The sequence below is a fragment of the Phalangium opilio genome, unplaced genomic scaffold (genome assembly GCF_054372755.1).
Source record: "Phalangium opilio isolate 3A_F unplaced genomic scaffold, DU_Popi_V2 ptg000009l_1, whole genome shotgun sequence".
Classification (NCBI taxonomy): domain Eukaryota; kingdom Metazoa; phylum Arthropoda; class Arachnida; order Opiliones; family Phalangiidae; genus Phalangium; species Phalangium opilio.
The window spans coordinates 15391846-15536024 of NW_028324146.1; the positions used below are offsets into that span (position 1 = coordinate 15391846).

At 38.5% G+C, this 144179-nt stretch overlaps 4 protein-coding genes, 3 long non-coding RNA genes and 2 other non-coding genes across 10 annotated transcripts; 2 read left to right on the forward strand and 7 right to left on the reverse strand.

The window, feature by feature from the left end:
* Window positions 1-23421: 23421 nt before the first annotated feature.
* On the reverse strand, window positions 23422-27960 carry LOC149716492 (uncharacterized). Its single transcript, XM_089843942.1, has 6 exons — window positions 27290-27960; window positions 26350-26523; window positions 26126-26243; window positions 25850-26064; window positions 25408-25691; window positions 23422-24664 (listed from the first exon to the last, which is right to left on the reverse strand). The coding sequence occupies exons 2-6, from the start codon at window positions 26416-26418 to the stop codon at window positions 24370-24372; spliced, it is 981 nt and encodes a 326-aa protein (XP_089700068.1). The 5' UTR covers window positions 26419-26523; window positions 27290-27960; the 3' UTR covers window positions 23422-24369.
* A 9797-nt stretch (window positions 27961-37757) lies between these two features.
* LOC149716493 (uncharacterized) lies at window positions 37758-39203 on the forward strand. Its single transcript, XM_089843943.1, has 4 exons — window positions 37758-38269; window positions 38331-38516; window positions 38727-39059; window positions 39125-39203. Exons 2-4 carry the CDS (start codon window positions 38462-38464, stop codon window positions 39160-39162), a joined length of 426 nt encoding a protein of 141 aa, XP_089700069.1. The 5' UTR covers window positions 37758-38269; window positions 38331-38461; the 3' UTR covers window positions 39163-39203.
* A 10712-nt stretch (window positions 39204-49915) lies between these two features.
* Window positions 49916-58123, reverse strand: LOC149716494 (uncharacterized). Its single transcript, XM_089849303.1, has 3 exons — window positions 57703-58123; window positions 56438-56694; window positions 49916-52709 (listed from the first exon to the last, which is right to left on the reverse strand). The coding sequence occupies exons 1-3, from the start codon at window positions 57991-57993 to the stop codon at window positions 52496-52498; spliced, it is 762 nt and encodes a 253-aa protein (XP_089705429.1). The 5' UTR covers window positions 57994-58123; the 3' UTR covers window positions 49916-52495.
* Window positions 58124-58126: 3 nt separating this feature from the next.
* Window positions 58127-62188, reverse strand: LOC149716495 (uncharacterized). The gene is made up of 5 exons (XR_016371624.1): window positions 60548-62188; window positions 60341-60451; window positions 58518-60269; window positions 58408-58453; window positions 58127-58347 (listed from the first exon to the last, which is right to left on the reverse strand). It is a non-coding gene; the product is annotated as an uncharacterized LOC149716495 (long non-coding RNA).
* Window positions 62189-77797: 15609 nt separating this feature from the next.
* Window positions 77798-77870, reverse strand: TRNAV-CAC (transfer RNA valine (anticodon CAC)). The gene has a single exon. It is a non-coding gene; the product is annotated as a tRNA-Val (tRNA).
* A 65-nt stretch (window positions 77871-77935) lies between these two features.
* Window positions 77936-78008, reverse strand: TRNAV-CAC (transfer RNA valine (anticodon CAC)). The gene has a single exon. It is a non-coding gene; the product is annotated as a tRNA-Val (tRNA).
* An 8501-nt stretch (window positions 78009-86509) lies between these two features.
* Window positions 86510-88968, reverse strand: LOC149716498 (uncharacterized). The gene is made up of 2 exons (XM_089849304.1): window positions 87296-88968; window positions 86510-87222 (listed from the first exon to the last, which is right to left on the reverse strand). The coding sequence occupies exons 1-2, from the start codon at window positions 88928-88930 to the stop codon at window positions 87151-87153; spliced, it is 1707 nt and encodes a 568-aa protein (XP_089705430.1). The 5' UTR covers window positions 88931-88968; the 3' UTR covers window positions 86510-87150.
* Window positions 88969-94781: 5813 nt separating this feature from the next.
* On the forward strand, window positions 94782-96421 carry LOC149716499 (uncharacterized). 2 transcript variants are annotated; one of them, XR_016369455.1, is made up of 5 exons: window positions 94782-95296; window positions 95479-95610; window positions 95665-95782; window positions 95850-96138; window positions 96229-96421. It is a non-coding gene; the product is annotated as an uncharacterized LOC149716499 (long non-coding RNA). The 2 variants fall into 2 exon arrangements; XR_016369461.1 differs by having other exon boundaries at window positions 94782-95251; window positions 95333-95610.
* A 5135-nt stretch (window positions 96422-101556) lies between these two features.
* LOC149716500 (uncharacterized) lies at window positions 101557-102569 on the reverse strand. Its single transcript, XR_016369472.1, has 3 exons — window positions 102236-102569; window positions 101728-102162; window positions 101557-101654 (listed from the first exon to the last, which is right to left on the reverse strand). It is a non-coding gene; the product is annotated as an uncharacterized LOC149716500 (long non-coding RNA).
* Window positions 102570-144179: the final 41610 nt, after the last annotated feature.

A 144179-nucleotide genomic window follows, 5' to 3' on the forward strand; every position in this document is an offset into this window, starting at 1 on the left:
AATTGATTTGTGAGCACTCGAATTTTGGAAAATAACGCGAAAATATATTAATAGTAAACATAAGTTTATTTCAATCACACGTCTACGTAAAAGAGGGGGATACGGGTTCCATAGGACTTTGGTTAGACTAGTGAGAAAATAAAAACTTAATCTTATTCAAGTCTTTTCTTAATATCGAAGCCGTCAGTGTATTCGGTAATATTCGCCTTGGAAGATGCGCATTCAATGTTAAAGGATGGCGACGATTCCGAGATATATTGGTGCTCTTCAAAGCCTCACCCCCACCACAGATTTGTATAAATCTCGGCGCAAAGCTATCTCAGTACATGCTTATAATATCCTGAAAGTTTGGATTTGTAGGAACTAGTGGTATAGATGTGATAGATGGATAAAGAATGCGACGTTTCCTTAAATGAATAAACTAATTATAAACAACAACGCCTGTTGGGGTGCTCCACTAAAACTGTGGCTGTAGCGAGGAAAAATCGCTACAAGGGTCAAGTTTATACATTACAAAACATCCCCGTGTTCTATGAAAATACGTATTTGTAGATAGTTGCTTTACTCCCGATGAATATGATAAAAAATATAACAGTTTAGAAACCACTGACCCCATAACATTTCCCGCACACAATTCACTATTCAAGCAAACTTCCTTTTATTAGCAGTGTAGTAGTAGTCGGTAAATTTGTAAGAGGAAAAAATTCTCTTTTGTTTTTATAATGTTACAAGATATTTTCGAGTGTTTTTTAACGAACCGTTAATTCTGTTTCCCATTGGTTACTAGCAATTTATCACCCTCAAGTACTATTTAGGGAGACCAATTATTGCATTATTAATGAAACTTCCATTCTTTCTGATAAAGCTGCTCCGTGAAAATGCATATAGAAAAGCAACACTGTCATACCTTTGTGGGCATACAATACAATACCTATTGTGCAGTTTATTGTAGAAACATTCTAATCAATGTATATTATCTAGTTTTTTTAAAAAAGGAGAGCCAAGAATTTTACGAACTTGCTCTTCGAGATGGTACTAAACATTTGAAATACACGACCGGTTATCATCAACAACAACCATAAAGTATCTATACAGTATAACCACGATAATGATTCTGGTCGTTAAAGTAGCGAACATTGGGGAAATTACCAAATGCAAACACTGGTGTCTACCATTAAATGATGAAACAACGATTAACGGTGGTTCCTAGCTAACATACATATAATTCACTGTACTGTTTTTCTTAAATTTTCCCAATATTATTCGGTACACAAAGATAAGCTACTTTCAGATTTCAGCCGTTATTGTTATCTGTTTGCTATCGGAACTTACGGTTTGAAAATGATCGATCTACTCGTTCCTCACGAAAGCTTAACCTACGTTAATGCACGTTTTATGCACTAGTTTACATTAAAGCAAAATTTAAACAAACATGTTTTTTCTATTACTTTTTGTATAAGCGGACAATAAAAATAGGTGGGTGAATACACATTATATCCATACACCATCGTAATGAACGTCTGATTTAGGACAGACAAGACAAAAGTGAACTGATCTAGGACTATCTTCATTTTTGTTAGGTCCTATTAATACTTGGAATTTACCTGCGTTATCTAATGGTTCTGGTGACCGTATTTTGTACCAATGATATTGACCCTTATGGATATAGTGCACCACTGAAATGTCAGAATTGTTTATTAAGGCCGGTTGATTAGCTTTTCAGACAATCGAGTTTAAGTTTAACACGTACTAAACATGACTAGTATAGCGAAAACCGGTAAAAATACATCAAAATCTATTTTTTGTCCTCTAAGTTAAAGGGATAGAATCAATCTTTTGACTACTAATGAAAAGCTTTCTTTTTTTTAAATCAGATAGAACCTAAAATTACGTTTTCAAAAATATATAGATATTGATAGTTTTAATAACTTAACTATTTTTAATTAATTTTTAAAAGTATTAGATTTCGGCGCCGCTCCGATCACTGCCCCCTGCGTTTGCAAAAACAGAGCGAAAAAACTAAATTACTCCCGCGACTTTCCACTCGCTCGGAGGTACAGTAGATTTACTCCTAAAAGTAGTTTTCATACTATTCTGCATTTTCGCCAAATTAATATAACTCATTTCGATACGGGGATGCTTTGAAAGTTATAAAGGAAGGTAAATAGTTTCACTGTAATTTTTGTGTCAAAGTAGTAGTTTTACTATGTTTAATTACAATTAAAAATATGTTAAAGCTTAGATTATGGCCATTAGGCTAAAATATGGCAATACCATTATTATACATGGAAGCTAAGCCTTTGCCAAAATTGCGCAAAAATGTGGTTTTTTGGACATTACCTGTAACAATTTTGACAAATCTCTATCATCCTTACTCTACAACGTAACCGAGAGTTAAGAGAACAAAGGATAATAAACATGAAAAATCAGAATTATGTTTACAAAGGTCTTCTCAAATATGCGCCGTTTCCCCAGTGATAGTGAAAGTGAAAAGCTACTATACAGTGGTCTAGAGCTCCCTTCATTCTCCTATTTCCAAACAACCAATGAATCAAGAGACATTTGCAACGTCATAGTGTGAAAAACAAGTTGGGCGGTATTTCGCGGCTAGTTTGAATTTCAAAATATCTAACGTACTTTTCTTAATTTTAAACGTTTTAATTCGATTTTTTTTGTCACACATAATTTTAGGCACATTTTTTTACCTAAAACTGCCCTCATCTTGTACTAGTCGGAAAACAATCCCTTTAAGTTCTCAAGTTTAACAATTCTAGTCTTGCCATTCTACTGTCCCCAAACTGTGCCACTTTGTGTTACCAGCGTCCCTTTACAGTCTTGTTATTGGACTGTCTCCCGATTATTCTATTTTTGCACGCTTCTAAACCGTTTCCGTAAGAAATTGTAACGAAATTTCGATTATTTGACAAATTTCATATTTTTTTGCAGAGCACCTCTGCCACGCAAATATAATTTTTCGTCTGCACAGGGACAACCATTCAATGCGCCTTTTTGAGCCTTTAGCATCCTATGCTTTGGTCTTTTAATCGGATAGTCCGCTGAATTCTATTTTTAAGTCCTCAAAGCCTCCCAAGTTTAGGCTTGTCATTATACTGTCCCCAGACTGTGCCACTTTGAGTTACAAGCGTCAATTTTTAGTCTTTTTATTGGACTGTCTCCCGATTATTCTCATTTAGCGCACTTTTTAAACATTTCCATAGGAAATTGTAACGAAATTTCGATTATTTGACAAATTTCCTAGTTTTTGCCGAGCACCTCTGTCACGCAAAGATATTTTTTCGATGTGCACGGGGACAACCACTCACTGAGCTTTTTTGAGTTTTTTTGCATCCTTGCTTTGGTCTTGAAACCGGATAGTCCGCCGAATGCTCTTTATTAAGTCCTCAAGCTTCCCAGTTTAGTCTTGCCATTCTACTGTCCCCAGACTGTGCCACTTTGAGTTTCCAGCGTCCCGTTTTTAGTCTTGTTATTGGTCTGACTCCCAATTGCTCTACTTCAGCGCGTTTCTAAACCATTTCCATAAGAAATTGTAAGGAAATTACGATTATTTTAAAAATTTCTTAATTTTTGCCGTTTCTCTCTGCCACGCAAAGATAATTTTTTTGATCTGCACAGGGACAACCACACACTGCGCTTTTTTGAGTCCTTATCATCCTAGTTTTAAGTCTTGTTATCGGATAGTCCGTCGAATGCTCTTTTTTAAGTCGTCAAGCTTCACAATTCTAGTCTTTCCATTCTACTGTCCCCATAATGTGCCACTTTGAGTTACCAGCGTGGTTTAAAAGCGCGCTAAAGTAGAATAGATAGAATAGTACGGAGACAGTCCAATAACAAGAATAAAAAAACGGAACACTGGTAACTCAAGTAACTCAGTCTGGGGACAGTTCAATGGCAAGACTAAAATCGTGAAGCTTTAGGATTTAAAAAGGAGCATTCGGCGGACTATCCGATAAGAAGACCAAAAACTAGGATGCTAAAGACGGAAAAAAGCACAGCGAGTGGATGTTCTTTCGCAGATCCGAAAATAATCTTTGCTGTGGCAAAGATTTTTTTTATATAGCACCTCATATGCTAGGCCGTTTCCATTAGCATTCTCTATGGAGTAATATTACTGGATTAAAAACGAAAGTCCCTTTATAATTGCATTAATCGCATCTCAGTCTAATGTAATATTGCTCCATGGTGGCAGAAAGGTAGCTGCCAATGGAAAACGGCACTAGATTTCGAAATTCGAATAGTGGCAACACTGCTGCGCTCCGCCGGGATTTAACGACTTTTCTAGAAATTTCTTCACAATGGCTCAATAACGTGAATAAACGTGCCGCGCCTACATCGTGTGTTCCAGCGTCGCGTTAGTTCGACCTCCGCCGCGCCGAGCCGCCGATAAGTACGAAGTTTGCTAATAAAGTTTTCGGTTTTTATATTGTTTTGGTACGTAATTTTGTGTTATATTTAGATTAATATCTTGGCAATATTTCTTGCTATATAACAAAAAGTTTGAATCTGAAAGAAAGGAATTAGTAAAACATTGTTTTTCTTTGAGGTTAAGCCTTTGTTTTCTAGGTTTCATTGTGTTCGTGAGTCCGCATTTTCCCCTAGACCGCAACGGTAATATTTTTCAAATTTAAGCCTTGGTTTTCTAGTTTTTTTAGGCCTGCAAATCCGCAATTATGATTTTAATTCTTAAACTACAAACAAGCATTTCTGAGTATTTCTGATATTGCCCAAGTTTACAGTTTATTTATATTTAGTTTTTTAATATTTTTAAACATATATACACATACTGTTATGGATGATGGAAGTGGGTTTAATCAACCTATCACTCCTTCAATTTCTGTTAGGCATAAACGTAGAAAGAAAAATTCTTATATTAGTGGATTATTAGAAAGAATAGAAGACAAAGGCATAGATTTTCCATGTAATGAAAGCGATCAAGAAAATATTCAAGGGCAGAGCCCCGAGAAAGCCATTTTAATAGAACCTGTAGCTGTTTCAGAGGAAGAGGGGGATTTAATAGAACCTGTAGCTGTTTCAGAGGAAGAGGGGGGATTTAATAGAACCTGTAGCTGTTTCAGAGGAAGAGGGGGATTTATCGACACAATCTGCTGAGTCTGTAAAAATAACCAGTAGTGGTACTGACTCAGATGAATCTGTAAGAGTTGGTTTTCCAAATGATCCATTTCCTTCAAACACGGAGAGTTCAAGTGATGACGGTCAAACACCTCTTAATATCAGTTCTGATATTAGAGAATGGGCCTTGAAACATAAAGTTGCTAATTCTACAGCTTCTGATTTATTAGAGATTTTAAGAAAGCATGGGCATGATTTACCGAAAGATGCACGCACTCTCCTTAAAACTCCTAGAGTGGCTATTACAACACCAATTAAAAACGGAGAATATTGGCATGTAGGGTTTGAGGCTGGTATAAATTTTTTTTAGCAAGTAGGCCAGAGTATGCGCATGAGCTCTCCTTTGGGATAAATATTGATGGGCTTCCCATTTACAAAAGTTCTTCAATCGATTTTTGGCCAGTACTAGCATGTGTGTACAATTTTTCGGAGGGAATGGTGGGTACACCTTTTCCGGTGGGAGTATTCTGTGGGGTTTCAAAACCTGGAAATTTGCAAGAGTATTTGGGGCCTTTAATTTGAGATCTTAAGGAATTGGAAGCCAATGGATTTGATTATCAGAACAAAAATTTTAAATGCAACTTGAAAGGCCCTTTCATTCTTGACACCCCTGCACGCTCATTCGTGAAAAACACTAAAGGCCACGTTGGGTATCATTCTTGCGACAAGTGTACAATAGAAGGTATTAGGCTACATAATCGCACTTTGTTTTTCCAAGAAGATGATGATGTATCTCTTCGCACAAATAATAGTTTTAGGAACGAATATGACGAGGGTCACCATTTGATGGGTGGGCCTTCACCCCTATCACAACTTAATATAGATATGGTGCAACAATTCCCCCTTGATTACATGCACCTTATGTGTTTGGGAGTAACCAAAAAAATGTTACACGCGTTTTTAAGCGGAAATTTAACGGTAAGGCTTAGTAGCCACTTGGTTTCCGTACTTAATGAAAAATTAGAAAACTCTCGTCTGTTTATCCCTAAAGAGTTTGCGCGTAAACCTCGTAGCTTAAAATACTTGGACCGCTACAAAGCGACGGGAGCTGAGGTTAATGATGCTATACATTGGGCCAATTGTTTTTAGGGGAGTATTAAGAGAAGATGTCTTAAATCATTTCCGTTTGTTTCACTGCGCTGCGTACATTTTAGCTCACCCAGTTTTTTTATTGTTAACCTTTGACCTATAACTATACTGCCATCCTAGATGGCGCGACAATATTATGTTCCCTATTAATTGACATCATCACCGTCATGTGATGTTTGTCTTTAGTATCGTTTTTACCCTCCTAAGGAAAGGAGTGTTCTCGTAGGTCAGAGTTAGACCCCATTATTATTTTGTAACAATTAAATCCCTTATTAAATATCATTACTATGTCAAAAAACGAGTTTAGTCATTTCGCTGAAATCCCTAATCTTTATTAAGCCTAACATTGTGCTGAGTCAGACAGGCCAAGGCTTAGGGATAGGATCCAAACACAGACTTGTTTGAACACGCCAAAATGGCAGACATAGGCAACGCATTTTCGGCGGGACAAGTAACGAAGTTGGACTCGAAAAATTACCGCAACTGGAAATTTGAAATAGAAATGATATTGAGAGAAAGAAAATATGGGATATAATAACTGCAGTGGAAGTTGAACCGACAATAGAAGCCCCTGACGCAATACAGCAGAGATACAAAAGTAAGGCCTCAGAGACATATTCAATCCTAGCTATGACGTTAGGACAAGACTACAGAAGTCTACTTGATGGTCTAAACAAGCCCAAAGCAGTATAAGACAAGATACAGGACACTTTTAAACCAAAATCTCGAGCCAGAATTGGAGTGCTGAGGAAGGAATTCTATTCAATAGAATATAAGTCTGAAGAGCCTATGTCAGCGTTTGTTGGTTGTTTACTAAGCGTACGTAGACAGTTGGTGGAAGCGGGAGAAACCATTAAAGATCAAGATTTGTGTTATCTATTAATTGGATCCCTTCCTACTTCGTACGATTCGTTGGTACAAAACCTATATCACCTTGATGATGACGACTTCGAATCATCACATTTAATAGACACGTTAGAGGCAGAATATGGGCGCCAAATGCTGAAGGAAAAAGCACACGAATCAGTCGACGCTTTTACAACACAAGTAAAGACAATATCCCGTAAAGGAGATAAGAAGGCACCACATAGCAACAATTCTGATCACCAAGGAAAACCAATGAACGATAACTCAAAGAAACCGGTATTTCGAGGCAATTGTTATAATTGTGGCCTCGCAGGTCATAGAAACACAGAATGCCGTTCAGAAAGAAAAGTAAAGGGACATCGACAGACATTAAAGAGCCCTAGAGAGGATGAAGAAGCAGGAGCGTTCTACGCAGCTGTCAATTATACAAGCAAAGCAACAAATAGTTGGCTATTTGACTCCGCTTCTCCACATCACTTATGTAATGACCGATCTTGGTTTTCAACGTTTACACCTCAGCGACAAAAGTCTCACTTGGCGAGGGACAATCTATGGCTGAAGGAGTCGGAGATATCTGGATTAAAGTAAAGATTAGAGAGAAAATGAATACATTTCATCTGAAGAATGTTCTCTACACGTCACACATGGGGAAGAATTTAATCGCAGCTCGATTGATAGATGAAGCTGGATATAAAATAGAAATATTCAAGAAGAAATGTACTGTCTATTTTCCACATGGCACCATGGCACTGGAAGCTACTCTTACGAAGGGTCTGTACACGATTGAAACAGAAATCATCCAGAAAGATGCCAAGAAGATACCAGAGAATGATTTAGAGGCAAATTACGTGAGTCAATCATCTAATGACGTTATAACTCTCTGGCACCAGCGATTGGGACACGTAAATGATGCAGACCCAAAATTCATGATCAATCATGACATGCTTCTTGGACTGAAGAAAACCAATGGACACCTAGAAACATGTTTCTCGTGCAAGACCGGTAAAAGTACCTTACAGTCGTTTAAACGCCTAGAAACATTGAGAAGTCAAGATATATTACAATTAATTCACTCTGACGTCTGGGGTCCAGCTCCCATAACCTCGTTAGGGGGAGCAAACTACTATGTATCCTTCATAGACGATTATAGCAGACATACCACCGTGTATACGATAAAGACAAAAGACGAGGTTCTTAGGCTCTGATGTTTTCTGCACTGTTTTTGACCTTGTTCACCTATACGGCAAAATTTTCTTTTTTGTTTTTTTTTTTGGAAATTTGAAAAAAGCGGGGGTTATTTTAGCTCTAAATTTTACGCTCTATCGAATGTGTGCTTGATTTTGCTCTAAAATGATTTTTGACCGAAACGAAACTGACGAACCCGGTTAGTATTCAAAAGAGCCGCGAATGAAACTGACGAACCCGGGGTTTCTTATGGGGGATAAGACTTTTTTTGGAAATTTGAAAAAAGCGGCGCCCATTTTAGATCTAACTTTTACGCTCTATCGAATGGTGTGCTTATTTTGCTCTAAAATGATTTTTGACCTTATTCACTCATACCGAAATCCTACCAGTTTTGGCTTTCGCGAGTTATCGAAACCCATGATTTTGGTTTTGAAATGTTTATCGGAGGAAGGAAAAATCAGGAATACTTTACACTGTGAACGTTTCAATTTTCTCGGGAGATAATCTCGGGCAAGATAAAATAGGGGGCTTTAATTGTAAATTCAACAGCGGCAGAATTTGCAGATTTTGCATGACTGATTACAAGGAAATTCCCATCAAAACCAATATAAATCAAGTTCGCCATCGCACAATAGCACTCCATAAGTACCACCTGGAAGGAACACGTATTTCCAAATCGTATGCTTCGTCATATGGAGTACGTAGTGAAAGCCCTTTAATGAGACTTAATAACTTTGACTTAACACAACTATTGCCCGATGCACGATATATATATATATATTCCAAGTGTGCCGTGATTTTCAATCACTCGGTCCTATTACAGAACCTACTTTAATGTGCAGGCTAATCTTTCTGGTGGGGAAATTGGCTTTCCGAAATTTGTGGTGGCTGTTTCCAATTTTGGGCCGACCATTTTCAAAAGAATTAAAAAAATTCCGGGGTCATACGTAGATAATTGAAATAACCTAATTATTAGGAGCTATTGATTCCATACCTTTTCGGTTTAAGCCTTTGCAAAACCTACCCCTGTGATCCGAAATCTTTACATCCACTAACAAATTATGGAAGTCACTTTGTTGTTTTTTTTTCATAAAAATTTCTCTAATCCATTGTGACCCTTTTTTTTCTTATTCAAAATTAGCAGCGAAATTAAAATTTTTCTCCTGTGCAATAGCAATATCTCTTTCCTTAAATCGCTCATTTTACATTTATATTTTCGCACGACTCTCGCGGGAAGCAAAATTGCAGTGTGAATGGTCGTCGCATGAAACGCTTGAACTTCTTCCGCGTTAACGCGGTTTAAGCGAACGCGAAATTTCGAGCGACGCCAGTGGGCATCCACCTTTAACCATTGCCATTGCCACTAGGCCTAGTTGTTTGAAATATGTTTCTTATTTCTAAACCACCGCCACTTTAAGTTTTTGTTCCTTATAGTGTGGATTATTATCAATTATTATATAAAGGCATAATTAGAAATTATTATATAAAGGCATAATTAGAAATTATTATATAAAGGCATAATTAGAAATTATTATATAAAGGCATTATCATAATTTATTATATAAAGGCATTATCATAATTTATTATATAAAGGCATTATCATAATTTATTATATAAAGGCATTATCATATATTATTATATAAAGGCATTATCATAAATTATTATATAAAGGCATTTTCATAAATTATTATATAAAGGCATTTTCATAAATTATTATATAAAGGCATTATCATAAATTATTATATAAAGGCATTATCATAAATTATTATATAAAGGCATTATCATAAATTATTATATAATGGCATTATTATGCCTATGAAATAATTTATTCTTCAATAACTTGTTGAGATGGTTCCAAAAATTTCTGCTAACCCAGTTTAGCAGGAAAGCACCTCATATCAAGCTTTTTTCCCAAAAAAATATGGGTAACTTCCTAGATGCCCTAGAACTTTTACCATTGATGTGTAGTATTTTGCGAGAGCTATTCGGTGGTTGGTTATTGGTGGCGTTTATCTACCGGACTGAAACAGTAGATAGAACGCACTTATTTCCCGACAAACTATTTAGTTTTGATTAAATGAATTGGCAAGACTAATTATCTTTAAGTTTTATGCTATACAAAGGGCATGGCTAGTCCCAAGACAATTAGAACGGATAGCGAAATTGGATAGCGATCCTACCTAAGTTTACGGCTCCTGCCAGTCGTGGGCAAGATGGGTTGAAACGTTAATTTGACAAGTTGGGAAAACCAAAATATTACCTCTCCGAGTCAAGAAGAGGACTACTACTACAAACTTATTAACCTAGATATAGAATTATTTCTCTTTTTGAAGTAAAAATTTACCAATTATTAAAGCAGTATTCCAAGCATAGCGAATATACAGTAAAGGAGACGACATTTACATCCAATAAAGATATGTCTTGGACACATTTAAATCAGTAAATGGGGAAATATTTTGGAGGGATATAAGTTCAGCTAGCTAATTGGACCAAGTCATCTTGCGACTTATTGCCACTTATCTAACGCCTTTACAATGCATAGAGGGGTGGTGGCTAGCCCCTATGCCACAGCTAACCGACAGCGCCCTACACTAACTATTACCGTTAACCTCTGCAAGTTTTGATGGAAAGGAGAAACCGGGTTAGACCGCGGAGGAAAACTCCTTTAACAAGCGGGGAGAGAACTTGCAAACTCTACGCAGAAGGATATCTTCCCAGATTTTTCACCCGGTGCCACAGTCCGGGATCGAACCCGGGATCCTCTTGCTGCGAGGCGAAAGCGCTAACCGCTACGCCACCCCACCTTGGGGATATAACCTTTATCTGTTTGAAAAGGCTCAATTAACTACGCCTCTCTGTTAACCCTATATTCTTATAGCTACATACACAACTGGTTAGCAATATAAACACTATTGTCTCGTTTCACCTCAACGATATTCTTAGTTTGCCAACATGAGTGTTAACGTTAAATATCACCAAAGCTGACATGTGACTGAAAGTCATTGCGCACCATAATAAGAATGAAAACTTCTAAGCTATAACCCGATACCGATTACCTGATGGCCACCATGATAGTTTCTTCTCTTAGTTTCAAGTTTCAAGTTTATTAACCCGGCAAAAGACTAAGTCGCCCATCACACCAGGACATGAGATAAATACATGATAAATTTGATCTTTTTAAGTTACAGAGTTAAACAAGCAGTTAATATAGGAAATTGCTTTTTGATAAGACTCTATAGCGTCGTCAGGGATTTTCATTTTTTTCCAATCGCGAGTTGTACGTGGCAAGAATGACCGGTAATATAAGTACGTTCTGCAATAGGTTTGGTAAAGCTTTCCCTTCCTGTCTGCTGCCGAGGTGCCTCTTGGTGCAGGGGTCACAGCTAACGTTGCTAGAGCTGGGGATAAGTTAAAAACGATTCCTGAAAAGCTTAATAAACGCTACTTTTCACGTCGGAATTTTAGAGGTTTTCAATTTAGTTTTGCGATCAGAGAAATGATCGAGATGTTCCGTTCATATTGAGGGATGCCATGCACAAAGCGAGCTGCCCGTCTCTGTACCATTTCCAGTAGGTCAGTAGATTTGCAGTAAACGGGTCCCAGACTGCTGCGGCTTATTCCAGCTGGGGTCTTACTAGCGTTTTGTAGGCAACCGTTTTGGTAGTTTTGTCACATCCGTAAAGTTGTCGCTTTAGGGCTCCTAGGGTTCCTGTGGCAGTTGAAGCTAATTTTTCTATATGTTTGGTCCAGGAAAGATTTGAATTTATGAGTACACCTAGGTATTTAATGGTCGTTACTCTTGGTATATTTGATCCGTCTAAGGTATAGAGCGGATCTCCAGCGACTGGTGAGAGAGATATACGTATATGGTTCGTCTTTGTAATGTTTAGAGGCATTTTCCATTTCAGAGACCATTGGAGTATTTAATTGATGTCAGCTTGGAGTTTAGCGTTTGTTTCTATTCCCTTGGGTAGAGCATTGAAGAGAACAAGATCACCGGCGAATAGTTTAGATTCCGATGTAATCGCTTCTCCAATGTCATTTATATATATGAGAAAAAGTAGCGGACCCAGGACTGATCCCTGGGGAACGCCCGACAGTACTGGATGATCTAGAGATTTCTCACCCTCTAAGACGACGGAGAGTCTTCTATTTTCCAAGAAAGAGCTAATCCACTTCAAAATTTGGGTGTTTATGCCAAAGGTGCGTAATTTAGTTTTTAGGAGTTCATGGGGTACTTTATCGAATGCCTTTGAGAAGTCAAAAGCGACTACATCTACAATTTTTCGCTGATCCAGGGCCTGAGCCCAGTTTTTGATGCAAGTTAAGAGCTGTGTTTCGGTGAAATGGTTTCTTCTAAATCCATGCTGAGAACTTGTTATAAGGTGGTATTCATCAAGATGCTTCCATATTGAAGTCGTTAATATATGTTCCAGTAATTTACATGATATACTTGTGAGGGATATAGGTGTGGTGTCCTTCCTGTTTCCTGATTTATAAATTGGGACGACATTTGCCATTTGCCAATCAAGTGGGACCGTACCGTATCTAATGACAGTTGATAAAGTTTGGTTAATGCCGGTGCTAGTGCTACAGAGCAATTTTTTAGTAGCACAGGGGGTATATCATCAGGTCCCTGGCTTTTGTGCGGACAAAGGCCATTGAGTAGTTTAAGCACCCCTAACTCCGTTACCATGATAGGCAGCATCGGAGGAGCTCTCTTTGGTAGCAAGGGTACTGGATCAGTGTCGTCTCGAATATGCACCGATGCGAAGTGCCGACCAAGGAGTTCGGCTCTGTTTTTGGCAGGGAGTAGGGTACATGATTTGTGACTCGGGATTGGTAACACACTAGAGCGGATAGACTTCTCCGGTCGCACAAGTTTTAAAAATTTGCGTCTTCCTGGGTTTTGTGTTAGGAGGTTTTTGTAGTATGTGATTCTACTTGCTTTCAGCAAATGTTTGTGTTTCCTTCGGGTGTCTTGAAATAAATTCCATTTATCAGCTGAGTTTGTTTTCTTGGCTTGAGAGTACTGGCGTTTAAGTCTCTTTGATTGTAGCTTCATTGTTCTATTAATCAAAAATGTCTCGATTAGAATCAAGACCTAAAAAGTATCGATAAGACTGAGGTTATCACTTGTCTGATGAATTTTTCTTTTTAATTGAAACTTAACTGCATACTTAAGAAAAAACAACAATTGTATTTCAGTGGATTTTTTTCGAACCAATTAGTACAATACAAAAAAAACTACAACCAAACAAAAAACCCTCCTTATATCTAAGAGAGCTACCGCTCTCATAGAATTGATCCATGGAACGTGGTTTCTTATAGTGAAAGGTCTTCTGGGAGTAAACTTTTCAATAGCCTTGTGGATGCTATCTTTAATAGCCTCCCAGGCGTCATTTACAGAAACACTTGGTCCAGAAAATATGTCAATCAAAGTTTCATTTAAATAGTTTGTCATAGCATTAAAATCTGATTTATGGTAAAGTAGGCTTGCGCATCTTGGGAGCCTTGTCCAACATGTGTATTTTGCAGGTTACAATTTCATGGTCAGTAATCCAGGGTAGAATCCTTACATCCGAAATGGTAGTAGGATGAGTTACAAATAGTAAATCTAAAATATTACCTCCAGAGGGGCAAAGTCTTGTTGGTTCAGAGACTAGTTGCGTAAGCCCCTCTTCCAAAGAAGCATGGAGAAGTTCCCGCTGAAACAGCGAGGTTGTTTTCTGTTTTTCCCAGTCTATATCTGGGCAATTAAAATCGCCTCCAATGGTGATTCGAGATGTTGGGTAGTTTTCACGTAGGGAGCTTATGTAGTGAACCAGGTTTTCCATTAACTGTGTATCATTATTAGGTGGGCGATAAACACAGGAGAAGATGACTGAGTTCTGTCTTGAGTTTATTTGGACGGTTATTGCTTCCAAGAGTGCCGGGGCTATGTTTATTCTAGGAGAGCGGTCGCTCTCTTAGATAAGACTTGATACTCCCTCTAATGCTAAAGGGGGTTCTTTGATTGGCTGTAACTTTTTTCGTATTGTGTTTGCCGCTTTGAAATTTTTCCAGTGAACTAAACTTTGGGCCCTACTTTTGTGGTTAAAATTTCAAAGAGATCAAATAAATAGTTAATTCTATAATGAAAAAAGTTGTTAAGGGTGGTTTTAGAATTCATAAAATTATGAAGACATTTGGTGAAATATACAATATTCTACCATAGAGATAACATGGGAATTTTATAAAAAAAGAGCATTTTCTCAGAAGGCATATAAGGAAAACTATTCATTCGTTACGTTTGGGAACCATCTTAAATGAAAGATAATACTTCATTCTACCGACTTTTCAAGTTTCATAAATATCAATTAAGTTTAAGTCTTGATTTTTATCATTATTAACACATACTTTGACTTACGTTGTTTTGGGTATTGGAGTTACGGCGTTTTACCACTGTTAGAGACACGCATTTTAGCCCTAATTTTTTATATTGGACTACGGCGTTTTTGTCGTAATTCACGCCGTTAGAGGGATATTAAGCAAGAAAAACATGGCGTTTGAGCTCTTGTAGGTGCTTTGCCCGGGTGCTTATAGGTGCTTGTGGGTGCTTGTAGGTGCTTGTGGGTACTTGTAGGTGCTTGTGGGTACTTGTAGGTGCTTGTGGGTACTTGTAGGTGCTTGTAGGTGCTTGTGGGTGCTTGTAGGTACTTGTGGGTGCTTGTAGGTACTTGTGGGTGCTTGTTGGTACTTGTGGGTGCTTGTAGGTACTTGTGGATGCTTGTAGGTGCTTGTGGGTGCTTCTAGGTACTTGTGGGTGCTTCTAGGTACTTGTGGGTGCTTCTAGGTACTTGTGGGTGCTTGTGGGTGCTAGTAGGTACTTGTGGGTGCTTGTAGGTGCTTGTGGGTACTTGTAGGTGCTTGTGGGTACTTGTAGGTGCTTGTGGGTACTTGTAGGTGCTTGTGGGTACTTGTAGGTGCTTGTGGGTACTTGTAGGTATTTGTGGGTACTTGTAGGTATTTGTGGGTACTTGTAGGTACTTGTGCTTTCTTGTAGGTAATTGTGGGTTCTTGTAGGTACTTGTGGGTGCTTGTAGGTACTTGTGGGTGCTTGTAGGTACTTTTGCGTACTTGTGGGTACTTAAGGGTGCTTGTAGGTACTTGTGGGTACTTAAGGGTGCTTGTAGGAACTTGTGGGTACTTAAGGGTGCTTGTAGGAACTTGTGGGTACTTAAGGGTACTTGTGGATGCTTGTAGGTACTTTTGGGTACTTGTAGGTACTTGTGGGTGCTTGTGGGTGCTTGTAGGTACTTGTGGGTACTTAAGGGTGCTTGTAGGTACTTGTGGGTACTTAAGGGTGCTTGTAGGAACTTGTGGGTACTTAAGGGTGCTTGTAGGTACTTGTGGGTACTTAAGGGTACTTGTGGGTGCTTGTAGGTACTTTTGGGTACTTGTGGGTACTTGTAGGTACTTGTGGGTGCTTGTGGGTGCTTTTAGGTGCTTGTGGGTACTTAAGGGTGCTTGTAGGAACTTGTGGGTACTTAATAGGGCTGTGCGAATAGTGGTTTTTCAAACCGAATCGAATACGAATCGAATAGTAAATCTCCTATTCGAAATCCGAATCGAGTACTCGTTCAAACGAATATTACTCGTTTATCAAAAATGCTGGTTCGAGTACTCGTTTTTTTTCGATTAATCGGTTTTACCTGACGAATATTCGTTTCAAAGCGATTAATCGTTTTCTAAATACACCTAGCAGTACTAGTTTTTTAAAAGAATACTCGAAAATATGAATACTCGGTTTTATCAGACGGATGTTCTTTTCAAAACAATTAATCGTTTCCTAAATACACGTAAAAATATTGTAGTTCCACATAGAATGGAACTTTTCCTAAGACTGAGTAATTGGTGAGAGAAAAACAAAACATCGCGAATTGCGCATTGGCAATGAAATTCCATAAACGAAACAGCTTCATATATGTCATGTGACCACAGTCCCTCCCATTTCCAATCGAATACTCGTTTTCTATTCGAATTTAGCCCCTTGGAAGCGATTATTCGGTTAAGGGAACTGTATTCGTATGTAAATCGGTTATTCGAATTTCTTTTCGAATAATCGTTTCTTAATTCGAATACTCGTTTTTCTCCAAATGGCAAATTCGATTCGTCGAATCGAATAATCGATTCGAATTAAACGAATACTATTCGAAAATTCGAGTATTCGCACAGCCCTAGTACTTAAGGGTGCTTGTAGGAACTTGTGGGTACTTAAGGGTGCTTGTAGGAACTTGTGGGTACTTAAGGGTACTTGTGGATGCTTGTAGGTACTTTTGAGTACTTGTGGGTACTTGTAGGTACTTGTGGGTACTTGTAGGTACTTGTGGGTGCTTGTGGGTACTTGTAGGTACTTGTGGGTGCTTGTGGGTGCTTGTGGGTGCTTGTAGGTACTTAAGGGTGCTTGTAGGTACTTGTGGGTACTTAAGGGTGCTTGTAGGAACTTGTGGGTACTTAAGGGTGCTTGTAGGTACTTGTGGGTACTTAAGGGTGCTTGTAGGTACTTGTAGCTACTTGTGGGTGTTTGTAGGTGCTTGTGGCTGCTTGTAGGTGCTTGTGGGTGCTTGTAGGTACTTGTAGGTACTTGTGGGTGCTTGTAGGTACTTGTAGGTACTTGTGGGTGCTTTTGGATGCTTGTGGGTGCTAGTAGGTACAGACTGTTAAAAAACTCTTTGCGCGTTGCGTTTTTCGCACATATTTTATTATATTTCAAAAACTATTCAAGCTAGCGCTCTGGAATAAAGTGCGTTATAAAAGTTGTGCATTTCTCTTACGTATTATACCCGTTCCAAAATTGTGCTTTGCATACTTATAACGGAAACCGGATGTGTCAAAATTATCAACTTTGGATTCCTTGGGGTCGATTCATATTTGAAAAGTGTTCACCAAATTCAATTCGGATGAATAGGTCACGAGTAATCAGCCTTTATTCAAAAACTGGCAAACTTGGTTAGAGTGGCGATAATTCATAATCGAGTATTGAATCTTTGTCGTAATAATACTTGTTTGATGTTATGACACTTTATGCCTTTATATATGATTGGTCTTTTGGCACAATACTTTGAAACAAATCAGACGTTCATTAAAGGGATGGTGAAGTGGAAAATAAAATAATTTTTTATTGATTCTTCTATAAGACCAATCTGCATCGTGAAACATCCAGAAAATAACACCGAATGATTTTTAAACGACAATTAGTTTGAAATTTCATGGATAATTTTAAATAGGGATCTCCGACCAATCGCGTAGCGCCCCGCCTTTTTATCAACAATTTTCTCTTGGCACGCTCCGTGTTGAATAAATTTATCGCGAGACTGGAAAAAATTTGCACGATGTGACATGGAGTGTGCCACGAAAAGGCACGGCGTTACGGGATTGGTCGGAGCTCCTTTTTTGAAATTATTCTTAAAATCATAACCTAATTTGAATATTAAAATCAATAGGAGGTATTTCCTGAATTTTTCTTTATGCATGCTGGTAGAAGAATCAATAAAAAAATCACTTTATTTGCCACTTTCCACTCCCTTTAGGAGAAAACTCGCGTCTTTTGAAAAGGAGAAGCGGTTTGAAAATATTGTTATTTGGGCCATGATATCATAATATTTAGAACTCATATAAATTACGTCAGCGTCTTTAGCCCGACTCATTGCAACCTAGCGAAAATCTCATTCATGATGGCATATGCGCAGAACGAGATCCCTTTAAATAGACAAATTCGACTATTCCATATATGAAACAACTTCAGAGGAGATGGCTTCTATACCAAGAACATTCGCTACACGATTGAGCATCGCTAAACGGAGCCTGGGTGTGCCTATAGCCTCCAGCGTATAGTGCAAATGTGAGGCTTAACAATAAAGCCGACTGAAACCAAAGCATGGGCAAAGGCGTATATCACAACTGACGTTCAAAGCTACCGATGGAAAAGCCTAAAAATTAAAAATTAAAGCCGGTAACAATGTTCACAACTGAAAAAACAGCTTACAGCTAAAATTAGCCCGAACGGTAAAAACTTGAAGTTGGTCTTTCTGCGCTCTTGGTCTGCTACTCCTTTCGATTATTGTTTATGGTAAGGACACTAACTTTGGGCATCGAGGCGTAGTTAAAAAAAGGCAACAATGCAGTTGCTTGCTCGATCATTTATACAGGGTGATTCTAAAATGGTGGTATAACCGAACTACTGCGGGTTCTATGAGCGATTTTAAGTCGAAAATGTTCTATGGCATTTTGTCATCCAGGCCACCGTTTAAAAGTTATGATAAGGATCATTTACGGATGACCCCTTAAAATTAATTAAATTCGAAAACAAAAGCGCGCCAACATTTTAAAATTTTGTAATGGCGCGTGCAGCCTTTTACTGTGCTAAAGTCTCGTGACTACGATCTTCCCAACAATTCTTAAGCCTAATTTCAAATTAGATTTTGAACAGCGCAGACAGTGAACGAAACCAACCCGCTTTTTTAAAAACCAAGTTTTAGAAAACCGCTTTTTGAGCCTAGAACGACTGATGGATAAGAATCAACTTCGCCCTCGCCTGGGAAATGCTTTGGTTCATTCCTAGCTTCCTGCATTACTTCTGATTGCCGCGGTTACATTACTGGAACCATATGAGACTGCTGTATTGCGCCCGATAGACAGAGAGTAAAAAGTGATTCGAGGGCGCTGGTATGGCCCTCCACTAATTACAGCGCTTAATCAAAAACTAAACTGATAATGGCCACTTGTCGTCAAGGTCGTTGCGATGCTACTTTTACTCTTGGATTCACCACAGAAAAACATTGGCGGGCTATTACGTCCACTCTTCATAAACTTTCCAAATTCATAAACATTTCCAAATTACCGCCAAAGATGAAAGAAAACCACTACAATTTGAACCCTTGCGCGTTTTGCAGCTTTAATGCCCTTCCAAATTCCAACTGACTTTACAGTTACTTGCAATCCGGCCAAGAAAGCAAACAAAAGCCAGCGATTCATCAAGTTTTGAGAATCGAATGTGATAACATCTAGTCAGACTCTCATTCCATGAGGAAAAACACGCTACACCGCCAAAAACTGACATTTAGTTGATTTCTTAATTTGGCTTCTGAATTTGGCGCGATTACTAAACACGTGAGTCCCCTTAAAAATGTATTCAACCCGCTGGGCTTTTGTTTTCGAATTTAATTAATTTTAAGGGGTCATCCGTAAATGATCCTTATCATAACTTTTAAACGGTGGCCTGGATGACAAAATGCCATAGAACATTTTCGACTTAAAATCGCTCATAGAACCCGCAGTAGTTCGGTTATACCACCATTTTAGAATCACCCTGTATAAATATATTATCTAGGGCGCGACGGGGTAAATGCTGTTAGGGAGTGATTGGGATATTAAAGAATTTTGTGTTTAAGACTTTTATTATGAAGGAAAGAAGACATGCCTGTTTTAAGAAATTTCGGAAAACTTTTAATATCTTTATTGATAATTCGATAAAAGTTGAAAAATATTAATAAAATTTGGACAAAAATTTTCAATTAAGAAGACTTCCTTCGAGTTTTAAATTTAAGATAGTTCGTTTGTTTCATTGGACTATTCATTACAAACAAGACTGTCACTTTCAGTTTCAATTGATGCCTAATATTTAACTGGACCTCTACTAGCCCTATAAGGGAGGGGGAAGTGGAAAGTGATTTTTTCTACTAATTATAAGACAGTTCTGCATAATGAAACATTCAGGAAATACCTCCCATTGATTTTAAAATTCAAATTAGGTTAAGATTTTAAGAACAATTTTAAATAAGGACCTCCAACCAATCGCGTAACGCCCAGCCTTTTTGCTTTCGCTGTCTATAGACTGCGGAAGCATTGCAATTACCCCTTTCGGCTTGGCGTCTTCTCCCCCTTTCTGCCCCCTATTTTTCATGTGACCTGGCAGAATCCATTATAAATAAAGTTATTTTCACTTTAAACTTCCCGCTAGAAATTTGAAATTCAGTGACATCTATACGAGGTTCTGTAAATTTATCACTATTGAAGAATTAATGTTTTGGCACAACCGGGATTTGAACCCCCGACGTCTCTATCCACATAGGCACCAGAGTAGAACGCCTTACAAACGGAGCTATTGAGGCTTAGTACCTATCAGCGATTTTCACCAACAGTATCTCACTCTTCCTTCGACGGCAGGGTGAGAAATAAGATGGTGGCACTGGGCAAATGACCAGTTTAAAATTTTGCCTTGACTAGTTTATTTATTAAATGCTTGGGGGTCTAGTGGTCACCGTGACCACTTTTTAAATTGCCCTTTTTAGTAAAAAATAAATTCCTGCAGCACTGTACCATATAGTTTTGATGCATATACAGTAAAAGTTTACTTGGAGAAGCCTAACACAACAATTAGTCTCCTGTTATACTACTCCATGGTGGTAAGCAATGATTCAATGAAGAACGGAAGGGGAAAGTGACGGAACGCCGTTATCCGGACCGGTTAGCACCAGTGCCTAGTAGACTAGCTGCGATGGGCCGTTGCTATTTGTGCCCGGGTTGCGGGCAGAAATAGCATAAAGGGTGCTAAATTCGCCCGGGTTCCGGGCAGAAATAGCGGCCGACTAATGCGAGGCTAAAAGTGCCCGGGTCCCGGGCAGAAATAGCCGGCCCACAGTGGACTGTCTATATCTGCCCGGGTTCCTTACTGATGCAAACCCGGGCACAAATAGCGGGCCCACAGTGGGCCGTCTATTTCTGCCCGGGTTCCCCGTTGCGGTAAACCCGGGCAAAAATAGCTGATGAATGCTTAATGGCTAGTTTTGCCCGGGTTTTTGGCTCATTGTCTACCCGGGCAAAAATAGCGAGTCCACAATGGGCCTTCTATTTCTGCCCGGGTTCCACGTTGCGGTAAACCCGGGCAAAAATAGTCGAAGATAAATTTATGGCTAGTTGTGCCCGGGTATTTTGCTCATTATCAACCCGGGCAGAAATAGCGAGTCCACAATGGGCCGTCTATTTTTGCCCGGGTTTTTATGATGTGCCGAATACCCAGAAAGAATCGTTACGTTGTTATTATAATGTGAAAAATACCATGAGAAGAACTGGTAGGAAACGTGTTTTTAGCGGACGTATCCATCGTATTCGGTTGTTATGATGATTTTTTATGGTATAGGTATGTATGTTATCGCTATACACTACCAACAAAGGAACCCGGCGTTTATAGCCGTCAGGGCATCATAACAAATTAAATACTCCATTAAGTAGCAGATATCATTTTAATTTAGAAATATAGTGATTCTAGAATTTTATGAGTATTGTAAAATAAGCTGTTCTTCAAAACAGTTCTTCAGATATTAAGCTTTAGTGATAATTGAGAGGAATATTCATTATTTGGTTAAATATTTGTGGATAATGAAATTGTAATGCAGTTTGAAATTAAGTTTAACGGATATGGAATATTTGGTTTTAATTGCGTAGTTCAAACAATACACCACTTTGACATTACCTAGGGCGCCACAGCGGGCTACTGCGAACTAGTACTTATTAAGATGGGCAGGGAAAAAAACCGCGAGGGGTTGCGCTTTTGCTAGTAGGGGTAACAAAGAGCGGTTCACGGGTAGTTGAGCGGTTTTCAAAAGAGCGTTTTGCAATAAAGCGGTTCCCAAAACAGCGGTTTGCAAAACCGCGTGGAAGCAAAACCGCGGTTGCTGTTTCCGCGTTTCTCAATACAGCGCTATTTCCCAAAACAGCGGTTGCTGTTTCCGCCCAAACTGTGATTGATAGGGAGGGAAATCTCTAAAATATAATTTTTTGGAAAAGGCATTTTATTTTGGGAAGTCAATGAAGATAAACAACCATATTTTGGAAAAGGCGTAACATAATGATATGATAACGTGGATAATGGATAGATAATGCCGAGCTCTAATACTTATACCTTCAACAATACGAAACAACGCTCAAGATATAAACGCTGTATTCAAAATGCGCTAAAACGAGAAATGGCTATAATGGCAAACGCGTTTATGAAAAAGCCGTTTTGGACAATGCTGTTTTGATAACATACCACAAAGAGCAGTTTCTAGTCTTTCCCCTTGCGGCGCTTCGAGCGCGGGGCATCGGGCATGCGCGCAACAGAATTTCGAAGTGGTGTATTGTTATGATTAGATATTTCACAACAAAAACGGTATAAATGCAACATTTTGTAACAAACAGCTAAAATCAAGGACAATGACGACTCGAGTTCAAATTGAAGTTTAAAACTCATACTGGTAACAACACACATATTAGAACCCCATTCTGAATGTATGATAAATGTCAGAAATACGACATTGCTTTTTAAGTCACAAATTAGAATGATGGTTGGACGACATTTTACTCGAAATAAGCGTTCTTCTGATCTGTTCCACCCAGAATAATTAAAATACTAAAAGCTCATTTTGTATTTGTTTGCTTTAATTATTTTACATGGGAAAATTTTTACGAGAACAGATTCTATAAGATTTCATTTATGAAAATCTGACCTCCTTTTATCTCGAAACGCCGCATTTATACCTTTTTTGTTGTAAAATATTTAATCATAATTATTTGAACTAAGCATTTAAAACCAAATTTCCATATCGATTAAGCTTTATTTCAAACTGAAATACAAATAATAATTTGTAATTTCTAGCCCTTTTGGGTTTGAATAGGTGTCGTTGTTTATCCAAAGATTGTGCATAAATGCAGTTTCTAAGGACTGCGAAGCAAACCTCGTTTTTGTATAATAATTGTCCTTTTTTGGGGAGAGACGTTAGTAAAGGAAATAAATTAATTCTGGAATTGTCAAACTCAATCCAACATAGAGTTTGAATGGTCCGAAAACACAATGCACTATATAAAAGCACACATTGCTAAACATACGTTCAAACCTCGTGAAACTAGCTGGCAATTGTAAATACTCTCAAAGTATTTCATTGTGATAATTTTAACCTTAGCTTTTGGAGGACAAAAAGTAGGTCCAAAAGTATTTTGAAAAATCACCTGACCTTAATTTGAGAATATAAAATGGTATATTTTAGAGCAAGATTTGAAATGAAAATTTAAATAAAATGTACCGCGTGGATTAAAAGGATTTTTTAAAACCTATACAAAAAAAGATCAACTTAACATTTCACTACGAGAAATGATATACTTTAACTTTACAGCCTTTGCTAGTGCTGTCAAGTTACGTTGTTTAAAAAGTGTACCCCCTTTGATGAAGAAACCTTGGGTCTAACTCGGAAAAATTCACCCACCTCGTAATGTTAAGCTCCAGAGAGATTAAAATTACAATTTTGGATTAAGTATCAATAGAAATCTCCTGACGAGATTTTCTTAATTACAGTTTTAAAATAGCAAGCAGACGGTATTTCTACCTGCATTATGTCTGTAAAGGTGGTAAAGTTACACTTCGAAATTGGCAGCTGCATTTCTACTGTTCTATAACTTTTGCAGATCTGTAACATATGTATGAATGGGGTTAATTTACAGTTTCAAACTAGCAGCTGGTATTTCTTCTTTTGCCTAGGGTTTGCAGAATCGCGCGGAATATTATTGCCAGGATAGAAAATTAACAGTTAATAAACAGAAAATGAAGAAATGACAACCAATTTGTCGGTCTAGAATTGCTGTGAAATTTTAGCGTTTTTTCAGGTGCGAAAATTGTAGCCATAATTTATATCTATTACAGCGTGGTAGCGATAAGAAAGCGTGTATTCAAAAGAATTACAGCTTAAAATATTTGCCACTATTGTGACAAATTGCGCAATCTACATACGAATGTTTTTATCCGACAGCTCTTAAGCTTTAAAATTATATTTAACTAGCTTGCTAGAAATGGACCACAGTTTAAGGGTCAATTAGAAGAAAATTACTTTATATGTTTTTTTATAAATACTGTTACTTTGTTTCTTCATTTTTTGTGTATTGTTTTTCTCGGCAACCAATTCTGATAGGCTTATGCCTCCAGTATATGAAAGTCAGTAGACCACAGTTTAGAAGCTAATATAAGTTTCTGAAGTGAGGGATACGTGCCAGTGCTGGATTATTCAATCCCTAATTTGAAAAACAGCCAATTATTCGCAGCTTCTTCTTGCGACGGGTTGACTTTTCGACACGAGCTGCTTTAAAACACGGACATAGTTTGAAGAAAAGTTCCAACGTTACTACTAAGCACGCCGGAATTAAACTTATGATGAAAATGCTGAGCAAGAGACGCACTTCGCTTTCGTTTTTGGTGTAGTCCAGGTCTTGGACGTGATTCTCTGTCGAGACGCATTTCTTGTTCATCCACGCGAAGGCTTTATTAATCGCCTCGTCGCACAAGCACGATGAAGCGGCGTACCGCAAACTGCAAAGGAAAGGAGCAAATATCGTATAACATCTTATAAACGCAACATTATATGGTCTACTACTGTTTATTTTAAATGAAATGCTTTTAACTTTGACATTGAAATCATTACGGGTACTTTGAAGAAATATTCAGATAATTGTTGCTCGGATTTTCTCGCTCTGCAAACCAGCATGCTTGAAAACCATCAAAACATTCGGCATTTGAGAGTTTTTTTAAAGGAAGATCTTATACCAGGAATTCATAGATTTTAGGAGCCCTTTCTGCTTGAACTAAAAGGGACGAGATGTAGAAACCTTCACCCTTGACGTCAGGCATAATGGCTTTGAAATGTTAAAGATCACAAGTAGAATATATCTATGTGGAGTATCTTACTAAGGAAAGGCTGATGACTTTAAACCTATTTCTAACTCCCTTTAAGCCTAACGCTCCAGAAATTATTGGCGATACTGGTACAAGGATGACGTATCTCTCGCAAATTCCATTTGCTCGAGGGATAATTACTTTGTCATCACAACCCCTTTGACGACTCGTGCATCATCTCAATATAAAATACAATATCTATGGGGTAATTGTCTTACGCAGTATCAATATATTGATCGTGCAGAATACTTTGGTAAAGAGGGGAATTAACTGCTTATCCCCGTTTTGTGGGCAATTTTATAGTAGAACGCTATTCGCTCCGGAATGGGGGCTCTATCTGTGGTAAGAGATAGAGCGTTATAGCTTTATTACAGGCTTACGTTTGACTAATTCGTTCCAAAGTCTCCTTGTCAATTGTATGATTTTGTGACATCATGAACCCAACGGAATCTGTTTTCAAAGGAAAAGGTGACTGGTAAATTAAGGGACGTCCGTCGTTTTCCCCTTTTATTTCTTCTCTACAAAACTTCTCGAGACCAGCCACTTCTTCGTGCCAGTCGATATAAACCAATTCTCCATTCACGACTTTCTTGAAGCGATTGACACCTTTCTTCGGGAAATAATATCTTTTTCGAATTTTCTTTCCAACATTACCGGGTATTCCCTAATTGAATAGGAGATATCATCAAACAATTCATTCGCTAGGCGAATGAGAATTCGAGGGACAGGACGAGACTTTGTTCAATAAATCATCATAAAAACGTGTTATCTGTCACTCTGTACAAGTATCATTTTTCAATAAAGCGCCGAAAAATTACTCACTCTAAAAAAGTCTAGCATGGCATCGGAGCCATGCGTCAAGAACCTGACGTTTTTAACTTTCAGGATGTCGCTTAAATGATTCATTACAATTTTCTGCCCCACTAAGACATCGACTGTTATATAGCCCAACACGACAATGTTTAGAACTATCAAACTCGAGTACCAGATATTCAACAAATGCGCCGAAACCCCGTGGACAATTTTCACCTCAAAACCTTAAATTAAAATATACGTGTCAACAGAAAAGTTTAAAATATATTGGTGGTGCTTTGTCACTTTGCTGAAAGAGTGGTGCCAAATACATCCACATGTAAGACCCAAGTTTGTTTGACTTTTCGAAAGGCTTTGTTAACGCCGAAAGAAGCAAAATAGCGAGAAAAACTAATCCGAGAAACTAAAAAGAATAAAATGTATACTGATAGGTTGAATTGAGAATTACGGAAATATTTTTCAATAATAAAAACAAAATTAGGACTAGTCTATGTATTCTGTTGTCTTACCCATAAAGGTATCGTTATAATATTGGAAAGAAAAGTATCACGTTGCGTTTGAGAAAGCTGCGAGAACATGGTGACTTTGGAGTAATAGATTTCAGTCGCAAATAATAATTTTTTAATACGGTTATACGAAATAACGTTCGGGAAGGTCTTCAAGTCAAAACTACCTGGTGAATCCTGAAATAAATGCAGGAATATATAGTTTCTGTGACTTCCACACTCACTTGAGGGTGTTTTGGTTAAGCTGGTGGCGGTTCTAAAGTTTTACCCATCTCAAATTATAAGAGTCAGACATTCAACCCTTTAGAGAAACGCCCTAGAAAAGGTGTTGTCTCCCTTCCTTGGGCTTGCCCTTGGTTCGGACCTTTCCCTGCCCCGTCCCGCGAACGTTTTCCTCGGCCGCCTCGCCCCCCGCCCAGGTGTTGCTATGGCTCATTCCCAGCTCTTGGGCCGCGCATACATTTTTTTGGACCGTATGGCACTGCTGTGCTCGGAGGGCGATCCCCCGGCCCCTCGAGCCTTCTGCTGCCTTCGTCCGAGCCCTGTCACCGACCACCTCCTGGCTGGGCTCGCCGCTGACGGTGTCCCACCTCTGTCACTTGCTTAAGGGGCGTTGCCGGGCCCGCTGGCCGATCCCGTATGCCTTGACGGCGGTTCCGCAGGTACCATTTTGGGCACAGGGATGAAGGCCGGAGGGGGGCGCTGTTGATGCCCCCGCGCGCAAGTGCAGCGCCTAATCAAATGCATTCTGAGTGTTAACCAGTACTTAATGAATTAAAGGAAGTGGAAGAGTATCTATACGTTATGTATTGTTAAACCCATAACAAAAAGTGGAGTAAAACTAGTGTGAGTGATGATGGTAATTCTTGTTTGTGACCCTTCATCTGCTGGCTTCTTACAATCACTACACATATTAAATATAATTAAAGAAGGCGAGACTTACCAAGCCGTACACCTGCTGATAGGTTAGGCTAAAAATATAAAGGAATGCGCATCATTAACCATTATCAGCGATTTTTAAGGCTTTGGCTGTATATTTTGCCTTTGAGTTTTGAAAGGTCTCGCGCACGATGTGGAATAATTTATAACAGCTTAATATTTTGAATTTGCAAGGCAACCGACGTTAAACGGTACGGCACCCCTTCCATTCGAAAGCGCAAAGTATGGAACGCCTTTGGTTTTGTGATATATAATATCTTATTTAGCTAATCAAGAATAGATTTCTTCTACTTGAAATCTTAAACAGGTTATTTTCTTTGTCATTGTGCTTGAATTAAATGGGAGGAGGGGTACCGACCGTCACTTTTGACATCCACTTAGCTAGGACCTTTGAGCTGCGCCACGACTAATGGGATCTATGAGCGCTTAGTCAGAATGTAAACAAGTTCTATTTGCGTGTTCTGAGCGAGTACATTAGGGTCGAGGGTTGTCCTACTTAAACGCAAGGAAAGAGGAGCGGACCATTTAACAACGTTTCAATATATTAGTATGGGGTCCAAAGCCTTTTAAAGATTTTAAATGAAATAAATCTATGTGTTCCTGATCTAATAAGAGTTCCAAGTAGTCTGTTAAGCTTAAAGGTAGGTTAGATGGAATTAAACCATTAAATATTTATCAAGGATATCGCTGAACATATTTACTTCAGATTTCTTCTTATTGCTATCATGATTTCGGCAATAATTCCATCGTAGTCGTCAATTACGGGTTTATTAATTTTGCTTCGATCAGCTCTCAGATAAATTAAGGGATAAAACTGAAAGACAAAAAAAAAGATCGAAATTAATTGACCTGTATGTCGAATAGCATGGCGGGTCAATTTAATAATCAATGGACGGTCCCTTGAAGTGGGCAAATTCAGATTTAATTCCCTAATAGCTTAGTACGTTTACCACACTGAGAATAGAGCAGCTCGTCATCGGATATCAAATTAACTTTTCAAAACGAGTTCTCGACCCGAGATCCGCTCTAAGGTGATCTGTTTAAAACGACTGTGTCGTTTTTTATGATGTTATAGAGAAAATTGGCGAGTGATGTCGAAGCAATTGGAATTAACCATAAGTCACTCGACGCCGCGATTAAGCGATGGGCTAAGTATTCAATCAGACTTCGCTCAAAAACTCATTTAAATTGGGTAAATGCATCATACCGTGTGTAAGGAATACAGACGAATAGTTTTAGACCCTTCCATCATCAAATATTTTACTTGAATCCACTAAGAGCTCAGCCAAAATTTCTGATCCTTAATGCCTGAACGAAAAACCAATTCTTCAGTCTTTTCTTCTCGCCGAATTTGAATTTCGTTCGATTAAGTTAAAAGGCTTTTCTCAAAAAGATTTAAAGTACCACTTTTGGAAAAACGATTGAGTGTGTTCGTGATAAAGCGCGGTGCTGCACTCGACAAACCCTTTTAAGACAATGATACTTTCGCTTTTTTAACGAATTTGAAGAAAAACCATAAAGGAAACTATTCTTTCTTAACAATACAGTAAATCCGTTCCGCGTTAACTGAAGTGTATTCCTGTTGAAGTTGAGCTTTAATTCCTTGGCTATACTTTCATTATATTCTCTATAAAATGAACCTTTTCTTGTTGCGCAACAGAGAATGCTCGCGTTAGGCTTTTATCGTTACTCACGCGGAAGCATTATGATTATTGTAGCTGTAGTTAAATGTATATTATTTATAAAATTTTAATGAACTTTCGAGCAACAAGGAACGCGCACGTTAAGGGTGGAAGTATACAGGGTGTTTCTGATAAGCTTGTCATAAATTAAAGTGTGTTCTTCAACTTCTTTGGGTCAAACTGAGTGTAAAGTGTCAAATAACATGGGGTCTACAACGCTTAGTTTCGGAGGCACGGACCCCCAAACATTGACCCCCAAAACGTGAAAAATGTCAGGGTTTCAAAGAAAATGTTCCGTCCCTTTTCTCGAGGACTGTTTCTAAGTTTCCTTTTTCACCAATGACTGGACACTTCATTTCGACCAAATTATCGTTGGCTAGACCGTCAGGGGAACAAGCCAAGAATGGATAAGAAGGGCTGACTTCAAAACCAAACTTCGTTTACTTTTAAATTAGACTTTTTTTAAAGCAACAAGAGTTTTTTTCGTTTATAATTCCATACTGTGTGAATTCATTTCCCTTAAAGTTTGACTGAAGAGCTTTTCGTATTTTTTAGTATAGACCAAGAGCCAGAGGCCTGGATCTTACCTCATAAAGTACAAAAGGTCTGACTATTGGAATGAGTTTAGTTTTGATGCTCATTAATAGATTTGGCCGTCTTACGCGTCACAGCTTGGGTTTTTGAGGGGGGCGGGGTCATGTTTGACCCTAATGAGGTATGATTTCTTACCTCATGAGGTACATGAATAAAAAAGGTGGCAAATGATAGAGCTGGAAATGGCGATTCCAATTATATGAAATCTGACGTCATCAAAGGGGGCCATCAAAAAATCAGACGGGGGTTAAAATGGTCAAATGAGGTATGAATTCTTACCTCATGAGGTACATGTATGAATCCGGTGTTGTTTGATAGATCTGGTCGTGCTAAATAACAGAATATAAAATCTGACTGGAAAATACGCGGCTAGGTTTAATCTGACGGCCTGAATCTTGCGTCAGACTATGACAACTTCGTGCCTCATAATGCTAGATTCCCACTCGACCGAAAAAAATCGGCGGAAATCACACAGCTGACGGTAGAAATTTTAACTTACGCCGGCGTAGACCGTTCACACTACGACTGAACGTATTTGGTTCACGTGACAGATTTGAGTGGCTTCCACAACATCTACTTCGCACTCTGAATTGGTATCTTTGTCCCATTTTCGCTTAGATCGTACAAGAAGGGATATTTTCTAGCCTCCTCGATAAAGTCTTCCTTATTAACGTCTAATCTCTTTTTCCTTCCATTAGTTTCATTTTTATTTCTTGGTGGCATGTTTCCGATAAGCGTTGGTCAAAAAAATAGCGGCTATCAATCGATCTCGCGTATGCGTGCGCTCTTGAAATTTATGTCGTAGTCAGTGGGTTAATATCATTGCCTGAGACACAGGCGTAACGTCGAACACGACCAAAAAATAGAACACAACTTACTCCTGGCCGAGCGGAAATTCCGTCGGGCTGGGCGTAATGATTTTTCGGTCGAACCCCTTTCTGCCGGGCTTCCGTCGTGTTTTCCGTCGAGTGGGAATCTAGCTTAAATGTAGCAGGGGTTATATTGTAAAAGCAGCCCCACTGATGTCAAGTATATTAAACTTAACTTGTTAGAGCGAGTTGACTCTGATTCTAACGAGGTAATGTGGTAAAATATTTGGGACTCTGATAAACGAGATGAACTTAAATCGGCATCGTTTCTAAATAAAGCTATTTCAATTCGGGGGGTAAGGAGAGTTTTTGAAGCAAACGAAAGTACAAAAATACTATTACGACCTTAAATCTAAGAAAGCGGCCAATAAAAGTACAGCATGATTTTCACTTGGCGTAAATCACGACTTTTCGCCCGACGTCAAGCGACAACCGAATAAAAACATGGTTACGCTGGACAAAAATTACTTTGTGTGGCGATATTAGCTTTCTGTTTTTTCGGTCGCGTACAACGTTAACGCTATGCGCGAGTCAATCAGCAATAAGCTTGAGTCTTGACGTCATTTTCAACCACGCGTGTTCGGAAAAAGACGTCCGCGCTCCGCCATGTTTTTATTTATTTCGTTCCTAATCGAGTCGGTTACTAGTACAAATCCCAGAGAATGCCGAAGTTCAATGCTGAAAGTTTTATTGAACAGGTTAGTAACCATCCATATATTTATGATATTTGACACAAAGATTACAGAAAAGAAAGAAAATAGATGGGTCGCAATTGGTGTAATGTTCAGTTTATCTGGTAAGCCTTGGTTTCATTATTTGCGGGAACCACGCTAAGTGAAAACGCTATAACGCTGGGCGACAACGTGAAAAACAAATCTGACGTTTGACGTCCAGCTGCAAAGTCGTTTTTTTCGGTCAAGTGAAAACCATGCTACGCCACGCAAGGCGACTGTGAGAGTAAATTTGGTGTGACTGGCTGCTGCTAGAACGGAACTGACTCGAACTAACTGCAGTCGGACCTTTTACCCAGGATTCCTTTGGTTTATTTCGGAAAGGCCTATTAACTGAATGGTGACCTAGTTCCTAGCTCTTTAGAAGAAACACCAGAAAATGAACCTCATGACTATGACGATAAAACCGTAAATATTGATTATCAGACTGATTCGGATGATGAATCAGACGACGTTTAAAATGTAACATTTTTGTATCTCTCTTTGCATTAAATAATAAGTGAACGTTAGAAGGTTTCATTGAATGAGTTTGAAATAAAATGGGCCTGTGTAGAGCTATATCAGTTGAAGGGGGAAACGTCACAGTTGGGCCTGGCAATAAACGGAGCCGGTTTTCACCCTCCCTCCGTGCGGCCGTGGTAGAACTCTATGCTAAAGTTTGCGCACAATAAGGCACCTGGGCGGGGACTGGCGAAACCCTGCCTCAAAAACTCTCCTTAACCCCCGAATTGAAATAGCTCTGTTATTAAATGATGCCATTTTAAGTTCATCTCTATATCACTTTCCAAATATTTTACCACATTACCTCCTTAGAATCAGAGGCAACTCGCTCAAACAAGTTAAGTTTAATATACTTGAAATTAGTGGGGCTCCTTTTACAATATAATACCTGCTGCATTTAAGCAAGATTTCCGCTCGGCCGGGCGTAAGTTGTTTTCTATTTTTCGGTAGTGTAGGCAATGATATTATCCAACAGACCGCGTCATAAATTTCAAGAGCGCACGCATACGCTATATAGATTGATAGCCGCCATGTTTTTTTTGTCGGAAACATGCCACGAAGGAAGAAAAATTTAACTAATGGAAGTAAAGAGGTAAGATGTTAATAAGGAAGTCTTTATTGAGGAGGTTAGATAATATCTCTTGTACGATCTAAGCGACAATGGGACGGAGATACCAATTCAGAGTGAGAAATAAATGTTATGGAAACCACTCTTACCTGTCACGTGACCCAAAAATATATCTTTCAAACTCAAAATTCAGTCGTAGTGTGAACGGTCTACCGCCGGACGACGGCATAAGCTAAAATTTCTACCGTATGCTGCGTGATTTGCGCCGGTTTTTTTTCGGTCGAGTGGGAGTCTAGCTTTATGAGGCACGAAGCTTTCATGGCCTGACGCAAGAATCAGGCCGTCAGATTAAACTTTAGCCGCGTATTTTCCAGTCAGATTTTATATTCTCTTACTTAACACTACCAGATCTATCAAACAACACCGGATTCATACATGTACCTCATGAGGTAAGAATTCATACCTCATTTGACCATTTTAACCCCCGTCTGATTTATTGATGGCCCCCTTTGATGACGTCAGATTTCATATATTTGGAATCGCCATTTCCAGCGTCAAGTTTCAAGACAACATGACTCGGGGCTAATTCTAAGCGCTTGTTGCGTGCAATCAATAAAATAATTTTACTGCCCAAGCGCATCAATTATCCCACAATTATTAGGTTTGCAACAAAAATATCAACAAAATTGTTTCAGTTCATAGGACAGAAGTTGTTATTTACTTGTTTCATAAATCTATAACCCAAGATCAAGCTAGATTATTTTTATACATAATTGGAATGATATTTGATATTTAAAAGAGAAAAAATAACCGTAATGTATATAGGCCGGGGTCACCTTACAATAAATTTAGCTAGCCCAGGCAAAATGTTATATGGCCGGGGCCATCTTGTTCAATTTCGAATCACGTTCGGGCAATCAAAAATATTGTTCTGGGGTATCGGAGTGGGTACCCGAATTACGTCGAGTATTCGGAAAATTAGGCTTAGCCAAAAATGGTTGTCGGGTAACAGTCGGGTATTTAAAGTTATCGGGGCAAGGATGATGGGGAGGATTCCCAAATCTGAGAGAAATGGGCGCTAACTGAGGTACAGCTCATTTCAGGTAGCACAATAGAAAATGAGGAGGAGTACTCGGAACAAATGACGTGTGGTCTTCGTGATTCGTCCGACATATACCACCCGCCGTTTTCCCTTGTATATCTCCCCCATTTCATAGCGTCCCCCGGACCTGAGCTATTCCACAGTTACATGTCTACCTCTCCCAGATTTCCGTGATCGGAGTAATTAGGGTTGAATAAATACTTCCTTCAAAAATTCCCTCAAGTACACTATTTTTACCATTAAATCTCAATAGTTGATATTATAAAAGAGAGGAAGCTTACAGAGAAAATGTTGCCCTCGACGTCATTTTCTACGTCATCTCGCAAGAGAAAATTAAAGCCGACCATTTCATTAAAGCATAGCCCACTCGATCACGCTGGCTGCTCGAGCAACAAGCGTGAACGAGTGGACTATACTTAAAATTAACACTTTCTTAATAGCGTTAGGCCTTGGCTACTTAGCTTTATTCAAGCTCATTTTAAAATTTAAGTAAGATAATGAATCAGTATGTTAGCAATTTTTAGTCGTTTAACTCTACCCTAGATTCACTAGCGTTCCTATATTTTCTCAGTTGATTGTAAACCCCCACTCTCTTTTCCCCCCTCCTTTTTTTGTACGCGAGCCTAAGGTAAAACGCGAGGGTCGGGACATGTTATCATGTAAATCATTCAGTGTATTAAACTCTTATTATTTTCAATCCTTAAACCTGACAATTATTTCGATCAATAAGTACAAGGGAGCTATCGAGAATGCTCTAACATCTCAGAAGTGGGATCGGAACGGAAAAATAATAAGAAAACGAGGCGATGCGAACAGGTTTAAGCCTAACAAAGAAATACACGGGTAGACGCCATGAGGCTTTCGAAAGTTTCGAGTGATTCATGGAATGCCCTCATGTGAGAAGAAGTAAAAAAAAACTGCAACAAGGGTTTATTATACTTCAAGGGCGCGTAAAACCAAAGAAATCCAACGTTCCCCGGATATATGTCTTTTATGCAGAAGTAGTAAGCCGTTTGAAATTCAGTCTGGAGCACGATTAGTTATACCAGCCAAAGAAGAAGCTATTGTAAGAAATAACGAAGAGACCAGCGTCCAGGTCAACGAGCAGTTAATTCAAGGATACGATAGCGACGAAGAAGGAAGCATAACTAGTTGCGGCGACGAGACTTCGAATCAAGAAAGTAACGAATCCGACGATTTCGGATTACAAGAACTATTTTCTATACCAGCACTTTATAAGCACTACGCTAAGAAACCTCTTCCTAAGGAAACGTCCAACGACTCGGACAAAGAGGATCTAAGAAACGGAATTGGATCTCACACGAACGAAAAGGGAAGATCAAATTCAACGAAAGCAATGTCTGACTACGAAAACGAACAAGAACAGATTGGGGCAATCCCTTTAGGCGCCTTTCAAGAAGCAATCCAGCAAGCAGTAGCCGCAGCCGTAAGAGCCGCGCTAGATGCAAGGTGGGCAAGTACCGCAAAACGCGCCTCAGAACGCGAATTACGTCGAGCATCATCATTGGGGAGGACAAAGTCAAGTCTTACCCGATTTTGATCCTGAGACGGCCCCTCATCAAACGAGTCGGATATGGGTAAAGAAAGTTACCGATACTGCCGCAGCCTATGGATGGTCTGACAGGGTAACCGTAAGCAATGCATTTCCGCGTCTAAAAGGTACAGCGAAGATTTGGCTGGAAGGACTAGACTCCGTAGTCCATGCCTGGCCAGAATGGGCGGCTTTGCTAGAAAGATGGTTTCCACCTCCCAAGAGTCTACAAGCTATGCAGAGAGACATGGAACGACGGGTTAGGAAATCGGGCGAAAGTCTAGAACGTTATTACCACGACAAAATAGCCAAGGCTAGGTTGTGTGGATTGTCAGAGGCAGCGATGGTTGAATATTTAATCACGGGATTGAATAATCATGCTTTAATCAAGTCTCTTAGCGTGAGAGATTTTGCTTCACCACCCAAGCTGCTTGTTTACGTCAAGCAACTAGAAGAAAGACTGCGTTTGACTCCCGACGCTACGGATGCTCAACGAAAAAGAACGTTCCCGGAGCGAACGAAAGACCACCACCAGGCAAAAGAATCAACGTCTGAAGAATCGCCAAAGCAACCCAACGGCGGAAGGAAGATGAAATGGAGGTTTAATGAAAAGGGTGAGCCTTTGTGTTATAATTTCTCTAATTACGGACATATGGCAAGAGATTGTCCGAAGCCTATGCGAAAGCCGAAATGTGAAAAATGTTTGAAAGTCGGTCACGCAACCAAAGACTGTAACGCCGGGGCGACGAGGACCATTCCTAAAGAAACGTTACACGTAGATTCCAGAGAAAAGAAACTGAACGAAAATGAAAAGTATTTTAAAGAAGCCCTAGTCAACGGACAAGAGGTTAGATCATACATCGATTTGGGAAGCAAATGCGTCATCATTAGGAAAAGCGACGCCCAACGACTGAAGCTTGAAGTCCAGCCAGTGGACGAAGGATTAGCGATTGGAGGTTACGGAGAGGGAATAACCAAACCAGAAGGCAAGACCCGAGGAACGATTGAGGAAGATCAAGTTAAAGCTACCGTCGAAATGTTAATTGTCGAAGATCACGTTCAGAGTATCCCGTTATTAATTGGTCAACCTTTCACGGAACAACCCCACGTCACAATCGTTAAGCGTCAGAACACACTCAGACTTTTCGCAGAAGATAATCGATCGGAATCGGAAGACGACTGTCTGAAAAATCTTCAGATTCCTGAGCTGCTGGAACAGGCTGCAACGTTATGAGCCAAGGACGCGAGCGTTATACCCCCAACTACTTTGGGTTTATTGAATTTACTAGTAAATACTCAGCCGGAGAAAGGTGCAGATAAATTCGTTAGGGGTTTTGTTCCTTTGTTATACAAGAAAGGTTCTCTATTTATTCCCTAAGAAATGGTCGAACGCCATGTTTTTTGCGGATTTTAATCTTCGATAGATTTACCTGATTGGCACTGACAGTATTGACTAAGGCCTCTGACCGCGTCATTCAGTGGGTTGAAGCGCACTACTGAAACCCGGGTATGGTAAGATTTATGTCCTGTACTGCCAGAGTAAGGTTTTCATTTCAATAAGATAAAAACTAAAATTCCACTTATCGCTGTCTTCGTAATTAGAGCAGAAAGAGAGTCCATGACCCAACCATATTTGAAAGTATTATTTTCGACATTTCCATCAATAACGAATGGTATATGACCAATAAACTCTTAGCTAGAATATTTTCTTTAACTAGTAATATTATATCATCTGTGCTTTGATTAATTTCCATGATTTTGGCGTTTATTGCAAAGTAAACCAAATTCAATTTCCAAAATCACGGGGTAAGTGCAAATTACAAGAACATCAAGTGTAGCATTAAAAGGTAATCAAATAGATTTAATAGTTCGAGATAATTAAGGGGACGAACAAAGATTTATTGTTTGAGAAAATCGAAGCTAATGTATATAGTGTAAATCTTACTTTAGCTTTTATCAGCGCGTGAGACTTGAGAGAAAATTCGATTCAAAGGCTCTTAACTGAACTACAACATTGATTTAGTTTGGCAAATCTTTCAGAAAAAGCTGGTTCTATATGTTTTAACATAGACTGTGTGTTAGCTGGTACTAATTCTTATCATGGATTCTACAAGAAAGTTGTCTTGCTATTCGTAAGTACTCCGGTTATGTTTCAAATTATCTGTATAGGAATGTGGACACTAAGGTATTTTTCTCGCTTCGCAAGTTCGTTTGCTTTCCCCGCGAGAGTTACGTACACAACAAATTCGTTCGCACGCTTGTAACGCCTAATATTCTAAAACCTTATTTGAAATGAAAACATTCAAACTATACCCCTCAACTTGCTAAACTGTCGGGGCTTGCGAGTTATCTTGAGGTGGAATGGCTTCTGCATGTAGTGATGAAAGGTATAGGCTTAAATTTCATAATGAAATAAACATTCCGAGGGGATACTTCGTACAAGTTTGTATTTATTAAACTCAAAAACAAACTCCGTCTCAATCGAGACATTAAAAGGTACTCCTTACTATTTTACAAGGATTAATCAAGATTATATACACATATTTACAAATTTATAGTGCATGGCACTTTACACTCACTGTGGTTAATCATTTTGGCGCGTTCGCTGTATAGTTGGATCGCGTTGGGCAAAAGCCTTTTTATAAAATTCGCCAAGCGGCACAGCATTCTGCAAGGTGCGAATTTGGAGTTGATGAACCTTGGCAGTTACACGGACGAAGTATTGGGATAAGGGAGAGTAATAGTGAACGCCATATACCACCACCTGTCTGTTAAAAACTTTGAAAGAAACTTATATTCATTTTATTGGGAACCTAAAGATTTAGAATCGCTTTAGATTAAGCTATGGTAAAACGCTATATAAAACCATGAGTTAATAATATGTCAGCTACCTTTTTGCCAAAGTTGTCTTAAGCAAGAATTACAATTGAAAGTAGAAGAAGAAAAAAATTATGCGTCCATTGCATACAAGTTCCACCCTTCAGGTATTTATGGAAAAAGTGAAGGAATCTTTCATCTGTGTAATTTGCCAGGAATTTATCTCGGATCCAGTAACGCTAAATTGCAGGCACATGTTCTGCCTAAAGTTGATAAAGAGTATTGTAAAATAAACAGAAATTGCATTTTTTGGAAAGACATTTTCCAGAAAACTATTTCCCCACTAAAAGACTTTTTTCGTGAAAATCAACGAGTGCTATTTATTGTCATATTTTATGAATTTTTAAAGTTTTTAATATATGATTTATCAAAGGAAGTGGCGGTTTAAAGCCATTTCCGACTTCGCAAAAAAATTTGCCATCCTTTTTTCCTTAAACGAAGAACAAGAACTCCAACGGAAAGCATTTATCTACACTATCGTAGCCCTAATTGTCAAGCTTCTTCATAGGTATTTTTTAAAAAAATAACGCAACAAGTATATATTATAGCTAACTACACTAAAATTATAGAAGGGATCAAGGGAGTCGGTTTTAATCTTCACGACCAATTACCCGAAAGCGTGGTTCGATGTTTCGAAAACACTTGCAAAAAAGAGGCATTATGGACCAAGCCCTTGTGTCTGCCTTCAAATTATTTAAAAATGTTCCCACATTGCGGAGATTCAACTTATTTGGAACCACGTTTTGGCGTCCAAGGTTAGATGCTATATTAATTTCAGGGTTCGCAAAGGCGGTGGAATTTTTACCTGAAAGATGGACCTTATTCTATGAGGTTGTTTACGAATGTTGAAACTCTGAGAAAAAAACCATCAAATGAGACTGATCTTTCAGCTTCAATTGTCAGCCACAGCGCCATTGCGAGCGCAGGTAAATCTCATCACGTTAATAATAATTTTATGCAAATAGGAGGAATATCGAAATTGCCAGAGATAAATGTAGACGACCCTTATTCCCAAAATGAAAACGCTTTTTTAGAAGCAAATAAAAGAAAATATTTGATGGAAGTTAAAATGATTGAGGAAAAAATGGAATCAAATTTAAAGAAAATCAACAGTTTAAAGCAGAAACTTGCTGAAGAACAAGATAGCAAGAGGTTGGGGGCTCTGGTGAAAGATTCCATGACTCCTTCTGACTTTCCGAAAGTCATTTTGGGCAGAATAAAAGTTCATTTCGGCGACGAAGATTTTTGCCAAACCTTAAAAAGAATTGATGTAAATCAAGGACTTTTTATTGATTCAGGTTAGTTAGACATTCGAAAATGCATTGGACCAATGCAATGTTAAATGATACATGTGGGCCTTTAGGTGATGGCAACATGCGTAAGTGTAACTTTGACAGTTAATTGGTCTAATGCCCTGTGGAATGTACCTACACGAACGCGTTTAGAGGATACATATACTATCTAATCTTTATATTCTTTTAATTATATTTATTCTTCTAGAAAATGAAAGTGAAGATTCTTCGATTCCAGCCACTCCTGGAAGAAATTTCGAAGGTTGGTGATTTACTTACTATTATTTAAAGAAACGCTAACCTTAAAGAAGAAGGTTTGGGAGAATCGAGTTGCTCGACCACACTAGAACAAAGAAAAGCCACACCTTCAACCGAAACCTCCAAAAAAGAAAAAATGAAATTCCAAATGATCATGTAATTGAAAAGTCAAAGCTTAAGGCAAACAAAAAAGATAGAGGAGGAGAAAATACAAAAAATTCAAGACGACGAAAGAAAGAAGTTACAAGCGGAAGAAAGAAAAAATTTTCAAAGGACAAAAGAAAAAAAGTTGCAAGAGGAAAAAAGAAAAATGGTAGAAAAGCAGAAAAGGCAAAGAGGATAAACAACAAAAGGCCAAAGATGATAAACAAAAATGCCGAAAAGGAGAAACTTCAAAACTTAAGAGACAATGAAGAAAAGGTAAAACAGCAGATGAGGAGGAAGACGATTTAAGTGAGGAGTCAATTGCACGCGAAGAGTCTAATGGTAAGGGTGAAATTATTAGTGCCTTAAATTTAATTTCCTAATTTTATTCCTTGTATATAGACGATAACCTCAAAGGGGACGAAGAAAATGTAAGGGATTTCATCGGCAATAAAAGTGAGAGTGAAAATTCAGACTCTGATATTAGTTCGGAAATAATTCCAAAGTTTAAGAAGTAAAATTAGTCAGTGTAATATTTTGAAAGAGTACAAATATCACTATTTAAAAAGTGTTTAAAAAGATATTACTAAATTCATTTTTTAATAAATTCATTGTTTTTGTATAATTCCAAAGTTTAAAAATTAAAATTTTGTCAGTGTTATATTTTAAAGAGTACAAATATCACTATTTAAAAAGTGTTTAAGTTCATTTTGTAACAATTTCATTGTTTAATAAATATATTCATTTTTCATTGAAGAATGTTACAAATTTATTTTGACGATACATTCAAGTTTCTTTTCACTTGCACTTTACGGAGAGTAACAGAGAAAGTAACCCAGTTACTTTAAAGTTACTTTTCGCCAAGAGTTCGCGGAGAGTAAACGAGAAAGTAACTCAGTTACTTTCAAGTTACTTTTCGCCAAGAGTTCGCGGAGAGTAAACAAGAAAGTAACTCAGTTACTTTTCACTTCCATTTTACGGAGAGTAACCGAGAAAGAAGTCTGGCCCTGATGAACTCTAATTTTTCTACATGTCAAATCGTTAAATACCCTGTTCACGACTTTCGTCAGAATTAGGTGGGGTGGCGTAGCAGTTAGCGCTTTTGCCTCGCAGCAAGAAGATCCCGGGTTCGATCCCGGACTGTGGCACCGGGTGAAAATCTGGGAACAAATCCTTCTGCGTATAGTTTGCAAGTTCTCTCCCCGCTTGGTAAAAGGAGTTTTCCTCCGCGGTCTAACCCGGTTTCTCCTTTCCATCAAAACTTGCAGAGGTTAACGGTAATAGTTGGTATAGGGCGCTGTAGGTTAGCTGTGGCATAGGGGCTAGCCACCACCCCTCTATGCATTGTAAAGGGACCCATCTGTAAACAAGCCACAGGCTTAGTGTGGAAATCCCTTCATAGACAAAGTTAGGGATTATTAATTTCACACACATTTACGGTGTTTTTGCTTTTGCGGTATTTAGCTTTGCACATCAGCTAAAAAAATATGATTAATGCTTTGCACATCAGCTAAAAAAATATGATTATTGCTTTGCATCACTCACAAAACAATGGATGAAAAGACTTCACAATAAAGGGTCACGTTAGGAAAGGATGAAATCAAATAATTTACTTTAATGCTCGAGAAGTTGACAATAGGGGGAACCATGAGTTAGCTCAAGTTAAAGGGTTGACCTTGGTCCACATAGAAAGATATTCCTGGACGAAACTAAAGGTTTTTCTGCCAAAATTTTGAGCCATCTTGAAACTGGGTGTACCTCGTATCATCAGTTCCCAGAAGAGCAGTTCTCGAAAGAGCAGCCGCGATTCCAAAAAACAGCGGCGTTGTTCAAAACTGCTGTTTTAGAAATATCGGCTGATAGTTTGGAAAATAGCAGTGTTTATCTTGTACCTCGAAGTATCTCAAAGGATTGACTCGTTAAGAATGAGATTTGACAACAATGAAATAGCGGTAAAATAATATCTCGTAGGAATATCATAAAATATACGTAACCCCTAGGATTTTAAAATCATGGAAGAAAATTAAGCAAGAATAAACAAAGTTATCATAGAAGAGGCTTATTAAACATCTTTTATAATTATTTAACGCCAATTTAAAATTTTCACACCAATAATCACCCTGAAAATGGCCATTTTCTGCAATTAAATTGCTTAATCTTCAATTATCAAGGACTCCTAACACAATAATATTACAAATATAACTTTAATTAAACTAGTAACCTCAACACAACGATATCCAAATATGATAAATATTTTGACTTTTAGTTTTTTTAAGACTAGCATTTTTAATCGCTTTTAAAAATACAGTAAGGTATTCTCCAAATACCATTGCAATCACGATACTAATCTTAATTAAAACTAATCATTAAGATTCATCGTATTTATTGCGGTACGATAAAAGCTCGACAGATGCCGGGAGTTCATCCGATAAATGTATCTTCAACTTAACTCCGCCCACAATTCTGTACTTATGTAAGCTTAGGCCCCGGTTGTGTTTCTTAATTATCCCGGCCTAATTAATTTAATTATTTAAATATAAATAATTGGTATAAATATTAAAACACCCCTTTTCATCCCTTCAACTTTCCACTTTATTTTCTCAAGTAATCCTTATTAAAACCACCCCAAGCCACCCTTAGGCACCCGCTGAGTAGGATATATTTGGTCAACCAATAATTAAACAGGGTCTTTCAGCCGGGCGATTCAAAAGTTCTGTACTTTAGTCAGTACTCAGTAGATCAAATTCTAGTTTATTCGCTAAAATCGAGAATATTAGTTAAAACTATTGATTTAGAACGACTAATTAAAACGGAAAGACTTATTCAACATCTAGTAAAATTAGTCGACGCCCATTTAAAATTTTCGCCCCTTAGGCACCCTGAAAAAAGGCCATTTTTAGAATTTAAACGCTTGAATTTTAATTACCAATGTCTCCTAACACAATATAGATTACAAATATAATTGTAATTAAACTAATTAATAATATAAATCTTTATTTCTACCCTTTGGTAACCTCAAAACAGCCTAAACCAAATATGAAAAATATTCGACTTTTTAATCGCTTTTAAAAGTACAATAAGCTAGTCTTCAAATATCATATAAATCACGATACTAATCTTCATTAAAACTAGTTAATTATTTACATCCCCTTAATTAATGGCGTTACGTAAAAGGCTCTACAGGTGTCGGGAGTGAACTTAACTCCGCCCACAATTCTGTACTTTAGTCATCATAGGCCAATTTATGTTTCTTAATTATCCTGGCTTAATTCATTTAATTTTACCAATATAAACAAGTGGTATTATTAAAAACAAATTACCATGTTTCACCCCCTGTAACTTTGCACTCTATTTCCTCAAGTAATCCTTATTAAAACAACTCCAAACCACTCTTAGGCACCCACTGAGTAGGATATATTTTGTCAACCAATAATCAAACCAGATCTTTCTGGCGGGTGAGTTGAAAAATTCGAGTTTATTCCACTACTAATTTCCTTATCAGTCTCACCGATCATTTCCCTAAACCCTTCGACCACTGCCAATGTGTTGTGTTCTCACGCCATAAAGTGGCCGACCTTTCTTCCTATTTTTTAAGCTTTTTGCCCATAGCAAAAGCTTTATACGGTGACCCCTGGAAGCAGGCTGGCTGGCTAGCTGGCAGGACGGCTGGCTGTTTCGCGTTCGCGTACATTTTCGTAAATTTAAATTACGCGGCAGAGCTCGCCGGAATTTGAATCTCCACCGCACTAGCGACATCTATACTAAATTCGATCATATTTTCGACGAGAAGATGCGGTCTCTCGGAGGTACTGCGATTCGAACTGACGTCGCCGGTGTGGGATGCGGATACTTTACGTCTGCGCCACTACGGATTGTTGTTAAGCTATCGATACTTTTCCTATACTTTTCCACGCCTTTGCTTCGAACTGACGTTGCCAGTGTGAATATCCCTAATTTCGGGTTTCGTTAAAGACAATATCACACTGCAAAAAGCGTTAATATGCCTTGGGGCATATCTTGTTTTAATTTAGGTCCGACTCACTGTCGCCAACATCGTGCACCTTTCTTCTCATTTCTTCTCAACTCACCTTTGCCATAGTCCAATTATTTTTACCCTTTGACCCTTTTACTTTTATGGATTACTACTGTATTGGCAACCATGCAAATGGTTTTAACGTAGGAGTGTTATATTTAAAAAAAGAACTTAAGGTAGTAGCCCAGGACTTTTAGGGTTTGACCTAGAACATTTGAACATAAAGATGAAAATTGGTACATGTGTTGTTTTTGACCCAACAAAAAATATACTAAAAGTCCCCTGCTGTAGAGCGCGAGCTTTCGCCGCCATCATGGAAAATGGCCTCCGGGAATGCTAGCTACAATGTATTCCACGTTCTTCTTCAAAAAATATGAAAATTGGTACACATTACTATTGTAACCACTTGAACATCATGGCAAAATTTTATAGCTCTGTGTTCAATAGTTTGGCCGCCATATTTGAAAATGGCCGCCGTTAATGCTAGGTACAGTATATTTCACCATGTCGTTGGAAAATTATGAAAATTGATAGGTATTACAATCAGAGCTTTGTGAACCTCATAGTAAAATATTGAAGCCATTAATTAGATAGTTTGGCTGCCATGTTGGAAAATGGCCGCCATCAATGTCATATAGATACAGTATACGGTTCAAAAATTATGAAAATTGGTAATAATTATGTTGAAGACCGTCTAAGCATCATACTTGAATATTGAAGACGTGCTACTGATAGTTTGGGCGCCATCTTCGAAAATGACTGCTGGAAATGCTAAATATATTTCAAATATATAAATCTTTTTGAAATTCCATTTTTGAATAGATGATTTTCATTAACGTAATAAACAACAAAAAATGGATATCTCGAAGTCGAAATTATCGATGCCATCTTTAAAAATGGCCACATGAAAATCATTGCCCTAAATTCTGAAAGAAAGAAAAGTTATTCTAAGCTGTTATTCTCAACATGTTGATTAGAGAATATGATTTAATATGGGGTTTATACATTCTACTGCTGTTTAAGATTAGAATTTAGACAGATCTCTAGCATTTCATACACATTCATCGTCATCCTGAAGATTTTTCATAATAATTGCATGTCACAACCCTTGATTAGGCGCTACACATAGCTGGGGGCCTTATCAGCGCCCCTCCCCATCATATTCCAAATTGAACCTGCGGAACCGCCGTCATGGCACACGGGATCAGCCAGTGGGACCGACAAACGCCACTTGAGCAGGTGACAGAAGCTGGACACCGTCAGCGGCGAGCCCAGTCAGATGGTGGTCGGTGACAGGGAAGGATTAAAGCAGCAGAAGACTCGAGGGGACGGGGGAGTTCTCTCCAAGCACAACAGTGCCATACGGCCCAAACAAATAGTGTATCCGCGACCCCTAGAGGGTTGCCAATAGCGGGGGCGAGCCAAGGCAACACCTGGGTGGGGGCGAAACGGCCCAGCAAAACCTTCACGGAATGGGGCAAGGAACGGTCTGAACCAAGAGCGAACCCAAGGAACTCCCGAACGGTCACACTGAACACGGGCCCCCTCCGCCACGACAAGTCCTTTGATATAAAAAGGTTAAGAGAGCACTTCTTTCATTTACGTGCTGTAACTGGGTATGGTCATGATAAGGCGTGGTTTAAAATAATGACAGATAAACAGCATGTTATAAATTCGTTGCGCCTTTTTAATATATTGCATCTAAGAAAGCCATAGCTGCTACAGAAGAGAGATTTCTTGTCGATTTTTAGGGTGATAATGGACACGTCACGCTTCAACTCAGTAGATATTACACGCATAATGGAACCGATACCACACTTACTGTCTAGTCCTCATTTGATCTCGCTAAGCTTCGTCCAACAACCGACACCGCAGAACTACATTTTTTCCGAGCGTATCTTCAAGTCCAAAATAGCTAGGAAACAATTTAATCCCATTCACACCGTTCTCCTTCCGGCATCAGAAGATTTTGTAACACTCATTATTGGTACCTGCAGTCTGCAGAACATCTTGTATAAAGAACTGTGAATGTAGATGATCCGGATTAGCTTGCTGGGCAATGTGTGGTCATTGTCAAGGTATTAGCGGTAATAAAAAATCTTCAGGATGAAGAGAAATATGAACGAAATGTTAAAAATGTGTCGTAAATCTAATCTTTAACGACACTAGAATGTTTATACCCCATATAAAATGGTTTTTCCTAACCAAAATTCGAGTAATATGGCTTTCCTTTTCTTTTTCCAGATTTTAGGATAGTAATATTTCAGCGACCATTTTTGAAGATGGGTCGATAATTTAGACTCGAAAATAGTTATTTTTATGGCGTTTTATACGTTCATGAAAATCATCTACTCAATAAAAAATATCGAAAAAATTTATATATCGGCAATATATTTGCCATTTCAAGCAGTCATTTTCGAAGATGGCGCCCAAACTATCAGTAACACGTCTTCAATATTCAAGTATGATGTTTAGACGGTCTTCAACATAATTATTACCAATTTTCATAATTTTTGAACCATATACAGTATCTAAATGACATTGATGGCGGCCATTTTTCAACATGGCGGCCAAACTATCTGACTAATGGCTTCAATATTTTACTATGAGATTCACACAGCTCTGATTATAATACCTATAAATTTTCATAGTTTTCCAACAACATGGTGAAATATACTGTACCTAGCATTAACGGCGGCCATTTTCCAATATGGCGACCAAACTATTGAACACAGAGCTTTAAAATTTTGCCATGATGTTCACGTTGTACCAATCATAATGTGTACCAGTTTTCATAATTTTTGAAGAAGAACGTGGAATACATTGTAGCTGTAATTCCCGGCGGCCATTTTCCAAGATGGCGGCGAAAGCTCGCGCTCTACAGCAGGGGACTTTTAGTATAATTTTTGTTGGGTCAAAAACAACACATGTACCAATTTTCATCTTTATGTTCAAATGTTCTAGGTCAAGCCCTTTTTTGGCCTATCTGTCCTGGCCTATAGGTCTAAGATGTGCGTCGTGCTATTGTTATTCATTCTTTACGTCATAAAAACTCAACGCGCGGAGACGCTTTATATTAGATTCTCGTAGCCATAGAAAATATATAGTGTGGGTTCCATAGGGTTCCCTATGAGAAATAACATGGTTGTACCGCGAGTTAGAACCCCCCTTTTCTCCCTACTCCCGGGCAGACTACCAACCGACTAATCGATAAGACTATCAAAAGAGAAGTTGGCCGAATAATCGGTATCGTTCCTTTCAACCGAATTCCCAATGGACCGAATTCCCATTCGACCGAAAATCCCGCAATGATTTTAGATTTCCAGCCCAATGGCTATATTCCCGATGGACCGAAATCCCAATCGTCCGAATATGCCCCTAAAAATACATCAATATAACTTGAAACACTGTAGCCGTCAGCAATTCGGTGGTGTAGTGGAAACGGTGTTGGACTAAGAAGCGATAGGTTGTTGGTTCGAATCTCCGAAAGGTATGTTAATAATATTAAAAGTAAATATTTCGTGATACTAATTAAAACGCTCACTTTCATTCCTTTCAAGGCAAGGGATATATAGAATTAATAAACAAATTGTGCTTAAAATGATGTACAGTCTTAATGGTAGTTCCATCAATGTCTTTAAGTTTTAAATTAAAATTATAATATTTTGGTTTCGGGTGGGTTAGGTTAGGTTAGGTTTGGTTCCGATAATTCGTTGACACCTTTTCCAAAATATGCTCCTTTTAATTAGCTTTCACCTTTTCCAAAACATTCTCCCTTTAATTAGCTGCCACCTTTTCGAAAAGATTTTCCTATTAATTAGCTGACACTTTTTCCAAAACATTCTCCCTTTAATTAGCTGCCACCTTTTCGAAAAGATTTTCCTATTAATTAGCTGACACCTTTTCCAAAATATTCTCCTATTAATTAGCTGCAACCTTTTCCAAAACATTCTCCTACTAATTAGCTGCAACCTTTTCCAAAACATTCTCCTACTAATTAGCTGCCACATTTTCCAAAACATTCTCCTACTAATTAGCTGCCACATTTTCCAAAACATTCTCCTACTAATTAGCTGCCACATTTTCCAAAATATTCTCCTTTTAATTAGCTGCCACATTTTCCAAAATATTCTCCTTTTAATTAGCTGCCACCTTTTCCAAAATATTCTCCTATTAATTAGCTGCCACCTTTTCCAAAATTTTCTCCAATTAATTTTCTGACATCTTTTCCAAAATATTTCTATTATTGCTAATAAATTGTTCGTGGTAAGAGGCGGGCTTTTAATACTCATATAAATAATCTTTTTACCTCCAAACAAGTTTGGGTTAGGTTAGGTTAGGTTAGGTTAGGTTTGGTTAGGTTACGTTTGGTTACGTTTGGTTAGGTTAGGTTAGGTTAGGTTAGGTTAGGCTAGGGTAGGTGAGGTTCGCCGTATTTAAAACGCTGTTAAAATAAGTGCAGTAATACATTTTCAACTCACATTTATTTTAACAATAATAAGTTGTGAAATTAAAAATATATTTAATGCAAAACCACACAGTATGTCTTCTTCCAGTTCAATAGAATTTCGGTCCAATGGGACTATAATAAAATCGCACCTTTGGCTACGTTCGGTCGAAAGGGACACCGCAAAAAAAGCCGTTCTGTCGAATGGGAATTCGGTTCAATGGGACCAAAGCGAATAATCGGTTTGTTGAAATGTATTCCTTAAAAAAATGGCCAACAAATGGAGTGTCGGCAGACCGCATATAATTAGAGCTCAGGAAAATTTGTAGAATCACACTGATAAACGCTGTTGGCGAACAAAGTGATTTGACCTCTAATATAATATCAAGCTTGTACGTCTCTAGCCCGACTGCTGAGACTCTATCCCAACTCTCATTAGAACTTCACGTGCTACTGGGGTATTTTTAAATTTGGTGAAAATGAAACTTTATGTTAACATCCCTACATGAAGTCAACAATCGTCCTCACCATTAATTAGCTGCTGGAATCAATTTCTAGTAGGCTCATTTCATTTCTACTTGTCGGTTAGATTTCGCAAGGTGGCATATTTAAATCTAGGTAAAATAATAAATGAATTAAATAAGTTTTATGAGTCGGTGTTTCTGTTGCAATTAGGAGGACCAATTTAGTAAACAATTTCTTGTTCTTCTTTTTATTTTATATGTTTAAATAACGAGAATATTGACAAACATGGACATTTAATATTTATTTAATTGCAAAATACAAGGTTTATGAAAAATGTTTTTGTTCCAACTCTTACAGATAAAACAAAATAAACTATGTACAACGTCAATGAAACACATTTGCTATAAATCGAATCATCGTCTTTTCCAGCGGTGTTCGTCATGAAATTCACCTAAGGACAAGGGGAAATTATCTTGTTGTCAAGCAGAGTGGGCGAGTCACTAGTTTTGTACTGTGCCTGCTTCCTACGTATCGTTCTGTCGAGTCTCAGTTAAGAAGAGCATTTATTCCCCTTGCTGTGTTTCCACCACAACTTGGGAGGGGTTGTTCGAATCCATCTATTTCCGTCTAGGGTGAATACCATGACGATCTCCGCGGAAATTGTTGCCCTAAGCAAAAACAAATCGATACTTTCGACATTATTGATGGCATCAACTTTTAGATTAAAAGTTAAACAATTCTAATGATGGCTCTGATTTTAAATCCGAAACAATTTCAAGTAAAGCCCAGATTCCAAATTATAGAAAATCCCAATAAACGCCCAAGCTACCTTCGCAAAGGAGTGCAAATCAGAAACCTAATTTCAAAAGCAGACGATCAAATCAGGTCTTTTTAAACCAAGCTCAAAAATCAATTTCATTTTGATATTTCACGTGAATTTCACTAGCCAATAAAGAGAAGGTAAAAGGAAGAAAAGGGGATATCTCTTTTTTTGGGCACGAAGTGACCATTTCGTGTTGAGCCATCACAATTAATGCTATAGTCAAGTTCACCATATGGGATGTTCCCACGATCGCACCTTTTTGGTTTCTTGTTCTCTTTCTTTAGCAGAAATTATTTCCATTACAATAATAACAGTAATAAAACTTCCTTGTTTAACGTCGGCATTTTACTTTGACCGATTTCTTGTTTTTAATTAAACCCGATTCTTAAAACATCTCATTTGCAAAAGGTCCGATGGGAAGATGAAAGTGGTTTCGTAAACTCAAAATTGGTTTCCTACAAAAAATAAGCCTGCTTTTAAGACCAGTTTCAGCTTCAGCTTTAAGCTTCCCTCACCTTATCTGCTTCCTTGCGAAGGTAGCTTTAGATTCAAAATCCTAAACAGTTCTATAACCGTTCAGGTTTAAAAATTAAACAATTTGAAAATAAAATTTGAATTGTTGGTTAACTAGAATTGGTGTTTAAGTCTTAAGAGTTAACTAAGTACATCCAATTGCAGACCTGCATAAGAATTTTAAAAACGCTATCCCTTTTACCGCTTGAATTACCGGTAAATAGTAGATGATTCTTATTAATGCACTATTACTGTTCTTACACTCTAAAAAATACTGTGCATTCAAAAACCGTGTATGCTTTTTTCGACGCCAACTATTACACCATTTAAAGTGTTTTTAACACCATTTTTATGTTTAATTTAAAAATATTATTTACAAATACTAAATAATTATTACGCATTTATAGTGCTTTTTAACATCTTCTTTGGGCAGTCTGTTGGACTTCTAATATTACTACTAAGTTAAATGGTGTTAAAATTAGGCAAAATCACGCCACGTCACATTACTAATCCAAATGAAGTGAATTAGTTAAATATTTATTTTTCTATATTAGCAGCACGATTGTGGTGTAAAACAAACCCATTAAAAAACCATTTCAAGTTCCTATTTCTCCCATTTCAAGTTCTTATATACCTCATTTCTAGTCTACATTTACCTCCCTCCCGTTCAAACCTTTATTTATCCCTTTGAAAGTTCCTATTTACACCATTTCAAAGCGGCCCTAATCACCATATTTCTAATAATTGTTTACACCATTTCAAAGCGGCCCTAATCACCATATTTCTAATAATTGTTTACCCCACTTCAAGTCCACATTTACCCATATTTCGAGCCTTTATATACACCAATTCAACCCCCATTTTCCCTATTTCAAGGCCTAATTCATCCCATTTCTAGTTACTATTTGATGCACTATTTAAATTTCATTGAATAAATGGTGGCTTCTTTACGCTTTTTATTTAATCAAATGGCATATAAGAATTTAGCTTCTGTTCCAAATTAGTTTAACACCTTTTATTGTGGTGTGCAAAAGGGTTATTTTATTTAACATAGGTATCATTTGCGCACCTCTAAATGGAGTTTTTTTACACCTTATTTGTGAGCAAATGGTTTTTAAAGAATTAGCTCCAATTTCATGTTATTTTAACACCATTTATTGGTATAATCGACGGGGTTATTTTAATCCATTGAGCACCTTTTATCGAACGATGTTTTTTGAATACTTTTTTTTATTCCATTCATTATAGCTAATGCTGTTAATAAAATATGGCACTATTTTCATACCATTTCAATGACCGGTCAAGGTGTACAAATAGTGCCGAATAACATTTTCACCACTACAACACTATTTAGGTACCATAATTTTTTAAAGTGTAGCTTTACCAATAATTAACCAATACACGTTACTTAACAGTGGATTAACCGAGTGGAATTTCAATAGGTGCAAATTTACGCTTAAAACACACGCTTAGTAAGTTCGTATATGAACAATAACTGGATATTTTAATTATGTAGTTACGTTGGAATATTGATGAGTTAACACGTTTTGTTTTCTGATGATTGACACAAGCGGGAACAAAGGGAATATGCTTATTGTCTAATTTAAGCTTCGAAAAACTTTATAGGTCTTGGGAAAAACACTAAAACCAATGGATTTCTTTATTGATTAATTTGACAATTATTTTAAGCTATGTTCAAAATTACATGGGAATTGGTTCAAAACTGGTTTGTCCAACTAGTTTTGAAATTTCTTCTAAGGTTGAAATTTTAAACGAGTTTGACAGTCCTAGCTCACACTTAAAGACGTTCTAATAATTACTGTCTGCAGAGGCTCTTATTATTCTCACTGGAATAGGGTGGTTTCGGTATTTGTGGCCAATAGCTTCTATGGGATAGTAAAAGTCTACAGAATATATATATTTTCTTTGGTGTTGCAAGAAGCTAACGTGTGTACTTAAGACTATCCTAATCCCAGTTCACAATATCCCTAATAGTAGAACTTAAACTCCAAACCACCTTCAAGTTGGTTCGTAGAGAAAGTAAGGAAAGAGTAGTTGTAATTAGGTTCACGATTATCAGTTTACAATTAAATTTGGAAGGTTTTCGAACCTCAAGTGTGAATAAGGACTTTAGGTTTGACAAAGTCCCATAAACTGTTTAATCGCTGCAACATCGTTTTACTATACATTTCTAGCCTTTAATGTAGGGCAATGTCAAACGTGCACTATTTGAGTTGGTTTGAACTTTCGCGTCAAGAGCAAAAAAAAATATTTATACATTGTGGCATGCAGAAATAATAACTTTAAACAATTTATATTGTTCCACTTAAGTCAATATTTACTGTCTACACCCAAAAATGTAACGTGGTACGTTTTAAACACGTTACAAGTTTTTGAAAAAATTGTGTGATTATTTTTGTGAGGAAAGTCACTCTTAATAAAATTTAGGGAATTCAAATGTACAACGAAAAATGTTAGATGTAGGTGTGAGCTCTAATCTTTTTGTTGCTCAAAGGGAGAGTGAACTATATATAGATATTCTTGCTGCAAAAAAATTCTAAGTTTATTTACACACATAATCAAGTGAATCAATGAAAGAAGAGGAAGTTTGAGACACCACTACAGTCTTTGAGAAGTATAAAATTGAACTTCTATGGAGAAAATAAACTTGAATAGAATGTACTTACAGGAAAAGCAATTTTCAAGATTTAACCGAAATACGTATCCTGTTCCATTTCTTTGAGAGGTCGCTCCAAGCTTCAATTTTTCGAGGCGTACCAGATTTCACCGATCAAGGCCAGAATGGAGAGCATGGTCAAAGCCCCGAATACTATAAACAAGACGCTGATATCATGGAAATTCGTCTTCGAAAATTCCATATTTCTTTTTTGAATCATATATCTCGAGCACCGTTGTCGGTTCAGAAGGTAATTCGCTCGGACCATATGTCCAGTTTCCCAAAAATGCATTATTCTGCAATCGGAAATACATACATTACTAAAAAGGCTGAAAAAATCTAAAGGACTTGGCGTTTCATTGAAATCGCTTCCAATATTGCGCTAGCTCGCTTTACAATGACATTTATTTGATCCACACGTGTAACATTGACGAGCGAAAGAACCGAAGTACATTCAAAAATCAACGGACTGTCGTCTCAACCAAGGAGGGTAAATATGACACAAAATCCGAGTCCTTATATCGGTTTAAAAATATATATATATAGAATAGAATAAAAATTTATTGTCTGTCAACAGAATCTTGGTTTAGGTTCAGCAAGGGCTGGCACATAAAGTGTCAAGGAGGGATTAATTTAAGGGGGATAACATAATTAAAGTTTTAAATGATTTGTTCGATAAAGGTTTATGGGAAAATTGAATTTGCGTCGATAATGTTAGAATTGTTCAAGATTATAACAAAATATTGACCTTTTTTGTGTTTTTCCACTATAATCACTTAGCAGACAATGAACATCGAGTTCTTGCCAATCACATACAGTTGGCAAGTCATTTAAAAAATGCACCAGTCCATTAATGAGGTTGGAAATATGTAACAGTAGACAAACGCTAAATATCTATTTCCAAAATGGACAAGCAACGGTTCACTATTTTGTCTTTTTTGAAGTCTTATCTCTGTAACTTACACAGTGTTTCTACTATCGACCCTTTGGCTACAACTCAGCTAGCCAAGGGTTAACAGAACAATATCAGGGATCCAAGAGAAAAACGTTGATATAATGCGAAACAGGAACTATTTTTGGAAATTCGAACTATGAAACCACACCAGAGACGGCGAGTTTCTTTTTTTGAAACGTTATGAGTTGTAAAATTCTTACATTGGGAAATAGTGAGTGAGAAGCCCATACACTAAAAATGGCAATGCATTCAGTACGAAAAACCAAATAGACTGCTTTTGCAAAGCAATCCCCAACTAGATATCTGGCAGCCCGGCTGTATGAAAGCCCAAGTTCTATATATTTTTTTCCTTTAAAGTGTGGGATGAAAATCTTACGAAAAATTGGAAGGGAGTATTTTTTACGGTCCGTGACATTTAGGCGCCGCCACTTAGGCGCTGGTTATTTAGGCGCCGAGACAATAAGGCGCCGTGACATTTAGGCGCCGCGACATTTAGGCGCCGCGACATTTCGGCACCGTGACACTTAGGCTCCGCGACATTTCGGCACCGTGACACTTAGGCTCCGCGACATTTAGGCGTCAAGCCATTTACGTGCCAATAATATTTCCATTATTTCTTCTAAATATTCGTAAAGACTTCTCAATTTGGCAACCCGTGTATTGTCCCTGTGCGTCACTGCATGACTATGTTCGCAATCCCCATTAAAGGGCATGAAACCTTACTTGTTTTCACAAAACAATCTTAAAATAATAAAAATAAACATAACCTAACCTAACCTAAGTTGGGAAGTCAATGAATATAACCACAAAAAATATTTTGGAAAAGCCATATTATTTTGGAAGTCAACGCACATGAACTACAATATTTTGGAAAAGGCATATTATTTTAGGAAGTCAAAGAACATAAACAACAATATTTGGAAAAGGCATATTATTTTGGGAAGTTAATGAAGATAAAAACAATATTTAGGAAAAGGCAAATTTTTTGGGAAGTCAATAAAGATAAAAACAATATTTAGGAAAAGGCAAATTTTTTTTGGGAAGTCAAAGAAGATAAACAGCAATATTTAGGAAAAGGCATATTATTCTGGGAAGTCAAAGAAGATAAACAGCAATATTTAGGAAAAGGCATAATATTCTGGGAAGTCAAAGAAGATAAACAGCAATATTTAGGAAAAGGCATAATATTCTGGGAAGTCAAAGAAGATAAACAACAGTATTTTGGAAAAGGCATATTATTTTGCGAAGTCAAGAAAGATAAACAATAATTTGGAAAAGGCATATTATTTTGGAAAGTCAATGAAGATAAAAAACAATATTTTGGAAAAGACATATTATTTTAGGAAGTCAATGAAGATAAACAACAATAATTTGGAAAAGTCATATTATTCTGGGAAGTCAAAGAAGATAAACAATATTTAGGAAAAGGCATATTATTCTGGGAAGTTAAAGAAGATAAACAAAAATTTGGAAAAGGCATATTATTTTGGGAAGTCAATGAAGATAAACAACAACATCGATGAACTCTGGTGTCAGTTGAATTAAAAGAATATAAGCCTAAAAGTACTTGTCATGTTCCTTTATTAAATATCTCAAATCTTTCACGAAAATTTTACGGCAATGTCGCGGCGCCTAATTGTCTCGGCGCCTAAATGTCTCGGTGCCAAATTGTCGCGGAGCCTAAATGTCGCGGCGCCAAATTGTCGCGGAGCCTAAATGTCGCGGCGCCAAATTGTCGCGGAGCCTAAATGTCGCGGCGCCTAAGTGGCGGTGCCTAAATGACCGGCGGCTAAAGGTCGGCGCCCAAATGTCCGGTTCCGTATTTTTTATCCCATGCATTTGAAACTGGCAGTGATGTTCTTGTTCATTTCATCGTGTACGGTGAATGAGTCGGTGAGTCACTATTTATTCTACTCGAAAACTGTTTTAAGCGTAAAGATTTTTAGCACCTCCAATTATTGGTCTTTTACAAAGGGACGTAATTCTAACACTATTTATAAAACTAACCAAATCTAAACAAATTTCCAACCGTGATAAAATGGGTTTTTCATATAACAAAAAAATTGTAGCCTCGGAATTTCAACACGACTCAGCCAACTACATTATTGCTTTTGTCATAAGTACGCAAAAAATACTTGAAACAGCAAGTAAAGTAACAAGTTTTAGGCGTAGATCTCTAGATTGTTTCCGGGACTCGCAGGGCCATAGATTATAAGAACCCTGGGGAAATGGAAGAAATCGTGCCCCATAAAGACAGCATTAACGTGGCCCTCAAAGAATGTACGTGACAGGCCTAAGTTACTTTCGCCCCATTTTTCACCTAACGCCGGACCTATGGTCTTAAGGTCGGTCGATTTCAAAGAGGATAGGGCATTTATAGAACGCGTATGACCTGGCACCCTTTCGCCCCCTTGACCGAGATATTTTTGTATATGTGTATATGTATAAATACCTTTACCATTGAGTGCGCTTGTCTTTGCTACCACAGGTTTAGGAAGCACTTTAGGTTGGAGAACTCAGGACGTAAAAATCATAAAGCATGCTCTGGTTACCAAAAGTCTTTCCGCTTAACGTTTTTGCCAATTAACAGTATTTGCTATAAAAGCGTATAATAAAAGTGGGATAAAATTTGTCTTTTGCACCTGAAAACACTTTTCAAGAACACGTTTCAAAAGAAGTTCCGCCGCATCGTTTGTTTTCTATAGGAATAAGATGGAACAACCGGTATATGGATCCAAAGAGGTTAGCTAGGGGCTTGAAAGTTACCAGTCCACTTAAATCCTTTTACATATTTAACGTCTTTGGATCCACAGACTGGATGACCGCTCTTAGGAAAATAAAGTGATCAAACAAGAGGCTCTTTTTACCCCTTACTTTTGGAAAGGATCTATATTGTGCCTAATTTTGACGCTGTCGAATAGCAGTGCATGCTTTTTTTACGTTTTGGTTCAAAAACGAATACTTAAAGTTACCGTTTATGCTTCCCGCGATGTAGTTTTGGACAAAATAGAGCCCTAAGTGCCTAACTTATGATATACCTGTTCCTTCATAACGAGTGGAATATTTTACCTCATGTTTATGACGTTTTTGATAAAAGTAGATGCGTTATTTGACATTGTAACACTTGAAAATATCGATAAGAATGGGTCTTTCCCGTAGTATAACGCCTTTTTCTGTTTGTAACCATGAAGACAAAAATATTCCAGATGAGATAGAGTGCTGATAAAAACTGCGTTTCCCTTGTTGAAGATGAAATCATTGCTCCCCTCCGTCTTGAATTGCTTCGATCTTCTTCTGTTTTCTTTAAAGATATCCTGGCGGGTGGCCTATTAATGGATTTTTTTTAACTCAACATTGCATTCTCCAAATCCATTTTAAGCTAGGGTGGCATGATAATGTTTTATGGGTTTGGTCTATACATCCTTCTGAGACTCAGAAAACCAGTTTGTCCAATACGTCTAATGCTAGGTTCTCACTCGACAGAAAAATCACGACGGAAATCATGAATCCGCCGGTAGAAATTATGACCGTTCACACTTGACGGAAGGTATCTTGTCACGTAATCAATGGGAAGGATTTTCTCGCGTTTTCACGAAATTGGCGCTAAGTCGCGAGATAGAGAGTGTGGCGAGAGAAAACGAAAATGGAGGATTTTTCAGTGACGATAAAAGGTTTTGAAGCATTTACAACTTCAATTTTGTTTGTTAAATAAACAATAATTGATTTTAGATTAATTATAATAAAACTTTTCACATTATTTACTTGATCGATATTTTAAAAAAGCGCTCTAATAGATCTCCATCACTTCTCTTTTAAAATTGTATCTTTGTATTCCTTATGGCTTAAATTATAGAGATATGGACATTTTCTAAACTTCTCCCTAATTATTTCCTTGTTTTCATCCAAATTTTATTCCTTCGCTTGAATCAGAGAGTTTCTTGATTTTCTTGACTGGCATTATAAGGCCGAAGAAAAACTACGCATAGATTTCCAAAAAACAAAAACCAAAGTTCATCCCAGGCAGCCCGTACATCATAGGTAGCTCGAAATCTCATTGGACAATACCTCAGCCTTACGCCGCGCTCGACGGAAAAAGTAGAACACGATTTCTGTCCGACCGAAGAGCAATTCCGTCGAGCTCAGCGTAAGAAAATTTCCGTCGAACAAATTTCTGCCGTGTTTGCGTCGTGTTTTCTACCGAGTGAGAACCTAGCTTAAAGCTTTACTATTGCCAAATTAAAAAATGGGGAAAACCGGAATTATGATACCTCCCAACCCTCACTTCAAAGAAACACAGAATTTAACATGGCACTAAACTTGAAGCCACTTTGTACCTTAACATAATCGAAGCTGGCAACATCATCATGTAAGAGAATACGCAAGTCCGGATATTTCAAAATATCGTCGAAGTTATTTATGTTGCGATCAATGTGTACCGTCAATTTCGTTGACAGATTGGCCTTGAAGTTTTCTACCAAAATAAAACAACCGACGAAATAGATCACAAATATAAACTTCTTGGTAGTGTCGCATTTCTTAGCCAAGATAAGAGGAACCAATCGTAGTCCGGGCACGAATCGACCGGCATATGCTAACAAGAGATTCCAAAGTTTGAAATTGAACATGATGAGGAAAAGATTGATTAAAATCCACACCTAAAAAGTAAATTTAAAAAATCTTAAATGTAAAAATGGTTAGCTTCTGCCCATTGTTATTTGAAATGTGAAATTGTGGAACACAGCTCTAGTCATATTCATCCACCTGCTGACCAGTTATAAAAAATTAGAAAACAAACATGCCTGAGGACGAAAGACTTCGAGGACTCCGGTCAATGATATTTGGTATTCGGCTTCGCGGAAATACGAAAGCATGTTGTGCTCTGTGAACCAAAATGGGTGCGTGCAAGTTTCGTTATGTTCTTTCATTGAATGAACGCAAGAACTGTCAAGTCGACGATAATCAATTTCTACATCGAAGGGCTAAAACGAAACATAAAATCAATATAATTTTCCACAAGTGTGTCATGTAGAAAAAAATACCTCTGCGTAATTTTTTTCCATCACAGCAATGAACGTAACATTCACCCTGAAATAGAGAAAAAAATTATGTTCTCTGGTAAAATTGTTAATGTTGACGATGGAAATATTACCTCCCTGTCGGAAACACGAGGAATTCATGGAAAATTTTGTCCGCTGTATGATAATGATTCAATTCGTACGTTCTCGTAATAAAATTGTACTGGTTCTAAGAAAACAATGCATTATAGTATATTGTAACATAAATCTTTTTCTTTTAACTAAGCTTATCTGTTTAGTAACAGACAACCCCAGTAGAACCACAGCCTTTCGAACGATTGGTTCAAATTTAGTTTCGTGGCTAGCCGTTGCGACGTCGAAATGTCCCAAGCGCCAAATAGTGAACCTTTCGTTGAACTAAAACAGACCTTTGGCCTTCTCTTTACTGTCATACTAACCGGTGGGAATTGTATTAGTTAACCGATTTCAAATATGCGAGCAAAACATTCTATTTTTTGGGCTTTCAACTGTTGGCCGTTAGAACTTTAAGCTTGTTGCCGAAGCTAAAATACCTTTATGAAATCAATTTAGCAGGCTTTGAAATTTTCCAAAATACTACTTTCCATCTCAAATTACAGCTTGCGGCCAACTCTTTTACTGACTTTAAATGGCATGAGTAGGGAGGAGTCTTCGTTCAGCGGATTTTCTAGCCGGATAATTACGCCTTGCGCACCTTGTTTTACCTCTGTAAAGTTTACTTTCCAGCATTACCAACCCTTGTAATGTAGTGTTTACGGTATTACCCGTAAAATTTACTTTCCAGCATTACCTACCCTTGTAACGTAGTCTTTCCGGTAATCCCCTTAAAGTTTACTCTCCAACAATACCTACCCTTGCAATTTAGTATTCCCCGTGAAGTCTACTTTCCAGAATTACCTATCATTGTATCGTAGTCTTTCCGGTAATTTCCGTAAAATGTACTTTCCAGCAATACCTACATTTGTAACGTAGTCTTTCCCATGAAGTATTGCTACTTTCTCGAAATGCACACACCTTTACCCTCTCAAGCGTGCTAGCCGATAAATTGCTATTGTCTTGGAGAACTATTGAGTTTCATGAGAATAGAATGTAAGAGTAAAGGTGGAGTCTTTTGTTTATGACATTATTGGGCAAACCACAAGTTGTAACAATTTTTATTTCTCAAACCTCGTTAAGTTTACTTCCAGATATATCCACCCTTGCAATGTAGTCTTTCCCGTGAAGTAACGCTACTTGGGTATTTTTTTCACAAAATATTCCGCATGTAATTTTATACATGCGGAAAGGAGTCCGGTTTTTGGTTTTGTATGTTTGAACCGGGAAAACAAAACGTCAATGGGAGATTGAGGAGTATTGTTAATATCGGATGTGCTTGTTACACTGCCCTTATTGGATGTGTTCGCTCCACTGTCCTTCTTGGATGTATTCGCTCCGCTGTCCTTCTTAGATGTGTTCGCGCCGCTGTCCTTCTTGGATGTGTTCGCTCCGCTGTCCTTCTTGGGTGTGTTCGCTCCACTGTCCTTCTTGGATGTGTTCGCTCCACTGTCCTTCTAGGATGTGTTCGCTCCACTGTCCTTCTAGGATGTGTTCGCTCCACTGCCCTTCTTGGATGTATTCGCTCCACTGTCCATCTTGGATGTGTTCACTCCGCTGTCCTTCTTGGATGTGTTCACTCCACTGTCCTTATTGGATGTGCTCGCTGGACCGTTGTTACTAGATTTTTCCAATTTGTCCTTAATGTATGGGCCATAAGTTTCTGATACGTCCATAATGTTCACATTTAATTTTGCAACACATTTTTTCTAGCCATGAGGTTAAAGTTTTGCGAAAGTGCGTAGGTAAAGGGCCTTGGAAGAAACAAATTACCACAAGTTAAACCATTTTTCAGTCGATCTTTCTTGGTTGTCGTTACTTATACCGAATTCGGAATTGTAGTGACGAAAGTGTTCATAATGCAAGTAAGTGCCAAAGGTTTTTTCATAATCGGGTATAGTTTTGTCAATCGCAAATGTGTGAGGGGTAGTAGTACCTAAGTGGTAAATTATATTTAAGGTTAATAAATCTCGTTTATGTCTTCTTGCCTGACTCTCATTTTATTATAACTTAATTGTAAAATACCACTTACCGAGGTTAAAAAGGACAGAAGCGTCATAGCAGTCTTTTTTGTAATTCACTGAAAAGAGCCAGCAGAAAAAGATTTTCGGGTCCCAGAGCTTCCTTTGTATAATCAATAACTGCTTTATCGGGTCTGATTATTTTTAATTGCACGCGGAGAAGTGTTTTGGATATGTCTATGTAAGTTTCCAAATTTCCAGGAATAACAAAGGTAATGGTCGAATTTTCGTCCACATTAGATAAAGGGCTATATTCAGCCCATTCTCCGCCAATAATTCCCGACTGGGTAAGGGGCACCTCGAAAATATCCAGGTCAGAGATTTTTTATGTACCTGACTTCGGATGAATTAACGCCATTCAAAAGTTATTATCTTCAATTCATGAAAATATCGCTGACCTTCTCCTTTTCGTTCCCAGAGCTGAACTAACTAGGGTAGACGATTTTCTTTTACTTTTAACACCAATCTTCTTTCTCTTTTTCCTTATCCCGCTTCCAGTCATTTTATTCTTAATTTATACCTTCAATTCCGAAAATGTTTCCTTTCTAGCTTCAGTTCCACGTGTTTTCAACGCGGCAGTGTTTAACAATTTTTTCTCAAGAAAAATTGCTCCTTTCTTGAATAATGGTGCAGCGCGTTTAAAGGCCGAGCTAATTACACTAGAAAGCCCTTATCAACGTACGCTGGGATACCGCGATAAAATGGAATATTTCCGTTACGCGCTTGAATAGTATAATAATTATCTTAGCCAGGATGATAATTCGAGTCAAATTTCCCTTGGTTTAAGTAATACCTAACGTAGTCTGAAGTCATGATTCTCCTTTATCAATATCCTCTTTTCAAATGAACTATATGAACTTTACCACGTTTAAATTGAACTGGAACTCTCAGTTCGCTAGTTAGAGTTCTTATTTTGAAAAGAATTAATGTAATGAGGACGTATGAAGTCTTTATCTATAGTTCCCCCGTCTTTTCCTTGTACACTCACAATACGAAAAAGAAGCGCACTAACGTCACCTACGATGCGATTTTCCACAATGTCGGAATAAACAAATAATGAATCCATTCCAACATTCAAATCGACTGTAAAATCTCCTAAATTATAATCAGTGATACTGAAATTTTGAACCATTTCTTTTGTAAAACCAAGTGCAACCGCCAAGAACCCTGATATGTTAACTATATAGTCCTTCTTCAACGTGACTGAAAATATTCAAATATCATTGCTTCTTTATCAGCATAATGTTTCGACATAGATATAGCTTTTTCTGTTTCAGATTTTAAAAAATGTAGCAAAGCTGTAATTGAATCATAATTTGTTATCTATAATCTAATTTTCACCACAAATTGATTTTTTTAACAACGATATTACGTCATCGGTTTGGAAATTGCTCCAAGTTCTAGAATAACTTATTTCAGCTAGTCCAACTTCGTAAGGCCCGTTTAAATTAACAGTTTCTGGCAAATACGATTATCGGGGAAATAGTCCATTGATAAATCGAAAGGCAAAGTAATGTAGAAACTCATGATATTATTTTACCACTATTTCTTTCACCCAACTATCGAAGGACGGTGGATAACCTTTCCAAGGCTCCAGTTTTTCAATTGAACCGTCAAATTTATGACTTTGTTTCAAAATTTACTGACCTTTGTATCTCTTCCTCTTAGAAAATAACTAACATGGGTTCGGAATTTAAATCCTCCAACTTATATACTTTCTTACGACCAATTTGGTATATATCCTTTCTCGAACGTTCTCTTAATTTTGCTGATTCTAACAATATCTCCAATATCAAAACGATACGAAATAGGGGGGGGGGTAAAATCAAAATCCCCGTACAAATTTTTCCAAATTTCTCCGGAATTCTCATGTGTAACATCAATTGGTTTACATTTTTTAGTTTTTAGCGCCATCTATTGATGGGCTAAAAACTTATGCATTTATACCGAAGATTTACTACCCCCAGTTTTACCCCTTTCACCCCCTCTTTTCCCCCCATTTCCCCCTTTTTTAGTGCCTTTCCCCCCTATATAACCCCCTTTTTCCCCCATTTTAGCCTATGTTACGGCTGGTTGGGCGTCTTAACCCCGCCCTATCCCCGCCCATTTTCGCATTAATTTATTCAAATTTATTCACAATTCATAAATAATGCTCTAAAACGCTAACAGATGGACCTAAGGTAGCTAAGCTTTATTTTATTTTATTTCGTAAATTTCCAAATCCCCGGTGGGACTCGAACGTACCAAAGTTAACGCTACGGTTCGGAAACCCGGCACGCTACAAATGCGCCACCGAATTCTTATATGGCTCATTGGCTTTGTAAGTTATAAGCTGGGATGGACAAATCCACCTCGAGTCTAGGCGCGTTTCGCGCTTAGAGAGAGAAATTAAATAATCGTCCAATACCACGTTAATATGACGTTAAGTCGGCCTCAAAGTCACGTCTGAAGCTTAGAGTTCTTTTCCTAAAACCTTATCAGTCTTGAATGTAGAGAGAAACGAGTTAGCCATATGCCTGATAAGCGCACAGAGGGCATAGCGGCCAAAATTGGAACTATCATAAGGATGAGCTTAGAGTAGTGGCACTCTATGTTAACTCCTTATAGGGCATAATAAGTCAAACCCTCGGATATGCCATTACTCCATTTTATACGGAAACAATTTTTTCCGCGATTCGCGGAGACGTGCTAAGAGCGGAAAAACGTATTTTATAAATTTTACACCTGTAAAATCTTTTAATAAAACACTTGGAACTTGTATTTCTTTTACTTTCGAGGAAATACTACCGTTTTCTGAATGAAAAAGTCTTTTTTTATACATTTATTAGTAATAAAAACATTTAAGGCAAGCTAAGCCTTGGTCATGGCCTTAATGTAGATTTGCACATAGAGTGAAAGAGGGCAAGAGGCTGTACTTTTGTAACTTGGAAAATTTCTTTTTTAGGTTTTTCGAACATTTCTATGGCAAAATGAGGTAGGAGACTAATGAAATATTTAGTGGATAATTTTGGAGAGTCAGTTTAGGGATAGTTTCATCCGTTACATTAATTTGATCTCCAAATAAGGATGGAATCGCGAACAGTTCTTGCTGACTACTTAGTCTCTTTCCAGTGGTGGGAAAGAAATCTGATTTTGTAAAATGTTTTGAACAAATCCGTAAACTGGAGATATCAGTGGACAGAGGTCCTACAGCTGTTGTTATAAACCCCTTAGAGGACCCCAAATGTGATCAATCGCTGGTAAATGTAAACACCCTGACCATAAATTCTGAAGGAGGTAGTGACTGAACACTGGACCCAAATGAGAACAACAATGATAATCAAATGGGAGGAGTAAAAAAGGCCCTAGGAAAGGCCACAGTACCTGGAAAATCTGGAAAAGTCCAAGAATTTAAAAATGGGCCGAAAAGGTCAGGGAAAAGTCAAGGGATTTTAAAATTTTCAGCAAAGTCAGGGAACCTAGTTTAATAAATATTATTCTGTAATTTAATTAAGATAAAGTTCTGTAGGTAAAGTTTAAAATGAACCTAATGAGTAAGTTACTGTAGTTTATTACTAGATTGATTTTATTCATAATAGGAATGCGATTTTATAAACAATGACAAGTTGGGAAAACCAAAATATTACCTCTCCGAGTCAAGACGTCTACTACTACAAAGTTATTTACCTAGATATGGAATTATTTCTCTTTTTTGAAGTAAAAATTTGCGAAATAATGAAGCAGTATTCCAAGCATAGCGAATATACAGTAAAGCAGACGACATTTTACTTCCAATAAGGATAAATCTTGGACACATGGAAATCAGTTAATGGCAAAAAGAACAGGAAATGAAGTCTACGCTTCAGTTGTTTACCCTATATTCTGATAGCTACATTCACAACTGGTTAGCAGTGTAAAGACTATCGTCTCGTCTCACCTCAACAATATTCTTAGTTTGCCAACATGAGTGTTAACGTTAAATAATACCAAAGCTAAATTGTAGCTAGACGCACTGATAGTCAATGCGCACCATAAAGAGAATAAAAACTCTGTACCTTAGCCCTACTAATCTAATTGCCACCATGATCTCTTCTTCTATTATAAAATCTTAACCTGATTATTTAAGAGTGTATTTAACTTTCGGCTCACTCTGAACAGTTGATGTCTCTTCATTTCAGACACGAAAATCAAAACCCAAAGTTTACTTCATCTCAGGCCTCAATTATTTACTCTATATTTCACTAAGCTTATTGCCGGAGTCTAGATCTTAGCTTTCTTCATGAAATTACTAAACCAAGGATTATTCTATATACAGATGTAGTATAGCTTAAGTAATATATAAACAGCCATTTCAAATAATAATATTAAAAAATCTTTGGAATATCAAAATGAAACAGAGCTTTAATGCTACAAAAGCACTAAATGCATCATAATTACGAAAAATATTTCATCATATTCACTTTATGTTAAGGATAAAGGGAATATTATGGTTCTGTAGGATTTCTTTACACATCAAAACAAAACGAACTTCTAACGCAGCGCACTGCGGCACTAGTGTAATAACGGACGGACACACACAGACAATAACATAGACTGCTTTTTAACTCTTTCCGTATTAATTTTGAATTGAGAAACAAGATTATCTTAAATATTAAAATAATATAATTAATATTTAATATTTTCTTCGTTAGTTATTCGCCTTATTGAACGTTACATCGCTTTAAAAACGAACAATTAAACATTCTTGAGAGACTTGACTAATATTGGCGTTTGAAATGAAGCATACGCCGGTTGCTTCGCCTAACTAAAATAGGTAGTATATAAGGGTTTCGAATCGCAGCTATGGATAAGAACAGCGCAATTGCGTGAACCTTTGGTGGAAGCCCCACCTTAGGGAGGCCGGACGTTTCTCGTAACCCTGGCCGATCGCCGCGTATGTCTTAACCTTAAGGATGATGATGGAGTAGAAGCCAGGTGTGCAGACTGGTGTCCATGTGGGATGGACAAAAACAATGACCAGAAGATGGTGGTGTGTAGAAACCAGTGTGTACAGATTGGTGTCCATGTGGGATGGACAAAGACTAGAAGATGGTGGGGATTAGAAGCCACTGTTTACAGACTGGTGTTCCATGTGGGATGGACAAAGAGCAGAAGATGGTGGTGTGTAGAAGCCAGTGTGTACAGACTGGTGTCCATGTGGGATGGACGAAGTCCAAAAGATATTGGTGATTAGAAGCCAGTAAGTACAGACTGGTGTCCGTGTGGGACGGACAAAGAACAGAAGATGGTGGTGTTAGACAGGTAATGGAAAATAGCTATGGCTAGACAGGTAAGGGATAATAGCTATGGTAAGTGAAATACAATTTTCCAAATTTCCGGGATGCGGTCCGGAATTTGGGAAAACGTTTGCTCCGATTTGAAAACTGCGAACGCGGTCCCCTGGGGTGTAAGTCAATAACAACAGACAGACACACTGACAGACAGACACGTCGAAATTAGAACCTCTCCGTGACATACGTCACTCGTAGAGGTAAAAAAACCCCGAAATTCTAAATTAGCTGGGGTCATCTTATAATGAACATACTAATACTAATTCTTGTCACTAGAGGGCGGTAAAAACTTATATGACTGGGTCATCTTGTTATAACTATGGTAACTCTTGTTATAAGCGTCAACAAGATCCTTAAGAATCTTGATATAATTACGAGTGTTGTTTTCGGTAATATAACGAAACATACGTTCTTTTAAAGTACAATTAAAACGCTTCACTACAGAAGCTTTGGTTTCAGAATTGGTAGTAAAATATTTTATTCAAAATTGATGTAAAATTTTTTGCACAACCGAAGAGAGAAATTCTTTCCCTTTATCGGATTGGATTGCGTTTAAATTTATGACTGAACACCCAAAAAACTATTTTAACTTATTCTTAGCTAAACACCAAGAATATACAAAATATAATAATTTTAGATCTGGTTAACTTCCGTTTATTCGAACAGTGTTTAAGAAAAAACACGTTTTAGTTTACAAACCTCTGAATGAAGTCCGAAGGAATTGATTTTATATTGGCATTCAAAGTGGGGCGCAAGGTTAAATTTGGAACGGCCACAAATCAGCAGACCTAAGATACTTAAAGTCGGTTAATGAAACATTTTGCAGTCATATATGCTATTGGTTAACTAATGCAACGCTCTTGGGTCAACATGACAGTTAAGAGATGGACAATGATCTGTTATTATTCAAGATAAAAGAAGTTGGCCGACGGTTTGGCAGTTAGACATTTCGAATCGGCACCGGACAGTTTCACTCGTTTCTTTCGTTATTACTATCACTTTCTCGTTTTGAATACTACGTGTTTGTAAGTGAAATACCAGAGTTGGAAATATGGTAATACAATATTTTTCACACGCGTTATCCCTATTCTTGAAAAAATGCACTTATAAGAAATTACCAACAACTGGAATCTTTAAATCACCACGAATAATCGAGCACTTTTAAACCTAGCACGCAGATAGAAAATTATCTTCGAAGTTGTGATTAAATCAAATTACAACACAACTTTTAAGTATAGTGCGAGGACAGAATTAACAACTTGAATAAAACCTTTACTTACGAATAGCAATAAGACTTTCAGTACAGTTCTATTATCCATGATTTAGGCTTTTGTATATTTGTAAAACGTCTCGAAATAAATACCATACAAGTAACATGTGACTCTGAATTTGCAAAGAAAAAATTCGAAGTTAAACAGTATTTACACTGATTCATTAGAAATTTCTTATGTATAAAGTATAGAGTAGTGTCAGTACTACGAACGTAAAAGTCATACCCTTCTATCTCTGAACTCAGTGTTACCCCAATACTAGACGCCTACAGTATCCCCTCTTACCAAATGTCAGCTTATGTGGCTTTGGTGTAAGATTATGTGAGTGTAAGAATAGAATATTTTAACAACGCCCAATATTTGTAAATACCTTCATAACGCTTGGATACATCATAAATATCATCTTTAAGAAAACTAGAAAGCGTAAAAAGTAAGTGAACCAATTGGATTGACTGTCCCAGGTATTGAAAGGTTTCAGATAAGAGGCTTGATTATAAAACAACAATTATTAAAAAAATGCTTATCTTCGTTTTTAACACCAAAATTTCATTTTCTCAAAATATTTTATCATATATTTTTGCATTATTTTCGAAAGGGCTCGTGTCGAAGGACTAATATTTAACAGACAAATGGGAGATCGTTTACATTTTCCGCTTGCATATCCATTGCAGTTCTTGGAAGAAATGCTAGCTGATTAGGGATATTTAAATGCGACTTGAGTTAACTTAAACGAAATAGATACTCAACCCGCCGTTTGTCTGTGCACTCTACTGAATTTCGTAATTAACATTCGCTCTAAAGTGAGTTCCTCGTAAAATGAAGTCAATGTTACTTTCTTAATTATAAGAACCATAGAGACGATAGAGAGGGAAATAGGGGATTGATCCTGCTCATGCCCTGACCTACAAGATAGAACCATATGACGGTTCTCTAACGTAACGCTCCTATAAAATAATCATTGAGATCAACCGGTAGTAAAAATATTAGCGCCTTCTTTGGCAAAGTCTTAGGTTTCATGAATAATAATGGTATTGGTTTATTTTAGTCTAATGGCCCTATCTTAGCTCTAAAAACTTTTCATTCTATTTTAACATAGTAAAGCTCTTACTTTTAACACCAAAATTATATTGGAACTATTTGCATTCCTTTGCAACTTTCAAAGCATCTATATCGGAATGTAAAATATTAAATTGGCGAAAGTTTGAAAACTACTTTTAGATGCAAATCTGTTGTTTCTCCAAGTGAGAAGAGGGTACCGAGGGTAGTGTAAATGATTCACTAGAGTTTTTGCCGATCAACAAAACGGAGAGCAGTGATCAGAGAGGCACCGAATATTAGTACTTTTTAAAATGAATTAAAAATAGTTAAATTATTAAAACTAATAATTTATTTAGCCAAAACATAGAATGTTTTCCTTTAACAACATGGTGGAGTCAAAAGCCAGACCTCCGTATGTAGTATGAATAACTGGTCGTTATTTAATGTAATGAAGACAGATTTTGGTGAAAAATCGGGCTTCTAGATAAGAAGTTGTAGTTGTGGGTTTCACGTTCCAATGAGATCTGCGGAAGAGAGTATGTGTTGCCCGAAGGTAGAACGACTGTAGGATTTTTAGGTCGAGGAATGCACATGACACAATAACTGATTACAAGTAATCGGGTGACATGATCATTATCAATTGGCCGCGCAACACTGAATGCCGGCTTCGTTATTTGAGTGTACATTTATACTTCCTCTTATCGATTGGTTGTCTTTTTATACACAGAAAATGGCTAGCACACTCCTAAAATACTCCCCTATTTTTTATAGCCCTAGTCTTTCAGCTGGTTTTTTTTCCTCTGGTGCTCCTTCGTAAAAAGGGGCTTGTACGTTGGGTAGTGATTTGTGTGTCGTAAGTACTCGTTGGTGCTGAGCATATCCGTTAACCAGGCGTGGAAATAGTCATCGCTGGGGGTTCTTGTTTCTTGACGTCACTGCTGAAGGATTGGCCAAGGGTGTAGATATCGTTTCCGGTTGCGTGTGCCCAAAAAGATTATTGTGTTGTTTGCTCTGCCCGATTGCGGTGACTTAGGAGTCTATTGCTATTTTTGAATTTGTCCCCGATTTGATTCCTATGTCGGCGTATCATTCCATTTGGCATTTAATTTCGAACTTAACTTTTTTTCGTCTTCGGGGTACATTGTCTTCTATCCAACTCGGCCCCCTTCCGTTCTACCTTGCCATGACTTCTTGTATAGTTTTGGAAATCTCGTCCTTAGTCAAATAATATGGCTTGTTTGTTGTTGGCAAGGACGAAATCCAGTTTCGTCAAGATGGTCCTGTTTAGGATGTATTCTGCCGGGGATAAGCCTCCTTCAACGGGCGATCGTATATGGTTTAAAAGAAATCGGGCTAGTCTCTATCGAAGAGATCCTTCATTATATTTCACCAGAGTACTTCCAATCAATTCCGTTTCTTCCGAAGAACCGCCAGCTATTCTCTGTATTACCGTCTTGACTGTCCTCACATACCTATCTGCCAATCTGTTAGATGCACTCAATGAGCGTGGTTTAAGCATTCAAAAAGATTGGCGACCGTTCAATTTTTAGCAGCCTCTATTGACGAATTGAGATTTAATCAGAAACATTCAATTTGAACAAGGATTGTTTTATGCGTTCAAAACTAACCATAAACATACAATTTTGAACAAACTACCGTCATATCGATCAAAACTTAACGCTAGAATTCATTTTTGAAAAACTTATATTTACCATTCAAAAATACATCTTTATACCATTCAATTTTAAATAATCGCCTTCTCAAATGAAACGTTCAGTCATGGTCGTTTTGGCGTTCTAATAGGATTGTATTAGTATTCAAACTAGAGCCTTTTAGGTGTTCAAACGTTAGTGTTATTGGTGTTCAAATGAGAGCATTTTTGGCTTTTTAACGAGAGCGTTAAGTGCCTTGACACAGGAGCTTTGTTCTGTTCAAATGAGAGATTTTTGGGCGCTCATGGGAGTTTCCTGGCATACACACAGGAGTTTTTCAGGTGTATTGTTAAAACAATTTCAGGTTTACCTCTTATTTAATCACGAAGTAAAAGCACTGGTTTAATCAAAATTTTAATAATATAATTAAACAAGTTATTTTTGTTATATTTAGACGTCCAAAAACATTATATTTTGCCAGTTTTTCTTTACCATTAAATCTTCAGTCGATTTTCGTTTTCGGAAACTAGGCTAGGACGTCGAATTTTTCCATGAACACAGGGACACACAAATTACGAAAATGATAAGAAAATGGAGGCTATAGCTAAACTTAATTACTTGCTTAACTGACTGATTAATTACATAGTAAACTAAACTTGTTTGGTGATGGTTCTCTCTAACGTAAAGAGTGTTGTAAGGCCATCAAAATCGCCCTCGTTTATACTTTAAACTCTAGTGCAATCATATTTAAATAGCAAAATGACTTAATCTACACGCTTCCTTAGCGTGAAAATTTGAATGTCAATATTAGCATTCAAATATTAACATATCGTTAACGTGTACAATTAAATACCACTTTATGCGTTAATATTTTATTGACAATGCGTACCACAACAGTGGCACGGTATTGAACGCAAAAACCTTCAAATTCGAATGTAGTTTTTTACAGGTAAGGTATTATCGTGATTTACTCGATCCTATTTTCGATCACGATATTCTTGAATTCCTTGTTTGTGGAGCAAGTTCCGTTATTAGTGACGAATTTGGCATTAGGTTTAACCGTCATGTGCTGTTGCAGGCAATTTATAACAGTTGACGATGCAGCGTTCCTCATAACGTCTGTTTCTATCCTCTTCGAAAATGAGTCAACGATTATTAGTATAAACTGATTTTACCATGTACACGTTACCATGGCATTATTTAAGGTGCCAAGGTGATAATGATCTTTGGGACATCGGTGCAAATTCTCTGCTTGTCGCACAGGAACGTGAACATTCCTTCAGTTAATTTTTCTAAGCCTGGCCACCGAACTTTGGATCGTACTTGCACCTTCTTTGATTCTATGCCATGGTGAAAACTGTGCAACTCCGCTACTAATTGAGTGGCACTATTACTTTGTTGCCCATCAGCAGTATGTCGTCGGCGATGGATACTTCATACCGCCTTGGATAGCACCTCTATACGTCGTTTCTGATTCTTAACGGGTTTGTGGGCCACCATTGTAGCAGGCGAAAGGTCACGTGAGGTCAAAAGTATAGTAGGCGCAAGGTCACTTGGGCCAAGGGGTCGGGAACCTACGTTGCCATAGGATCAGGATGAGCAGCCAAGAGAATTATCTCGCTTCCAGAAGACTGCCCGATTTGACGGCCTGCGAAAGCGAGCCCCTGCGAGACCGTGCGGGAGGACGCGAATGACTTATCTCGCTTAACTCAGGCCGGACAAAAATTAGGATATCGTTAGTTAATAAAACTGATTATATAGTGTGGAAGAGATCAGACCAACACCTTCCTTTGTGGACAACCCCCAATATGGGCAATGGCTGACGTCATTTTATTAAACTATACAGGTTGTAAATAAATCTTTGGAATTGATGTTTTATTTTAAGCAAGTGGCAAGGTACAAAAGGAATATTGGAGAATACGCCTGAATGCAACAAAATGTTTAAAAGCACAATTCAACAATTAGTCTTAGGACTAAGGTCTCAGTTTACAACCCCTAATCTGTTTGGTAAACACATCGTACATTTGTACGATGTGACTACCATTGTGGTAGATGTACTCTTCAAAACGACTGCCCATGTCTTGCTACACATTTACAAGCGTTAAACTCATGACGAAACACGAGTAAATGCCTCCAGTGATTTTACAACGGTGGGGTGGCGTAGCGGCTAGCGCTTTCGTCTCGCAGCAAGAGGATCCCGGGTTCGATCCCGGACTGTGGCACCGGGTGAAAATCTGGGAACAAATCCTTCTGCGTAGAGTTTTCAAGTTCTCTCCCCACTTGTGAAAAGGAGTTTTCCTCCGTGCTCTAAGGCGGTTCCTCCTTTCCATCAAAACTTACAGAGGTTAACGGTAATAGTTAGTATAGGGCGCTGTAGGTTAGCTGGGGCATACGTTTTCCTGCCAATGCTAACGGTGATCGACCTCGTCCCCTTCAAAAGAATTGCGTCAAGTGTTGTTTATCTACTGCTTTCAGAGGAATTTTAGCTTGAACATTGACAACGATGGTGAAGCAAAATTTTATGAGGCCTTTGCCCCACGTTGACTGAACCGTTTCGTCACATTATCTTTCATTGTCACATATAAATATAGCTTAAACCTCGGATATCCTGTTGAGATTGTTTTAAAGTTGCTAACTCTCGATTTTGAAGTTATTTACTGTCAAGTGACACTTGAAGTTCCGATTTAATCTTATAAACCGACTAGCATCCTTAGCCGATATCGTATATTAACCGATGTCAATATCAGAATTAACTGAAATACCTATACCAATTTTTTTAACTCAATGAATCTGAAATATAAATATAATACCTACTATTACATAGAGATGGGCCGATACCGATACTGAAATCGGTAAAAAATTAGTATCGATAGCGTAACCGATATTGGTAAACTGACCATCACTAATTGCTTTACTAAATAATTTCAACTAAACTGTTCAAAACATTTGGGAAAGGCTTAGTTTAGAAATCAGTTGAGTTCTAATTTTAAATATATGTAATTTCTGCTTAAGTAAAATTAAGCAATAAAAGAAAAAGTGGCGATAAATTTGGGATGAGTAAGTGTTTAGCGGGAGATAGAAATACCATTTTGGAGTTGGGTTAGAGAAGAAAGAGAATACGGTTTAAAGCACCATCTCCATATGGAACCAACCCTAATGTTAACTAATTTTTGTACGTGTTAATGTTTCATATGATCTAACCAACTTTAAAGGTTGCCGAGGAGACATTTAAAGAAAGAATGAAAGGTTTTGTCTCAATTCCAAATTGCTGCCGAGTATTTGACTGTAAATTTTACGGTACTTTCTTAGTGTACTTATTGAATAAAGAGTTAGTATCAAACTCTCTCGTTCTATGAGGGCATCGTACGACCTTGAACAAAAAGAGGTAGTGGTTTCAAAATTTTGCTCGTGCTAATAAAAGTTAAGCTTGACAAATTTTAAGGTGATTGCGAGTGACAACTTACCTACCAGGTTAACCCATTTTTAAGATATCACTCCCGTGATAAATTAAAACTGCAAAAAAAACAATTTCAGCACCTCGTTTCCTATTAACGCGAGCGAAATCTCGAGGCAACCCATGCTTTTTGTTCAAATTTTGATGGCAGTCTAGACTGACTTCTCGCTTTTTTATCTCACAGAGCCGCGTATTAATGCGCGAGATGAACAGTAACCTTCTTGTCGATAGATATCTCTCGCGATTACTTCCTATAAAAGTTGCAGAATTTACGCCAAGATGTCTGCTAATTTTTACTTACAGTAAGCGTTTAAACATGTAACGCTTCCCGATAAACCAAAAAGGTTAACACTGAGTTGCATCCAAGTGCCGAAACTGATGACCCAAATTGACTTGAACCCCTCTTCCCCAATATATCTCGTTCAATAAGTCTCTTCGATGTAAGGAAAGGGAAAGGCAAAGATCGGTATAAAAAAGCTGACCCTTAGCCGCCTCTGCACACTCTCTGGGCCCAAAATGCCTAGAGTGAAGGCCCCTCAAAGCGGGATGGAAGTGAAGAGTTATACCAATCTTAGTTACCTCGACGAGGCTTTTTGGAAAATTAAATGAACAGACCTTGAATATGAACAGTTTGGGTTAATATCTTCCAAGATGATTTCTTCAAATTTCAGTCTCAATATTGACTGTGATTCTTGAAAAACGAACGCTGCTCGTTTTGATGAGCGATCTAACCAGTGACGAAATGGAAATTTTGGATTTACGCCTGGACTCCGCTCCTTGATCTTCCATAAAATGTGCAATCTCACTGAGGGGCCCGTTTCCGAAACACTTCTAAGTACATAAATTTGACAAATGAACTCGTTGCTTACACCGAGAGAGAGAGAAATAATGATTTTTTGAGTATATTTTTGACTAGCATGATTACAAATGCATATTTTATTATTGCTTCATAATGGAGTAATATTATTGAAACCATTTCTATGCATTTATATTCAACAAATATGCTTGCTTTTTACCCAGAGGGAGAAAAAATGATCTTTTTGAGTATATTTTTGACTATCTTGATTACAAATGCATATTTTAATATTGCTTCATAGATTAGTAATATTATTCAAACCATTTTTATGCATATATATTCAACAAATGAGCTTGGTTTTTACCCAGAGCGAGAAATAATGATCTTTTTGAGTATATTTTTTACTAGCTTGATTAAAAATGCATATTTTAATATTCCATCATACCCAGGCAGCAAAAACACGTTAATATTTGATTTATTTTTCGTGTCAGGGGTTTATAAAACTTTTTCGTGGATTTTATAAGAAACGAGTTTTATGAAACGCTAGATCTAGTTGCTCACTCAATCCAACGTTTCTGAACGTCTAAATAACGTCGAATCAAAACTTATCAGAATATATAAAAAAGACTTGGTTTGCTCAAGCCTTAAAAACAAAACGATAAGAGTTTTTCCAGTTGTCTGAAGCGTGGATATTTTTTTCTATTGAATTTTAAAGACAATCCGTATTTTACTACTCTTTAGAATTTAATTCAATCACCTGATTTTACTGCTAATGGATTAGTTTCCTATAAATTAATTGAAATAAAAAATTACTTATCTCAGATTTTTCATGAACAATTCCATTTTCCTGAAACATTTTATCATGAATTTTTTTCTTTTCAATGGAGAACGTACTTTAATTTTCAAATAATACTCTCATTAATAATGTATTATATGCGGTCTTTTCGAATACAAAAGGGGGCTGTTATCACCTTTCTTATATTTGATAAAGGGGTTCGTTTCTTCTTTAAGCAGAGTCACAATTATTGAACTGTGTATATCAGTACTTGTGGGGAAGATTTTAGAAGTGTTGGTTGAGTTGCTATTTAGTTGACAACATTATGAATACTTGATGTGTTTAAAACCTTTTGAAAGGAAAGTTCTCGGAAATTAAAAAAGAAAGAGTCAATTTGATTAAATTTACACGATATCCCTCAAAATTATAAATGCATGATAAAATGATTCAGGAAAATGGAATTGTTGTTGAAAAATCTGAGATAAGTAATTTTTTATTTCAATTAATTTATAGGAAACTAATCCATTAGCAGTAATATCAGGTGATTGAATTAAATTCTAAAGAGTAGTAAAATACGGATTGTCTTTAAAATTCAATAGAAAAAAATATCCGCGCTTCAGACAACTGGAAAAACTCTTATCGTTTTGTTTTTAAGGCTTGGGCAAACCAAGTCTTTTTTATATATCTGTTCCTTCAGCCTTAATTTGTATTAATATATTATAAAAATAATAATAGGCTTGTCAAACTTCTAATGAAATTGTGTTGTTCGATGTTCCAGTAAGATGTTCGTGAGCATATTGGCTCCCTCCAAGTGCCTCTCATTATTTTATGGGAAAGATTAAAATTTTAAATTATTTGGCAGGGGAGTGTTAAATTAATTCACAATTGGTAGGCAGGTTGTAAATTAATTCACCATAGACAGGCGGGTGGTAACTTATTTTATATAAAAAGGCGGTTGGTGACTCAATTAAGTTTAGTTGACCTTTTTGCATAGATTTAAAAAAAAGTTATTTCTAAACCTCGCGCCACACGCGCACATATCATTGAAATTTTGTTATTTAATAATTTTCCCTTATATATACTAAGATTCTTCATCAAAAATAGACAACGCGCTTTCCAAGACTCGAACCTGCAATGTTTTGCCTCGAATGCAAACGCGTTATCCATTACGCCACAAGCCCGTACTTCGTAACAAAAAAATTATCCAAACATTGTATTTATAGGATCATTTCATTTATGTTGAATAAAAGATCTGTAAAAATAAACACCGAGCTTGCCAGGACTCGAACCAGCAATCTCCTGCTCCATAGGCAGACGCGTTATCCTATGCGCCACAAACCCGATGAAGGCTGACGAAATGCTATGAAAACAGTGTAATATATGTAACGGTTTTACCATGATTTATAAATTAATTAAAATAAAATACTTGGAATTAATTGTTCTTAATCAAACTTCAGAAGTTCAACATTTAATAGTTGCTTGATAATTCAAAAGTGTTCCGAACCTTAACTTCCCAGTAGTTTCTGAGTTATTCGGTGGAGTGGACCACCAAAAATCCCATGCTTTTTCTATAGGACGCTAAGCCTAAAATCTGTGAATTATTTCTTTAACATTACGGGAGGGTGTGGGTTCTTATCTAGAAGGGCCTACCGGCCCTCTAGAATTTGGTCCGTTCAAAACTGGTTTCACACGTTTATATTTGGTTTATACGTAGTTTAAATAACACTTATTAAAATTAGTGATTTACAAACCTATTTTATACGTTCAGTTATTGCTATGTATCGTAAATATAACACTTACTCTAATCACTCATTTTCAAACCATTTACATACGTTTAGTTTTGGTTGATAAATCGTGACGATAACACCATTCATAATTATTTAAAAACGTCTTGGTTTGGACCAAGGCCGAAAAAACAAACGATATGTGTGAGGTTTATCAATTAACTGAAGTTTCAGATATTGAAATTTTTTTCTAGTTATTTTTATCCACTCAATCTTTAATCAATATTTAATTCAATCAACTGATTTTACTGTTAATCGATCTAGTCCCTCTAAATTAATTGAAAAAATTACATATCTACGCTTTTTCAAGAACAATCACATTTTCCGAAAACATTTTATCATGAAATTAATTGTTCTTGAAAAAGCGTAGATATGTAATTTTTTCAATTAATTTAGAGGGACTAGATCGATTAACAGTAAAATCAGTTGATTGAATTAAATATTGATTAAGGATTGAGTGGATAAAAATAACTAGAAAAAAATTTCAATATCTGAAACTTCAGTCAATTGATAAACCTCACACATATCGTTTGTTTTTTCGGCCTTGGTCCAAACCAAGACGTTTTTATATAATATCTGTCACTTCTGTCTTAATGTAATTAAATTTTGAATAATTATGTTTGCTTTACCATCACACATTTGCACTCTAAAATATAATGGTGCATTCAAACACCATATATGCTGTTTTTTCAAGTGCCAAAAAAGGCATCATTTAGGGTGTACTTTAACCCCATTTCTATGATCAATTCACGCCATTTACTAATATTATTTGGAAGTATTAAGGAAATATTAAGCATTTAAGCACCATTTACAGTGGCTTTTAACATCTTTTTTTTCTGACAATCTGTTGAACTTCTAATATTACTTAGTTTAATGGTTTTAAAAGTAGGGAAAAAGTATGCTACCTACGTCACATTATTAAACCAAGTGAAGTGAAATAATTGTTAAATATTTATTATAACCACTACACCACAGACACGTGGTAAGTCTAAGTTTTCCAAGAGATCTAACTAATTATTATGTCCAATCACGATGGTTAAAACATGTATCTATCTGGGCTCGAACCTGGGACTTTCCGTGTGTGAAGCGGACGTAATAACCACTACACCATAGATACGTGGTAATACTGAGTTTTCCAAGAGATCTAGCTAATTCAAGCGCCCAATCACGATGGTCAAAACATGTATCTCCCAGGGCTTGAACCTGGGACCTTCCACGTGTGAAGCGGACGTGATAACCACTGCACCATAGATACGTGGTAGCACTGAGTTTTCCAAGAGATCTAGCTAATTCTTATGTCCAATCACGATAGTCAATACATGTATCTACCAGGGCTCGAACCTGGGACCTTCCGCGTGTGAAGCAGACGTGATAACCACCACACTACAGATGCGTAGTAACACTGAGTTTTCCAAGAGATCTAGCTAATTATTATGTCCAATCACGATGGTCAAAACCGTACTTCTGTAATTAACTAAAATTAACATACTTAGACTTAATTGTTTTGATCAAGCTGGCCGATAGCACACCCTGAATACTTAATTGTTAATTTAAGATAATTCCGAAAAGTATCTTCGCTGTAGTTTTTAAGTTATCGGTGGGGAAAAATCACGAAAAACCCATGTTAATCTCCATAGGAAATTAGCAAAAGCAGGTGAATATTACTTTAACGTTACAAAACGGTATCAAGTCATATCTACAAGAGCCTACCGGCCCTGTAGAATACAGAAAGAGTAATAAAGTCGTCTATCTGTGTGTCTGTCTGTGTGTCTGTCTGTCAGACCCCACGTGACCGCGTTCGCAGTTTGCGTATCGGAGCAAACGTGTTCCCAATTTCCGGACTGCATTGACAGTTCACGGAAATTTGGGTTTGTCTCCTCTGGCTATTCTACTTGAGTTCCAACACCACCAGCTTTGGTTTTAGTCCACTCCACATGGACACTAGTCTGTACTTGCTAGCTTCTATGCACCACCATCTTCTGTTCTTCGTCAATTCCACATTGACACCAGCTTCTATGCACCACCATCTTCAGGTCTTTGTCCATTCCACCTTGACACCAGCTTCTATGCACCACCATCTTCTGTTCTTCGTCAATTCCACATTGACAGCAGCTTCTATGCACCACCATCTTCAGGTGTTTTTCCATTCCACATGGACGCCAGTCAGCCCATTCCGGCTTCTTTTCCTTCGTCACCGTTTGGTTTCAAGATATACGCGGCGATCGGCTAGGGTTACGAGAAACTTCTAGCCTCCCAATGGCAGGGCTTAAACCATCGGTTCACGCGAATGCGTTTTTATCTATTATTGGTTTCAAGATATACGCGGCGATCGGCTAGGGTTACGAGAAACGTCTAGCCTCCCAATGGCAGGGCTTCCACCATCGGTTCACGCGAATGCGTTTTTATCTATTATTATAATGGAAACGAATCGTATATATACCCCAAAATTTGAAGAAAGCGGGAAAGAGGGGTACCCTTCACTTTAAACGTCAATATTAGCAAAGTTTCGAAAGAAAATAGGAACAACTTTATTTTAAATGATTTAACTATATTTAAAGTTATTTACTGGCGATTAAAATAATTAATATTTATATAATTATATTTATATAATATTATATTATATAAATTATATTATTATATTATATTATATTTATATAATTATATTTTATAATTTATATTTAATTAATTATTTAAGATAAACTTATTTCTATGTAATGACACAAGTCAGAGTTTATATAGAACGAGTGATGAAGATTGCATCCGAATCGAAACACTACACGCATATCAAAGCTAATATAAAGCGAGTAGGGTGAAAAGATCTCTTACAAAACGATAACATTTTCTTTTTACAGAATATTATATGGAAATACTTAAATATTTTTCGGCATTACGATTCTTTTAGTAGTTGTGTAGCTATAAAGCTCTGTTTCATCTCAATATTCCAAGAACATCTTTTGATATTAACATTTAAAATTTGGTGTTTACTTTTTAATTCATCTTTACTACATTTATATATAGTGTAAAAGTAACTTTTAGCTTCATTAAATAATAATTATGTTAATACTTCATCTCTCCATACGTGTTGAAACGACTGGGTCTATGAGATAAGATAACCTAGATCTTAACCATAATTGACCTTCTTTCATGTCGTCTTATAGGAGGTCTTAACGGTTCAGATTGAGCCGAAAGTTAAATACACATTTAAGTGATAGATATTAGGTCCTCATTAGAATTATTGTGGATACGCAGGAAATTATTAAAACGCTTTAAACTAAATGATCATGGCAATATCTCGCCGATTAGAACTATGTATTTCCGGTTGGCCTCATTGGCTTGCGGAACTGTGTTTGGAAAGTAAATTCGTCTCGGCTCGGGAGGTTGATTTTGGTTTCCCAACTTGTTTCACTATTACATATGACAATGTCATACGCGACTTCGCGGCAAAACATTCTCCAATCAGCTAGTGTCTTTCGCGAAATGTACAACTCGCGAGAGACATACGATTGGGGGTTTACATTGTAAACGTAGTAATGCACTACGAGCAAAATTTCACGAAAACTGAGTTTTGATTTCGAAAAAAAAAAGAATTTGCTCGTATGGATGTCGCAGTGTCGCAGGATTTAAAACCTTTTTTTTTTGGGCAATTTTTTGCCTTCTCTGGCATCGCCAAACATAACCATCAATGTTATCTCGCAAAGATAGTGTCATTTCCTGACCGCACGTATTACATTTTGTAGATTTGGCAAATAAATTTTGGTCTTGTAGCCAACGTATTACATTCGCCTTGTCCTTGCACATATCATGTATTTCAAAACTGGTGATCAAATCTTCCTCTGGAACCAAATGGTCATCTTCATCCGATGAAGATGATGCAAAATCAGATAAATCTCGCTCCGAAGAGCTGAAAGAGTCCGACATTTTAAAAGAAAGCTTGAAGTAATAGTGAAATGAGCTCTCGAAGTTGGGGACGCAAGCTAGATGTGGTGTTCTCTTCCCCCCTTGCTTTGGCTTCCCGCTCGCGTTTTTAACTTTACAAACGCTAGCTTGGGTCCTCATCAATGCGAAGTATCACACCTCCTCGGTGGTGAGAGCTGGTAACCACTACGTTGTGTGGGCTAAGCGGATACGCGTCCTTCCCAAGCCAAGGTGTTGAGGCATCGTGCCGAGGGCTGCATGGTACTGGGGAAGTAAAACTACGGTATCGCTAACGATCCCCTCGGGGCACCAGGCGACACCCCGTTGTATCTAGCCTTCCACCCGGGTGGGGGACTACCGGGTGGTGACCTTTTTACTTGCCCCCTTACTCGTGGGATTCCTATGGAAACCTCTATTAAAACAAACTCTAACACTACCAAACCTTCGATGCAGGGGTCTGCTCAATGCAGAACCCACACTGATACCTCTACGCTAGGGCCTGTATCCAGCGATACTCGTGCCGATTTATCGGTGCGTGTGACTGGTAAGGCTTCGAAACGTACCGCGCGACGTCGTCTCAAACGACAGATCGCTAAGGAAAAGGCCAAATCGGGGTCTGGAACGGTCTCCACCCCCGCTGGGGGTGCGGCGACACGTGACACCCAGTTGAAGAGGCCTAGAACGGAGGACTCGACTCCCTCGCCCAGTACCTCGCAGGCGGCGTCGAAAAAGGCTAAGTCCTATAGAGACGCCGCCAGCGCCGAAAAGTAGGCCATTGTTAAAAATGGCTATCCGAAGGCGGTCATTACGGAGGAAGACGTGGGCCCAATCCAGAAGGCGATTCTAAGGGCGCTGGATGGGATACCTTCGGGGAGCCATCTACCGCGCCTTGCGAATTTTAGCCTGACGGCCGGGGCCCTGGTATACTCTTGCGAGGTTACGTTCACTGGTCATTGGCTGAAGGATAATTTAGCCTACTCGGTGGTGGGGGATGCGGTGCTCTCAGTAATGAGAGCTAGCGAACTCCCTAAGCCGTTTAAGGTAATGTTCCGCACCAGAGACCAGATCACTAAAGAGCCGGCGGTGCTGTTCCGGCGTCTCAAGGCCCTTAACGATGGCTTTGCTACCGAATACTGGAAATGCATTCGGACATACGTGGACAGGGCAGTGCGATACTGGGTACTGTCCATTGATGGCTCTTCGCTGGAAGCCATTAAGAATGCTGGCTACGTGGGCTTCACTGGAGTGGACAAGGGTTCCTTCAAACTCCTACAGCACACGGAAACCACCAAAACCACTGCAGCCGAGGCTACGGCAGGGGGTGGGACTAGCGAGATGGGGAATCTCGCTGTGGAGCTCGCTGGTGTCGCTCTAGGCACAGAGGGGGAGGGGGTGGCTCATTCGGAAGCTTGTTCTTCCATGGATGAGTCCACCCTACTGGAAGAATCGGATGGGACCCTTCGGGGTTCAGCCGATGAGCGTTCCAGTGGTCCTGGTGAGGGGGAGGATCTTGGGACTGGGAGCTTGCCTGTCAGGGGGGGAGGTGCCACTAGCCCTCTCGGGACTGATGATGTGTAGCTAGGTCCCTTCTGAACCCCTCTCTTAAGGACCATGGGGACGCTACGTGCGATTCAAATCAATCTGCACCATAGTAAGGCGGCCTCTGCGGTACTCTGCAGGAGGTTTGCTATAGAGGATCTGGCCCTCATACAAGAACCGTGGATTTGCCATGGCAAAATTCTAGGTCTTGACGCGGCAGGGTCACTATTTTATGACCATACTGCTGCTAGACCTAGGGCGTGTATTCTGGTTCGGAGGGATCTTTGCTGTATCTCTCTACCGCTGTACACGTCCCAGGACACGGCGGCCGTGAAGCTAGTCCTGGCCACTGGGCATGCCAAGTTGACTATCACGGCTGCCTCTGCTTACTTTGCCCACGACGCGGACTCTCTCCCGACAATTGAGGCGATCAATTTGGTCGATCAATGTGAAAAGAGAGGGGACAAACTAATCATTGGCTGCGACGCCAACGCTCATCACATCACGTGGGGCAGTTCTGACTGCAACAGGAGAGGTGATGATTTACTAGAATATTTAGTTGGTTGTAAACTCCATATTCTTAATCAGAACAATGATCCTACTTTTGTTACTTCTAATAGAAGGGAGGTCATTGACCTCACGCTAGCCACGGAAAACCTCGTGTCTTCCGTGTCTAACTGGCATGTGTCTAGTGAGCCGTCTCTGTCGGATCATAGGCACATCTGCTTTACTGTCGCGACTACCTCTGTCCCGGTGGGGACGGAGATACGCAATCCAAAACGGACCAATTGGGTCGGCTATAAGGAAGACCTAATCCTACGCTACGGAGATGGTCACACCCCTAAACTTACTTCACCTAACGATCTTGATAGGGCTGCTGGTGACTTACAGTGCTCTATCATTGAGTCGTTTCACCGGAACTGCCCACTCAAGACCGTTAACCGCTCGAGGCTCGTTCCTTGATGGAATGCGGATCTCAGCCGGCTCCGGAAATACACGCGCAGGCTCTTTAACAAAGCCAAGCGCACGGGAGACTGGACTGGATACAGGCAGTCCCTCAATACCTACAACAGGGCCATTAGAGCTGCTAAGAAGGACTCTTGGCGGACCTTCTGTGAGCAAGTCTCCGATGTCCCTGCCACGGCTAGGATCATGAAGATCCTCGCGCACGACAACACACACCGACTTAATACTATTAAGTTGCAGGAGGGTGTGTACACTAAGTCTGGGGCTGAGACTCTCAAGCATATGCTGGAGGTCCACTTTCCTGACTCCACTTCAATCAATCCAACAAACCCTGAGTCTCGATACCCTGTCCTGCACAGGGCGAAGAGGGAGGACTGGCTTGTAGCCAGGCAGGTTGTTACGATTCCCAAGCTTCGATGGGCTGTCAACTGTTTTGAGCCCTACAAGTCTCCGGGACCCGATGGGGTCTTCCCTCGGCTTTTGCAGGAGGGTTTAGACCACATCGCCTCTCCGTTATGCAAAATCTATAGACTTTGCATTGCTCTCGGCCACATACCTCGTGACTGGAAGCGCTCTAGGGTCATCTTTATTCCCAAGCCCGGGAAGGTTTCCTATCTCGAGGCGAAGGCATTTAGGCCCATATGCCTGACCTCCTTCTTCCTCAAAATCCTGGAGAAGCTGGTGGACAGGTACATTAGAGACGAGGTACTTTCGGTAACTCCTCTGTCTTCTTCACAATTTGCTTACCAAAAAGGTAAATCAACTGAGACGGCCCTTCACGGCCTTACGAATTGCCTGGATAGGGCATTCGAGTTTCAGGAATTTTCACTGGCCATTTTCCTCGATATCGAGGGGGCCTTTGATAAGGTCTCTAGCTCGGTTATTACTGAAGCTGTCAAGAGATTTGGCATCAGCGACACTCTTGGCCGCTGGATCAAGTCCATGCTGACCGACCGAGAGGTGACGACGTCTCTCCTTGGGGACTCTCTAGGGGTGACTACCAGTAGGGGCTGCCCTCAGGGTGGAGTACTCTCCCCCCTGTTGTGGTGCCTGGTGGTGGACGAACTCTTGGAGAGGCTTAGGGGTTCTGGGGGCTGTCACTGTTTCGGGTATGCGGACGATGTGGCGATAGTCTTTACCGGGAAGTTCCCGGATACTGTCACCGCACTTATGAGATCTGCTCTCTCTAACGTGGAGCAATGGTGTCAGGCGGTCAACCTCACTGTTAATGCTAACAAAACTGTCCTTGTTCCATTTACGAGGAAGAACACTAAGGATCTGTTCAATGATATCTCTTTCTTTGGCCAGGTCCTGACAAAGTCCACCGAGGTGAAATACCTGGGGGCGACTTTTGATTGTAGACTCACATGGAAGCCGCATCTTGATCGGTGCATCAAGAAGGCCAAAATGCTTTTCTGGAGGACCAGGAGCTCTGTCGGCCAGACTTGGGGCCTTAACCCCAAGGCTGTACACTGGCTCTATACTGGGATCATCAGACCCATTATAAAAAAACGTCTTGGTTTGGACCAAGGCCGAAAAAACAAACGATATGTCTGAGGTATATCAATTGACTGAAGTTTCAGATATTGCAATTTCTTTTTAAATTATTTTTATTCCTTTAATCCTTAATCAATATTTGATTCAATCAAGTAATTTTTACTGTTAATCGATCTATTCCCTCTAAATTAATTTAAAAAATTACATATCTACGCTTTTTCAAGAATAATTCCATTTTCCGAAAACATTTTATCATGAAATTAATTATTTTGAAGGGAGTACGTGTTGGGGGATGAATATTGAATATTTGAATTATCATACGAAGTGTCTAAACAGAGGAAGCGATCTTTGATATAAATCGAAAGGAAAATGTAAATATTTAATAGTGGATGTATATTGGGGGCGCGAATTTATACATTTAACTTCGAATATCGAAATGATACATTTTTTTGTCGCGACTATGAAAGAAAGGTTGCACTGCAGTTTCCCTCTCCGAACTTCAAAGCTTCTTGGCCATAACTCAATCTAGATTTGGAACCCCTTACTACATTGTTGGCGCAACTTGTACACCGGTTACGTATTACGCGTAATCATTTTATCAGGCGTAGAGACCATTTCGGAAAACACACAGGGGCGAGGGGCCAAAGTTCACTACAGGCGGGAGGCAAGTCAACTCGCACTGCCTATAGCGGTGCTTCTAGGCGAGAGGGAGAAGACCCCAATGGCGGCATCGCCCGTGTTTTAGTTTCTCCTTATGTAATTTCTGTATGATCGGTCCTTGGCAGAACTGGTAAGGTATGATGTGTTCAACCATTTTACTTCCTCAGGAAAAAACAAGTAATTGGAACTGAGAAGTATTTCTTTTTATGTAAACTTTACCCTTTCCTTTGGTTATATTTATACCGATATCATATTTTTCCAGTGCATAAAATGAGAGCTACCTATTAAAAGAAACCACACAGGACCGAGGTTGTTGCTTTGTCTTAAGTAGACGACATAAGTTTATAAATTAGTTTGAGCAAAATAAATTCTTTATCATAATTTCTCAGCAACTTACAACAGATTTAAACTATTTTGGTGCAAACTTGAAAATTTGTCAAGGCAGCAAGACTTAAAACTGTGTCCGTTGCTTAGAAGTTAAAGAGTATCGACACGAAATCCCTTCAAAATAATTAATTTCATGATAAAATGTTTTCGGAAAATGGAATTATTCTTGAAAAAGCGTAGATATGTAATTTTTTAAATTAATTTAGAGGGAATAGATCGATTAACAGTAAAAATTACTTGATTGAATCAAATATTGATTAAGGATTAAAGGAATAAAAATAATTTAAAAAGAAATTGCAATATCTGAAACTTCAGTCAATTGATATACCTCAGACATAACGTTTGTTTTTTCGGCCTTGGTCCAAACCAAGACGTTTTTTTATAATATCTGTCCTTCAGTCTTAATGTAATTAAAATTTGAATAATTTCATGTTTTTTGTAATGACATACATTTGGGATTGATCTATTTCTAATAGCTTAAATAAGTACTTAAGTATCGTTAATTATATGAACTCATATCCAATAACATAGTTTTCGATAAGTATATAATGTTGTACTTTATATATGAAGTTAGTTTAAAAATGACAGTATTTGAAATGTAGAATAAAATTTTTTATTTGTTGTGTACACTCTATACATATATCAATGAGAATTTTTGAGGAATGCATCATGAGTAGAAGAGCTTGAAGACGATGTCTATAATACTTTTAACGGTGCTAAATCAGCCTCAAGAGAGAGGAAAAAGAGATTGAAGCGGTCAGAGGGAAAAAGCCTAAAGAAGATTGTCTAGGCGCGTGCTTGGAAGATTATGGCCATAGTATCTTTTTAACGGAATTAAGTATGGCCTTAGACAAGTGTGATCCACGTTGCATCGCAGGCAAAGGAAAAATACCCGCCCCCCATTCACCCGTATAGTAGAGGATATTTCAGTAAGAGAAAATTTACTGAATCAGGGATGGCGAGAAATCACAAGTGATATGGCTTAATTATGAGCTAGATCCCCTTGTTTTGTTTGGCAGCATTATATAATTTAATGTTCCTAGATTTAATTGGCGCTGGTGATTTTGCGAACTATGTTAATGATATATTGAAATTAAAACGGAAAAGTTACATTTTGGAATATTCCTAAGCGTTCTTCGTTTGCGGGGAATATTTAGCAATAGCAATAGTCGCCAGGGAATTAGTTTCTTGGGGGTTTGTATATAACTTCTAAATAACTATAACTATTTCCTTTATCTTGGATGAATTTCAAAATTGCTGGAATTTAACTCGCAATAGTGAAGTTATAACATTTGATTTTGATTAGTTTTGTTGAACTCAGAAACCATGAAATTATAATAAAGTTCCTACTTAATATTTGAATGGAGTATTTGCTAGATAATTTATATTTTCCTTTATATCTCCGTTATTTTTCAACAATTGCTTTCTAGTTTTTTCCCTACAATTTCTTCCTAGTTTTTTCCCCACAATTTCTCCCAAGTTTTTCCCCTGCAATTTCATTATTTTCTCGGTAACATTTTACACCAATATCTGCGTATATTTCAAGGGCAAATTTCCTATGTTTCCTTAATTTACCACTTTTTATTGATCACTCTGAACAACGCCAGTTTTGCTGGGTTCTCTTTAAAAAAGAGAGACTTTCTCTAGAAGGATGATTGAGACGTCAGTCAAGTTACTGACGAATCTGTCTCGCTTGGTGATTGTTGTGTCACTAACCTCGTACCAGCTGTTATCTTTTCGAATAAAGTTTAGATAGTGACCTTGGTTTAAAGAAGAACCTTTAAGAATGATCACGCCCCTAGTTTTGTAAACGCTGTGGTTTAAAACCACTTTCTGATTTTCGAATCCGGATATTTTGGTTAAAATCTTAATTGGGTGACCATTTACTACAGTATCTCTTGAAAACCACAGAAATACGTACTTACCGGCTGAAATCAATACATCACGTTCATCAATTTCTCTGCGTTTACACGTTTCGCATGGCATCATTGTTGGTCTCATCCTTTCGACTAATAGTTTCCAATCAATTTTACAGAGGTTTGGCAAAGGAAGAGTGAAGATGCAGCTTTGGATAAAGTTTCCAGAACTTTTTTCCAGGTGACAGCTGGGGCATTTGGTAACGTTTTGCGACTTTGTCCATAATAGTTCCCGCAGAGCGTTAGAGTCAGGAGTTTCCATTTCTTCGCAAAGTCTTGGCAAGAGAACCCATAAGAATTCACTTGCATCTTGCTGTTCGTTGTGGGTAAAAGGCAACCCAACAGCCGTTCGCAAATTGAAACCATCGTCGCTGAAACTCTCATTGGAATTTTCAACATGCTCAATAGTGTTACGAAGGCAAGTCAAAATGGGCTTATCGCTCAATGATCCTTTGTGCTCTTTAATAATGTTCCTTAATTCCGGAATCAGTAACAACAATTGCAAAACGCTATTTGCGTAGCACGTTACTCCATCTCCATTTTGAAATCCCTTCAAGGGAAAAATGTCTATGCTCTGAAGACCTAGTCTGATCTTTTTATTTGGTCTTTCTTTTAACGTTTCATCAGATCTCTCTCCTTCAACTTCTAAAATACACCTCGACGTCGGCCTTTTTGTACCTCTCTTTCCTTCCGACCCGACTATTTCTATAAGTGGAAGATCAGGTCTGTGTTTTTGACGCAGCCTGTTATACTCCGCAATGGCTCGTCCATCTGCCGTAATTTTATTCGGGTCTAATTGCAAGAGATGGAGACCGGCCAAGGAAGTCACTCGCGATAAAGCGACGTATGCCATGCCAGTTCCAAATAAATTTGATCCCAAATCCATAATTGCGCATTTTAAACTCATTCCCTGGCTTTTGTGTATAGTAATGGCATATGCCAAGATTATCGGAAATTGCGTTCGTTTGACGTATAAATTGGTCATTAGCAAGAACTTGACGCTTATTTTCTCGACTAAAAAGTCGGGCTTATTGTTCTCGTCGCTTGGTTCCCGATCTACTCTGATACGGATACCAGTGATGTTCCCACTGTCGTTCTTTTGGAATCCCGTTATAATGGCCATGGTGCCGTTAATAACACCTTCTTCGAAATTGATGTTTCTCCTAACCATTATTCGAGATCCAACGCAGAGATACAGCTTGCTCTCTAGACCTCCAGTTTTTGACGGCTCATTGTCTAACATTTTCAGTCTCCTGACAATGTTTTTGGTAATTTTTTTGTCGTAATCAACGAGTTTGTCTTCGCATTGAACGCATTCAACTTTTTGTCGGCTTTCCTCTAGCATTTTTATGTTGAATTTATCGCACATGGCCAATTTCGGCATCAAACAGATGGGATGAAATCCTTCTTTAACCAGCTTAAGGTAAAGATTCATAGCCACCTGAATTTTGTTCCCTCCCGTAACTAGTCTACTTTCTAAGGTTGATACGTCATCTTTCGTAACAGTTCCGACTCTAATTCGGTTAAGAAGGTCGCCATAAACTCGGTCGTCCGCCTGACGAACGTTTTGCGTTAGTTCATCGTATCGGAAATACTTCCAAAGATCAGTGCCTCCAATGCTATTAAATCTTAGTCTAGCTTCCTGGGAAGTGACTTTTAAAAACGCAGGATTACCCTGTACAGGCGGCAATTGGAAGAAATCTCCAAAAACAAGAACGCAAACCACACCGCCGAAAGGCTTGTTCATTTCCCAAAATTCATTTAGCCTCAAATGAACGTAAGTTAGTAGTACCGAAGACACCATAGAAATCTCATCGACAATCAAGAGTTTCAAATTTCCCAGAGTTTGTTTCATAATGGAAATGTTTTCGGAATTGAGGGAATGGTATTCCGCGGTACGCCCATGTTCTACTGGCAACATAAGTAATCTGTGCAACGTTACGCCGTTGACATTTAGGGCTGCCAAGCCCGTGGGAGCGGCTATCGCGACGCTACCGGCATTTTTAAAGTGACGTCTAACGGCGTTGGCGATAGTAGCAATAAGAAAGGACTTTCCAGTGCCGCCCGGACCAGATACAAAGTGGCAGAAATTCTCAATTTTCCCTCCCTCTTGAGTGAAGTGATCCATGACTTTGTCATAAACCCTTTTTTGATCACTGTTGAGTAAGGCAACTTGGTCTAGTGCCGTGCCCTCGAAATCAATTTCCATAGCGGCTTCGACATCATGCATCGCATTTTCTGTTTCAACGACGATTTCTTTCCCTTGAAGGGCATTTTCATCGTCATAGCTTTCTGCATCCGAAATCGCGGCAATCTCTTTAGCTTTTTCGGAGGCTTTGCGCTTCTTTAGAACTTCTTTGGATACCGAGAATTTCTCGTGGTATTCTCTCATGGGTTTTAGCGTTGATAATGAGCTTTCGAAAGCTTCAGCGAACGTTGCAAACTCGCCCAATAACTCAGTCTCGTTTCGCCATGGTTTGAACAGAATTAGTAGAGCGTGGCAGTACTTTTCTGGTTCCTCTATTGGGTCGTGAACGTAATGTTCTATTATGTAGGGCTTAATCCTCTTTCTCATGAAACCGAGATTATTTTTCAACTCGATTACATTTTCAGATTTTTTAGCTCCCTCCGAGTACTTTACGTAATCGTAAAACCGTCCGAACTCTCGCAAGCTTAAATCTTCCAAGTTATCGGGTCTGTTGGGATACTTGTCGTCCACAAACCCTTTTTGGCAGATGTCTTCGCTTTCAGGATCAATTTCCCTCAAGCGTGCAAGATCCTTGTAACATTTCAAAACTTTGGATCGGTTTTCTTACACGTTAGTGTTAATAAACTTGGTGCTGTCAGACTTTTGATACAATTTCTGACCCAACATCATGTCCAAAGCTTCGTAAATTCCGACCGACTTATTTGTGAAAGATTTCAGTCCATAAGCGAACAATCTTTTTGACAAGCTTTCGTGTGCCAACTCAGCGAAACACTGATCCATTTCAGCCCGATCTCCCTTTGTCACGTACGACGTGACGTATATCGCCACTTGTTCCGAGGAATCGGCGACAAACTGCAAATCCATATTGGCTTTCAAAGCCAAAAGTAATGCCGGATTGTAGTCATTGATAAAAACTTCGTTTTCATTTCTGGGCAAATCGTACAGACGTTTTTGGCCTCGTTTCATTTTACGATGACGCGTAACTGATTCAACAGAGTTCAAAGTCGCAACGTTTGTTACGTTTCGAGGAAAACCGTAGCGACACACTTTGAGCTCCTTATTTCCTCTCTTAACCTTTCGGTAGCAACTGCTGCAACATTTATGTGTTTGAAATTTTTTTATTAGCCGGTAAAGTTCTGGACTTTCAGCAGCTTTTGGGATTGAACACGTGACATACTTTTGCACGTACTCCAAAATAGCTATTGCCGAACAGGAACCAATCATGGGAGCTTCCTCAGCCCACAACAAGCAATGGTAATGCGCCAAGCCGCGAGATTGGTACTCGACGCGCACAAAATGATGCGCTATCGGTCCAAGAACCGGATTTTCTTTACATAGCACAAAGTTGTTTAGTAGCGACCTCACTTTGTTATGAAAATGCAAACTGACGCTAAGTGGATCCAAATTTAATAGTTCAGCCACCGACATAGATTCGATCCCTGGCACGTCAGCATTCACTCGTCGTAGGTGGTCGTGAAGTTCAATGTCATCGTATTCGGCCGGATTAAAGGTTAAAAGCCAAGTAGGTGGGCCATACTCTCTAATCATGGCCAAAACACATTTGAGAACTTTATACCAATAATCCTTAGTTCCTCGAATGTGGCCCATGAAAGTCGCTAAATTACTCTCGAGCTCGGAGTCTCGAGATTCAACTTGATTCACGAAATTATTGACAGATACGTTCATGGGTTTTTTCACTCGTAGAACGTAATTCAAACTACTGTTTATTGATTTCATTTCGGCCTCTTGGTATAAATGGAACATGAACGCATAATCTCGTCTAAACATTGGATTCGCGTTCAAAAGACGAGAAAGTCGGTATTCAGTTTCCGTTATTTTCCCAAACGGTCTTTCGTCGTGCTTGCCATAGCGAGCCATTGGGAACAAGTGCACGAATGACATGTATTCTAGATTTTTGTCCCAATTACTGATAGGCTCGGCTTCGACACGCTTCATTTGGAAAGAAGCCAACAAATCTTTTGACGGCTGAACATTCACCGGGTGAATTGTATAGTGATCGTACAGCTCATTCACTTCATCTTTTGAGAGTTTTCGCAACAGTGCCTCAGGTTGAGTTAAAATTTTATAACGGTCGTCTGGCGAAAGATTTGATTCGATCACACCATCATTGATAACATCGATATCGATTTGGTGCGATTCCGCTTGCGGATTTTTTGCAACTGTAGTGAAGCCGATTGTATTGACCTCGTCGAGGTTGTTTAACAGCGCCAGCGGATCCGTTTTCGAAATTAATTCATCGGGAGTTAATGAATTTTCGTGTTCAATAGTTCCGTTAATCTCCTCGGTGCCATAAATATAATCCTCATTGATCTGAGTAATATCAATGTCTTTGTACAGGGGATTAATTTTTTTCAGCTCAGCGACGGCCTTTTTCAAAGCATCAAGGCGAACAATTTTTTGCCAAACCTTTTTGTCACTAGTGGGCAGACCATTAACCAAGACGTGCAATTCGTGATCTTTAGGCAGTGATGCTGGTATCATATCCAAATTTTTTTGGACTGGAATTGGCAAGTATATGATTCTACCTTTCAAAGCTTTCACCGCACCAAACTGCATGTTGGAATTAGTTTTGGTACCTAACCGGACCACAGTGTGAAATGCTTTCACAAGCTGAATTAAGGCCTTTTCAAACATGTTCAAACTCGTGACTTCTGTTGGAGGGACGTCAACTCCCAAGCCGTTGAGGAAACATCTAATTGGAATTTTTCCCTTTCGCAACTCTTTAGAACAATAAGGGCATAAAAGCATGTCCATTTCTCTAAAGTCAGGATTTTTCAATAGCAAACCAGCTCTTAAAATGAGAAAGGCGTGGTTGTCAAAAACTGAACTGCATCCCAGTTTTTCCACGGTCCTCAAATCTGAATTTTTTATTAATCTAGCGCAACAATCGCAAGATGTGTCGTGAAATTCATTAATATCACGCTCAGCTCTAGCAAATTGTTTATTGTAGAAAGCCAAGATTTCACTCTCATCGAGACAAGGCCTTATATCACTTTCATCGCCTTTCGCCGCCTCGTTTTCCGCATTCTACATTTTCAAGCCACGTGTCTCAACAATTTTTCTCATTTTGGGTATAACATTTTGAAGAGATTCGAAATCACCATGATCTATCTCATCAGTCAATGTTGATAAAGCGTTAAGCAACGCTCGAACAGAGTAGAGTTTACTCAAAATTGTTCTGATCCCCGAGTAATGCGAAGCCAGCTCTCTGAAGGCTCGCAAGTAACTTTGGCATTCCTCGCTTTCAGAGCAATATAAGAAATGACCAAGATACGGAAGAACTTGCACTTCAAAATCTGAATCGTCCGATGGCAATTTGACAATGGATTTCTGGCAAAACTTATTTTTGTAGGAGCAAACGTCAAAATCAGAACTCAAAAGTTCATTTAAGACGCTATCACTGGCCTTTGCCACCTGATTAATGAAAGCTATGACTTTAAAAATAGTCCGCTCTCTAACGTTGCAAATGTCACTGCATTCCCAATACGAAGCTTTATCTTTGGTTTCAATAAACCCAGATTCGTTAATTACGATATTCGCTTTGGGATTTTTGTCCTTTGAAACGTTTTCTACTGCTTTGAATAGATTGGTGACAACACCGAAATCATTAACTTGCAAGCAGCGCTCAATGCCTCTGTTCAGTCTTTTCTGGTCAATAAAATTACCAGTTTCATCAACCCATAATTCATTAACATTTTCGCCGCTACGAGAGCTTTCTCGTAGCACCTTTATTAGAAGACCATTTTCGTCGAACTGCAAAATCTTTTCAAAACGTGTTTCGTGGTCCTCGTTTTTTAAAATTCTGCCATCATTCCCCAAAGTAAAGTATGTTGTCTCGTGATAGAAAGCTTCTTCGAGACTATTGTGAAGCCTTTTTCCTCCAATGACTTTGATAAAATTGTCACTATCTACCAATCCAATTTCTTGCACTTTCTTGGCAAAACTTTTGAAATCTTCAATAAGTAACGAACGTCTTGCCTGGAAGGCCGAATATATTTGCCTTTTTAAGTGAAATGTTTTTCCAGATAGCAACAGGCATTGGAGTTTGTGGGATGTAAATTTGGAACTTTGCTTTTTACACGAATTAGCAGAAGTTTTTGTTGACAGCAAACGTTCCGTAAGTCGCGTGATCAAAAACCTCTTGAAACTTTCGGCAATCATCTTTTTATTTTTTGTTTTAAAAATTCCTTTGTTGAAGGAGATTTTTTTAACATAATAGTTGGCAGGATTCGCACCACCTTTTCTTTGTCGCGAAGTGCCACATATTTTAGGGGCCTGCAAAACCTTTTCAATTTTTGTTGAACTTGTCAATAAAGACTTACAATTACGTCCATCACTCGAATTTTTACTCTGAGAGAGCTGTTTTTTTTTAAATAGTACCTTTTACACCTAACTCGGTTTGATACTGAGTTTTCCAAAATCTTATTTACCCTAGCCTGAGCTTGGTCTTTCAACGCAATTTGCTTTAAATATTGTAAGCGCTTTTTTTGTTTCTTAGCACGTAGCAGCGAAACCATTTTAGTTCTTTTTCAGAGCCAGAAAGGCTTCTTTTAAAGCAAGAAAGGACTCCCTCTCTGTTGAACCACGAAAAAAGGTTTCTCTGTTGAACCACGAAAAAAGGTTTCTCTGTTGAACCACGAAAAAAGGTTTCTCTGTTGAACCACGAAAAAAGGTTTCTCTGTTGGACCACGAAAAAAGGTCTGTTGTACCACGAAAAAAGGTCTCTTTGTTGAACCACGAAAATAGGTCTCTCTGTTGGACCACGAAAAAAGGTCTCTCACACATTAACACAAACACAAATACAAACAATGAAGCAAGAAAAATTTTCTTACCTTTAAAAAGACACTAAGAAATTGCAATGTACAGCTTAGTTCGCTTTTAGAAAAGCGTCAAACCCAAGCCAACTGAAACGATGCTTAGCAAACTTCACAGCTGAAAATAAGAAAACCCAAAACTCTTAAAAATGTAATTAGGCTTACCTATAAGCTTTCACGAGTGAAGTGAATGTCTTTGTCTGAATTAGAAGCACGCGTGCCGTGATCGGACGAACCTCACATCCAGTTCAGTTCAGCTCAAATGTAGACCAAAACATTGAGACTGAAAAAATTTATTTGTAGCAGTCGCTCTCGCTGGGGCCACTCAGCCATAGCCAACTCGATCACGCAACCACCTGTGCACGTTTTCCCCTCCAGTAGTCCAGGCCCATCATCCTCCTTACTCGATGGAAAATTTCAGCTGGTCAAGTTGCTACCAATCTTCTCCAAGCTTGTGTTTATACTCTATGGCAGGTCGTTCCATGGTGGGAGATTTAAAACTGCATTATTTTATTAACCATCTTCGGTCAATATTCTGCTCCGTATAGTATGTTTCATGTGACGCTCTCATTGTACAAACAAACAGTTGATAGCATATTCGTACATAGACTCTGTATTATCGGTTTATTCGCACTGAAGTTCTTTCAAGATCCATAGTTTGAAGTAAAAAATTTCATTATTACCCGTTTTGAGTCAAGGATAGTTAGTGGCGGTAACCACCTTAAATATATAGGCTCTTATGCCTCTGTGGTTGGCAGTAAGTTTGACAACGATCAATTTTACATTTGCGCAGAATTTACAACGTTAAACCGCTTTGTTCACACAGTGTTACTTTTTTGCTATATTCACATTGGCGTTTGCTTATCCTCCTAAATTGTTGTGAATATTGTCAGTATTCCATTTAATTATTGAAAGATCATTCGTTAACATATTTTCCAGATCATGTTAAGTTAACGCTGCACTTTTGCAACGTTAACAGCAATAGGGTTGATAATTGATTATTTACTCAAATTCAATTCAGAAGACTTCATCATACATTAACATATTTTCCTTCATCAACTGTACATTCAAGTAATTATTTTTATATTTACTGGACAATTCGTTTTTAAATGCTTGTTCCACTAGATTTAGATCAATACTAATAATATGATAATCAGTGGCAAGTGACGCTTGTTACTGCGTCTAAACTTGTGTTCAATTGATTTCAACTATGACAAGGTGTAAATTGGAAGTAATTTTAATTGTAAGAATAGAACTAAACTTAAATATTGAATAGATGTAGGATTTGGATCATATGGTTTTATTTTTAGAATTTCATACAGCCAAATTAGATGGAAATTTACGAAGTGAATATACGTCAAACATAGTACATGAAACACGCAATAGGGTGCAATGTCAGAGCACCTTCCTGGCTTATCGTCCTGATAGAAAATAACCTTAAATTTAACCCATTCCGTATTTTCTAAACAAATATTCCCAAAATAATTGCATATATATAAAAATTATCACATAAATGAAACTATGACGTAAATTGCTATTGATTAATGACGTGAATAAAAACTGAAGTATGGCATAAGGTTTAACCGCCCTCAGTTACAGGTAGTTATTATATGAATGCATTTATTTGTTATAGTTACACAAATAACACATTATTTATTTTTATTGCACTTTTTCCCAAATGCTTCAAAGATGCATCTTGGAGGGAAATTTTATAAAAGGCCCCTGTGACTTCACAACCCTAACCCTCATGACTTAAATAAATTATTCCTTTGTTTTCCAATAGTTGTTTTATTGGGGAAAAAAACTTTATAATAATTAAAAATTAAAATTAAATATTTTTCAATGAAAAGAAAAAAACAATTAGGAAAAATTATAATAATGAAAAAAAAATCAAATAATGTCAAATAAAACTTTTGTTCAACAAAATTATGAAAATGAAAAAAAAAATATCATTTAAAAAAATTATTCTTTGTTGATTTCGACCCTGCAGTAAAATTAATATATTATTAAAAATTTGCATAGTCTAAAGCAAAATTATCAAACAATTATGCACACGTTTTAAAATTAAAAGACTAACTGTTTAAAGGTTGTTAAAGGGAGAATGAATTGATCATGAAACCATTTTTTTATTAAATTTATATTTGTTAAATAACATCAAAATCATTGATAAAATTTGCACCAAGTTGTATTGTCAATTTATTTTATATTATTTTTCAGTTTCAAAAGTCGATTGTCTAAGCCTAAGAATGGTCTAAAAAAATTCCATAATAATTATTTACGGATTAAGTGTCCCGCAAAATTAGAATATCTCTTATTATTGAGGAAAGACGACTGTATTTTTTTAAAAACCTATTTTAGGGAATTAAAAATGCACGCTGTTGTTAAGCTAAGGCAAACTAAAAGCACCCCCTTTAAAAAAAACACAGTCAGCCTTTCTCGAAAATTTGAGTTATGCTTAGAGAGCAAACTTTTGAAAATTTGAAAAATTATAAACAATTAATTGGTATAAGTTTATCGATGATTTAGAAGTTATTTTTGGTTGTCTGACCATTTTATTCTCCCCTTTTTTAAAATCAGATACAGCAGAAAAAGCATTGGTAAAATAAGCACGAAATTTATTTTTGGTAAAATTTCCAATGTAGACCATTCCCTTAAATACCTGCCGAGAAACCAACTCACAGGGGACGGGCCGCCATATTAGGAGAGTTCCCTAGCGCCAAGAGGCAACGCTAGATGGTGCGCCCGTTCGCTACGCGTGGGAGTGTAGACGACTCACACTACCGTTTGCGGTGCTAGGCTAATATGGCGGCCCTTCCACTGTGCTGTTATATTTTTGTAGTCAACACTAATTTTAACGACTTTTTTAGTTAAATATAATAATTTTATATGCCCTCAGGTAATACTAGTCATAAAAGTTTGTTAGAATCCCTCTGTAGAACTTACGACTTCATTTCCTCCTCCAACTCCCGGATGAACTTTTCATCGGCAGCTGCGGACCCCGCCGCCCCCACCGACTCATCCGCCCCCTCGACCTCCATCCCCACCAGGGACTCCACCGCCCCCACCTGGGACTCCACCGCCCCCACCTGGGACACCACCGGCCCCACCTGGGACACCACCGGCCCCACCTGGGACTCCACCGGCCCCACCTGGGACTCCGCCACCACCTCCGCCCCGGTGGCCTCGGGAATCTGGGAGCCCGTTGGCAAGTTTTCTGCCGCCCCATCCGCCGCAACTTGCGGGCCCGCCGGCCCCACCCCTCTTTGTCTTCGTGGGTCTGTTTATTAATAAATAAAATTAAAGAGTACGTATAGCATTTGAAAATTTACATCGTTTAGCAATGAATGAAGTACTATACCATGTCGACCCCAGCAATTGCGTGCTAGATGCCCGTAGCGTTGGCAGTGGTTGCATCGGCGTTTCTTGCCGATGCCGCCACGATTTTCGCCGCGCCCGACGCCCGACTGTCGCATCTCCACAGCCTCGCGGCCTCTTGCGGCCTCGCGGCCCCTTCCGGCCTCACGGCCCCTTCCGGCCTCGCGGCCCCTTCCAGCCTCACGGCCCCTTCCGGCCTCGCGGCCCCTTCCAGCCCCGCGGCCCCTTCCTTGCCCACGCCCTCTTCTGGGTCCAAGACCCCTTCCTCGCCCCGTTTCCAGGGCGGGGAGTTCGCCATTGAAATTCACATTTACGGTGGAATGTGCACCGGTGACCGTGAAATATCGTTCCATTTTAAACTAAATTTGGAAATAAATAAAGGCTTTTGGAATGAGATTTCGTGGCAACTCTGGTGTGGAAGGAACAAATTTTTTTTGCGAAAAATTATATGTTATAATTTTAGTGTGAAACACAACAACAGTTTTTGAAAGTAAGTACCATTTATTATTCAGACGAGGAATAGAAACCCGGTATAACAAACCAAAGTTTCTTTCATAAATTATATGGTTAGTGCCATATAACACTGAACCTTTTACATGGAAAATACTACGGTTTATGAAACAATATTTGGTTTATTATGCGTGGTTTCTAATCCTCGTTCGTAGAGGATATTATACAAAAACCTGGTATAAAAAATTAAACTATGTTTGACAAACTTTGGTAAGTTCCAAATCACGTTTAATCTTTTTCGTGTGAAACACCGTCTACGGTTTCATTATAGCACATTTTTTTTTTATTACACCCGCTTCAGACGGTGTAAAAACGTGGTATAATAAACCGAAGTTTGTTTCATAAACTGTGGTTAGTGCCAAATTACTATATGAATCTTTTTCGTCCGAAACTTTAACCACAGTTAAAGAAACAAACTGCGGTTAATTAATTCAAGATTAAACTAGGTTTTTATACCCCGTCAGAATATAGGTTTATTAAACGAGGTTTATACACTTCGTGTGAAAAGTGTATTTATACCCTCTTCAGATGAGATGTTAAAACCTCGATTAATTAACCAAAGTTGTTTCATTAACTGTGAATTAAGTTACACACGAAAAGGATCCAATGTAATTTGTCAGTACACCTCGTCTGAAGAGGGCATTAGACGAGTTTAAAAACCTGGTAAAATTAACCAAATTTGGTTTTATGAACTATGGGTAGTGCCAAATGACTTAAAACCTTTTCCATGTGAAAAACTAAATACAGTTTATAAAAAAAACTTAGATTTATTAAAGCATAGCGCGGCTCCAGTGGATCCCCTACAAGTTGGCGTTCCTCACGAACTCGTTTTTTCTTGCATGTATAATTCGCGCCCACTAGCCTTTGCCAAGCCAAACCCGGAGTTTAGGAGGAAAGTCCCCTTGTAGGGAATCCACTGGAGCCGCGCTACGCTTTAAGCAAGGTTTTTATGTCCTCTTCAGACATTGATTAAAAAAAAAGTATAATAAACCAAATTTCTTTTCATAAACTGTGGTTAAATTAAATCACAGTTTATGAAAATATCTTTGATTTGTTACACAAGGTTTTAACACTTCATGCCACGAGGGCATGACGCGGCATGATCCATGCTCTCTTCAGAAAGTTCAGATAGCTGCAACGGACAAAGTAAGCAACGCGCACTAGCCAAGGCTTAATATCTATCTATATGGTCAAGAAAATGTTTTCAAGGATTTGAAAGTAGATATATAAACTATGTATCGCGTGCAGAGTGTAAAATAAGATATTCTCTGCATAAAATTATATAATTTGTTACTAAATTTTAAATTGGAAATAATAAGGAAATAAAATTAGAAGCTCCGCATTAAAATCACTTACTTGTTTTTTCGCGTCCAAAAAAGAAATGAGTGCGTTCAGCAAGCATCAGCAATGCAACGGTTTACTACGGCATTATTATTCTCTCTAACCTGCCATTTAACCAGTTTTTTTGATAGGTCTAGCTGAACGTTTTCCAAAAAAAACCGCGAGAAAGCGTTAGATGCTGCAGAGATTGTTTATTCGCTAATAAAAGTAGAGTTTAATGTTTGATGCAACATATAAAGGAAAAAATTGGGAATCGATATATTTTTATTGCTTTTCTTGAATTAGAATTTAGAAGAAACCACATAATGATTTTGAAACTGGCGGTTTAACAAGTTTGTCCGGTTTCAAGCGACTTCTCACGGTAAAAATTGATAAACATATATCTTTCACAGAACAAACAAAACTAAACTAGATTTCTACTGGATAATGGATAATTATTTGAAGTAAATTTTTCTTTCTGATTTAATTAACTGAATTGCAAGTGAAATTTAAATTTTGTAGAAGGGAAATTATCATTTCTCAACAATTTTCCTTTTCATATAATCATTAGACCAACACAAGCGCGGGCGCTCGCTCCTCTGCTTCTGATTCTGATATAGTAAGCAATAAGTAAAGAAAGCTAAGTAAAACCTATCACCAAAGGTAAAAGTTTCCTAGATTATACAAAATCCCCCTACTGCCCTGTCATAATCTCCCATCATAGTGAAAATAAGAAGGTAAAAATACAATATCAAAATAATCTAAAAAAAAAACTAGAGGCTTCCTAATCAGCAGAGCGAATGATAGTCTAATTAGGTCCTCGACTTTGATTCATTGCAGGGTTACAAATAGGTTGAGTTGTGAGTGAAAATAACGTAGAAAGTTGCTAATATGTAACCATTTTGATTTGGAATTGTTAATTGGTGTTGCCACTGACATTAGCTATTGCATTTCATTTTGACAGTACCTTTGATCCTAGCGGAACATTCATTACCACAAACTAAAATTTTGCGCCTTTTGAATATTGGGAAAAATGCTTTCAAGTGAGAATTTAAATAATTAGGGGTATGAAGTAGGAAAATGGAGTCTTATCTTTATTTACTTCCGAAACAATATTAAAACCTTTTTCCAAAAATATTGATCTTTACATTTATTTAGTTCCGATATAATATTACACCTTTTCCAAAGTTAATTTTACCCTAAGTATACTTCCTAAAGTTTAATTTAACGGTTTATCTAGTGTTGATTTACTTTAATACGAGTTGCAATAAAATATTATATTGAATTGTATCCTGGCATGAGATTTGAAAATGTTTTAGCGGGTGTTTAAATTTCATGATGATTTTTCCGCCATTGTTGTCACAGGTCACCAAAAAACTATTATTTTGGATTAATTTCACGTTAATTATAGTTATTAAGCTCACTTACTAGAGTTAATTTAGTTTATTACATAAGTTGAACAAGAAATTCTCCTTAAACGCAAAGCTTAATAGAGTGTTTGATCCTAGCAAAACATTCATTACCGTAAACTTTTAAATTTTGCGCCTTTTGAATATTGGGAAAAATGCTTTCTAGTGAGAATTTAAATAATTAGGGGTATGAAGTAGGAAAATGGAGTCTTATCTTTATTTACTTCCGAAACAATATTAAAACCTTTTTCCAAAAATATTGATCTTTACATTTATTTAGTTCCGATATAATATTACACCTTTTCCAAAGTTAATTTTACCCTAACTATACTTCGTAAAGTTTAATTTAACGGTTTGTCTAGTGTTGATTTACTTTATAATACGAGTTGCAATAAAATATTAGATTTAATTGTATTCTGGTTTGAGATTTGGAAATGTTTTAGCGGGTGTTTAAATTTCATGATGATTTTTCCGTCATTGTTGTCACAGGTCACCAAAAAACTATTATTTTGGATTAATTTCACGTTAATTATATTTATTAAGCTCTCTTACTAGAGTTAATTTAGTTTATTACATAAGTTGAACAAGAAATTCTCCTTAAATGCAAAGCTTAATAGAGCGTTTGATCCTAGCGGAACATTCATTACCGCAAACTTTTAAATTTTGCGCCTTTTGAATATTGGGAAAAATGCTTTCTAGTGATAATTTAAATAATTGTAAGTATTAAACAGGAAAACGGAGTCTGGGTGAAAGATAAGTGTAGTTTCAACTTTAATCTGTTAGTTAAATTTAAACTAATACCAATATATTGGTTTAGCCAAATATCGGTAGCGATGGGCCAATACCAGTTTAAACCAATTCCAATAATATATCAGTTTAGTCAAGTAAAGGTATCGGCGCATCTCTATTCTTTAGGAAGGCTTTACTTTTTATCACTCGCACCTCGCACACATAGCAACACTATCCTGAATACCATTATAAAACAGTTATAGCAACGGCTGCGGAGCTTCTGAAATTTTGAAATATTTTAAAATAAATTAAGGATAAGTTCTTCAAGTAGCAGTTCTTTTTCTAAAACATACCTTCGCTTCGCTATCCTAAAGATCAACAAGCATCACTATTTTTAACATTAACCTAAACTGTGAACCTTCAGTTCAAGAAATGAGAACCTAAGCCAAACTAGACGCTGGAGGCTCTGAGCTGGATCTAAGCCTTGGTCTTCCAAAAACCAATATCAAATAATATAATGAAATCAATTACCTTTAGTTTTATAACTAGATTGCTTTTTTTCAACAAAATTTCGACCTAATAGCAAAGTGTTTCTTAGCAAGGGTGTTACCGAAAATTTATAAAATGAAATAAACATTTTAAGGCGGTAAAATACTAAAAAGCGTCGACTGTTCAAAAACAAGTTCAACCATGGAGGCTGTATCTTCATAAGATACAGGCTCTATGCATAGCCCACTCGATCACGAGCGTCACGACGCAAGCTGCTCGCGCTATAGCTATACACGAGCAGCGCAGCGTCCGGGAGCGCGGATCGAGTGGGCTATGCTCTATATTTCAACTTAACTTGTTATCAGGCGCAAAGCTAGACCCTCCCTTGTTCTCAATCAGGTTGAAAATTGAAGAAATGGGTATCAGCGCGCTAACAGGTTAACCTGACGTTTAACTCAAGAGCCATACTTCCGTAATTAACTAAAATTAACATACTTAGACTTAATTGTTTTTGATGACACTTGCAAAGGCACACCCTGAATACTTAATTGTTAAATTAAGAGTATTCCGAAAAGTAACTTCGCTCTAGTTTTTCAGTTAGAGGTGGCTAAATATCACGAAAAACCCCATGTTAATCTCCATAGGAAAATTGGTAAAAGCATGTGAATTTTGCTTTAACGTTACAAAAGAGTATCAAGTCATATCTACAAGGGCCTACCGGCCCTGTAGAATATTATCTTACGGGGCACTTGTCTGGTGGACAAGGGTCCGGCTTAAAACGGTGCAGGCTGCCCTGCGCAAGCTCCAAAGGCTTGCCTGCATCGGTGTTACGGGGGCCATGAGATCAACCCCAACTGCTTCCCTGGAGGTGCTCCTTGACCCTTGACATGCTTCCTCTTCATCTTTTTATTGAGGAGGAGGCTGTCATGGGAACCTACAGGCTCCACATTAATGGCTGTTGGGTCCCAAGACTCTGGGATTACAGTCATACGAAGCTCTTTCGGGAGTACGCCGCACTCGAGCCGTCGCTTACGATGTGCTCTGACAAAACCGTTACCAGTTTTGACTTCACTAAGCCATTCAGCATCCACTTTCCCAGTCGGGCCGAGTGGACTAACCTGCTGCCTCTTGGCACTGGAGGTGAAACTATTTGGTTCACCGATGGTTCTAAGACTGACTCCGGCACTGGCGCCGGCTATTACTGCCAAACCACAAGGGTCGGTTTTTCTGCATGCCTGGGCACCTTTGCTAGTGTGTTCCAGGCGGAAATTGCCGCGATCTGTTATTGCGCAGATTACTGTATTAACAAAGGGTATACCGGACGGACTGTAAGAATTTACTCTGACAGTCAGGCCGCCTTGAATGCGCTGAACCAGTGTGAGATTACCTCTCAACTGGTGCGCAGCTGCCTTGATCTGCTAGCGCGACTGGCATCCTGCAACAGGGTTCTGTTGTACTGGGTGCCAGGGCATAGCGGATATCATGGCAATGAGCAAGCCGATAGATTTGCGAAAAGGGGTGCGGAGGCCAAGCTCTTGGGGCCGGAGCCGGCCGTCCCCATCCCCTACAGGCACGTCAAACGGTGTCTGCATGACAGGTTGACTGTCATACAAAACCAGCTCTGGCATAACATGGAGGGCCAGAGACAGACTAAACTTTTTGTCGATGGTCCCAGCAGGTCTCGTGCCAGAGACCTAATTTCGCTCAGCAGATGGGATATTAGGCTGGCCACCGGTCTTTTGACCGGGCACTGTCGGCTTAATAGGCACCTCCATCTGATGGGTCTTGACGACGACCCTCTCTGTAGGTCGTGTCAGGAGAAGGAAGAAACATCCGCTCACGTACTTTGCGAGTGCGACTGCTTCGCCTCGCTTAGACTAGAATATTTTGATTCACATACTTTGGAACCCTCGAGGGTCTCCTCTATTACGGTGGAGCGAATTCTTCGCTACGCTGCAGCTACGGGCCTATTCAAGGCCTGAATATGAGGATGCACAATATGCCTTTGGCATCGGTGCTAGGGCGCGTACCCTCCTCAACAACAATAATAATAAATAATAATAATAGTGAAATGTGTTTGTCCAAAAAAAATTGAAATAACAACTCAAGTTTTAGTTTCATTTTTATTTGTAGGTTTAGTTTTAGTTTTATTTCTAGTTTATACATGTGTTTAACGCCTTCTAGTGACATTTTCCCAACAAAAAATTGAAAATTGTTTCCTAATATTGTCATTATTATCATTGCACCATCATTATTTCCAGTATATTTTCACCCTGAAACACCTGTAAAAAAACGAGATTAATATGAAATAATGAAATTAATTATGAATATTTTTAACTTACCATGGGATGGGCTCGAACCTGCGAGTGCTTGCTGAGGCTGGTTTTACGTTGCAGCGGCTATAACGTCTCGGCTACCGGGTCGTTGCAACCTTTCATTTTTGAGGTTATATTTATCTCTAATTTTCTCTCGCGCATGCGCGTTTTGCCGGGACCCTCCATAATATATATTACCCTTAATTATCTTTTGCGCCTATTATAATGATATGCAATGAATAGAGGAAGGTGTGAGCTTTAATTTGGTTTATATTTTATTATATTTCAGGGTGCAGGTACTATTCTTCAAAATAGCCGAACCGGGAATGGCTACTACCGATTTATTTGAACATGAGAAAGTCAGGTTTAGTCACTCGAATCTAGTGTACCTGGAAGTTAGAAATAGACTATAAATTTAAGAATCATCATAGTACATCTGTAGCACGGGAAGGTGGTCAAGGACGAGAAAGTCACGGAGTTGAAGTTGGGAAAGGTGCGGTTAATTTAGGGGAAGCGCAAGTAGGGCAAGGGCTGGCAGAAGGTCGGGGAGATGCGGTTCAACAAGAGGGTCGGGAAGTAGAGGTCGATGGTCAAGTAGAAGGGCCAGCAGAAGTTCAGGAAAGACGGGACGCTGATGGGCAGGGAGCGTTGAAGGGCAGGGTTCCGGTGAAGGGCATGGAGGCGTTGATGGGCAGGGAGGCGTTGATGGGCAGGGAGGCGTTGAAGAGCACGGAGGCGTTGAAGAGCACGGAGGCGTTGAAGAGCACGGAGGCGTTGAAGGGCAGGGAGGCGTTGAAGGGCATGGAGGCGTTGAAGGGCAGGGAGGCGTTGAAGGGCAGGGATGCGTTGAAGGGCAGGGAGGCGTTGAAGGACAGGGAGGCGTTGAAGGGCAGGGAGGCGTTGAAGGGCCGGCAGGTACTGAATGGCAGGGAATCGCTGAAGAGGTATTTTCGACATTTCTGATGACGAAGAAATTCAAATCTTACCGATTGAATGTCGGGCTGCGGGTGGTATAGTTCAATCGGGGCCGGGGAATGATCGTAAGGTGAAGCTCAAGAACAGCGTGATTACAGAAGAGCAGCTCCAACGTTGCAAAATGTACAAATTCAAACAGGGCATGTAAATATGGAGTGCAGGATACGTTTTGATTCAATTGTGAACACAATATCAGTTCCCTGTAATCGCGCTTCTTGCTGCCGAAATTGCGGCGATAAAATTATTTGGCACCATTTCACATATGACTATGATAGCGATGGTGAAGAAAATGAAAACGTCCCGAAGTGTCCCATTTGCAGAAGTGTAGTGACAGAATTTCGATCATTTTTCACAGCGTAAAACGCTCTCTGTGCGGTTGGGATTAAATGGATAGTAAAGGGGAGTGTTGGGACAAATAATTAGTGTTTTCGGCAGGGTTGGCAAAAATCCGGATTTTCTTGAAAAAGCCACTGGTATGGTTTTTTGCTGGTTTAAACCGGATTTTATTGGATTTATCTGGGTTTTTTTTTTAAACTACTCTCTAGTGCTTAATTTTAGCACTTCTTTTTTACATTTAGTGCGCTAGTTGACTTCTGCTAGGCCGTCTAATTGAGAATCATTTTTATTGTACGTAAAAGTTGATAAAACTATAGACATTTCCCTTAGAGATGAGTAGGGCCCCTGATTTAATCGGGATTTATCAATCCAGCCCGACAAATATCGGGTTGGGTGAGAAAATTACTTAAAATGTTTTGCTGGTCGGGTAGGGTTATCATATCGTCTACCCGGGTAGACATTTTTATTATCTTCAATAGGGCAGGGTTGGGCCCGGGTAGGATTTTTTGTGATCTTCAATAGGGCAGGGTCGGGCCCTGGTAGGCTTTTTTGTGATCTTCAATAGGGCAGGGTCGGGCCCTGGTAGGCTTTTTGTGATCTCCAATAGGGCAGGGTTGAGCCCGGGTAGGCTTTTTTGTGATCTTCAATAGGGCAGGGTCTGATAAAGATTTTTCTAAATGCGCGGTCAGACCCAACAATTTAGCGTTGCGAAAAATTCAACTCAGTCTCACGAGTTTCGGGTGGGGCAGTGGGAGGAGGGCGCGTCAAACTAACCCACATTGTATGGGAATCGACCATTTCGATGAAATAAAGAGGTAAAGACATGTGGGTCAAACGTTTCCTTCCATCTCACTTTATGGTGCCTGCGCTGTATTATTATTATTGTAATATTATTATATTTTTTGAAAAATCCACTGGATTTTTCATCGTGATTTAAACCGGTTTAATCCAGGTGGATAAAACCGGACTGGATAACAGCGTGCCAACCCTGAACCTAAGTCAACACCAATCGCCGGTTCTATATAGTAGGATGTATAAGATTTTAATATACATTTGCGGACAAAAATTCTTGCGTTTTCACGATGCTGTTAAGCGGATCCCTAGTTTTAGGAAATGTCTAGACTGGATTATATTCCCCGGTGGGATGTTTGAAACATGTACCTCGCGGAATAGGGACAGAGCACCTCAATTTACATAGAATTTAACAAAGTTTCGCATATTCTCCCAACCCAAATGGAATATCAAACCATCCGCAAGATTGATGACAAACAAATTCAATCCATGCAGAGAACGGTGAAAATCCCAGAGTTCTTAGACCTGAGGGGGCGCTTTTTTAAATAGGCGGGTGGTGACCCCAGTAAACTCACGACATTTGGTTAAATTGTCCTGGGCCGATCAAATGTTTTTACATCTCCAAGTGACGATATCGTGACGGAGAGGTATTACACTGGACGTGTCAGGGTGTGTGTGTCTGTCACCGCTTTCGCAGTTACCAAATCGGAGTTCACAGAAAGCAATTTTTTGCTCCCCATTATCATCGTTAGGATTAAGAAATACGAGGCGATCGGCTAGGGTTACAAGAAACGCCTAGCCTCCCAATGGCAGTGCTTCCACTGCAAACAAAACCTCGAGATTTTTTTCGTTTAAAGCATTCCAAAGTAACTCCTGATGCGTGAGCTGAACTAAATTGAATTCGAATTTATATACTTTCCCTTCATATCCAAAGGGATATAAGAGAAGTATTTACCCCATCGCTAAATATAATGATGGCAATATAAAGCTTCACGTAATTGCGGGTTTCCTACTAATTTATTGAGAATCAATCGCCTTATATACTCTGAATTTTTAAAAATTGTAGTAGAGGTATACGCTTGAATTCAAACGTGAACATTAGCTATGTTTAAAATGATTTAGGGACTAAAATTTGCCAAAACGATTTAACTAGATATAAAATAACGAATGTCAATTATATGTATTTAATTATTTAAGAAAAACCCCTTAATTGCGTCTCGACTTGGAGAGGTTTATTTTGGATTCCCAACTTGTTCTAGTCGCGTCGATCGAATATGTATCAACGCTAATTGTCTTGTATTTTGTTGAACTATGCGTGTCATTCGACGGGAAATGGAGTCAGATAGCGTGCCAGTATCCTTTTACTTAGATTGCTAAATCAGAGCCTTTATAGAGGATATAAAGAAGAGGAGTAGTCACTTTAGCCTTTACCAATATAAAAGGGAATATCTCGCCAAATATTTACTATTCAATTCCGATTTTTCTATTTGGATACAATACCTTCTCTGTACAATACATATCATTAGTGGTTGAAAATGTCACTTACTTAATTGTATATATGTGGAGGCGGAGAGTGATATTTAGACAAAGCAAGGTAACCACCAAGAAACCAAGTACCTTAAGTTGCTCCAAAAACTTTTACGATAACTGAATACAAAAACTGTCCATTCCTCTTCTTTATATCCTCTAAGATAGCAGTCTACATTCTCACGTATTCGTGCGCGCTTGATAATGGTCATTATAATTCTAACGTTTTTTGACATTGTGCCTCAATACGCTACAGCATACTGTAGAGTATACACTTGGCCAAAAGTTGGCAAATGTAGACACCTTAAAATCAAGTAACGATCGAAATCGTCATTTCGCGAAACAAACAGACTCCCATGACATTAAGTTTTCAGATCGCGTCTCCGTGGAAAATGACAACTCGCACATTTTCGCCAAATTTCGAAGCTTAATAACAAATTGTCTGGGAACATCAAATAACGTAATATAATATATCAATATTACTCAAATAATTTGGCGTTATCGGGTAACATAATCAACTATATTCAATATGTTACTTTCCAATGTAACCTTGAGAATGGCCCTGGATAAGGTAAGGTTTCAAAATTATCATTAGCAAAAATTGATCGCTTCCAAGACACTAGAGAAAGTGATTTATATAACGACATTTATATTCCAAGGATAAAATTTCTGTTTTCAGGCATTCGTCATGGAAAATACGGGCGAATTCAATTTCAAAGCTGCTTCTAAATATTATTCTGTTGTAGCGGAATTTTTAACCAATTTCGAAACGTAAATGCATGCAGTAATTAAATAAGCTTCCTGATTTTAATTTCGATTAATTACAGTAATAAGCTTCAATTAATTCCTGACGCTGGAAATCTCCTAAGTAAAATTCAAATTTTAATTTCATTTCTTTGTAAAAAAAGAGTTTACGAGTTTTTCACGGAGTATGGACAAAAAAATATTATTTTTGAATATTGAATAATGTTCGGCACATTTCCGACCGATTAATTTCAAGGCGTTTACTTTTTTTCAGAATACCGACTTGAGATTTGATTTAACTAACTATTGGTGGGATATCCATAATAATAAAGCATACATTACTGGTTATCAACTGGGACCACCAATCCAATTCACATATTACACGTTTTTGGTCAAATACTTTCGACCGGAAGATGTTAAAGTCACCAGAATGTTTAACAGTACCGCTTATGGGGTATAAAATTTTGATAATTAACCTGACCCTTAAAATTAAACCCGAAAATAATTATCAGGCTTTGCTCATTTTACTCTTGTGGGCTCTACTTGTCAAAATTTTGTATTGGAAACTAGCACAATTGGGAACAACCCTTGGAAAAAAGCAAATAGGCAAGAGTTTGCATTTTACCTAAACGTTTTTGAATAATATTAGGCTTGAATATATTCTTCTTAATACGAAAGTTATTTCACATTAAAACACGTAGGTTCTCTGGGGATCGCAATCGTGTTATTTGTGTCAATAACAAAAGCCAATGTGTATTCGTACCACGTTTACCAATCATCCCCAAAAATCTATACTCTCGACGACTTATTGAAGGAACCCAACATGAAGGTGTTCGTCCAAGATGATTTTCACATTAAACGCTACATGAAAGTATGTCACTATGTCTTTGCAGAAATATTAATTCTGCTGTTAAATCACAATACTATAGCATCTCTCTACTATTATGTTTTCCCTTTCTACATGATCTCTTCTTTTCAGACGTTTTAATCCCACTAAAAATTCTTAAGACAGGCAAATAATAATAATAATTACGATGCAGATCACCGATCACTTTTGACACTTTCCTTTAGAAAAGGTCGAATCGTAAATATTATGCATTTCCAGAAATATTTCCATGATTTTTACGACGATTATCTGGAAAGGGTTATGAAACTGAAAGAGTCTGGGTTTAATGAAAAGGAAGTATTCAAAGCGAACGAAAATATAGCGTTTATAGCCTATTCTACGGTAATGCGACGTCACTGTTTCTGGTATAAACACCTAGAGGGAGTCAACTACGGGGAGATTTTCATAGAACAACCCTTCTCCTATCTATTTTCGCAAAACGCATCCTTGGAAGGCAGAGAAATATTCGTTCAAAGGTACCAAAACAAGACCCTTATGGTTACATAAAATATAATTAAGACATACCCTTATTGATGAAAATCTAATTAACTCATTAGCTCTTAAAATAGTTAATTAATTTTTGACAGATTGCAAACTTTTCTGGAAACTGGTCATGAGATTCGTAGCGAATTCGTATGGTTGACCAATTTTTGCCTTGAGAATGAAAGCAACAAAGATCAAATCATCAAGAATTTGACCTCTAACCTGAAAACTTTGGCTCCGGCTTTCGCCAGTCTAATTGTTCTGTACATGTTGAGTGTGATTGCTCTCTTGGTCGAACGTGGCGTAATGAAGATGAATCCAACTTTAGGCGCGGATGATACATACAAACAGAAATACAAACTCAGACCTAGGGATTTTTTTCGTTTAAAGCATTCCAAAGTAACTCCTGATGCGTGAGCTGAACTAAATTGAATTCGAATTTATATACTTTCCCATCATATCCAAAGGGATATAATAGAAGTATTTACCCCATCGCTTAATATAATGATGGCAATATAAAGCTTTAAACAGTTGCTAAAATATCTACGAGTTTGCGTTGACATGACCTCAAATTAATTAATCGCGGAAGTCCATTAAATTATCGTAGGAAATAACAATTACAATAGCTGGTATAGCGTACGTCTCTGCTGGGGTAAGAACTTCTTTAAACTACATGGATGGGGGGTTAGTTTTCCCCCTTTTCCCAGCCCTGTTAGAAATCTCGAGCTCCTCTCTTGGAAGTCTTTCTTCACGAGAGCGGGGCGCGACTTCTTCAGCCCATGAACGCTGGATCTCTAAATGGACCGGAAAACGGGGTGTAGCAAAAATTTATAAATAAAATGATTATTTACTACAATTTAAAAATTTTAAATCTTAAACATTGGCCCGGGAGCTCGCGTCACTTTCACTATTGGGGTGAGCGGATTTAAAAAAATACTAATTAAATATAGGTTGTCTAGGGGTTATAAGCTTAATAAAATATAGGCAGGGCCTTATTGGGTGTTGCCAAATATCTCATTTAATATTTAAAACAAATAATAATTAAAAAGCAAATAAAACAAAACTTACAAAAGTTTATGGGCCCACATGCAAAATCGTTATTAATCATTTAATCATAATCTTATTAGTTAAAAGTAAAAAAAAATAATTATAAAAGTTAAAATAATTAAACAAAATGGTAATACTCATGAAATACTATTATCAATATATACAACAAGAACATCAAAATGGGTACGCCAATATTTCTTTACATGTTCTTTGCAGAAGACCTTTGCACACCGCGCGGTGCCCGCACAAAAGGAAGGCTTTGGTAGGCTTGAAGGCTTGGATACCATACAAATTTGCGATCGCGCAGAAAGTGCTCGCATTCATTTCTTTCTGGTCTCGCCGTATCTATGTACCGCGTTTTAGACGGAGGCCGAACTTTTCTCAAAACGGGGTATACCCCTATGACTTAGTCCGTACTGCAATAATAAAATTGCCCGAAATCCATAATGCGTTCGTACTTTCGTTGCCTCGATTAGCCGGGTCTCAAAAGTACATCCTGCTCGTGCAGAGTTCAGAACCCAACAACTTTTCGTTCTTTCTATTTCATTTCACTCTCAGAGAGCGTCCTTCACCTCATCTTCGATGACGTACCCCGAATATTTTTAAACATGTACATACACTAAGCTTTACAGTTACAAGTTTTACTATTTACAAAAAGAATGACCACCTGAATATTTGACAAAGCCCAACCTAGTTCATTGTAAGCCTAAGATGGGTAGATGGGAAAGAGTAACGGCGCCAGTTACCAAGTCCACAAACACCAGGAAAAAAAATTCTAGCGACCACCACAGTAGAGACCAGCTCCAAAGAAGTTGTCGCCTAAATGTATTTCCCTTTTCGATTGAAAGATGTTAAACAAATAAAAGGGCTAAATGTTTGAATCCCACATATTTCGCGCTACAAACTCCCCCAGGACTAGCGTCAACGACCTCGGAGACCACAAGGGCAAACAAAAACAAGTCTCAGTATCTACAAGTGCACTTGATATAATTTGGCCAAAAATAAATACAAAAAAAATCAAAACAAAAAAGTATAAAGGTATGCATAAAAAGCTAACGACATAAGGGTTTGACTTTGCCAGTTAGGGGATCTCGGGGTCGCAACACGCGACCGCCATAATTTTGGACTGGCATCCCCCTAGCACTATCAACATCATCGTCTTTGCCTATGGCATCTTGACAAAAGTCAGCGTCAGTGAGGTTAAAAGCCTCACGCGGCACGTAGGGTTTTAGTTGCGATATATGGTACGTGCCATATAATACCTTCTTGTTCAAGTTCTCAAGCTTATAACTTCGCGCACTTAATTTCTGCGAAATTTTATAGGGGCCTTCAAATTTAGGCATAAGCTTAGCCGAAATATTTTCGCCGGCATTAGAAAGGTAGTGGGTTCTTTTATAAACCAGATCTCCTTCCAGTCCATTTGATTGTTCTCAACAAAGGACGCAATCATAGTACCGATTGTGCGATTATAACGTTCGGTGATATTACTGGAGGGTCTATACAAGGATGTCAAACGGCTTCTAATGCCGAGGGTGTCAAAAACCTTTTTGAATATTTTTGAAATAAATTGCTTCCCATTATCTGAGACGCAACAAGCTGGTAAGCCAAATCGGCTAAAAACGTCATCTATTAAATGTTTAATTATTGGTTTAGCAGTAGCATTTCTAAGGGGGAAAATTTCGACCCACTTAGTTAAATAATCGGACACGACTAAAATATATTTCTAACCTCGCTTACTGCGAACAAATAGACCCTTTAGATCGAGAGATATAACCTCCCAATATTCTCTAACTTCACTGGCCTTCATTAGACCCGCCCTTAGTTGCGAGGGCACTTTGTGTTTTTGACAAATTTCACAAGATTTGCAATATTTTCCCACGTCCAAAGCCAGACCTTCCCAAGTAAATTGACTTTGGATAGGTTTAAGGGTTTTCTTAGCGCCAAAGTGTCCCGCAGATGGTAGATTGTGAGTCATGTGCAATATACGAGATTTGAGGGAGTCAGGTACGAGAATTCTATAACTGTCCCAGCCATTCGCGCAGGGTGTTCCGACATCTTTATAAAGAATGTCGTCCCTAATGTCGCAATCAGGGGCGGTCTTTTCGATCCAATGACATAAGCTCGGATCGGTTGGCAATTCCGTTTTAATTAAATAATTAAGGAGTGGACCGATTTTCTGATCCGCTTTCTAGGAATTAATAAAGGGTAAGAAAGCCTTTCTTACCCTTTATTAATTCCTCCTGATCATAAAGAATTGGCTTCTTTTGAATATTGGCAGTTAATGCGAGAATTTCTCCCGTCGTCACATAGTTTCTTCCTCACTCTCTATATTGCTATCTTTTTCCGAAATTCTGGACAGAGCGTCTGCTACCGGGTTGTCTTTAACATTAAAATCAAAAGCTTGAAGCCGGGTATTCACCGGGAATATTTTCCGGTTGGATCCGGGGCCCGATGGAGCCAACGTATGGCACTGTGGTCGGTATGCACATCAAACTTTGTCCCTTCGACATAAGGTCGAAACTTTTCAATGGCAAATATTAACGCTAAAATGGTCGGGATTAAAAAACATGTTGAAAGTGTTATGAGTGGCATCAATATTTGGGTTTGGATTTTTGTTTTCCCTTCCAAGGATGTAGTTAATAGTTTTCCACGTTTTTTTTTGGGGTTATTTTGCGTTTATTGAAGGGAATATTTAAAATATGCTAGTCTGGCATTACGTGTGAGATTATTGCAGTGGTTACGAGCTTGCCGATAGAGTTCTTTGTTTGCCGCGGTAGGTTTCCTTAAGACCAACTTACGAAGTTAATCTTTAATTTTAATTGCTTGTTTGATGTTGCTAATAATCCAATTGTGTGAGGTTCCTTCGAATACGACAATTTTGGGAAAGTTTTTATTATATATGTGGGTTATGTTTCCAAGAAATTCGTCAAATGCGTTGTCGATGCCGTCTGCGTTGTTAATTAAGTCCCAATTTGTTTGGGCTACCTCAGTTAGAAAGTTGGATATATTGCGGTCAGAGAGGTTTGTGATTTTAATTTTATCATTTTTGTGTAAAGGTTATCTGAATTTGAGAAGTAGAGGATAATGAACTGACACGTCATAGTCGCTTAAAACACTAAGGTCTACTGCTAGGGTCGAATAACAATGATCGAGCAAAGTACTAGTAAAGTTACTAGATCTAGTTGGTGATGAAACGGATTGGGCGAGACCATAGCATTGGGTTAGGTCGAGGAGGCGTGTTGACTTTGAGTTTTTATCGAGTAGGTCCACGTTAAAGTCACCTATAACAATTTTTGTATTGCCGGGGGAGCCAAGGGCATGAATCAAAGTTTCGAATTCGACCAAAAAATTGTCAAAGTTTCCCTCGGGTCTATAAACTACACTTAAGAAGGCGTTGGCAACTTGTATGGTAAAGGTATCCATTACTGGTGAAAGTACGCAGCCCACATCACGTATCTCATAGTCTATGTTATTCCTTAAGTAGAAGCCAACACCTCCGCCAACTCGGCCCTGGCGGCCATGGCCTGCGAATTTGAAATTAGGGTAATACTCATAATTGTCTCCAATGAACCATGTTTCAGAAAGGGCATAAATGTCAATATCAATATTGGAGATGGTTTTGTGTGTGGCCAGAAGATTGGCAAAGTTTGCTCGTGCGCTACGGATATTACTGTATAAGATATTTAACATAGTTTTATTGGAGCTAGGTTGAAAGATTATTCAAAATTTAAGAACAAAAGTAATGAAAGATAGTATAAATTATAGCGGCGATTTCAGTTATTTAGTTTTTATAATTTTATCTTGCACGAAGTCGTATTTGAAGGCACTACCTCCAATTTCTATCATATTTGTTGCTATCCATTTATGTGGTTTTGGTTTGCGCGTTCTGGCATACTGTCGTAGTTTATAGCGTGCATGGAGTTGGTTTGGCGTATAGTCGTGCTCGATGAAGATTTGTGAACCATGGAGTTTGGGGATTTTTTTAGGATTTGCATTTTTTGGTCGTACGATTTGGCCTGATAATTAATTTTCCTATCTTGGCCGTTAAAAAAACGGCCTCTGCGAAACACTTCGTCTGGTGTCACGAACACCTCAACCTCGAGTTTTGTTATTGAGCAGGTTGTTAACGTTTTTGCATAGTTGGTCGCGTGATTCGGTCTTGCTGTCTTTGAGACCTCTGATAACCAAGTTTTTCCGCCTAATTGTGACCTCGAGATTGTCTATGCGCATACGGGTTCTCTCAGCATCTGATCCTGATTGCTTCCTTATATCTACTAGGTCATCTTCAAGTTCGGTAACTCTTATTTTAAGTGGGGCAATATCTTGGATTTCGAATTGGACTTTATTTAGGATAGTTTCAATACGGGTTTGGTTATTTTCTATTTGGTCAACTTTCTTTTGGGTATTGGATAAGTCAGTACGAATTGATTTCAGGTCGCATTGCATGTCATCTATTTTGCCAGAGATAGTTTTAAGTTCATTTAAAATTACTTTTGTGTCGTCATTGGGCATTTTCGGGGGTGGACTTGAGTTAGAGTTAGTTTTCTGGCGGGTTCTCATGTATGCTTATCAGAAATGTTGTGCGCGGCCAGGCAGAGTTCGCTTAAACTACAGTAAGAGGGAAAAAAAGGTGGTACTAACCTATTGTAATACAGAAATTTTGAGATTAGAGTGATTCAAACAGGCTCTTTGGAACTCTGCGGGCGTTCTGCGGTGCGCAAAGTTCTTGAGGCTAGTTGAAAGTTCGTTTAATTTACTGACACTGCGGGGCGTCGCGTAATCGAGATCCGCGGGTAAAAAAGTCCGGGTGTGTGGTTTCCCGTTGGTGATTCTTAAATTTTTTCTATTTTTTAATTTTATTTTTTTAATTTGGACGACGGGAAATTTGGGCTCCAATTTAAAGTTGGCTTGACTGCGAGATCCGGAAACAATTCCTTCGATATGAATGTTTCGATCGTAGTTAAGTCTTTTAGTACTGGATTGGAGTCCCTTTTAGAAGAATGGTGCAGGCTGCTGGGCGTACATAAACCGACGGTCGTCCGAATTTGCGAGCAAATCAGGATACGTTGAAAAGCATATACTTGGATAGTGATCCACCCGCTTCCTCGTTGCTTCCTATTGTAATACAGAAGTTTTGAGATTAGAGTGATTCAAACAGGCTCTTTGGAACTCTGCCGGCGTTCTGCGGTGCTCGATGTTCATGAGGCTAGTTCACTCCAATGCTTAAGGCCTTATCCACTATGCCACCAGATCGCTGAGGCCTCTAGTGTTTTAGATAATTTTGATATTTTATTTTTTACGACCTTTTTGTTATATACTGTCGGGGATAGAGTTGGGCACCCGTCACCACGAATATGCCAGTACCCGCCCGCATAATTTAGCCCATTGTGAAATTACCCACCCAAACCCGCAAGACTAAAAAGCCTACCCGTACCCGCCCGGGTACACCCGCTGAAAGGATAACCCACCCATCCTTTATGGATCGAATTTTACAAACATTGTTCAAATTTAAAACGGCGAATTTTAAAAACATTGTTCAAATTTAAAACTTCGAATTTTACAAACATTGTTCAAATTTAAAACGGCGAATTTTACAAACATTGTTCAAATTTAAAACAGCGAATTTTAAAGAGTAAAATCAATAAAACTAAAATGTTAGGTTAATATTGTTAGATTTAAACATGTGTTAGTTAAATGAAAAATAATTAAAGAAGGGAAAATTCAGTCTTTTTGCCTTTATATCCTTGTATGTTTTGTTTTGTTAAATAATTATAGGCGGCTATAGCATTTTCTCCGCGTTGAAAGAAAATTTTACAAGCTGGGACGTCTTTTTTTTCTCTTAATTAGAAGTATCTCTTTAAAGAAAAGAAAAAAATATATGAGAATCGAAGTTTGGAAAATTTGACCATGCCGAGAGATTCTGGAGAGGTTTATTAACAAACATGTTGAAATAGGTCAGTTTTTTTATTAGATATTTAAATAGTGACGTCACTAAAGGACATAAACTGATAAGGTTTTTTATGTTCCTCTCTTTTTGCGATGTAGTGATAAGCTTTCTGATAAGCATTTTTGGCTAAATGAGTCAGTTCGTATACCGGTCTCAAGATGTTAACATGTTAAATTAACTAAACATGATTCTATTCTATGTAATATACAAATTAATAAGTTTAACCCAGGGAAATATAGAATTTGACTAATAAATTAACTATTTCAATATGCACAATTGCGAGTTCTTGTTTTGGCAACTGATTCACGATTTAAATTTCAACATGGTAGCAGAGCGTGGTTGCCAACAGGAATAGTCAAGTGGAGTCTTTGAAACAAACATCAAGGAACAAAGGACTATTGAACTGGGTAATTGGTGAGTAAGACAAAATGTTGGTGAAATGTATGAAGAAGAATAGACCAAGGCTTATAACGATATAGTCAAGTGAAGTTATGTAAATATAGACCAAGGCTTAATAATAAAGAAGAGTCATACACGTATGAAAGAATAATCAATATGTCTGACCACGACGAACAGAGTGGGACATTCTCATTTAAGAAACTCAATGATTCAAATTATGATTTATGGAAATTTGACATGCGTATGGCACTCTTGGATTTTGACTTATGGGATGTAGTGGATGGCACTTTAATTGAACCGGCTGCTACGGCAGATCCCGAAGACATAGCAACTTATAAAAGAAAATCCCGTAAGGCATTATCAAAGGTATCGCTTGCGCTTGATAATACGAATAAGAAATTAATAGCTCAATGTAAAACGGCAAAAGCGGCGTGGGAAACATTACAGAAAATTTATAAACCCAAATATAAGGCTAGAATGGCTGATTTGAGATCGGACTTTATAAGTTGTTGGCATAATGGAACGGATTCCATGGCGGCGTATTTAGCGACCATAGTCAGTCTAGCGGAAGAATTAGAAGATGCAGGCTTAACTATTTCGAAAAAGGAGATAGCCTTCCAATTGCTTCACAAGTTACCGCCACAATATAGTCAAATATCTGCATTAGCGTATCACTGGGATGATAAGAAATTAACACCTGAAAATGTTAAGGAATTACTAATATCCGAACATGATAGGGAACGTAGGGAAGTACATGGCGATAGTCAAATAGGGTTTACTGCGGCAAAAATTGACAAGCGAGGACGATATAATAATAATAATGCTAGGACCTACAACCATAATAGAAGCCAATCCAGGCATCGGTCGCAAGACAAGTCCCGAGATTATCGTTGTTTTAAATGCGGAAGAATAGGGCATTATGCAAGAGACTGTTACAGTAAAACTAATTAAAATGATCAGAACCAGAGACAAGGGAGAGCTAGGAACGATGGGCGTAGAGCATACATCTTAGTATGGAGAATTCTAAAAGTGCATCAGTTTCACCCGTATCACATTCTCAAGGTGCAAGCACTTAACCCTGCAGATTATCCTAGACGTCTAGACTTTTGCCGGTGGTTTGTGGCTAGAGTTAAAGATCATCTATTCTCACGCGTTCTTTTAATTACCGATGAGGCATCTTTCTCCCGTGAGGATATTTTGAACTATCACAATGAGCATGAATGGCGTCAGATAAACCCACATGCAACAACTGCTAGGAGTCACCAAATTCAATTTAGTTTGTGTGGTGCAGAATTGTCGGCTCACATTTATTAGGGCCTCATTTTCTACCACCCAGACTAAATGGCGAGGCATATCTCGAGTTTTTAAGAGAGACTTCACCGTAACTACTTGAGGACATACCGTTAGCATCGCTACGTGGCATGTGGTTCAGAGACCTGCACGGGCCGAGTTTTTCAGGCCCGACCCAAGCCCAGCCCGGTTTTAGCATTTTGAATAAGGCCGAAACCCGGCCCGAGTCGCAGTACATAGTTGGTTTTTCGGCCCGTGCAGGTCTCTGAACCACATGCCACGTAGCGATGCTCACGGTATGTCCTCAAGTAGTTACGGTGAAGTCTCTCTTAAAAAATCGAGATATGCCTCGCCATTTAGTCTGGGTGGTAGAAAATGAGGCCCTAATAAATGTGATCCGACAATTACTCACCACATATTTAAACTAAATTGAACTTGGTGACTCCTAACAGTTGTTGCATGTGGGTTTATCTGACGCCATTCATGGTCATTGTGATAGTTCAAAATATCCTCACGGGAGAAAGATGCCTCATCGGTAACTAAAAGAGCGCGTGAGAATAGATGATCTTCAACTCTAGCCACAAACCACCGGGAAAAGTCTAGACGTCTAGGATAATCTGCAGGGTTAAGTGCTTGCACCTTGAGAATGTGATACGGGTGAAACTGATGCACTTTTAGAATTCTCCATACTAAGATGTGATTGACGCCTAACTGTCGTCCAACTTGTCTGGTATTAGTTGATGGGTCATACTCGAACATGGTAAGAACGTCTTGGTCGATGTCCTCGATGCCTTCTTGAAGATCTCGTTCCCGATCATTTCGTGGTTGTAGTTGACCCGTGTCCCTTAAGCGCCGGTCAACAGCCTTGAATGTTCGTCTATCCGGTACGCGACGTTGCGGAAATTGTTCCTGATATTGTCTCCGTGCCTCCATAGATAAGATACATAAGATGCATAACCGCTTATTCTTCATAAGTGTACGCCATTATGTCACTACCGGGGGTTTAAGCGACTCTGTGACTTTGTGAACAACCGCATTGCACTTTATACCAACCGACCGCAATTTTTACGATCCGAGTAAAATCTTTTTGCTTCTGATGGTTTTACGTTCTGGCTTATGCGACATTTTCTTGGAGATGGTTTGCAGAAGGAGGAGTATTCAGAAAGTGCAAGCTCTTAACCATGCAGATTATCTTAGACACCTATTGTTTAGGGCTAGATTTGAAGGCCATCACAATGACCATGAATGGCGTCAGATAAGCCCACATGTAACAACTGTTAGGAGTCACCAAATTCAATTTAGTTTGTGTGGTGCAGAATTGTCGGCTCACATTTATTAGGGCCTCATTTTCTACCACCCAGACTAAATGGAGAGGCATATCTCGAGTTTTGAAGAGAGATTTTACCGCAACTACTTGAGGACATACCGTTATGCACGACGAGGCACCACCACACTTCAGCCGTATGGTTCAAAAACATCTCGACGTAACATTTCCTTTGAGGTGGATTGGACGAGGAGGACCAGTTGCGTGGTTGGCGAGATCTTCCGAGTTGAATCCGTGTGATTTCTACCTTTGGGGTCATATGAAGGACTTGGTGTACAAGAGTGAAGTCCGTGATGTGGACGACTTGAGACAACGAATACTGGAAGGGTGTGAAACAATCCGAAACACACCAGGCATCTTTCAACATGTCCAAGAATCGTTCGTTAGACGGGAACATGTTTGCATTAATGTTAATGGTGGGCATTTTGAACAATACCTCTGAGACTGCTGCTAAATTTGTACATGTACGAATAAATGATACATTAACTGGAAACTCTTCTTTGTTTGTCACTTAGAAACAACTTTTATTAACCAGTCCTTGCACGCTTCTACCTTTAATAATACGCTTCTGCTAGAAAATGGCTCATTAGAATTCTAAGATGGGAGGGTATTGGAAGTGTCTAAACAAGATGAGCATGCCGATATTTCTTACTCCACATTTGTGACATTTTTCACGTTTTGGGGGTCAATGTTTGGGGGCCAGTACCTGCGAAACTAAGCGTTGTAGACCCCATGTTCTTTGACACTTTTCACTCAGTTTGACCCAAAGAACACACCCTTTAATTTATGACATGCTTATCAGAAACACCCTGTATATATTAAATCATTCGTTGAAAAATAGTTTCTTTAAATTTTTCGCAGATAATTTATCGTTGGGAAAAAGCAGATCTTTGTTAAGTTTATTGAATGTATCAAATATTCGTCCTAATGGGGAACTTTTTTTTAAAGTTTTTAATAGTGAGTATCCTTTTTTCCCGAAATTTTCGGTTTGACAATTATATTTGATGTATGAAACTAGTTCGGGACAATTAATTTTGAGCAATAGAAGCTCGTTTAGAAATAATATGTCTTTTTTGTCAGTGGCGCAAGACAGGTTTTCTCAGTTTAGTTGACAGAGATAGGATTCATAATTAAAGGGAATGGCTTTAGAAAAGTAGCGATACATATAATAGGTAAATGGTTTTGAACTTTTTCTAATTTATGAAGATTTTATTTACTACAATTTTTATAAATGATGGAGCAATACATTAACCGTGATTTAATTAGAGATTTATACAAAGTTAGAAAACAGTACCTCGAATTAAATTTTTAGCGATGCTAAGTAAGCAATTGAAAATTGTTTTGGTATTAGACAGTCTTAAAAATATGTTCAGCAAATAAGAAACGGTAGTCGAAGGTTACTCCTAGTAATTTTCTGGTATATGAAATGACTGTTTTTGATTCATTTATCGACATGTTATTCTTATTGCACCAATAGTAAATGATCAGGTCAGCCTGTAATTCTTCGCAGTTCTTGTCCGATATAATCAATTTACTTAATTTAGTATCATCTGCAAATTCCAAAATATCCGTTTTTAAGCACATCGGGATGATCGGCGGAGTAGATATTGAATAAGAGAGGGCCAATTGAAGAACCTAGAGGTGAACCACAGGTAACGTCATAAGATATCGATGAGATCATTTTCTTAACTTTTATGGTGCTTCCTTTCGGATAAATAACTTTTGAACCATTTAGCACATTTTTTTTAAGCCATAGTAGGATAATTTTTCTAAAAGTATTTGATGTGAGACTCGCTCAAAGGTTTTTGACATGTCAATATAGATTGAGTCAACCTGCCCTTTGCTCTAAATTACGGGTTTCACAGAGTTGCAGAAGGTTAACAGGTTGGTTTCTACGCTTTTCACTTTCAGGAACCCATGCTTTTGAACTGGCAGGTTTGGAGGAACCAGGCGTAGAGTTTCTTATTCATAATGTAGTCGAAGACTAGGCTTAAGGAGCATAGCAACAATAAAGAGCGATAGATTTGGTCGTCGACTCTGCAACCTTTTTAAATATTGGTGAAACGAGAGAATATTTCAACGCGTCGGGGTATATGCCGCATTTAATGGACATATTTGTGATGAAGATAATAAGTGGGATTAGTGTATGCGGGCAGCCTTTGATAATGAAATTTGGTATTCCATCAATTCCACATGTTAATTTTGGCTTAAGTTTCTTAAAAGCGTTCGACACATCCTGTGGTGAGATCTCGATTAATGAGAGCTCTTGCTGAATTTTATTTCTGGGGTTTAAAGCAAATGACAAGTCAGATTTACCTTCAGCCTATGTTGAGAAAATTTTGCACAGTTCCTTCAAAATATCCTGTGGATCACTTATGACACTGCCATCACTTTTCAAAGTTATATCGTGTTGTGGGTTATTTAGCATAGAACCGACATATTTCCAGAAAGCCTTTAGATTATGCTTAACATTTTTCCTCATTTCAGATCCGATATAGTCTCTGTCCCGCTTGAGTAAATTTCTTGATCAAAATGCGCTGTAATGTATATTTATGCTGGGCTAAGGGACTTTTCCTTTTGATATGCCCGATAGTCCCATTTTCCCAAAAAGACCGGGTTACAAATGCCCAATAGTCCCATTTCCCCGAAAAAAACCTGATTTCAAATGTCAGATATCCCCAGTTTCCCAAATAGACCGGGTTTCAAATCTTTCATATTCCATGTCTCCCAAAAAGACCGGGTTTCAAATCTTCCATATTTCCATGAATAGCAGAGCAATGTATTAGTATGAAGAATTTACAAAAAACCAGGACATGGCCTAAAATACGACCCGAAGTCGTTCTTAAGAAATTGTATGTAATGGACGCACTTCTTTTTTTTTCTACTTTTATTTGCTTCTTAAGACAACTTTGGCAAAAGTGTTGCCACATTTTAGACTTACCGAATCGGTCTCAAAATTACGACAAATTGGGCAAGTGAATTGTTTAATTACTATACTCTTGAATTTCTGTACAATTTATAACTATGAAGAATTTACAAAAAACCAGGCCATGGCCTAAAATACGACCCGAAGTCGTTCTTAAGACGACGCACTTCAATTTTTTCTTCTTGACTTTCAAATGGCGTTTCACGCAGGTTAGTCAGAACATGTGCCTTCAATTTACCTTTACTGTATCCGCGATAAAATCCTGGCAAGTTATGCATATGAAAACGTTTTGCCCTTTTTCCATAAATAGCTGAACAATAAGGGTGGAAAAAAACGAGTCCATGTTCTAAAATACATCCGGAAGTCGTTCTTAAGAACTTGTACGCAATGGACGCATTCTTTTTTTCTACTTTTAATTGTTCTTTGAGACAAGTTTGGCAAATGTGTGGCTATTTACCACTACATTTGAAAAGTATGAAGAGAAAGTAAATATTATATTGAGTCCTCAAGCAAGCTGTTGAGACTATAAACGAATAAGATACTTATTCATAAATAGGTGGAGCTACTTGAAGGAAGTGAGGTTTTTGTAACTAAATTAGACAAACAAAAATTAGAATACAAATACCCTACACCATCTGAATTGATTAGTGAAATACTCTTAACACTGCATACTGAGCAGGAGCACGCGGAGCTCACTGCAGAAGGACGTTGTTCAGGTGTTTATGGAAAAGGTGAGCTCACGGCAGAAGGACGCGGAGAAAAGAAAGGAATCCCTACAAAGCGTTTAGAAGTTATTCTGGGTAAGTATTTATCTTATAAAAGAACTTAACTAGTATATTTCGATGTTATTTTCTGGTGTGATTAACCCATTGTTCTTCTCAGGCCTTGTTGCTCGGGAGTTTAACCACAAAAAGGGTGCTGTAAAAAGCCGTTCAAAGGTTACTTCCATTATCAATAAGAAATGTGCGAATGTCAGACGAGCTTTAAATAAAGGATCGAGCAAGCGATGCCAAGAGAAAAACACAGGACCAGAAGAAAATACGTCATCTGGACCAGATGATTCAAATGAAGAATTCATTGGGAAAGGCAAGTCCGTGGGCGTTGCGCAACAAAGTGAGTGACATTGATGGAACTGTTCACGAAGCCAATATCAATTAAATAAAATAATAGAATGGACGTTTATGGCGTGACTCAACCTTATTTTCTCTTAAACACCAGACGACTTAAATTAACCCTCTAATCAGACTTCTCGAGAGCATCCTCCATTCAGATAAGTGTTATGAAACCATATAAATTGTGCAGTTTTTGGACCCGTCAAAATTAAGACAAAAAGTGCTAAATCACACCTTTGGTTTAAAGAGTGTAAAACAAAATGCAGCTGGTACCTGGATATTTGTTCCTTTCCACGAAATACGAAACATGAGAAATGAGTTGCTAAACATAATTTATTCCACTTGCGGAAGTAGAACTGGTTTGACCAAAAAATATTTCAATGTTGCGATCGTACAAGACCTTTGGCTTTATGGACAAATCATCCATAACAAGGGAGTCTAATGTCTCATGGTCGTCACTATCACTGTTTTATCATTACCTGAAGAATCGTCATTGAGAATTTCCTCCTCTTCGACTAGAAGTATATATACTTTTGTAGATCAAACCTTCTAATGTAGCTTACTAAATTCTCTTTGTTCACACAAACAGTTTTTTTACCGACTTCCCCGCACGTGCGTGTTTCACTGAGGGTTTACCAAGACTTTCACAGGAACACACGTTTCTTCCTTTTTCTCGACTGAAACTATGCTTACACGAGCAACTTAAAGCCCAGGCCACTGTTGATCCCCTTTCAAATGGTATATTGTTTTCAAATTTCACCAATTCCATAACTTTTTATGGTTTTCTCGGAAATAAATGTAAGATAAATGCTGAAAACGTTTTCCTTGCTTAATTCCAAACGTGACGTCAATATTTGCTGTCAAGTTCCAATATGGTCGCAAAAATAATGTCTTTCTAATCACGAATACGTAGATTTACCATTTGCAATCTTAAAGAGGCCATAGATGCCATGCAAATATCTGATTTACTGTGAGGGGAAGCGCCAAAAGAGGCTGCGAATCTGTGTGGAAATGTTTATCATCGTCATGGAGATCAGAGGAGACGGGGAGAAAAAGGTTGTTACTCCCTTTAATGCATAAAACTAGGGGTGTGGGAAAACCACTTTTTGGGTATTGAACCGGTTAACGAATGCCAACAAATTGTCCTTGTCAAATACCGAATCGAATAGTTCATTCCAAGTTAGGCCTCGATAGTTGTTTTTCAAACCGATTTATCAAGAATAGTTAAGCCTAGTATTCGCAATTAGCGCTTCAGTAGCATTGCGCCGAATCCCAATCACTCGAACCCAATCCCATTATACCAAAAAAACCGCACTTCGGGTTTTTCTCGATGGAATTTAAATAAATAAAATCTTGGGAACGCAAAGATTTTATCTTTGCTAGCAAAATTTAAATTAACTTAAAGCAATTTAAGGCCTACGTAAAATGAACACTAGATCCAAACACTCTCTAAATTATTATTTTAAAACTAAGGATTTTAAGAACAAAATAGTAGTAAATCATCAAAATATGATATAATAAAAGCAATTAATTGCTTACAGATTTTTATTTTTTTATGTTACATTCATCATAAAAATACTTTTAAGCCAGCCGTTTTAATATACTTCAAGTGTAATATTAACAGTAATTATTTTGAAGGGAGTACGTGTTGAGTGATCAATATTGAGTATTTGAAATATTCTACTGAATGTCTAAAAAGAGCAAGCGATCTTTGACATAATAATTCTTGAAGAGAGTTAGAGTCAGAATTTTATATTTCTTCGCTTAGTTTCGGCAACAGAACCCACAAGAATTCACTAGCATCTTCTTGTTGGTTGTGGGTAAAAGGCAGACCAACAGCCGTTCGCAAATCGCAACCGTCGTCGCAGGAACTCGAATTTGAATTTTCAACATGCTGAACAGTGTTACGAAGGCAAGTCAAAATAGGCTTATCGCTCAATGATCCTTTAGGACCTTTAGTTGTTTCTTAATTCCGGAATCAGTAAGAGCAATTGCGAAACGCTATTTGCCTAGCACATTACTCCATCTCCATTTTCAAATCCTTTCAAGGGAAAAGTGTCCATACTCTGAAGACCAAGTCTGATTTTTTTTGTTTGGTTTTTCTTTTTCGTTTCACCAGATCGCTCTCCTTCACCTTCTAAAATACTCTTCGACGTTGGCCTTTTTGTACCTCTCTTTGCTTCCGACCCCACTATTTCTGTAAGTGGAAGATCAGGTCTGTGTTTTTGACGCAGCCTGTTATACTCCGCAATGGCTCCTCCATCTGCCATAATTTTATTCGGGTCTAATTGCAAGAGATGGAGACCGGCCAAGGAAGTCACTCGCGATAAAGCGACGTATGCCATGCCAGTTCCAAATAAATTTGATCCCAAATCCATAATTGCGCATTTTAAACTCATTCCCTGGCTTTTATGTATAGTAATGGCGTATGCCAAGATTGCCGGAAATTGCGTTCGTTTGACGTATAAATTGGTCATTAGCAAGAACTTGACGCTCATTTTCTCGACTAAAAAGTCGGGCTTATTGTTCTCGTCGCTTGGTTCCCGATCCATTCTGATACGGATACTAGTGATGTTCCCACTGTCGTTTTTTGGAATCCCGTTATAATGGCAATGGTGCCGTTAATAACACCTTCTTCAAAATTGATGTTTCTCCTTACCATTACTCGAGATCCAACGCAGAGATACAGCTTGCTCTCTAGACCTCCAGTTTTAGGCGGCTCATTGTCTAACATTTTGAGTCTGACAATGTTTTTGGTAATTTTTTTGTCGTAATCAACGAGTTTGTCTTCGCATTCAACGCATTCAACTTTCTGTCGGCTTTCTTCGAGCATTTTTATGTTGCATTTATCGCACATGGCCAATTTCGGCATCAAACAGATGGGATGAAATCCTTCTTTAACCAGCTTAACGTAAAGATTCATAGCCGCCTCAATATTTTTCCCTCCCGTAACTAGTCTACTTTCTAAGGTTGAAATGTCATCTTTTGTAACAGTTCCGACTCCAATTCGGTTAAGAAGGTCGCCATAAACTCGGTCGTCCGCCTGGCGAACGTTTTGCGTTAGTTTATCGTATCGGTAATACTTCCAAAGATCAGTGCCTCCAATGCTATTAAATCTTAGTCTAGCTTCCTGGGACGTGACTTTTAAAAACGCAGGATTACCATGTACAGGTGGCAATTGGAAGAAATCTCCAAAAACAAGAACGCAAACCACACCGCCGTAAGGCTTGTTCATTTCCCAAAATTCATATAGCCTCAAATGAACGTAAGTTAGTCGTACCGCTTAAGCAACTCGCCGTCGAGACTATATTTATAACCCGGTGAAATACATATATGTGTGCTCCAAACATTTTAAAACAACTGATTATGAACCTACACGAGGTAATGGGTCGAATTATTTGAGTAATGGGGCGGTTCCTTCCATATTTAGCTGGAATTTTGCAACTAGTACCAAAATAGACGACTCAACAGAACCAACGGATGAAAGGTAAAATAATACTGAAGTTCTGGAATCTGATATTAAAGATATTGTATCGGATATAATCGCGGTTGTCGCTTCAACAGAGGAGTGTCTTGGAGCTGATGATTGCAATTGTGAATGTTCTAAAAGAGTGAAAGAGTTGGAAGCGTGCATTGCGGAGCTGAATTTGAAAGTATCTCTCCAAAAGCGGGCAATTAATATCCAAAATTACAAACTGAAGGAAGCCGAGAAGGATATACTTAAAGCAAAGCATCAAGCCAAAATTGCAGAGCAACTTTACTATGAACTTAAACCTAGTATAGAAAAATTAAAGGATAACAAAAAGGACCTATTATTCTACACTGGTCTGCCTAGTTACAAAAACCTTATGGCTCTTACAATCGGCTTAATCCAGGTCACAATTCATAAAATATCAACTTTTGGAATAGTGGGAAAATTATACCAAAAACCTCACCTGTGACGCGTAATAGGAAGCTGAACGTAAAAGATCAATTTCTTCTAGTTTTGATGCGTCTGCGACTAGGGCTGTTTTTAAAAGATTTAGCAGATCGCTTTGGTATTTCACCAAGCACAGTGTCCAATTATTGTATTACGTGGATAAATTTCATGTACTAAGGACAAATTAATATATGGCCTACACGAGAACAAATCGACGCAACTATGCCGGAGGGTTTCAAGAGAGATTATCCCAGTACTCGCGTGATAATTGATGCGACAGAACTTAAATGTCAAGCCTCCAAGTCTATGGTGTTGCAGTCTGCTTCTTATTCGAATTAAAAACCCACCACCACTTACAAAGGACTTCTAGGAATAAGCCCTAATGGCTATGCCACATTTGTATCTCATTTGTTCACCGGAAGTATATCTGATCAGGAAATAACAAGACGAAGTGGTTTTTTAAAACTTAAATTCAACGAAAATGATAGTGTTATGGCAGACAAAGGTTTTTTGTTTGAAAAGATGCAAAACGCAAAAGAGGTTAAATTGAATATACTACCATTCCTTGGTGAAAAAGGCCAGTTTTCCAAGGAGGAATTGGAAAAATCGCAAAAGATCGCAGCCCTTCGCATCCACGTAGAACGGCGAATTGCTAGAATAAGAGGCTTTCACATCCTTGATCGGCCAATTCCTTTGACTCTTGCACCTGTCGTTAATCAGCTGTGGACTGTTGTAGCCTTTATGGCTAACTTCCAAAGTCCTCTCATCGTGAATATGGAAAGTGAACAAAATGCAAACCACAGCTCCTTGGAAAGTGATGAATTTTATCAAGATATTTTGGAACCGGGTAATTCTACTTTGACTGTCCATGCTGACGAGCTGGATGATTTTGAAGAAGAGATTTTAGAACCAAAAAATATGTCCGTTGAAGATGTTAATTCAGATGAGAGTGGGACAGAGCAAGAAATTCCTGCAATTGATTTCGACAGTTCCCTCTAAAACTGTTTTTAATCCAAAAATATGCATATTAACTTTTAAGTTAGAAAAGCCAGAGAAATTGAAAAGATTTATGCCAAAGTACTGCATTTAGCCTCTTCTTTTAAATTTAATCCAGTGTTGTTCAACAACCAGTAGTTCATTTTAATTACTAGTTTGGAAATAAATTATCACAAATATTGACTATTTAGGAAATTGTTTCCCTGGAGATTATTCTTAAAACTTAAAGGTCACGTTATAAATATTGCAACTAACCATTTTTTAACGCAAAATGAGATCATTAATTAATTTTTATCACTAGACTTATTTAAATTGTTAATACTTCAAATCATTTGCTAAGGTTGGTAGACCGTGCTTAAAAAAAATATTTTAAAATTGTTTCCATCTTCTCCCATTTTTCTTGGTTGAAGTGTACCCTAACAATTATCAAGCCCGCGGGAAAATAAGTCACATAGTCACACCATTTCAATCCGGATAAGGCCATTTGGCCCATAATCTGAAAAAAATTATTATAGTTTTCACTCAAAACAGGTTTCCCGTTAACCATTTTAACCCTAAAATCTTCATTCAGAACTTCTCTGGGGTTTTTATCCCTAATTGAATAGGGGCATTTAATTTCAAGAAGCCCATAAGGCTCTGCTTCCTTTGGGTCTTCTACTAAGCCATCAGGGGAAGTTCCCAGCCGCGGTTTGTTATGGTTTACAATGTATCCAGATGAATGGATGGTGACGCAATGGCCGAAGCTGTGCATTTTTTCCTGATACTTGTTTCTGGCAATAATTTCATACCGTTTCCCATACTTAATTGCATTCAGATGTCCGATATCTTTGGGCTCGACAATATTTCTAACCCTAACTTGGGTCCAAACTTGATTTTTCCTCTTGCAGATCAGACCAAAAATAGAAGAGTTTGTAACCGTAAAATTTAAATGTAGAAAAAGGGGCCTAATTTTCACGGCTCACAAAGAGTTTAAATTAAAACTAGCAAATTAAGAAGTTCCCAGGTTACCCGTTTAAAGGACTTATTGTCCATGACTAGCAATATTTACCAGGTAATCCATTGTCGACGAAAAACGCAGTGTGAATGGCAATAATTCGTATTTATTTTTAAACAAAACCAAAGCGCGTCTCAACAAGAGCGCGCGTACAATATGACTACCCCGTTACAGGCGGAGGCGGGGGTTTTTATTCCCGCGAAAAATGTTTTTTTTTAAACTTTTACAGCAGTGGCGCTTAAGGCGCCACTTCGGGACAATTTGGCATTATACAAAATTTAGTATAAAAAATACAATACGAGTAAGGCAGACGACGCGGTTTTTTCCCGGGAAGGAGGTGCTGGCAGTGGACGGTTACATCCTCCCCCCCAAAGAAAAGTCGTCTGCTGCAAGGAGAGTTGGACCCTGTGTGTCAGGCGGCGCAGATTCGGCGCCGTCTTGATTTGGCCTGTAACTTCGGCGGGCCTTGTACGCCTCGCAGTGGACCTTTCATCAGGGACCATGTGCGGTGGAGTAGCCTTGGGACTCACCGAGGGTTCCACGGGAAATGGCGTTACCGATGCTGAATCTCCTTGCATAGATGCTTGTCAATGGGCGTCCCGTACAGTCTCCCATGGTTCTCGCGAGATTGCTTTACGCGAAAAAAAAATCACGAGACGTCACATCTGTGATTGCATGCACGCGTTAATACTGTTCAACGTATGCGCGAGACCGAAGAGTCTTATGCGGATAATTAGCTGGAGGGTGATAATTTATGTCCATTTCAGGAACTCCAGGCTTCGGATTCTTTCTCAGTACTATCCCACGTTTCCATCCTTTACGAAAAGGATTTACAAATCTCATGGGATTGATGGGAACAGGGTTGGACAATTCCGTATCATCTTCCTCGGATTCAGAGGAAGAACTGGAATCGTCAGGGTGAGACAGAGGAGAGGGTAGAGGGAGAGACTACTCCCTCGAGCTCCTATCAGGAGATGAAGGAGGAGAAAGGTCTGGCGGTATCCGATTCACTCGGAAAAGCGAGTGAGGATCTGAGAATAAGGGAAAGCGTCTGGTTCAGATTCCGCAGGTAGATCTGGTACTTCTTCCGAGGGAAAATAAGAGGATCCATCATCATCATTGGATGAAGATGAGATTTGATTGCTCCTCGTTTCTTCTCCAGACGACTCGGTCTGCGCTTCTTGGTCTCTCAACAGTCGTTGTCTTCGTTCTCGTCGAGTCTCACGACGTTCGTCAACAGTACTGACTCCAGCGTCCTGAAGTATAGGTACGGACTGTGACGTTGTAGAACTTGAAGTTGAGGATGCTGGCTTCCGTCCGGTTGGCAGACATCTTTGTTTGACCAATACAGCTTTAGATGAGCGATATTCTCGATTCCTTTGTTTTCTCCAGTTTCTGGATTCCGCTGGACTGGAATCTTCTGACGAGGACGGTGAAGTCATGTCTTCCAAAGACATGGCTAATAGAGAGACAGGCGCTCTTGATAATGCGTCCGCAACCTTGTTCTCAACTCCCTTCTTGTATATGATCTTAAAGTCATCCGTTTGCAAGTACATTGCCCAACGAACAAATCGAGAATTTGGTTCTTTCAAGGTGATTAACCACTGTTGTGCCTTGTGATCGGTGATCACAGTGAACGGTATGTTTTCCAAGTATGGCCGGAACTTTCCATCTCCCCAATAGATGGCAAAACATTCCTTTTCCGTCGTGGTATATCTCTGGACGTCGGTCAGCTGTTTACTGGCATAGGCAATAGGTACCTCGACGTCATCTTGTATTTGCGACAGGAAAGCTCCAAGTCCGGCGTCACTAGCATCCGTTGTCAGGATACACGGCAACTTAGGGTTGTAAGCCGCTAAAGCAGGCGCCATACAGATCGCAACCTTGATGGCCTGGAACGCTTTCTGCTGTTCTTTCTTCCACTGGAACGGAACGTCCTTTTTCTTGAGATGGTTTAACGGGGCAACGATCTTGGAATACAGTGGGATGAATTGTGAGTGCCATTCCGCCATGCCCAGAAACCTTTGGATTTCTTTCACGTTCTTTGGGACTGGAAAGTCTACTAAAGCCCTAGTCTTGGAGGGATGAATATGAATCCCTCGTTCATTTACTATATGCCCTAACACGGTCGCTTCGCTTTGCGCAAAGCGACATTTCTTAGTCTGAAGCGTAAGTCCCGCTTCAGACAGTCGGTGAAAGACATATTCCAAGGCTTGTAAATGGTCAGCCCAAGTAATGGATGGAATGACGATGTCATCCAGATAGACACAGATGGAAAAGTGATGTCCATCCCTGAAGACTTCGTCGACGAGTCGTTGAAACGACGACGGCGCATTGCATAGACCGAACGGAAGTACTTCGAACTCGTACTTCCCCGCATGCGTGATAAAAGCAGTCTTTGCTTTCCCTTGCGGATGGAGGTCTGTCTATCTGCCAATAGCCGCTCTTTAAGTCCAGTGCTGTGATGAACTTTGGGGCACCCATTTTTCCTAAGAGTTATTCTATTCTCGGTAGCGGATAAGGGTCTTTCACGGTCACTTTGTTTTACGCGCGATAGTCGACGCAGAAACGGATCTTTCCGCATTTCTGATGGACATGTACCGCTGGCGACGCGTAAGGACTAATGGATGGTTTCACGATTCCGTCGCGGATCATTTCGTTAAGATGATCTTCAATTATCCGTTTTTTCTCGTCACTAACACGATACGCGCGTTGACTAACGGGATAATCAGTGGTAGTGTGTATCTCGCGATAGACTAAGTTAGGACGTCCCGCTTTTTCCGAAAATAGTTTTGGAAATCGTAATAATAAAGTTTTCAAGTCTTCCTTCTGTTTAGGACTCAGCGTAGGCGACGCCACAGCTTGTTCAATATCATCGATAATCTGAGCTGTTGGAGTCTTTAACCCAGGGAGATTAAGCACGAATGGAAAGGGTGTTCCGTCAATCTGACACGTTTTTGTACCAAAGTCCAAAACGGCACGATGTATATACAGGAAATTTTTCCCCAGAAAAAAGTCGTTTGGCAGTGAGGGAACTACGTGAAATCCCTGCGTTAGTTTTAAATGTCCTAAGCGGAACTTTATTCGCGCGCATCCCTTCGTGAAGGTATAACGTCCATCGCCTAACACCATGCATTGAGTTTCTTCTTCTTCCGGAAGTACTAAGTCTGGTTTTAATGTTCTGACTAAATGACGCCACTGATAGCGATTTCCACTGACTGCTCCAAAGAGTGCTCTCAGGGTTAGGATGACGTAACTGCCCTCGGCGATTTTTGGAGAGAATAGTTTAGTCAGTGGAACACGATTGAGAGGTCCGAGGGCGCTCTGGATCATTAATCAAAAATGGCGTCGTCCGGAGACGAAATTGTAATAAAGTTCATATATTTTGACACAAATGGGCTACCTGTATCAACATCAATGGCGTCCTTTGTAATGTTTTATTAAATGGTAAGAAACTTATTTTTTATTTGGTTATTTCACATTTCTCGTTCTAACTTATTCCGTCTTTTAAGTCACGGAAACTAAACCGAGGATTTTGTGGTAAGCCTTAGCTTACACAATGTTATAATAATTGTTATGATCTGCTTAAACTTGGCTATTAAAATTGATCTTGGCTGCTTGTATTTTTCAATATAGTTCATATTCTAATTGTTAATTATTTTTAGGTGAAAGTCAAGATTTGGAAATAGCAAAAATACTTCTGCAGAAATCTGGCATTCTACCATCAACGTTATCTGACCTATCGACATCAAGAACAAGTAGTAAAACCTTAACACAATCAACAAGCAATGCGGCACTATCACATAGTTCTCCTGATCTAGATGTAACTCCAGAATCATGTTTAGCTTCTGATCTTGATACATCATTACCATCTACAAGTCAAGTTTCAGCCACTAGTCACAAAGAGTTTGCAAAAAGTAAATAACCAATAATAATATAATAATATTTTAAATGTTTAATAAATGAAATGAAAAACATTTTAGATGTTGAATGGGATGATGGCGATACAAAATTTCTTCTAGATCGATATGATTTGTATCTATCGCAAATTGGCCCCATGAAAAAATTTAAGTAGAAAAAAGATATGTGGGAAAAAATTTCTCAAGATATTAAAGAACATCTACAACTAAATAGAAGCGCTGCTCAGTGTGAAAATCATTTTAAAACTGTGTTGAAAAGGACAGTGTGGAACGTAATAAAAAATCAGGGGAAACTCGCAAAAATGTTGAATTTGAAGAGGAAATTCTTAAAATAGCTGCTAATGATGATAGTATGATACCTGAAGTTACTAGAGGCGTTGGACAAGTCACCTTTAACTCAAAAAGAGCACATTCGTCGCCTGTTGAAAAGAAAAGTAAGAAGACTGCACCTAGTGTGATTGCGGAGACTTTGGTTCAAATTCAAAAGGAAAAAGAAGAGGCTAAAGAACGCAGACACAAAGAGAAAATAGAAGCTTTAAAAGAACTGTTTGGAAAATAAGTTTTATTAGAACTGATTGAGCTAATTTGATTATTTATTATCATTTCTGTTTATCTATTTATTTTATTTTTTGGTTGATAGCGCCAAATCATTAAAGTGGCTATATAAAATGTTTATTTTTTCAAAATTTGGCAAATTCTATCTCTTTTTGCTTCTCCTAATTTCCTAAGCAAGGTTTCTCGTTTTCCATATTCATTAGAACATTCAACATTAGAGTCATCGCCTAGGGTCTCTTTTTCATATTCCCATTCGTCTTTGAAATCAATAAAACACAACAGGAAACAATGAATTTAGTGGAAGTGTTCACGTGATGAAAGTCAAGTCTAATTAACTGTCGAAAACGCTGCTTGAGAATACCAAACGTATTCTCAATCAAAACGCGAGTAGCACAAAATGTTTGGTTGAAATTAACTTGTGCATTGGTTAAAGTTCCATATTGTCGGTAAGGGGTCAAAAGCCATTCTCCCAATGGAAAAGCAGCATCTCCTAACAAGTGATATCCATCACCACATTTTTAGGGAAGATCTTTATATATGTATGATAATCGGAGCACCCTAGCATCATGAATTTTGCTTGGAGTGCCTGTGAAAACATCTATAAATCTGCGCTTCGCATCACAGATTCCTTGAAGAGTTAATAGAAGTTCCATCATGTCGATTAATAAACGTTGATTTTATTTTATGCGCTGGTGTTCTTATTGAAATATAGGATCCATCAATACAGCCCAAAACCCCTGGAATTCCACCTTGCTTTAAAAAACTAATTTCAAAATAAAGTTATACACTTGCTATGTTCCTGAAACCTTACTGGTATAGCTCAAAATCTTTTGCCGCATCTTCTTTTTCCTGTTCCGTACTAGGAAAGCATATTACTGAAGGGGCTAAACTGATTAAAAAGTCAATAACTCTAGATATCTGTCGATGGAACGATGTTTCACCAACACCAAATCTACTGGCCACATCACGAATGCTTTTTTTATTACCAGCGAACCATAAAAATGCCAACACTTGAATTTTGCCAGAAATTGCTGGGCTTCCCCCACAGACATTATTTGGATAATATGTGGAATTCTCGAACCGTTCAATTAGAAACTCGGACGTTTTTCTTTCTAACCTAAAGTTTCTACGGAACTGAAACCAATTAATAGAAATAATATTTCAACTAATTTACAAAAAATCAATTTTGAATCATTACTTCTATATCAGAGTAGTGATCGACAATGTCTCCGATGTAATTATTGGTTTTAGGACGAGGCGTAATATCTTTAAAGTAATGCGACAAAACTTCGTATTCTTCATCATCAGAACTTTCAAAAGATGATTCCAAAAATAAATACGCGTCAGCGAGAGCCCGTCTTCTATCACATACCGCCTGGTCCGCCATTTTAATTTTATTACGTCATACTCGAGCACCGTCGCTCCGTCGAATTTTTCAGAGCACGAAAGAGCAATTCTCGGGCAGTTTTTGGGGTCAGTGGAAATCGCGATTCTGGGCGAGTGTTGCACTCGTGTTCCCAGTGGCGGACGAAAACGCCCCGAGAGTGCACTTAAAGTGCTCTAGTGCAGTCAGTGGAAATCGCTATAATTGTACTCGTTCTCAATCTGTAGGTTCCAACTTCAAACAAGGGATTTCATTATTGGGCGGATTTAATGCCTTAAGTCCAGCAATCACCTCTGAGAAAATTAAGAAAGAACCAGAATCGAGTGATAATTTTTGTTCAGAGATTCACTTAAATTGTGTGAAATTGGAAAACGAAACTGCAACGCCTCTTTCAGCTAACGAAGCGATTTATGGCCCAGATTCTGAAGCATCGAGGTTGGAATCAAATGTTAAATGGGTAGAACCAATTGATCACCTGAAGAATGAGTTCGGTTTTCATAACAATGACGATGTTGACCAAGACAATCACTTTACCATCAAACAGTGCTCCATTATTTTGACAAAATTGGAAGATTCGGGGAATTATCATGGATGTTATTACGTCAAGGTGAAAGAACCACCTACGAGGTGGTTAAAGTTAATTTGAATCCTGTCATTTGAATCCATTTTGATATGCTAAAACAAGGTGTCTTATGTCTGTGTTATAATTGAGTAATCGTCACAATTACAGTGATCTCATTTCAACAATCTGCGTGTGTTTCCTACCTATGTTTTCAAATAAAGTTACTCAAATTGATGAGTTACTTTGCCTTTATAATCAATATTATAAGTTAAGGACATTTTTGGTTTGAATCGGTGCATTTCTTGATGTAGTTAAGGACATTTTTTGGTTTGAATCGGTGCATTTCTTGATGTAGTTAAGGACATTTTTGGTTTGAATCGGTGCATTTCTTGATGTAGTTAAGGACATTTTTGGTTTGAATCGGTGCATTTCTTGATGTAGTTAAGGACATTTTTGGTTTGAATCGGTGCATTTCTTGATGTAGTTAAGGACATTTTTGGTTTGAATCGGTGCATTTCTTGATGTAGTTAAGGACATTTTTGGTTTGAATCGGTGCATTTCTTGATGTAGTTAAGGACATTTTTGGTTTGAATCGGTGCATTTCTTGATGTAGTTAAGGACATTTTTGGTTTGAATCGGTGGATTTCTTGATGTAGTTAAGGACATTTTTGGTTTGAATTGGTGCATTACTTGATGTAGTTAAGGACATTTTTGGTTTGAATCAGTGCATTTCTTGATGTAGTTAAGGACATTTTGGTGTTAATCGGTTCATTTTATTGATACAGTAAAAGATATTTTTGTGTTAATATTTCATTTCTTGATGCAGTTAAGGACATTTTCGTGTGTGAAACTGTGCATTTCTTGATGTAGTTTAGGATGTTGTAAATTCAAGTTCACAATTACAAATTCAGAAGTTTAAGATAAAATACAGTTTTTCCTAAAATCAAAAGATTACCTCTATTCACTGTCTATGACAACATTAAGTTGACACATTTGGTGTCAAATTTAAAGATGGGGCATTCATTAATTATCCTTGCATATAGTTGTTTTAAAACGGCGGTGACCATTTCCCATGTTATTTAATTGAACTTATTTCTATGGGAATATTATCAATTGTTCGTCAAACGACATGATTAAGCATGTAACTGTTCTCAACTTTATAAAGCTAAGTTTGGCCGGTCGTTTGGGGGAATTTCATTACAGGACGTTAATCAGCCCTACTTAAATGTCGGGGGATCTTGTGACAACGTTAAGTCATAAAATCGGGGATTCTAAAATGTAAGCCTAATCCGACTTGGAATCTTAATAACATACAACCGTCATAAAATAATTTATTTACTGATTTCAAAATTAAGAAAACGATTCTGTTCCAATTGGAAGTAGCGACAAACAAAACACGCGTTCCATTACTTCGCGTTTATATGCGGGGAGCGACTGTGCTCCTCAGCAATCAAAAGGAATCTCCGTTCTCTCGACGCGGCGTTTAAAAAAGTAACCTCGGATGGAAGGGAAGGGGGAAGTTACGTTGACGGCGGAGGGCTGAACATATTCCCAACAAAAACACAAAGTTTAGCTCTCCGTCGTCTGCAACGGGGTCGGAGGGCGAAACCGTTGCAAGCCTTGCCTAATGCCTACGTCCTAATTAGTGTCTTTCCTCTTTAAAGATTATTAAAAAAGGTAACTTCCAGCTCCTTTTTGGAATCCTGTTGTCTGTAGTCTGCTTCGTTTCCTGCTAGAAACATATCCTAGATCTTACCGGATTTACACTGTATTTATCGATGGCGCTTCCAATTGGCCTTATTCCTGATCAGCACCACCGAGGCGTAGCGGCGACTTTTGGAACTATAATAATACGGTAGCCAATCAGAGGTGGCGCTGGAGTCGATGGACTCCTATGGAGATGTGTTATTCTAAGGGAGCGGTAGCTCCCTTAGATAAGGCCTGATGACGGCTTTAATGTATAAGGAAGGTTTTTGGATTGGTTTTAACTTTTTTCGTATTAAGTTTATTGTTTCGAAATTTTTCTACTGAGCTAAAATCCGGGCCCTTAATATGTGGTAAAAATTTCAAGATGATCCACCTAATAGTTTATTTTATAAAGCATAAAGTTGCTAAGGGTGGTTTTCATTTCCATAAAATTAATCACAGATTTTGGCGAAAAACTAGAGAATCTCCATAGAAATAACATGGGAAACTTTCCAAACTTACCCGTTTTGTAACTACCCTTACAAAAATAATTATACGTCTGATAGATTTGAAAACGGTCTTAAATGAAAGCCCCATTTTTAAAGTGGGCGCCAATTTTTGTTTCATTAAGAAAAACAAAGTTTAAGTATTGTTTTTAATAGTTTTAAGTACCGGCTCCGAATTACGTGGTTTACCTTTAAACTGTGGAACTTAAGACTTTTTTGCTTGGATTAAGTAATAAAGAAAGTCATTCTAGGACTTACGTCGTTTTACTGCGGATAATCAAATTGGTAGGGCAATTAGCTAGCTTAATTGTCATTATAACTATTGCGCGTCCAACTAATTTAGTTGCGAAGTACAGATTAAACTTAATTAAACAAAATAAGCAATTAAAGATAATTAAGCAAAATAAGCAATTAAAGATAATTACCAATTATAGGTAATTAAATTTTTACACGAGTCTAAACTATAACATCTGTTGTGTACAAGTCTACGGAATCTGTTTAAGCGCAGACCTACAGAATATTTTTGTGCAAAGGAGTATAAAATCTCTTTGTGCAGAGGCCTATGCAATCATTTCGTGCACAGGCCTATGGAATATTGTTTTACACAGGCCTCTGGAATATTGTTTTACACAGGCCTATGGAATATTGTTTTAAACAGGACTACGGAATGTTTTTGTGCAAATTGTTGGAGAAAGCGACTCCTATCTACTCGGAACATATTAACTCTGTAATTTAATTAAGGCGATATGTTTTTTAACCGGTTAATATCTTAATACTGTTTTTTTAGTAACTGCTATAAATAGCAATGTTATGTTATCATATCACTCACTTCACTCACTCACTCGTGTAATAAACAGTTTGTTAAGTTTATTTGGTCTCTCTTCCTTATGGATTATTTCTTTAATATAAGTTAGCTACAAGGCTATGAAAATCTATCAGGTTATGGGCTCAGCCACGGATAAATACTTATGTTAAGGAAAGTCGGGTACCAGTTAGTATAGTAGTATAACTAGACTTAGTCTTCGGTCAACACGTAAAAGATGGCTTCAAGCGACTTTAACTATCTTGTCACGAAGTTGAACAATACTAACTATCAACTATGGAAATTCAAAATGAAGATGGTACTGACCAGAGACAATCTATGGGAAGTCGTAGAGAAACCGAAGCCTACGTCGGAACCTCCTGCTGACTGGGATAAGAGAGACAAGCAAGCCCAAGCTGCAATAGCACTGTCTGTGGAAGACGATCAATTAATTCATATCGTTCACGAGAAGACTGCCCGTTCCATGTGGAAAACACTCCAGAAGCTACATGAGCAAGCGAACATCACTAGCAAATTATTCCTGCTACGGAAGATGCATCAAATGCGCTTCAAGGACGATGACCAAAGTATGCAAGACCACATAGGGTCCATGTTGGAGATCGTCGAGAAGTTACGGGGAATCGGAGAAAATTTGCCTGATACACACGTCGCTGCCATGCTACTCTGCAGTCTACCGGAATCTTACAATGTCTTGGTCACAGCCCTCGAAGTGAGACCGGAAGCAGATCTGACATTAGACTTTGTGAAAGCGAAAGTACTGGACGAATTCAATCGACGTCAAGAGACTAGAGCAGCTTCCTCTAGGAATGACACAGCGTTGCAGACTTCAAGTCAAAGCAAAGGTCGAAGATTCAATAATCAACGGCGTCGTCCAAGCAGAGGAGTCTGTTATCATTGTAACAAACCAGGGCACTATATGAAGGACTGCCGAAGCTACAAAGATAAGCTGGATCGAGAACATGCTGCATCCCGAAGTGAGCGAAGTAAAGCAGCGGTAGAAAAGAGAACGAGCGGGGAGTATACAGCCTTCAAGGCTTCGAATGGCTCACAAGCGAACTCATGGTATGTGGATTCAGGGGCCACCAGTCACATGTCCAGCGATCGGAAGAATTTTAAATTCATTACACCGAAATCAGAGAAGATTCATCTCGCCGACGACTCAATCATAATGGCGGAAGGGATTGGCGATGGCATGATTGACTGCCTCGCTCCAAACGGAGAAGTACATAGCATAGCTGTGAAGAACATCCTTTATGTTCCAAAACTAGGAGGCAGCTTACTTTCTGTACACCGTTTGACGCAGACAGGACACACTGTCATTTTTGAAGGCGATGAATGCAGAATCATGGAAGGTCAAAACGTTGCAGCTTTCGCCAAGATGGATGGATTCCTTTATCGACTTCAAACCAAGCAAATAGCAAAAGTTGCCAGCAACTCGCATACAGCCGATTGCATTCACCTCTGGCATAGACGGCTAGGGCATCGGGACATAGATGCCGTGAAGTCTCTTTCATCGAAGAATCTTGCCGATGGTATCAAGCTATCCAAATGTCAACGGAAGCTTATTTGCGAATGTTGCCTAAAGGGAAAGATGACAGCTAAACCATTCCCAACATCTACATCGAAGACCAAGGAGCCAATGGAACTAATCCATACGGACGTATGCGGGCCAATGCCGACAGTGACACCTGGCGGTAATCGATACATACTAACATTCATCGATGACTACTCAAGATTTACACAGCTCTATCTGATAAAGACCAAGAACTCCGTTCTAACTGCATTCAAGGAGTTTATTGCATCCGTAAGGACCAAATTCGGAAGATACCCGAAAGCTATTCGATCAGACAATGGTGGAGAATATATCAGCCATGAAATTGAAGATTATCTCAAGGAACTTGGCATCAAACACCAGTTGACCGTACCGTATAATCCACAACAGAACGGAGTTGCGGAGCGCAAGAATCGATCTTTGACGGAAATGGCCAAATGCATGCTTTTAGACGCACAGCTCGAGAACCGTTACTGGGGTGAAGCTGTCACGACCGCCGCCTATCTTCAAAATCGTCTGCCAACAAGAGCCGTTGACGTAACACCTTATGAGCTTTGGAGTGGTTCAAAGCCACGTATTGGACACATCCGTGTTTTCGGAAGTAAAGCCTATTCGTACATTCCCAAGGAGAAACGAGTAAAATTCGGAGACAAAGCTTTTAAAGGAGTCCTGGTCGGATATGGATTAGCAACGAAAGGCTATCGTATTCACAATCCTGAGACTGCCAAAGTTCAGTTCAGCCGTTCTGTCACTTTCGACGAAGGAACAGGAGACAACACCTTTGAAGAAAGCATCATATCAGAGCCAGAAGGGGAAAAGGAGACTAATTCAGCTGACTCCTTGATCACGTCACATCCGAAAAAGGAACAATCAGAATCATCATCTGATGGAGAACAAGAATCTGAAGAAAGACCATCAGTTCCTATTCTTCCAAGACGATCGGAAAGGGATAATAAGGGCATTCCACCAAAGAGATTGACGTACAAGGCAACGGTTCAATATCCTCGCGAACCAAGCTCATGGGAGGAACTCGCTGACTTAAATCCGAGAGAAAGGAAGAACTGGACAGATGCTGCTAAAGAAGAAATATCATCTTTGCATGAAAAAGGCACCTGGGAGTTAACAGACCTACCACCAAATCGAAAGGCCATTGGTTGTCGTTGGGTTTTCAAGGCCAAACAGATTAAAATGGAGCACTCAGCAAATATAAAGCCCGATTAGTCGCCAAAGGCTATTCTCAGAAGTTTGGCGAAGATTTTGACGAGACGTTTGCACCTGTCGTGAAGTACGAGACCGTACGACTTCTACTCAGTATCGCCGCAGCCAAGAACTTATTGGTCAAACACTATGACGTCAAAACCGCATTCCTGCATGGAGACATAGTCCAGGACCTGTATATGGAACAGCCTCCGGGTTTCATCCAACCTGGAAATGAAGAGAAGTTTTGCAGACTCAAGCGCAGCCTATACGGATTGAAGCAATCTGCAAGGGCCTGGAACGCCAAAGCCAATCAAATTCTACTTGATGAAGGATTCAATCGTAGCAAAGCCGATCCAGGACTTTACTCGAAATTGGAACAAGACGGTACCTGGACGTATATCCTACTATACGTAGATGATCTGTTGGTGTTGAACGAGAATGAAGCCACCATCAACAATCTGTACGAGAAACTAAATAAGCACTTCGAGCTAAAAGACCTAGGAAACGCCTCGTATTACCTCGGTATCCAGATTGAGCGAGGAATTGACGGAAGTTTTACAATCCATCATGGAGCTAAAATAGCGTTCATGCTCGAAGACTTCGGCATGCAAGATGCGAAGATATCCAAAACTCCTATGGATCCCTCTTATCCAAAATTGTCTGGAGACGAAGATATTCTACCTAACAACAACCGATATCGAGAAGCAATTGGAATACTTCTACACATCGCTACCGTTTCACGACCAGACATTGCAGTTAGCATCAGCTACCTATGCCGAAGAGTCTCAAAGCCGAGAGAAAGAGATTGGACGGCCGTCAGACGAGTAATGCGTTATCTCAAGGGAACACAAGATGTCCGACTTCATTTCCCAGCTTTGAAGGAAACACCAGAACTTGTCGGCTACGTTGATGCAGATTGGGCCGGTGATCATCAAGACCGGAAATCAACGAGCGGATACCTATTCCAATTCGGACAGGGAACCATCGCATGGTCAAGTCGGAAACAATCAACTGTCGCGCTCTCATCGACAGAAGCCGAATACGTCGCAGCAGCTCATGCCGCCCAAGAAGTCATTTGGCTACGACAGCTTCTCGAAGATGTTGGATTTCCGGCTACCACGCCAACCTACCTATTTGAGGACAATCAAGGATGCATCAAGATGAGTCTTTCCGAACGGATCAGCGCTAGGACGAAACACATTGACGTACGATACCACTTCCTCAAGGATATGAGAGAAAACCACATCATCGATATCACCTATTGTCCAACCGAGGAAATGACCGCTGACATGTTAACCAAGCCTTTAACCAAAGAAAAACTAAAGCACTTGATGTCCAAAGCCGGATTATCCGATACTCGTCGAGAAGGGGTGTTGGAGAAAGCGACTCCTATCTACTCGGAACATATTAACTCTGTAATTTAATTAAGGCGATATGTTTTTTAACCGGTTAATATCTTAATACTGTTTTTTTAGTAACTGCTATAAATAGCAATGTTATGTTATCATATCACTCACTTCACTCACTCACTCGTGTAATAAACAGTTTGTTAAGTTTATTTGGTCTCTCTTCCTTATGGATTATTTCTTTAATATAAGTTAGCTACAA

Excerpts from the sequence above, each read along its gene's own strand:
- LOC149716493 (XM_089843943.1), top strand. The coding sequence starts at position 38,462 with ATGTTCCCACATTGCGGAGATTCAACTTATTTGGAACCACGTTTTGGC. Across the intron at positions 38,517-38,726 it reads ACCACGTTTTGGCGTCCAAG|GAGGAATATCGAAATTGCCA; the intron begins GTTAGATGCTAT and ends TTATGCAAATAG. Across the intron at positions 39,060-39,124 it reads AGGACTTTTTATTGATTCAG|GTGATGGCAACATGCGTAAG; the intron begins GTTAGTTAGACA and ends GTGGGCCTTTAG.
- LOC149716494 (XM_089849303.1), bottom strand. The coding sequence starts at position 57,993 with ATGTTCAATTTCAAACTTTGGAATCTCTTGTTAGCATATGCCGGTCGA. Across the intron at positions 56,695-57,702 it reads CCAGCTTCGATTATGTTAAG|GCCACCCGCCAGGATATCTT; the intron begins GTACAAAGTGGC and ends ATCCATTAATAG. Across the intron at positions 52,710-56,437 it reads AAAAACGTCATAAACATGAG|AATAATGCATTTTTGGGAAA; the intron begins GTAAAATATTCC and ends TTCCGATTGCAG.
- LOC149716492 (XM_089843942.1), bottom strand. The coding sequence starts at position 26,418 with ATGTTCTCGCAGCTTTCTCAAACGCAACGTGATACTTTTCTTTCCAAT. Across the intron at positions 26,065-26,125 it reads GGCACCACTCTTTCAGCAAA|GTTTTGAGGTGAAAATTGTC; the intron begins GTGACAAAGCAC and ends TTTTAATTTAAG. Across the intron at positions 25,692-25,849 it reads CCATGCTAGACTTTTTTAGA|GGAATACCCGGTAATGTTGG; the intron begins GTGAGTAATTTT and ends CTATTCAATTAG.
- LOC149716498 (XM_089849304.1), bottom strand. The coding sequence starts at position 88,930 with ATGAATCTTTACCTTAAGCTGGTTAAAGAAGGATTTCATCCCATCTGT. Across the intron at positions 87,223-87,295 it reads AAGATAACAGCTGGTACGAG|AGAAAGTCTCTCTTTTTTAA; the intron begins GTTAGTGACACA and ends TCATCCTTCTAG.